Source organism: Hibiscus syriacus, unplaced genomic scaffold (genome assembly GCF_006381635.1).
Source record: "Hibiscus syriacus cultivar Baekdansim isolate YM2019G1 unplaced genomic scaffold, ASM638163v2 tig00110159_pilon, whole genome shotgun sequence".
NCBI classification, from domain to species: domain Eukaryota; kingdom Viridiplantae; phylum Streptophyta; class Magnoliopsida; order Malvales; family Malvaceae; genus Hibiscus; species Hibiscus syriacus.
Genome location: NW_024062607.1, coordinates 1,565,057 through 1,709,235, shown reverse-complemented (window position 1 = coordinate 1,709,235; position 144,179 = coordinate 1,565,057). Strand labels below are relative to the sequence as shown.

The 144,179-nt window shown below is 33.5% G+C and overlaps 6 protein-coding genes and 5 pseudogenes across 9 annotated transcripts; 6 read left to right on the top strand and 5 right to left on the bottom strand.

Moving 5' to 3' along the window:
• Nucleotides 1-16,461: 16,461 nt before the first annotated feature.
• Nucleotides 16,462-21,836, top strand: LOC120216270 (histidine kinase 1-like). Of its 2 annotated transcripts, none has more exons than XM_039213753.1 (13): nt 16,462-16,884; nt 16,988-17,230; nt 17,338-18,135; nt 18,232-18,479; nt 18,571-18,730; nt 18,857-18,983; nt 19,107-19,196; nt 19,281-19,475; nt 19,584-19,653; nt 19,775-19,817; nt 20,007-20,144; nt 20,237-21,352; nt 21,465-21,836. In XM_039213753.1, the coding sequence occupies exons 1-13, from the start codon at nt 16,633-16,635 to the stop codon at nt 21,696-21,698; spliced, it is 3,714 nt and encodes a 1,237-aa protein (XP_039069684.1). In that variant the 5' UTR covers nt 16,462-16,632; the 3' UTR covers nt 21,699-21,836. The 2 variants fall into 2 exon arrangements, with proteins under 2 accessions (XP_039069684.1, XP_039069683.1); XM_039213752.1 differs by having other exon boundaries at nt 17,335-18,135.
• A 16,268-nt stretch (nt 21,837-38,104) lies between these two features.
• Nucleotides 38,105-39,627, top strand: LOC120216269 (annotated as a pseudogene).
• A 5,514-nt stretch (nt 39,628-45,141) lies between these two features.
• LOC120216189 (myb-related protein 308-like) lies at nt 45,142-45,943 on the bottom strand. Its single transcript, XM_039213682.1, has 2 exons — nt 45,592-45,943; nt 45,142-45,505 (listed from the first exon to the last, which is right to left on the bottom strand). The coding sequence occupies exons 1-2, from the start codon at nt 45,861-45,863 to the stop codon at nt 45,232-45,234; spliced, it is 546 nt and encodes a 181-aa protein (XP_039069613.1). The 5' UTR covers nt 45,864-45,943; the 3' UTR covers nt 45,142-45,231.
• Nucleotides 45,944-58,606: 12,663 nt separating this feature from the next.
• Nucleotides 58,607-60,489, top strand: LOC120216195 (annotated as a pseudogene).
• A 383-nt stretch (nt 60,490-60,872) lies between these two features.
• On the bottom strand, nt 60,873-62,491 carry LOC120216192 (probable L-ascorbate peroxidase 3). The gene is made up of 9 exons (XM_039213686.1): nt 62,345-62,491; nt 62,120-62,244; nt 61,982-62,031; nt 61,829-61,894; nt 61,683-61,731; nt 61,514-61,596; nt 61,334-61,413; nt 61,155-61,260; nt 60,873-61,066 (listed from the first exon to the last, which is right to left on the bottom strand). The coding sequence occupies exons 1-9, from the start codon at nt 62,461-62,463 to the stop codon at nt 60,896-60,898; spliced, it is 849 nt and encodes a 282-aa protein (XP_039069617.1). The 5' UTR covers nt 62,464-62,491; the 3' UTR covers nt 60,873-60,895.
• A 22,185-nt stretch (nt 62,492-84,676) lies between these two features.
• On the top strand, nt 84,677-98,906 carry LOC120216182 (annotated as a pseudogene).
• A 1,131-nt stretch (nt 98,907-100,037) lies between these two features.
• On the top strand, nt 100,038-101,441 carry LOC120216197 (annotated as a pseudogene).
• A 608-nt stretch (nt 101,442-102,049) lies between these two features.
• On the bottom strand, nt 102,050-104,497 carry LOC120216267 (UPF0329 protein ECU05_1680/ECU11_0050-like). Its single transcript, XM_039213751.1, has 3 exons — nt 104,195-104,497; nt 102,964-103,302; nt 102,050-102,856 (listed from the first exon to the last, which is right to left on the bottom strand). Exons 1-2 carry the CDS (start codon nt 104,273-104,275, stop codon nt 102,997-102,999), a joined length of 387 nt encoding a protein of 128 aa, XP_039069682.1. The 5' UTR covers nt 104,276-104,497; the 3' UTR covers nt 102,050-102,856; nt 102,964-102,996.
• Nucleotides 104,498-105,659: 1,162 nt separating this feature from the next.
• LOC120216266 lies at nt 105,660-106,406 on the bottom strand (annotated as a pseudogene).
• A 1,630-nt stretch (nt 106,407-108,036) lies between these two features.
• LOC120216265 (GDSL esterase/lipase EXL3-like) lies at nt 108,037-109,627 on the top strand. Its single transcript, XM_039213750.1, has 5 exons — nt 108,037-108,367; nt 108,453-108,583; nt 108,673-108,906; nt 108,977-109,238; nt 109,311-109,627. Exons 1-5 carry the CDS (start codon nt 108,067-108,069, stop codon nt 109,505-109,507), a joined length of 1,125 nt encoding a protein of 374 aa, XP_039069681.1. The 5' UTR covers nt 108,037-108,066; the 3' UTR covers nt 109,508-109,627.
• A 5,106-nt stretch (nt 109,628-114,733) lies between these two features.
• LOC120216264 (F-box protein At4g35930-like) lies at nt 114,734-117,331 on the bottom strand. Of its 3 annotated transcripts, none has more exons than XM_039213749.1 (6): nt 117,186-117,331; nt 117,023-117,071; nt 116,364-116,854; nt 115,465-115,539; nt 115,281-115,390; nt 114,734-115,178 (listed from the first exon to the last, which is right to left on the bottom strand). In XM_039213749.1, the coding sequence occupies exons 3-6, from the start codon at nt 116,718-116,720 to the stop codon at nt 114,920-114,922; spliced, it is 801 nt and encodes a 266-aa protein (XP_039069680.1). In that variant the 5' UTR covers nt 116,721-116,854; nt 117,023-117,071; nt 117,186-117,331; the 3' UTR covers nt 114,734-114,919. The 3 variants fall into 3 exon arrangements, with proteins under 3 accessions (XP_039069680.1, XP_039069678.1, XP_039069679.1); XM_039213747.1 differs by having other exon boundaries at nt 114,734-115,181; nt 117,186-117,329; XM_039213748.1 differs by having other exon boundaries at nt 114,734-115,181; nt 117,023-117,057; nt 117,186-117,329.
• Between the last annotated feature and the right edge of the window lie 26,848 nt (nt 117,332-144,179).

The following is a 144,179-nucleotide window of genomic DNA, read 5'->3' as shown; positions in this document are numbered from 1 at the left end:
GGATACGCGTTGCGATTTTATGTATTATCGTTGCGATTTACGGATACGCGTTGCGATATACGGATACGCATTGCGATTTACCCATACGCGTTGCGATTTACGGATACACGTTGCGATTTACGGATACGCGTTGCGATTTATGTGTTCGCGTTGCGATTTTCATATTCGCGTTGCGATTATGGAAAATCGCAATGCGAATTTGTACTATCGCATCGCGATTTTCAAGAATCGCGTTGCGATTTTGGAAACTGATTTGCGATTCTGGAAACTGATTTGCGATTCTGGGGATCGCGTTGCGATTTTTATTTCGCGTTGCGATTTTGTTGGTCATTTTGGCAAATCCAAAAAAAGTTGGTTAAAATCGTATATTATAACTTTTTTTTGGTCACTGAGGCGATTTTCTCTTGTAAATATCATGTGACATATTTGATTCGTATTCGGCACGTATACAAATTAAGAGTATTACACGAATTACTAACCCGGGATCCAAAGTGTTACATCATCATTTAAGGTGTTTTGTCGTTGAGGGTAGGGATGAAGACAAGATTCTAACTTAAGGGCAACAAAGTATAATTAATTATAAAAAAGGATAAAATCAAAATAAACAAAAATTATGAGCTCTAATTTAGTATTTACTCATTTTTTTAATAATAAAAAAGGGAGCTGTGCCCCGGGACAAAACATATCTTTGTTCATGATTAATGGCAGTAAAAAAAATTATCCAAATACATGACACGAAGTATTTTTTTCAATTTCTTTTATTTTTATCTAAAAAAACTAAAATCATTAAGTTTTTTAAATCCTTAAATTTCGTAAATCTCTAGTCCCTAAGGATACTTTTGGTTCACAGAATGTAAGATTATCAGTGGGAATAAAAGATTACCGGAGAATAGGATTACTGAAAATGTTGTATTTTATATTTGGTTGGTTTAGCAGGAATGTAAGATTACAATGTTTAGTTAAAGGAATACAATATTATTGGAATGTATATTTTACCAAATTGTCCTTATTATTTATTTGTTTTTTTAACAACTTGAATTCTACTATAATATTACTATAATTAATTTACATATTTTCTTTAAAAATTTTAGATTCATAAAATTTATATAATTTTTTTACAAAATTGAAAAGATAAATAGGTTTAATGAAATGGTAAAATTTTATTTTAACCACTGAACTTCATATAAAATTCTAATTATTGACTTTTTTTTTGTAAATCTAAAATAGTTTAAGGATAAATTTGTAATTTAACATTCGTAGAAATTTTATTATTCAACGACAGAAGAATTATATTTTTGAAAAAATATTAAGGGCATTTTAGTCCAAAACGCCGGTAATCCAATAATACCTAAGGAAAGAGGTAATCACATTTCTGGTAATATACCTAAAAAATCCACTGTTGGTAATAAAAGATTATCGGGGGCTGGGAATGCTGACCAACCAACCGGGAGAATGAGGATTTCATTCCCTGGATAATCACATATATCGTGAATCAAACAGCCCCTAAATCCTCTGTTTTGAAAATCAGACCGACCGGTTCAACCGGGAACCGTTGCTTAGTCCGGTTCAATCTAAACCGCTTGAACCGCTATTAGTGAACCGGCCAGAACCGCTGAACCGTTCGAACAGGGCCGGCTGAAAACCGGGAAAAACCAGGATTTTTGTTTTTTTTTAAAAAAATTAAACCAAACAACGTCGTTTGTTAAACGAGCCAAGTCGAACTCTAGTATTGCTGAGCTCGACTCGAACTTGAAAACTTTAAAAGTAAGCTCAACTCAACTCAAACTCACAAGCTAAAAATTATCAAGTTCAACTCAAACTCGAAATATAATATTGAAACTTGAACTCAAAAAGGCTTGAACTCAAAAAAAATTAGAAGCTCGATTGAAGCCTAAAATTCGAGCTTGATTGGAGTGAAAGAATAGTTCACTCAATGCTCACCAAAAGGCTCCATGATTTTGAATGTCAAATTACCTCTATTATTTATAGAAGTTAGTTGTGATGCGCTTCTATGTTTCTTAGCAATATGATATTGTTTTGTTCTCATATTTTTACTCTTTAGACTTTTGGGATGCTCTTCTATGTTTCTTAGCCATGTGGAATTGTTTTTAAAAAAAATTAAACCAAACAATATCATTTTGTTATGATTTTTTAACCTCAAATTTATTTTTTAATTATAGTTATATAATTATATTTATTATTTAATATGATTTTCTTAAATATTATGTTGTAGTTAATTTGAATCATTTTGTTTCACTTGATTTTATAGTTTTTAACTTATATATGCTATGACTTATTTTGAATATGACTTGTGATATAAAAAATTATTTTTTATTAAATATTTTTTGGTATTTTTATTTAATTTTTTAAATAATTATGACATCATCCGATTCTTTCGACCGATCGAATCGGTTCAACCGATTAAATCAATAAACCGATTAAATCAATAAAACGATAACATGACCGGTTTAACTGTTCCTATTTTGAAAACCATGCCTAAATCTAATATACCAATGCAAAATCAATCATCATTGATCACCCTTTCTGTCTTGAGGCTCCCATCGGTCAATCGTCTTCTCGTCCTCGTCATACATAGCACGTTGTCACCTATCATTTCTAAACTTTTTTGAAGAAACAAATTCACCCTCCCATCTTATGTCTAGTGACGAAATTTGACGAAAAAATTTGGGAGGACAACTTAAAATTTTAATTTAAGGGGTTTAATTTATATTTTTTTCTAAAATTATTAGGGTCTAATTAAAATTTTTGAAAGGCTTAATAAGATTTTTTTTAATTATGGAATGAGATTTAATTAAGAATATTAAAAAAATTAAAGTTTAATCTGAATTTTTTAAAAAGTGGAGGGATCAAATTAGATTTTTTAAAATTTAAAGATCTAAATTATAACTTTTTAAATTTTGATGGGGGCCAAGCCCCCCCCCGGCCCGATAGCCCTACTTACGTTCCGTCACTGCGTATGTCCTTGGTTGAGACTATGCCACCAGGTACGCTAAAATCGGATTGTTAGAATCTCTCATCGCACACTTACCGCGTAATATCTAATATTAAGAATTTAGAAATTTTAAATTTTAAATTTTAAATATTTTTAAAATTTATTTTTTTAAAAAATTAATATTAATTAGAAATGACTTATTACACTTTTATGTCTAAACTATTGCTCAAATTAGATTTTGGTCCATAGATAATTTTTTGTTAGAAATAGATGTCTAATGTGTCATAACCATTTTTTTAGGTAAAATAATTAAATATTATTTTAAAAATAGTTGACTTTAGTTTTAAAAAATTGGGGAATTTCGGATTAATTGGATTAAATTGAACAAGGAGTCGCCATCGACTTTGTGTTAGGTAGGTCGAATACCTAAAAACGTCTTTTTTAAAAATAATTTTAAGAAAAATCGTTTTTTAAGACAAAAATTATCTGCGTAACCAAAGATTCCATTAAAACAGGTTCGGGAGTCGATTACGTGCGGGGAAGGATTAGCACCCCACAACGCCCAAAATTGGTACTGTGTTGCTTACATGTTGTCGTAAAATAGTGGAAATTACAAATCGAAGATAAAGTTAAAAATTGATTCGTTTATTGAACATTGATTAATTTGCTTCGAATCAATTAATTAGAGAAAATTCTTTATTTCGAAAAGAAATCTCGAAATTAGCAATCCTCCAGTGGAAAAGCTAACTCGTCTATTTATTATCAATAAAAGAATATTCTCTCATCGATAAAATACGAGTCAAATACAAAATGAATATTGACGGTACGAAAAATAAAATACATAACTTGCATTGATCAATATAAAATAAAAATTAATTTACAATTAACAAACTAAAATTGATTTATTTCAAGTTCCATTTAGTTTGAACGCCGTATTAGATTGTATCACTTCGATTAAATGATACTTTCTACGCCCGTTCTACAAATTCACGTTCTTGAAAATATTCGGATAACATTAAAAGTTAGAGAAATGGAAATAAATATAAATAAAATACAAAATAAAACATACACCACAAATAAAGTTAAACATATTATTTTACATATGATATAAAGAAATACATAACATAAAAAGATGTAGATACGATTGATATAAATACAAATCAATATTACAATCACCAAATATAATAATCAAAAGGTAAATAATAAAATTACAAGAACTAACATGGTAAATAATAAAAATAGAGTAAAAATAAAAAAATATTAAACATTACAGACACTAAAGATAAAAATAACCCAAAACGAAGTTTAGGACTAAAATGCAATAAAACATAACCATTAAGGCCGAAGAATAATAAAACCTAAATATAACAATGACTAAAATAAAATACGTGAAAATGTCATGACCAGATTCGAATGTCAAAGAAAAAAACACAATAAACTAAAACAATGACTAAAATGAAATAATTACAAATATGAGCTCAAAACAAAGTATTTACCCAAAACACATTAGTGAACAAATAGAGATCAAAATGAACAGTGAACAAATATTAACTCCAAAATAGAATAAACATAAATCATTAATTGATGACCAAAATGAAAACTACATAAAATTAACAGCTAGATATATAAACATTTAAAAAGATATAATACAGGACTAAAATGAATTAAAACTAAACATGAAGACTGACTAATAATTAAACCAAAAGTGAAGCAGTGACTAAAATAAAAATAATTAAAAACATTGAGACTAAAGTAAAACATACATAAACATGACAAAATAAACAAACTAGTGACTGAAATATAAATATTGAAAAATACACGTCTGAAACAAAACATTAAATATTTCATTTAATGATTAAACAAACATATTACAAACTATGGGGGACCAAATGTAACATTAACCCCTAAAGTCCAGGACACGGTTATGAGTTTACAAAGGAGAGGGAACTAAAGCCGAGATTAATCATTTTATAAAACGCGCTGAAACCCTCTACCCACTGAATGGCGTCGTATTGGAGCTGGGATATAATCCTCTTTTAGGGTTATTAGAAACCCTAATATCATTTGTTTCAAGCCCCCAGTTCAGCCGTGCTTTCATTTTTCTCTCTGTTTTCCTTCTTCATCACCGAGACCTGAAAAACCGAGGCTCCCTGGCCACCGTATCGGTGGCCATGGAGAGCAAACTAACCCCGAAAGACCCTCAATCTCCCTTCTTCTTTATTTCTTTTGAAAACCCTATCCCTAAAATATACTAACCCCAACCGTTGCCCTACCCAAAACTAGAAAACAAACCCTAAAGGGAAAGGGTTTACCTTTAATATTGTATTATGGTAGCTCCGGTGAGGCCAACGAAAGGTTGGATCTGGCTAAAGGTATCTCCTTCTCTTTCTTTTTTCTCTTTTTTTTTTGTTCTAATCTGGTATGTTCTTCTTTGTTTTTTTAGTTTTCCCGAATGGTTTCCCCCCTCCGTTGAATACCCAAAATCCCCCCACTCCTTTGATTGCATGTTACTTTTTATGGTCTCTTTGGGTGAGATGATAACATCTATTCGATAGGCTTTGATTTCTCTGTATAGCTGTGTGAAAATCCCATATTTTTGGGATTTAGGGTAATTTAAAATGGGTTTCCCTTGATTGATTTGTGCCTGTTTTTTTACTATTGATGTAAATTTCTCCTCACTGCAGACTAGAACAGCGGCGTCAGTGGGTGGCAGCAGCAGCTGGCGGCAGCTGAGCTGATGATATTCTAAGGTTAGGGTTTCAGAAACCCTAGGGAATTGGGTCGGGGCGCTAATCGAGTCTGAAATTGGTATTGGGCCTGAACCAGGTCTGGGCTCCAGCTTGTTGGGTCTGCTGCTGGTGGGTTGCTGGAGCTTCTATTGGTTGTAATTGGTGGGATTCAAGTTTGGGCCTCGGGATTGGCCTGCAAAATGTAACTTGTAATTAGTAATAATAATAATAATAATAAAATAATATAAATAACGATAATAATAAATAAAACAAAATAAAAAAATAAAAAAAGACCCGGACAAAAACGGGTGTCTACAGCTGCCCCTCTTTGCACATTCTTGTATTAACAAGAATAGGGAAAAGACGACAAGACAACACGTTTTTGTCTGGTTCTCTTTCTTTCGCCTATAAATTGAATATATGTATTGGTGGGGACGACACTGCTCATACGCGATAAAGAAGTCTGGTCGTCTAAGGGTGACACATTTCCTATGTGATGAGGAAATCTGCTCGAGGGATGACACTGCTCATACGTGATGAAGAGTTCTGGTCATCTATGCGATGAGGACGGCTGGTTATCTAGGGGTGACACGGCTCATACGTGATGATGAGATCTGGTCGGGGGATGACACGGCTCATACGTGATGAAAAGTTCTGGTCATCTATAGAAAGGGCGATAACACAGTTCCTACGTGATGAGGACGTCTGGTTATCTAGGGGTGACACGGCTCCTACGTGATGAAGAGATCTGGTCAGGGGATGACACGGCTCATACGTGATGAAGAGTTCTGGCCATATTTAGGGATGATGATTTCAAAAGAAACCGACTCAAAGATGATGTTTCAAAAGAAACAGACTCAAAGATTGTAAATTTTGTTTCCAAAGAAACAAACTCAAGGATTTTTCTCAAAAGAAATTGTCTCAGGAGAGACAAAACTTTGTTTTTCAGAAAAATGTATCTAAGTGAGACAAATTTTTGTTTCCAAAGAAATAAATTCAAAGATTCTTTCAAAAGAAACTTTTTTAAAAGAGACAAAATTTTGTTATCAAAGAAACATGCTCAAAGATTTTTTATTTTGTTTTCAGTGAAACAGCCTCAAAGATTTTTTTTAAGAAAATCTGTCTCAAAAGAGACAAAGTTTTGTTTCAAAAGAAATAGACTCAAAGATCCTTTGTTTCAAAAGAAATGACTCAAAGATGATATATTTTTCAGTGAAACAAATTCATAATTTGGAAAATTGTCTCAAGTGAGACAATATTTGTTTTTAGAGAAATTGTCTCAAACGAGACAAAAATTTATTTTTAAAAAAAATAACAATCTCAAGTGAGATTAATTTTTGTTTCAAGTGAATCAAATTCGAAATTTGTATATCAAAGGAAAAATGTCTCAAGCAAGACGAAGTTTGTTTTAAGAAAAAGCAATCCCAAATGAGATCAACTTTGTTTAATGTGAAACAAATTCAAATTTTGTATCTCAAAGGGAAAATGTCTCAAGTGAGACGAAATTTGTTTTGAAAGAAATTGTCTCAAGCGAGACAAAATTTGTTTTTAAAATTCTCAAAATTTATGGAAAAATGTCTTAAGCGAGACAAAATTTTGTTTCAAGAAAAACACCCTCAAAGGTGATAAAAAGTCTGTTTGTTCCTTCATGTTGAGGAAATGTCTTGATTGTTGACTTCAGGAAGCCAAATCATTGCTTCTTCAAGTTAGAGACATCTGGTCATTTCCGAGCTTTGATTTCCTGAGAGATCAAAATGATGTATTTATGGACACCTAATCTTTGATATTATAACGAATGTCAAGATGAAATTTATTTGAAGTTTTATTGAATTTTTCCTCAAGAGAGGAGAAAATTGTCTTTAATATACATGATGATAAATGTTTGATGCAAATTTTATGTATGTATGTATGTATGTTTTTCTCGATCTGGAAGGAGAATAGTTGCGAGAGCAGTCTTCACTCTATCATTGATTCAGTTTGTTTGCCTTTCCACTAGGGTGTACTCTTGCAAACCTCGACCTAAGACAATTTGTTTTCCTTGCCCCATCAAAATTTTGACCCAAAAATTTGCTTTCTCTTGCCCCTGCTTCGATCTTGAGCTTCGGAGAGATATTTTTTAAATTCCAAGATATGCCTCCAAAGAGATTATCTTGTTTGAAATTGTTTTTCTTTTGAAAACAACTTGACGAAGAAAGAATATGTGGTTTTTCATTATCAAATGAACTAAAATAATGCCCCTTCTTTGGCTTCACAATTGGAGCAAATTACAACAATATGAATTAATTGAATATAAAAAATCAACTGCTCTTTTAATCTTTGATAGATGCAAATCTTTGACAAATATCAAGATCGAAAGGTGGGTTTAAAGGTTGGCTACCAAAATTCTAATGTTTGTTTCATCAATTGGTCCTCGTGAAGATAATGTCATACCTCTCTTTCTTGATTTTGGCATTTTAATCGGAGACGAACAAAATGACACAACTAGCATAGTCAATTGCTAAACTCTTTAGAACACTTTTGTTTCAGTTCTCTGAAATCTTCCATTTGTTCAAGCTTCGTAGACTTACCTAGCCATGGTAGTGCAGAAATATCGGTCTAAGAATGAGATTTCTGAGTGCTCGTGTAAAGTCGACTATAACATGTGTTCCTCATCTCCCTTAGTCCATATTCACCGAAACTCCTTATTTTAGTAAATTTGATTTTAATTTGCCAATTTTTGGTTAGCTGAATTCAACTTTTATTGTACATATATTTTATAATTGCCTTTGTTAGGTTAGCTGAAGGATTCATGTCATCACAAAGTCTTCGACTTAACAACCACAGTGGAGCATACACCGGATTACCAAGTGTCCGATCAATGTCATGGTTTGAATGCAATATATTTATAAAGCTAGGGCTTTTGAGTTTCCTCTATAACCAATTGCTTTAGCGGAATAACTCAGCTTTATTGTATACATATTTATATATATATGGGTATACGGATTCCATTTATTAAGCTCGCTGAGGAAAACCTGTTATAGCCCAAGTGTTTGTTGAAAGTCAGAAAATCTCATCGTTAGAGTTCAATTTCCAAGCAACTGACCTAAACTAGATTCATCTACTTGACCATTCCATATGAGAAGATCATGATCATCATTGAACATCATTAATAGAAGTAGAAACTAATTAGTTTCGCAATCTCATGTGCTAGTTGCCCCATTTTTGTCTGCTCCTAATACATACCTGAATGTCAAGCCTTTGATTGGCTGCAAGCGGGGAGAAAAAATATCTTGGTTCCTTCAAGGGAAGGGTATATATTTTGGTGTACACTTAGATTAGGATCAAGGGGTTCTTGTTTTGCAGGGTTCAATCTGGTCATTTGTCAAAGATTTATAACCTTAATTATTAAAAGGCTTTTAATTAAAATGATATTCAAAGAATTTCAAGATTGAAATTTGCTCATTGTTTATTTCCTAAGAATGAAACATTTTATTGAAAATTTTCAAAAGTCAAGTGGTTTACAAACATTTAAACATGAAAAGTACAAAAGAAAAACAAATTCAAACAAGATGACATGCATGAGAATGCAACAGAACTCCTGATGGATGCCCCAATCGACTCCTGATCATAATGACACACTATATATTGAAAGACAACGCCCCTGAATCGATCAGATCTTGAACCTTGCATTTCAATGCCCCACAGTTCTTAGTGGTGTGCCCTGAGCTCCCAATGTGATAGCTGCATATGGCGTTTATATCATGGTCTTTAGGATATGAGGCCTCTCTTGGTTTGGATTGAACTGGAGTCACAAGATTCTTCTCAACTAGCGTTGGGAACAATTCCTCATATGTCATCGAAATTGGATTGATGTGACGAAATACCATATGAGGTTGGGTCCCCAGATTAGCTAGATAAGGTCTCGATATGCTGATCTCAGCTCCTTTCTCACTGTCAGTACTGCTAGTGTCTCCTATCTGGCCATTCTTGATTGCTCTTTCGATCATTTCTCCACATATGACGATGTTAGAGAAACTCTTGGTGGTAGCTCCTATCATGTAGTCGATATACAGAGACTTCAACGTATCAATAAATAGAGTGATGAACTCTCTTTCAGTCATTGGTGGATGTACTTGAGATGCGACATCCCTCCATCGTTGAGCATATTGTCGGAAGTTCTCACAATTCTTCATCTCCATATTCTGTAGCGTTATTCGATCAGGGATCATATCAATCATGTGCTTGTATTGGTTCAAAAAGGTACTAGCCAAATCTTTCCAAGAGCAGACTTGAGAACGACTCAGTTAGTTATACCACCTAGAAGTAGGTCCAGTCAGACTATTTTGAAAGCAGCGGACCAATATCCGATCATTTTTGGTGTATCCAGTCATCCTTCGAATAAACATCGTGAGATGGGCATTAGGGCAACTAGTTACATCGTACTTCTCAAAGTCGGGCATCTTGAATTTGGGCGGAAGCACCAGGTCATGAACTAGCACTAGTTCTGTTGTATCCATTCCGTTGTGAGAGCTTTGTCCTCTCAATCCATGGAATGTTTCTTTACACCACTGTTTCAAATTATCTGGGATCTCGTTCTTGGCTCTTCTCATCGCTAGGTGACTAGAAATCCTGTTGGGCGAGATAATTGGTTGTGAACTAGCCTGTGCCTTCACACATTTAACTGTTTCATGGGTCAATGAAATCTTCTCTTTTCCTTTTCCTTGGTTGAGCTCAGCCATCTTTGCTGCCATTTGGCCAACTAGGTCTTTTTGGTTTTGTAAGATACGATCCACGGTGGTCTTTTGCATCTGCTCCATTTTAACCTCCTACTTAGCTTGTATCTTTTGCAAACTCTCGTTCAACTCTTCCTTCAATTCCTCAAATTTTGCATCCATTCTCAATACTGTGTGAATGCAGTTGCACAGTTATAAGTTTTTCCTCAAAGTTTCCCGCAAGGTATGATTAATGTATGTACAAATGATTAAATGAATGTTGTGCAAAATGTAATGATGCCAATGCAAATGCAAAAATGTTGATCCCAACGATGAATATTTTAGAACAATTTTCACCAGAGATAAAAGTTTTCACATTATAGGACAGCCCACTTTACAGACTTGACTTCGCTGAGATGCTGAATCTAGAGTGAATCATTGCTTCGTCTCAAATCTTCATCCTCGAAAATGATGCCCTTCACGCGCTTTGTTAATGCCCCGATGGTGTTGAATTCATTACTTCACTCTTTGGTTGGTTAGTGATGGAATGTTCACAGATGAGAATCTACTGTTGGGTTACTCATCGGATCAATGGATCGTTATTTCAGTCTCGAATGTTGCACGATCTTCGAGCTCACTGCTTCGTCTCGGATATATTTGGAACTGATGCCCCTCAATGCTCTGTAAAACTAACTTTGTTAATGCCTCGGAAGTGCCGAAGTTAGTGCGTCGCTCTTTGATGACTAGTATGACATGATTGTAGATAAGACTCCACCCCTGGATTACTTATCGAAATAGTGGGTCATCATATCAATCTTGAATGCTGCACGATCTTCAATAAAGCCTCATTCTAGTACTCTGTGAATTTCTTTTAGCCTTCGGTGCATATCTGTGTACGCGATTGCTTGATTGAAAACTTTTATCTCTTCTTGTGAAGATTTTCTCATGGATATCCCCTTGCGGATCTACATTTTTGCATTATGTTATGTCAATGCAATGTAATACAAAGAATAATGAAAAATGAAACAAACAAAATAAATAAGTTATTGAACACAAACAAAAGAAAAGAAATTAGTTAGTACAAGTAAAATAATTGATACAGATAAAAATGTTATTCAGAGATGAATATAACACCTACCCCGTCATGATATCTATCCGAGCATGCTTTCCATAGATAACATTCCTACCCGGGCATACTTTCTACCCACAATGATCTATTTTCAAGAAATTTGTCCTAACCGCATGGTATCTAGTTCGCATGCTTTATTCGGAAAAAAAATATATTCTACGAATTTAAAATAAAAGGTAAAGTTTAGAGCCGTTCCTCCTTCGTGCACACCTATTTTGGGTACCTGCTTACGGAAAAAGGTTCGATATAGCTATACCTAGGGTGACCGTTCTACGGTTCACTATATGCATGATTTCAGCTTTAACAAGAAAAGGGAACTCGAATTGTCCTTGATGTCGGTGCCCCCGTGGGCTGCCAAACCCTCGATCCTCACCCATTACAGGTTTCGAACGGAACGAGTTCAATTCGAGGGGATTCACTGCCTTATACCCATACGAGGAATAAATCCCTACGAAGGTATAAGGTATGTATCCCATTGGTTATTTGCTAAAACTCATACGAAGAATAAATTCTTACGAGAGTAAAGCATTCACCCGAACTAATTTGGATCGAAGCTCATGTCTAGAACTTATGTTATGCAAATGCAGTGATGTGTGTGAGGAGGAACATACCTACCTTTAACTCAAAAATGAAAAAGAAATAAAACTCGATAAAACCTGGATCGATCTGAAAGAAAAAATTCAAATGTTAGTATGACGGTTAAAAATGAAGCAATTAAAAACTTCAATAAATGAATCATAAGTTAACTAAAGACTCGAAATCATAATTTCGACCACAACGACAACGTGTAAGCGACCTACAGCTTGACTCTCTAAAAAAGTCTCCAGCGGAGTCGCCAAGCTGTCATAACCATTTTTTTAGGTAAAATAATTAAATATTATTTTAAAAACAGTTATGACTTTAGATTTAAAAAATTGGGGAATTTCGGATTAATTGGATTAAATTGAACAAGGAGTCGCCATCGACCTTTGTTTTAGGTAGGTCAAATACCTAAAAACGTCTTTTTTAAAAATAATTTTAAGAAAAATCATTTTTAAGACAAAAATTATCTGTGTAACCAAAGATTCCATTAAAACGGGTTCGGGAGTCGATTACGTGCGGGGAAGGATTAGCACCCCACAACGCCCAAAATTGGTACTGTGTTGCTTACATGTTGTCGTAAAATGGTGGAAATTACAAATCGAATATAAAGTTAAAAATTGATCCGTTTATTGAACATTGATTAATTTGCTTCGAATCAATTAATTAGAGAAAATTCTTTATTTCGAAAAGAAATCTCGAAATTAGCAATCCTCCAGTGGGAAAGCTAACTCGTCTATTTCTTATCAATAAAAGAATATTCTCTCATCGATAAAATACGAGTCAAATACAAAATGAATATTGACGGTACGAAAAATAAAATACATAACTTGCATTGATCAATATAAAATAAAAATGAATTAACAATTAACAAACTAAAATTGATTTATTTCAAGTTCCATTTAGTTTGAACGCCGTATTAGATTGTACCACTTCGATTAAATGATACTTTCTACGCCCGTTCTACAAATTCACGTTCTTGAAACTATTCGGATAACATTAAAAGTTAAAGAAATGGAAATAAATATAAATAAAATACAAAATAAAACATACACCACAAATAAAGTTAAACATATTATTTTACATATGATATAAAGAAATACATAACATAAAAAGATGTAGATACGATTGATATAAATATAAATCAATATTACAATCACCAAATATAATAATCAAAAGCTAAATAATAAAATTACAAGGACTAACATGGTAAATAATAAAAATAGAGTAAAAATAAAAAATATTAAACATTACAGACACTAAAGATAAAAATAACCCAAAACGAAGTTTAGGACTAAAATGCAATAAAACATAAACATTAAGGCCGAAGAATAATTAAACCTAAATATAACAATGACTAAAATAAAATACGTGAAAATGTCATGACCAGATTCGAATGTCAAAGAAAAAAACACAATAAACTAAAACAATGACTAAAATGAAATAATTACAAATATTAGCTCAAAACAAAGTATTTACCCAAAACACATTAGTGAACAAATAGGGATCAAAATGAACAGTGAACAAATATTAACTCCAAAATAGAATAAACATAAATCATTAATTGATGACCAAAATGAAAACTACATAAAATTAACAGCTAGATATATAAACATTTAAAAAGATATAATACAGGAATAAAATGAATTAAAACTAAACATGAAGACCGACTAATAATTAAACCAAAAGTGAAGCAGTGACTAAAATAAAAATAATTAAAAACATTGAGACTAAAGTAAAACATACATAAACGTGACAAAATAAACAAACTAGTGACTGAAATATAAATATTGAAAAATACACGTCTGAAACAAAACATTAAATATTTCATTTAATGATTAAACAAACAGATTACAAACTATAGGGGACCAAATGTAACATTAACCCCTAAAGTCCAGGACACGGTTATGAGTTTACAAAGGAGAGGGGACTAAAGCCGAGATTAATCCTTTTCTAAAACGCGCTGAAACCCTCTACCCACTGAACGACGTCGTATTAGAGTTGGGATATAATCCCCTTTTAGGGTTATTTAAAACCCTAATATCATTTGTTTCAAGCCCCCAATTCAGCCGTGCTTTCATTTTTCTCTCTGTTTTCCTTCTTCATCATCGAGACCTAAAAAACTGAGGCTCCCCGGCCATCGTATCAGTGGCCATGGGGAGTAAACTAACCCCGAAAGACCCTCAATCTCCCTTCTTCTTCATTTCCTTTGAAACCTTATCCCTAAAATACACTAACCCCAACCATTACCCTACCCAAAACTAGAAAACAAACCCCAAAGGTAAAGGGTTTACCTTCAATATTGTATTATGGTAGCTCCGGTGAGGCCAACGAAAGGTTGGATCTGGCTAAAGGTATCTCCTTCTCTTTCTTTTTTCTCTTTCTTTTTTGGTTCGAATCTGGTATGTTCTTCTCTGTTTTTTTCGTTTTCCCGAATGGTTTCCCCCCCTCCGTTGAATACCCGAAATCCCCCCACTCCTTTGATTGCATATTACATCTTATGGTCTCTTTCGGTGAGATGATAACATCTATTCGATAGGCTTTGATTTCTCTGTATAGCTGTGTGAAAATCCCATATTTTTGGGATTTAGGGTAATTTAAAATGGGTTTCCCTTGATTGATTTATGCCTGTTTTTTTACTGTTGATGTAAATTTCTCCTCACTACAGACTAGAACGGCGGCGTCAATGGGTGGCAGCAGCAGCTGGCGGAGGCTGAGCTGATGATATCCCTAAGGTTAGGGTTTCAGAAACCCTAGGGAACCAGGTCAGGTCGCTAATCGGGTCTGAAATTGGTATTGAGCCTGAACCGGGTCTGGGCTCCAGCTTGTTGGGTCTGTTGGTAGTGGGTTACTGGAGCTTCTGTTGGTTGTAATTGGTGGGCTTCAAGTTTGGGCCTCGGGATTGGCCTGCAAAATGTAACTTGTAATTAGTAATAATAATAATAATATAAATAACGATAATAATAAATAAAACAAAATAATAAAATAAAAAAAAGACCCGGACAAAAACGGGTGTCTACATAATGATTTATCTGTTATACTTTTAAGTCGTACCATTAAAAAAATTGTTAAATAACACATTTCATGCTTATATTTTTTTAAATATGGATATGACACGTGTTACTTAACGAATTTTTTAATGGTAGTCAGATAAAAATACAACGAGAAAACAATAGACATATATTTCTAACGAAAAATTATTTAGACATAAATATCAATTTGATATATAATTTAATCATTTAAAAATGTATTAAATCATTAGAAATTAATATTACGTATGGAACGACTATTAATTGACGCATTCTTTTTAACTGACATCCACGAGATGACATAACGTACCTCCTAATAAAAATTATTCATTTTGCCAAGCATCATCTTTGTCAGGTCATTTTTACCTCTTATAGGCCACCCAGCTTTAAAACATAGGCACATGTAAATTTATATGAATAGATCATGTAGTGTTATGCCATTTGAATTTCCCATTTCAAAAATACAATAGAAAAATATAAGTACAAAAAACTTGTGTTTAAATATAATTTATCTATAACAAGAATAAGTTTCTAAAAAACATCATAAAATAAATTTACTTATATTTAGATTTTTTATTTTTAATCAACACAAATAAGGAAAAACATAATTTTACAAACTTCTTCGTATCCATAATCACATATTATAATAGTTTAATTATGTACTTAAATAAATTTCTTCTTAATCATCTCGGGTCTAATAAAAAAGAATTTAAGCACGCACCCCTAAACTTTGATAATATATCTTCCTTTCTATGATCCCTTGGTAATATGAGGTAGGATACGCATGACCTAAGTCTCATCTATTTTTCTTCTAATAACTCTCGACATCGTTCTCAATGTGAACCATCAGTATCTTCCATCCGAAAATTGTGTAGGGACAAGGACGATGAACAAATTGTGGAAGCTATTGGCTATGATTATCTTTTTCATATTTAGTCCAACTCCATCTACTAGTATTGTTCTCTCCCATCTAAGCCAAATGAGTAGGACAAATCATAGCCCTCTACCGAAAGACCAAATTTCGAGACGCCGGTCACTCTCGGACTAATCATGAATACATGGTCCCAATTTTCCAACAATTGGCTAATTACTTGACTAACACTTTAAGCAATAGTTTGATTCTTTTGGCCGAGGAAACTCGTGGGTAGCTAAACACTTCCCTAAAGTTAAGGTAATTTATTTGAAACACCTTTGAATAGACAAACAAAAAAATCAAAGCCCTAAAATTTCTGCATGAATTCCACTTACCATAATGTAACATAATTTTAATCACACCAAGAGCTGAAAAACAGAAACACGTGGCAAAGATGTTCTGGATGAGGAATAAAACAGACCACAAAGCTCCACTTCAAAAAATGCAAGTCTTCGTGCAGTGCCTTCAAAAAGTGGGAAACGATACAATATACAGTGCATTGAAGCACACATGCAAACCCCACTTCCAAGAATAAAACACAGCACACGTGCCGACACACGTACACAAACGTATACATACATGAACATAAACTTCATATAGTTCCAAAAAATGGCAGAAAAGTCATTTGAAACTGCTTCTCAAGCTTATCGCAGTACTAGTTCTGAGGGTTCGCCAATGGACACTCCTTTGAGAAAAGTGTTGAGTAGGATTCCAGGGTTTGCTTCATCGTGGGGAAAGAAGAAAGCCCCACGTGGCCGTAGGATTTTCCATAGGGATGTGGAGGAAGACGAGTTTCAGTACGGAAGTTCTCATTGTCTGTCGTCTTATTACAGTGTTTTTGTTGCTCGGCTTGCCATCATGGTTTGTAATTTGAACCCCTCCCTAGTCTTTCCTTTTTTTCAGTGAAATAATTGGCCAAAAATCAGAATCGATCACTGGGTTTTGGTTTAATGTCTGTTTGCAGGTCATGCTGGCTATTTTGATCGGGCTACTAACGGTTCTAACATGGCATTTTACGAGGGTTTACACGACAAAATCATTGAACACCTTAGCTTATGGTCTTCGTTATGAGCTTCTTCAACGGCCAATCCTAAGGATGTGGAACATCTTGAACTCTACCTCGGAAATCACAACTGCACAGGTTAAGTTGTCTGAATATGTGATCAGGCGTTACAGTAAACCAACAGATCAGGCAGAACAAATTGAGGTTGATCCTTGAAAACTTAATTCAAGTTTATGAAATGGTGTACTTCGGTTTTCAATCTTTTTAACCCTCTTTTTTTGTTTGTCATTGATTTATTGCAATCTTAGCAGTTGTATCAAATGATGAAAGACATAACATGGGCACTGTTTGCAAGTCGTAAAGCTCTCAATGCCATAACTATAAACTACAGGAATGGATTTGTCCAGGCCTTCCATCGCGATCACCGGAGTAACAACACGTTTTACATCTACTCCAACCTCGCAAACTATTCGATCAGTGATACAGAGTCTTACGATGACAAAATGCAGTCGTCCCGACAAGGTTGGAATGACCAATTCATTCACGGTAATGTTTCTGCAATATGGTACCGTCAACCGCTCGATCCCGTGACCGGCGAGAAGAAAGGGAAGCCTTCGCAAATTCCACCAGAAGATCTTATCAACATAGCAGGCCCTTCTCAAGTCCCTGATGGGGTAGCTTCGTGGCATGTGGCGGTAAGCAAGTATACGGATTCGCCGTTGCTTTCTGCAGCATTGCCGGTATGGGATGCTTCGAATACAAGTATCGTGGCCGTTGTCGGTGTCACCACCGCACTTTATAGTGTAGGTCAGCTGATGAAAGAACTGGTTGAAGTGCACAGTGGGTACATATATTTGACCTCACAAGAGGGTTACCTACTGGCTACGTCAACAAATACTCCTCTGTTAAACAATACAGCAAAGGGACCGAAGCTTATGATGGCGGTTAATTCGGAGGATCGAGTGATAAGAATGGGAGCTCAGTGGTTGCAGAAAACCTATGGCAACAAGTTTCCCCCTGGTCATGTGGTTCATGTGGAGAAGGCCAATCTTGGTGGCCAACATTATTACATTGATTCATTCTTTCTCAACCTAAAAAGATTGCCTATAGTAAGTATAGAATCTAATTCATCTTTTTCGTTTGATCATTTTATCATGTTTCAATCAGATTTTACAAATTAATAAAACCGGTTATGATTCGTGTAGGTCGGCGTCATCATAATTCCGAGAAAGTATATAATGGGGAAGGTTGATGAAAGGGCCTTGAAAACATTGGTCATATTGATATCAGCATCTGTATGTATCCTAGTCATTGGATGTGTCTGCATTTTGATACTGACAAATGGAGTTTCAAAGGAAATGAAACTCAGAGCCGAGTTGATAAGTCATCTTGATGCAAGAAGAAGAGCTGAAGCTTCAAGCAATTATAAAAGCCAATTCCTCGCGAATATGAGGTAATCGATTTCGATATCTTCTGGACCATTGCATAACATCTGTTAGTTAAATTTTCCTTATTTGACATCCTATGAATCTGTTGTGTTACAGTCATGAACTAAGAACTCCTATGGCTGCTGTTATTGGATTGTTGGACATTCTTATCTGCGATGATTGTCTTACAAACGAACAGTATGCAATGGTAACCCAGATCCGTAAATGCTCGACAGCTTTACTCCGGCTTCTCAACAACATATTGGATCTAAGCAAGGTAAGATTCGAGGACATATCAATTATGAAATTGGAACTATCTAGTGAATAGAAACTTAGAATTTCTTAAGATCAAATTGTCTCTGATATCAAAATCACACCCTTAAAACATCGATTTATTTCGTAGGTTGAATCTGGAAAACTGGTGCTAGAAGAAGCAGAGTTCGACTTGGGACGAGAACTTGAAGGACTTGTCGACATGTTCTCTGTACAATGCATTAACCACAACGTGGAAACAGTTCTGGATCTCTCCGGTATGACTCAAACTTCTGAGTGAGATAAACCTATATTTCTTTATAATCAAAATGTATGATCATCGGTCTATGTCTATATGAACACACACATTATAATAATGACTATTGTTTTTTCTTATACAGATGATATCCCGAAAGTAGTTAGAGGAGACTCTGCCAGAGTTGTTCAAGTTTTTGCCAACCTGATAAGTAATTCCATCAAGTTCACAACATGTAAGATATGAACATTTGAAATACAAATATCATAGATAAGCAATTCATCAATTGTCATGCTTAATTGTTTCAAATGGCTTTCAGCGGGTCATATCGTCCTCCGTGGATGGTGTGAGAATCCGAATGTGTCAAGTGATTCCGGGAAGTTTTCTCCTGATCAGAAAAAACCGTTGTCTGCATTAAAGACAAAGTTGAAACAACATGGAAACCATATGAAGAAGGCCAGCAAAAAAGACAACAAAATGATTCTTTGGTTCGAAGTCGATGACACAGGATGCGGTATGATTCTTTGTTTCCAAAACAATAGGAATTACTAGTTTTGCAAGGGGAAAACGTTCTATTTTGAGTTAGCTTAGCTTGAACTAATATATCCTCCATGATCTGCAGGAATCGATCCAAGCAAATGGGAATCGGTGTTTGAGAGCTTTGAGCAGGCTGATCCTTCAACAACTCGAACGTAAGTACTTAAGGAAGATCGGAGTTTAATAAAATGGTCAATTGGAGGAAGAAAACCATGGAAAGATTAAGAAATGTGATGTACATAGATTTCTATTCTAAGTTATTTTTTGTCTTTTCAGGCATGGTGGCACCGGTCTCGGACTATGCATTGTGAGAACCTTGGTAAGTGAAGTGTTTTGATAAAGAAAATCATTTGATATCACAATTTTACAATACCATTCAACATATGAACCTACATCATGCTGAAAAAAAGAGGAAATTATAAAGGACAATGATTTTTTTAAATCTTTTATAATCAACTGCATGAAACGATGAATTGCATCGTTCGTTCACTCGTATTATCGATGATAGGTTAACAAGATGGGTGGAGAAATCAAGGTTGTAAGAAAGAATGGACAAGGAACTCTAATGAGACTATTCTTACTCCTCAGTACTCCTGCGGATGGCATAGAACAAGGACGAATCGATTTCGCAAAGCACAGTGTAGCCGTGAGTAAAGTTCGATAATCTCGAGGCCTCATTTTACAGGTTAAGAACAAAGCAACAAATAACAGCTAACATGTTTTAAAACATGAATGCAGGTTATCCTTGCCTTACATGGTAGCATGGGTAGATTGATAATGTCCAAGTGGCTGTTGAAAAATGGAGTTCCCACCTTGGAAGCATCCGAATGGAACGAACTAACACAAATCCTCCATGAACTGTTTCATGCCAGAACTACTAATTCTGCTTTTGACACTCATTATTCACCAGCTAAACCTGTGAGATCTAAAGTACAAACCTTACAAGACATGAAGAACCCGGTTTACATTATAGTTGTCGATCTGGGGCTGCTCGACTTGAGCACCGGCATATGGAAAGAACAGCTTAATTTTCTCGACAAATACTCCGGCCAGGTGAAATTTGCTTGGATGCTGAATCATGATACTTCCAATGCTATAAAGATGGAGCTCCGCAGGAAAGGACATATATTGATGGTTAATAAGCCATTATACAAGGCCAAAATGCTTCATATTTTGGAAGCTGTGATAAAGGAAAGTTGTGTTGAACCTCAAGACAGAAGTCCAAATGTAACAAAAGGTACATTGAAACAAAGTGATTCTCATGAATGTCTAGAAATCGATTCAACTCAGTTTGAGACTTGCAGCTCCGATGAATCTGATATTTCTGAAATGACCGGCGCTAATTCTGTTAGTTCTGCGCGTACTGGAGAGCAACCGAAAGAAGGAACCGTACTAAAATCCAGTCCACCAACACTTAGGAACTGCCTAGTTGAGTTCACACGGCTAGGCTTGGAAGCGAACAATCTAAGGACAGAAGAAGATGAATGTAATGGCAGGTTTAAGTTGCATAACACCAAAGATGTCAAATGTGAAAATCCCGATTCCTCAGAACAACCTTCGTTCACAAGCAATGCTAAAGATAGAGATGATTCATACACAACAAATAAGGCAGCAAATGAACAGAAATCTCTCCAAGGCTTACGGATACTGCTAGCGGAAGATACACCAGTTCTCCAACGAGTAGCGACCATCATGCTCGAGAAAATGGGAGCTGTAGTAGTCGCTGTCGGAGACGGACTGCAGGCGGTAGAAGCCCTCAATTGCGTGCCTGACGGAGACGAATACAGAACAAACAGATTGCAGACAGAAATTTGTGATTCTCCACCATATGATTTGATTTTAATGGATTGCCAAGTAAGAAATCACTTAGAACATATCAACCACAAAAGAATGGTTCATTGCAATTTGCAACCAACTCATGGCATCTAATAAAACTTTTGTTTTTTCTGTGTTTGATGTCAAACAGATGCCAATGATGGATGGATATGAAGCGACAAAAGCAATAAGGAAATCGGAAGAAAGGACGGGTTGGCACATTCCGATCGTTGCGTTGACCGCCCATGCGATGTCATCTGACAAAGAAAAATGCTTGGAAGTGGGGATGGATGCGTATCTAACAAAGCCAGTAGACTACAAGTTGATGGTGTCCACCATTCTTGCACTCACTAAAAGATCTGCCGACCAAAGGCTAACCCAATGAAAAATGTCTTTGGTTTAACATATCTGCTATACATAGGACTATAACCAATTTTCATGTCTCTAATCTTCAGTTTGAAACTGGTTTTATCTACTTGATAGTACTTCCGGTTGGTTTCCCTTTGTTTATGTAATAAATGTATATACTAAAGCACAAGAAGAAGGCTAAATGATCTACGAATAACTTTGAGACCAATATTTTGATTTTTGTCCGCATATAGAAACTGTGTTTAGAATTTATAGAATAAAAAATATATTAAAATTTAACTATGATCTCCTTTTATTTTGACAACCGATCTTTGAATTTTTTCAATCAAATCATCTAATTATTTAATTATTATCAATTGAACCACTAAACATCAATATTTAACAGAAATTCTGATGTAATAATTAATAAAATTAATATAATTATATATTTAATCTACATTACTTACATACTGTTATATTAGTCCTAATTTCAGTTGTAAGTCAAAGTCCAATCACTAGTGAAACGTGTAATGTTAACTTCGTATTACACCAAATAATGATTTTGGCTTTATGGTTGGATGTATGCCAGCTTATCCTAGCGTCCCTAGTTTGTTTCCCATTACCCCATTTATGCATGTTTTATTTTCGTTTAATAAGAGGGTGACACGTGTCATCTCTTATTAATGAAAAACAAATTTATTGAATTAAAATAAATTTAATATTTTCAATCGGATGATGATATGTGTCATTACACTTATTATCAATAACACATGGCATCATTTGATTCGAGGTTAAATTATTAATATATATAATTATATCAAAATTATTTAACTGTCACGTCACTTTCTCGTTAATGTTAACAACAAATGACTTTAGTAACACTTGAATAGGTAAATGATACATAAATTAAGTTATCTTAATGGTTAAAGGGATGATTGTTATCCTTAGAATTTCGTGTTCGAGCACATGCGATTGCATGATTTGAGCATTTATTGTTAAATGATTGAGTATTTGAAACATATATTGACACTTGTAATAACTTTTGAAAAAATAACCTCAGTGACCAAAAATGCCTTATAATATACGATTTTAACCAACTTTTTTTGGATTTGCCAAAATGACCAACTAAATCGCAATGCGATCGATAATTCGCAACGCGATCTCCGGTATCGCAAATCAGTTTCCAGATTCGTAACGTGAACTTCGACTATCGCATTGCGATTTACATATTCGCATTGCGATATTCCAAGTTCGTTGCGATAGTCGAAGTTCGCGTTGCGATTTATTCCAAATTCGTTGCGATTTATTCCAAATTCGTTGCGATTTATTCCAAATTCGTTGCGATTTATTCCAAGTTCGCATTGCGATTTATTCCAAATTCGTTGCGATAGTCGAAGTTCGCGTTACGATTTATTCCAAATTCGTTGCGATTTATTCCAAGTTCGTTGCGATAGTCCAAAATCGCAACGACGGTATTGCATTTGTTTATTAAGAATTTTCTCTAAAAAGATAGTATTCGCGCGGACGTGTCGGAGACACGTATTACCACGACCACGACCACGACCACGACCCGACCCGACCCGACCCGAGACGAGACGGCGGCGGCGGCGGCGGCATGCGAGAGTCCCCCTTGTTCTCTATCACTCAACAAGGAAGTGGGAAAGCCAAGCCTTAAATACCATTCCCAATAGTGTTTCCAATACTATGTGGGATTGAGCATTACCAACACTTGTTCCCAATACTATGTGGGATTGAGCCTTAAATAGTGATATTATTTTTTGAATGTTTTGCTTAAAATTGTAATAATCGCGATTGATTGTAGATTGACATTTAATTATGACATATTTAATCGTATAATACTAATGCAATTGGTTGCTGATTCAGTTGTTTTAAGGTGCATGATTGTTAATTATTTCCTGAATAATCACATTGTATTGGAAACAAGTGTTGGTAATGCTCAATCCCACATAGTATTGGAAACACTATTGAGAATAGTATTTAAGGCTTGGCTTTCCCACTTCCTTATTGAGTGATAGAGAACAAGGGGGACTCTCGCGCGCCGCCGCCGCCGCCGTCTGTCTCGGGTCGGGTAGGGTGTGGTCGTGGTCGTGGTCGTGGTAATACGTGTCTTCGACACGTCTGCGCGAATACTATCTTTTTAGAGAAAATTCTTAAGAAACAAATGCAATACCACCAGTCGTTGCGATTTTGGACTATCGCAATGCGATAGTCCAAGTTCACATTGCGATAGTCCAAGTTCGCATTGCGATAGTCCAAGTTCGCATTGCGATAGTCGACTATCGCATTGCGATTTACATATTCGCATTGCGATAGTCCAAGTTCGCATTGTCGCATTGCGATAGTCGACTATCGCATTGCGATAGTCCAAGTTTGCATTGCGATAGTCCAAGTTCGCATTGCGATACTCGACTATCGCATTGCAATTTACATATTCGCATTGCGATAGTCCAAGCTCTCATTGCGATAGTCGAAGTTCGCGTTGCGAATCTGGAAACTGATTTGCGATACCGGAGATCACGTTGCGAATTATCGATCGCATTGCGATTTAGTTGGTCATTTTGGCAAATCCAAAAAAAGTTGGTTAAAATCGTATATTATAAGGCATTTTTTGTCACTGAGGTTATTTTCTCATAACTTTTTCTTAATAAAAAATAATAGTTATATAATCTAGTTAACAAAATTTGAAAATTAGTGATCTAAATGAAAAAGGGCAAGACTTAATAGTTTATCCTTATTTTTCTTTCTCTTATAGAGTGTTTGAGTCACGAAAAACATCATTGATAGGGGAATAATCTTTTTCAGAATCATATACTCACGTTTAGTTTAGGAGAATTTCCTCCAGGGAGTACTAAAGTATTACCTAGAGTTGTATTTTTTTAGGTTTTTTTTCGGGAATGTCATTCTTCTTGTTTTCTTAAGTATTAATCAATTTCCTCCATTTATGACAAAAAGGTTCTTAAAACAATATGTTATTTCAAAATGATCATTCCTTTGTGCATACATATATTAATATATATTTATTTATTTTTATCTTTTTATTGTGTTTCTAATTTTTTTAATACTTATTATAAAATAATATGATGCATGTAATAAAAAGTAAAAATAGTAAATTTTTATTTTATTTTGATTATTTATTTTGTATGTGATTGATTCAAGTTTATAGAATGAATAAAAAAAGGTAGTAATTAACACATACTTACACCGGAGTAAGTATGTACATCTCTCAATATCTTAACAATTAACAAATACTTACACTAGTGTAAGTATGTACATCTCTCAATACCTTAACATTTAACACATACTTATATTGGTGTAAGTATATACATCCCTCAATATCTTAGTACCTCAAAATAAATACATATTTATATTTGTGTAAGTATGTTTCTATATTTTTAAAGAAATAAGAAATAAAAAATTATATATTAAGTTAATGGGTACAAAATTTATTGAATATATATAATATAAATTATAGAATATAAAATTTTATTTTCTACAAATTTTGTGCGAATATTTTAACTTTAATCTTAAGAATTTAACTTGTTAAAAAATAAAATATATCTCAAAAAAGTAAACAAGTAATACAATATTATTAATATGCTTTTTGTAATCTAAAAATCACCCTAAAAACCATATTAGCACTCTTTCCCCAATATTTACCAAACTAGCACCCATTCAAAAATCGAGATAAGGAGGCGCGTTTCACAAACCGAGCCTTGTTGATGTGACTGGAAGGCATGTTTCCCGCACCGAGCTTTTCTCGAGTTCTAGCTGAGGTGGTACTCCAACTGTAAGGCGTGTACTATGTAGCACGTCTTCGTGGGTATTTGATGAGTGGTTAGGTTTGTATATATTTTGTTGATAATTATTCATGTTTGCTTATTTGATGTTATTGATTTGGTTCTGTTTTGACTCATTTTTAGTGCAGGGATTTCTTTTTCAAAACCAACAGTAAAAAGGTAAAAAACTACAGTTTTTTATTTTTCTGAAATCATGGTTGAAGTCATGGGCACGACTTGGGGCGAAATTGACTTTGACTTGGGGTGAAATTATTTAGGGATTTTAAGTTTGAATTTTTAAGATAAATCTTTGAATTATTATTAGGATATTCTGTTTTATTTTGAATATTTTCTTTTGTCTTTAGAAATCCTATCTCTTGTAATTTTCTAGGCTATAAATACCCTATTAGGATAAAGCTTAAAGAATGTATTGAATTTGATTTTGTTCATTGGGGTTATTTTTATAAAAAATTTCATTTTTCCATTTTTTCTTTTCAATTTAGTTTTTTCTTTTATTTTATTTTAAAAAAATGATAAGTATGATTTCTATCATGCTTAACACAATTTCCATTTAGTCAAAATGCTTAGCGATGACTCAATTTCATTTGTGAGAATTGAAAAGCATTTAACATCTTCGAATAACATTCTCGATTTTCTGAAAATTTGATTTGAAAAATAGTCATCTCTTTAATAATCTTAACACTCTTACTTCAAAAAGACGTCTTTAATTTGAAGGGTGTTTTAATTTACAGTTTGGGAGAAAGAATCAATTGGTTGTAATTCAACTTTCTATGAACAAACTTAGTGGCAATCCGCTAAGGTAAATTGAGACCGGGTTCGATTTTCAGTGAGATGCCATAACCCGAGATGGGCTTTTTCAACACTTAAAGTTGTATTGGTGCTAACGACAATAGACGTGGTTAGTCCAATAAGGATTGAATTATGGAGATAGACTTGGGAATATTAGTTTACTGGAGAGAGAAATAAGTTATAAGGGTTGAGCCTTATAGACTGTAACCGACATATTTATTGAAGTAAACTCTCTTTCGATGTTTAACTAGAACTGAGGCAAAGCAAAGTTTGTGGCTATATCCATCTTATAATATTCTTTTCAAAATCTACTTTAATTTTATTCCACTATTTTTCTAGATTCACTTTTATTTTATTTTTTAACTTTTATTCTTCCATTTAAAAACCCCCTTTTTCTTTTTATTACCCCTTAAAAACATGATCAAAACAATTCGACGTTAGAAGCTCCTTGTCCTTGTGGATAGATCATTCTTCTCTTTACTACATTTTTATTTATCTTATTTGAGAATAAGGAATATTTTATTTGATAATTACAACATTTTTCAATATCCATGCGTCAGTTGGAAGGCACGTCTTACCGGGGAAGCTATTTTGATAAAAATGTTTATGGTTTTAGAAAGTGGTTTAGGTTTCTACAATACCCACATCTTTTAGGTTCTTTTGATATTTGTCGAATATCCATATCACAATGAATTCGAGTGGATTTTGGACAACATGTTTCCCTTAATAAACATGGATCTGGTATAATTAAAAGTTAAGTTTGAATATTATTTGAGTCTTTTTCATAACCTATGGGGGGAACTTAAATTCATATACCTTGAATACTTATGAAAGCTGGTAGACATAATCAACATAACTTTTATAATCCAAATGGGAATGTGAACTAGTTGTTATGACATGGAAACATTGATAGTTTAGAGCTTAAAAAAGACACAATCACGTCATTTTTCTTGTAGATTCACTATGAAAGAGTTAGATTCAATCCCTTGAAGAGGTTATGGTATTTTCGTCACACAAAATAATTCATGGGTGCAAGAAAAATTTGTTATCGATATTATATTTGATGCTGCAACATTTTCTATAGATCTACTACTAATTTTGGGCGATAAACATGACAATGTTGCATCCAAGTAAGAGCTTATCCACCGAGTTTCGCAAAAGCTTAGCCAGACAAAAATACGTCAATTTAACCAAAGCAGTTACAGGTAAATGACGCGCCCCTTTAAGGTTGAATTGATAGCCTCAGCCAAGTTGATTTACATATGACTATATCTATATCTCCCATAAAATGCATTTGTCTATATTTATTTGCTGATAGTTTTGATGTAATTATAGCCTTGGTTTTTTTTCCCTACAATTCTTAAAGCATAAACTCAAACCTTTGAAGTAAGAGTTCATAACCTAAGTCATATGTACTAGTTAGTGTCAAGTATATATAAGTAAATTGAAAATGTCTAAGAAATGAAATTGAAAGAAAGTAACATACCCATGCGTATAAGTAATTGGTGTTCATTGTTATTCCTAAATTTTCCGTGGTAGTTTGTAGTAACATGTAAGATATAATAATAGTGTTGGACATATGGGGCCTTCCATATTCTACCCAAAGAGTCTATTATTGCTTTGATCCCATATTGAGGTCCAAAATAATGCATATATAATCCCTATTAACAACATGTTAACGTGAACTTCTGAGGAAAAAAGCCCAAGACTCTGTATCTTCCCCTTCAACAAAGGAAAATGTAACGGGAAGAATATTGCGATTATCATCTTAGACAATTGTTAATAATAAAAATTGCTTGTATTTTTTATACAAGAATGTACCATCAATTTGGACCATTGGTTTGTAGTATTTCACTGCATTAATGTACTGTGGGTAAGTCATAAAAACCTAGTATAATTGGAATTTATCTCGAACCACTCGGTTATTATGGTATGCATGACGAATTTCGAACTCAACTATTATCCCAGGATTAAATCTTTGTATTATGTTAAACCAACTGGGTAACTCGTAATTAGAATCCCACTCATCATGAAGTTTTATAATGGCATTATGTTTTATCTTCCATGTTTTTCTATAGGAGACGGTGTACACATAATGTGATTGCATAACAAAAATCAACATTGTAATAGCTATGTAATATCTTGATTTGACCATGACAATGATGGCTTCGCAAATAATGTTAGAATCCAAGTTAAGATGGTCCTAGTTGATTTATCTTGCACAACATGTATAAGGATCATTGTATCTTGTTAGTTCTTATATGTTGCTCTTCCCCTTCCTATTTGGACACAAATCATCTAGTTGCATCTGTTATCAAGTTGGACATAGGGGAAAACATACTTTTCAGTGGTGGATCATTTGACTTTGGAGTGAATTGAATTACAAATATTATAATTCTTAATTGCAATCATTGCTTCGTCTTTGCATGTAAACTCTATTCCAATATATAACTCACTATCATTGAATGTTGAGTTAAATTCATATTATCCAAAATTAGGTATATCCAAAAATTCTTACTCGTACATTACGTCAAAATCTATTTTATACATATATGTTGAAGGTTCAGTTTGTGTCGTATTTATGGGAACTTCATCCATACCATCATTGGAGTCCATGTTAAATTACGGTGATTTTAGTTTAACAAATAATATTATCTTAGCATCATATGTACCTAGCTAACGAAATGGTTCTTTCGGTATAGATGAATAATCCTTTGTTAATCTGATGTTCAGGTTGAACAAGTTGGTAGATGAATGTATTCCTCTTGAACTTGAAGGCATATTGTCATTGTAACACCCTAATCCAATACGACCTAAAGACCGATGGATTAACATGTCACATGGGACCATTGAAGTGGCTAACCCAAATTTTTTTCTTTAAAACATATTGTAAAAACCATATAATAAAATATGTCCATGGTGAAAATAAAATAGAACATAGCAATAAAGTTTACAAATACGTAGGAGCTCCCAAAATACCAAGTTTAAAAAATATAGAGTTACATCTGAACATAAATGGGTGTACAATACTTCATGCCGTCTAAAATATTTCAAGACGTACTATGATGCCTCGGCTGGATTGGATCGGTTGTTGATGATAATGCTCTGCTACTGGTCACCTAAGAACCTGCACACGAAAACACATTTCGAAAATTGAGCTTATGAGTGCTACACTAATAATTTTAATGTACTACATGCATTCACTATATAAGTTGGCTAGTGGCATATGCATGAGTACATGTAAAATATTGATATGAACTACTGAAATATACATCATGGTGTAATTGAGGGTTCAGCATCTCGAAGCTCACACCCCTCTATCATTTCTAAGATAACCTTGCGTATCTGGGGTGAGATTCGGAACTACATCAGAAATGTACACTCGACCGACTTACTCCATCGAGTCTTGGGGCATCTGCACCCATTCGACTACTGAAGTGTCTTGGCACTTACTGGGATAACCAATTAATTGTCATATTCTGCTAAAGAGATTCAGGTGCCTTGGCTATTTCCCGAGTGTAAAACAAGGCTAGTTTTATATAATCTTAGCTGATATTGTTTCTAGTTGTTATGAATTAATTATTGTTCTTACTTGTAGTTTTGTCTCCTGGTATACTATTTTTATTGGGCCCATCAAGTCAAATCCCTTAACCATTGGACTTTCTATCCAAAACTATATATTGGTGCTGATACTCACACTTCAATATCGATATTGAACCATGAGTATTGATATTCACATTTTGGTATTGATACTTACTTATTATTATATGCTAATAGGGGAGGGAAGTATCGATACTCTAGGATGAATATTGATACTTTAGTTCTAGGGTATTGATACTGTCCTGAGTATTAGGTTCGATGTTTTGAAAAATACCTCAGTATCGATACCCACTATTAGGAGTATCGATACTCCCTTTAGTACCAATACCAAAAATGTATTATGGAATCAGATTTATGCCCTCTGTATTGATATCACCCAGTGAGTAACGAAACCATATCTATAGTATCGCGATATAAGTATATATACTCCCTTCGTAAAACTCTCTTATTTTTTACTATAGCTGATGAACAATATCAATAATGTTCTTTCAGTACCGATACTTATGCCAAGAAATACCATGTTTTATGCACAAAAAATGTTATATTTCTCTCCCAAACCCCCTACTTAGGTGCCCAATTGTTATTAAAGTTTTATGAGGATTAAAATGGGTCATAAAGGGTCTTTTAACAAGTTGAAAAACATCAAATGATGCATCTACCATGAACATGCTTCATAACTCATGCAACCTACCAAAACTTATCTAATGATCTACATGTGGTAAAGTTGAGTTAGAAGTGGGTTACATAATGTCTTAAGCTACTAAGAACTCCTAAAAACTCAACTAAGAGTTAGTTTCTCATTTTCTTTAGCTTTGGAGCTTTCTCCAACTTCACTCACTAGACAAATATTAAACACAAGAGTTACTAACTGGGTTAAGAGGTTAATAAGGGTTTAATGACACTACATAAGGCTAAAAATCTCTAAAAATGGATCAAAATCTCCAAGTTCCTTAAACCCCTACAAAACCCATATTTTGAATACCATGGCTAAATCTTTCAAGAGAGGGGTTAAATTGAAGCTTGGAAAAAGGGATTGAAGTTATTATCTTTAGGTTATTGAATAAGGTTTGAAATATTATAAAGCTTCTACATTTTATTGAAATACTAAAGAAAATGAAGAGGTTTTGAAAGGGAAGAAAAATGGAGAATGGTGAAAAAGAGGTATGAGGAATACTTCAGACGTGATATAACCAATCTTAATGGGTTTTCAACCTTTTGAAATAAAATTGGGTAATTTACTCTCTTGTTTCTTCAGGCTTTGGTCACTATTTCAAAAATGTCATATCTAAGGCTAATTGGGTTCAATCTAAGCCAAACCACTCACACTTGGGTCAAAGTTACCCACAAGCTAAGGAATTTATTCAAGGCCCATCTCGGGTTAACTTGAAACTCCTAACTCGAGATTTAGGGCATTATAGTCATATGTATTTTGAACTGATTCTTGTATTGATGATATTTCGATATTGAGGTCGGAGAAGTTGGCAGATGAATGTCTTCCCCTTAAACTTGTAGCACCAGTGTCATATTGGTTATGAATAGACTATTGTGTCGATGGTGTTTCTATGTTGAGGTCGAAGAAGTTGGCAGGTGAATGCATTTCCCTTGAATTAGAAAGGATGTTGTCATATGGATTATTCATGGACCCACCTCGGTATAGATCGTAAGTAGTTGTTGATGAATACCTCCCCATTGAACTTGATGGCCTGGCATGAGGTGAATTTTCTATTAATGATGTGAAATTTTTGTAGAATATTTGAGTTGGATTGTCAACTTGGTCAACTTGATGAGCTAACCCATAGTTAGAGCATAATGACATGCCCTGAACCCCACACATTTTAACAAAATTGACATATATCTCTGTAATAGCTTCTGAATTTTCATTCTGAGTATCAACCATTGTAGCAACATCATCATCATTGGAAATATCAAATAATGCATATGTTAATAGAAAAGGTTCAATAGTAAATCTGTATTGAAGTGAAGATAGTATTATAATACTTCCAACACAATCTTTTAAGGAAATTTTTGTGATTAATTCTTCAAGAGTGATGTTTCTCTTGAAGGATATGGGGATATAATACTCTGATTCGAAAATAACTTCCATTTTAGATTGGTGAATTTGACCATCATAATAAACAACAACATAAATACGACCCATTTTTTTAGAGATGAGAGCGAGAGTTTGAGGATTAAAATGAATAGAAAAACATATAATGTTTATTTTTAGGAAACTATTCATGTCAACACTTCTTATGTCTGATGGGATAAGACACTATGACTGTAACACCCTAATCTAGTTCGACCCGAAGGTCAATGGATTACAATGTTACATTGGACTATCGAAATAGTAACCCAAAATTTTCTTTTAAAATTGTTATAATCACTGAAAATAAACCATACATGGTAATCAAAATAAAACAAGATATTTTGGATTTACAAAACGATGGGGAGCTCCTAAGTCATATTTCAAAAATAATACAGTACCAAATACAAATTAGAGTTACAACTGAAAATACATAAGGGTCCATATATAGTACATGCCCTCTAAAGATAACTCAAGACGTACTCTAAAGGTCTTTGAGAATTTGGTATGCTACACTAGAATATCTGGTGACGATAACTCCCCACAAACTGCCCTAAGAACCTGCACACGGAAACACAATCCAAACGCTAAGCTTACAAGCTCGGTGCCTCACTAATAACTATATTATACTACATGCATTCATTAATTGAAATGGCAAGTAGCACAGGTATGAGCATACAACTAATGAACTACTAATCTATGGCTGACATCATGGTGTGGTTGAGGGATTTTGTATCTCAGAGCTCACACACTCCTCTAGCACTGCCGATGTACTCACGGGTACACCTAGGGTAAGGTTTGAAATTCTACATCCAGAACATTCACCCGTAAACTTACTCCATCGAGTCTTGGGGTGTCTACGTCCAGTTGGCCATTAAAATGCATGGTACGGACATTGATCCACTAACTGGTGTATTCTGGTAGAAGGAACTCGGGTGTCCTAGTTGTTTCTCGAGCATCAAACAAGGCTAGTTTTATGAAACCTACATGTTAATGTTTCTATTGTTTTGTTATTAATTTATGTTATCACTTGAAGTCTTATTTGAGATTATTCTGAGTATACGGGGTACCTCAAGTTGATCCTTAACCCTTGGATTATTTATCCAAATCTATTCGTGGGGTACTGATACCGACCCTTTAGTATCGATAAAAACCCTTGGTATTGATACCCCATGACTGGCGTGGCTTTTGTATTAAGGTAGTATCGATACCCTCATATGTGTATCGATACTAAGGTGTTAGGGTATCGATACTTGACTGAGTATCGATACCAAATTTTAGTTTGATGTTTTGAAAAATACCCTAGTATCGATACCCCAATAGGAAGTATTGATATCCTTTCCTGGTATCGATACTCAATGAATGAGTATCAATATTGCCCTTATAAGACAACCTAATTTTTTCTGGCTGAATAACATTATCGATATTGTTCTTACAGTATCGATACTATCGCTGCTAGGTGCTCTATTTTGGTATGATAATCCTATCTTTCCATACCAAAATGCCCCATTAAGGTTTCTAATTGATGTTTAGATGTTTTATGTGATAATAGAGGTCATAATGGGTCTGTAAACATGTTGAAACACTCAAACGATACAATCTATAATGAATGCTTCAAACTTATACAACTTACCAAATCTCACCTAGATGAACTACATATGGTATAGATGAGTTAAGAGTGAGTTACCTGAGTGTTTAGACTGTTGGGGTAGTTCAAAGCTCAACCCAAAGTAAGATTCTCCTTCCCTCTAGCTTGAGAGCTCTCTCCAATCCTTCTCACTAAGAAAAAATCAAATAGCGAGGGTCACTAGTTGGATATTGAGGTTTAGGAAGCTTTAAAAACATTTCCTAAGCCTATAAATCTCTGGAAATATATTAAAATCCAAAGGTTTGATAAACCCCCACAAAACCCATTTTTTGTTACCATGGCCAAACAGTGCAAATGAATGCTTGAATTTAAGCTTGAGATGAGTAGATTAAGTTTCTTACCTTGAGGATACTAAATAGAGTCTGAAATTCTATAAAGATTTCACCTTTTACTTTGAAAACTAAGGAAGAAGATAAATGAGAAGGAACTTGGGAAAAAGAGACAAAGGTGAAGAAAAAATATGAAAGCATGCAAAACATGAGATCACCAAATTAATGGGTTTTCATCATTTTCTTCAAAAATTACTCTAATTGCCTCATTGGTCCTTCTAAATTTAGTTGCAAACTAAAAATAACCTTTTTAATTATTGTTGGGCTTAATCCAAGCCCAATTCCACTTATACTTGGGTCAAAGCCTCCTATAAGCTAAAGAAATAACCCAAGGCCCATCTTGGGTTAACCTAAAACTCCTAACCCGAAATTCGGGGCATTACAATGATATGGTAGAGATTCTCTACAAAATGTGAAATCATTTCTTGTTAAAAGAGTCTTTTATTTTTTATATAAATATTCTATGAATTTTTCAGTCAATTATATGAACAGATGGTGTTCCCCTTCGAAGAACTATTCATGTTAACACCTTCTATGTCTGATGGGATGAGACACTATGACATGAAAAAGATTCATTACAAAAGGTAAAAACACTTCTTGTAAGATTAGCCTTCTTTTCTTTTTTTACAGAGATTATCTGCATTTTTCAATCAATTATATGGACAAGTTAGAGCCATGCTTCCGAGTCTCCATTATCTATCTCTATTTCTCATTCATCTACCTTTGTTTCTTCATCATTTATCTCAGTTGGTTTAGTATTCGAACTGAAAACACCATCATTAACCTCAACGAACTCTACAAATAAATCGACGTTAGATATAGAATGAGAGTAATATGTCTTAATCATACTAGCAATGTCAACATCATCATTTAGAGAAAAATTCATGCATGATAGTTGCAATTTAAAATGAAATGAAAATAATATTCTATTTCTTCCAAGTTGAACTTTTCTTTCTATCTTTATGATCAGCTCGTCTAATTGAATGTTGTTTTTAAAAACATGCTTAAAGATTTGGAATCATAAAAATAGTCGCAACAAAAATAGCCATATAAAAGAAAAACTAAAGGTTTAGAAGTGAAAGACTCAATTTTTTAGATGTTTTATGCTTTAAGTGGGTAAAATAGTTTTTACGACACACATATTTATAGTCCCTCGAGAAACGTTCATGTATGACGAGCCTTTTCTAATAAAAACTACTTTTGGTTTTAAGGTTATGGTTTTCCTAAACATAATAGGACAAACAAATAATATAAAAGCATAATATAAAAACTTAATATGAAAAAACAATATTAAAACTTAATAAAAGCAAAAAAAAACTAGATAACATTAAACATAAATAAAAAAACTTAGCATTAAAACATAATATTCAATTAAAAACATTACAATAAACATAAAAAAATATAAAATCTAACGATGTCTTCTTTGTGAATGCGTTTCATAAGATGATGGTTGTCTATTCTAAGCAGGGTTTCTTCATCTAGGTTGCTCTTCCTCTTCAGTCTCATCATCTTTAATATCATCAACATCATTTACATCAGCTTCATTTACTTGGGTACGAATCGATGTCAACGAATGACCTCTATAGAATAAAGAATTTGGAGGTGTATGATAAAAAATCTAACCGCTTAACGAGAATTACGAAAATTGTGAAAAGTTTGACATCGATGACTGCGATCCATATGATGGTGGTAGAGTTATTTGTGGAGGAGCACCACCCGCCAGATACGAATCATTAGAAGTAAATATTGGATCTATAGTCATAGGTATATATTATCCTCTAGGGGGCTCAAAATATAACATTATTGGTTTAACATATAACCCTACGAGGAATATAACCTTATAATGGTGGCTTGTGAACTGACAGTGGTGGCATGTGAACTGGCGGTGGTGCCATCAAAATTGACGATGGTGGCATGTAAAATGACAGGCTTGGGATGTAACCTGCGGGGTTCATAATCATTTCAGTTGGTGGATGAAGTGATGTTTCCGGTGGTGCTGCTGAAGACGAACCGGAAGCACTTACTCTTCATTCAAGATTAGTTGAGGGACGATGATATTATGCCGGTGGATGTTTTTCTCAACAACATTGAATAACCCAACTTTATGCTTCCTTGGAAAATATGAATGGTTTTTCATTTATGTTGAACCATGAAATATAATCATCTGAAATTGAGAAACCAATTTCCAAAATATATTACCGAGCAGAAATGAGTTTATATTGATTCTACCATATTGTTATCCAATCCATGTGCTTCACCACCCAATTAACACCTTGTTTGCCTCGTCTATCAATTATGTTCATATTGTCAAAATTTACGGGTGCTTGAGGAATAAGTTGTTTGAAAACAAACTGACAAAGCACACAATCAGTCGATGCCTTTCAACAATAGCAAAACATATAAGAGGCACAACTGCAACCCATACTCGAATGCACCACTTAAGTGAGGTGGATGCAACCCTCAGTTCATCATCCATACAAGACATTCATTTGAACTGAAACAAAAATATATATTTCTTATAAAAATTTAAATAAGATTCTAATTATATCAAGATAATTAAATAAAAATAATACTTAAAAGTGTAGCTCTGAACTTACTTTTTGCTCAATTAGTAATCATATATCTTCTAATTCATTGTATAGTAAAAAATATTTATAAATAAATTCAGAACTGAAAGTAGCTTAGTAATAACGGGAATACAAATGGTTGTTTCACGATCGGACATAAAAAAGGATGTGATGTCATGCCCAAGATTGGAGAAGAAAAAGATAGCCGTCAAACCGTTTTTAGTACAATTCATTTCTCGAAACATCTCTTTAAAGAGATATACCGAGATTGTTGGGCATCAAGATCCCTTCTATGATTCATAATATATATATGATCAGGCAAAAAAAATTGTATGATACTCAGAACAATTTTCGTTCAACTCTCCAAAAGTGCTTTGCAACCATAATAACGTGATTCGTCCACCGTTGAACGTTTGTAGGGAATCTCCTAAATACTTCATGTATAAAGCATGCAAATACTCATCCATCGCACCACAAAGAACATTTTCATTTACCGAAAGTCTAAATGCATTGTAACATCTTCCAGGGTAATTGTGCACTCCCCACATGGAAGATGGAATATGTGTATGTCATGTCTACACCTCTCGATTAATGCAGAAATAAGGGCAAGTTCAAGTTTATAGACTTCAATAATTTTCGTTGAGTAATCAAATCCAACATCAGATAAATAGGTGAAGATATGTTACGATGTGAACATCTTATTGTTACGAATAAACATTTCTAATATATGATCATTATCCTAATTCATAAAAAAATTATCGAAACAAAAATTGAAATAATATTCAATAAAATATTTAAATATTTAAATAAAATAAAAAATAAAATAATTAAATATTGTTACCATGTTAGCAAAATGAGATAAAAATATGGGTTTCATCCAATCGCAGTAGCATGTCTGTCATTTTATAACTACACAAAATAAAAAAATTAGTAATTAAAATAAAAATAAAAATTTTATACCCTAAATTATTTTCTTGAAGACGTTTCGAACAAAATATCTTGAATTATAATATAGAGAAAGATGATATTGTAGTAATTTTATGTGATTTAGAAGTGGGGAGGGGAATGGTTTATATAAGGGGTTGGGGCCGAGATTGTTGAGCGGGAAGGCGGGAAGGGAATGGGAAGGCACGCTGCTCAAGACACGTCTCCCAAGTAACATGCCACCTCAGCTGGAACGTGAAAGCTCGATGTGATAAACACGCCTTTCAGCTACATCAACAAGGCTCGTTTTGTGAAACGCCTCTCTTTACCTCGATTTCTGAACGGGTGCTAGTTTAGTAAATATTAAAGAAAAGATACTAATATGGTGTTTTTTTTTATTTTTCTGTGATTTTTTTATTAAGTTAATGTGATTACAAAGTAGTATCTGCTATAAATACTTTCAACAATTTGACAATCAACGCACAATCACCATGTTGCAGCTGCTGATGCTCGAACCCGTGACCTCTAAAAACAACACCGATTCATTTGACTACTAAGATAAGTTGATTAATTTTCCGATGATTTTTAAATAAAAGAAAATTTTCTTGATAATATATTAAATAATATAACATTTAAATAATCATATTTCAAATAATAATATTAGTGAACCAAATTCAACCCTTAAGCTATTACTGGAAAAGCAAAGCATCAGCAACCATGTCATAGCAAAAGCAAATTCAATACAAGGAATAGAATAAAATGGCGAGATACGACAGAGCGATCACGGTGTTCTCGCCGGACGGACATTTGTTCCAAGTGGAATATGCCCTCGAAGCTGTCCGTAAGGGTAACGCGGCCGTTGGTGTGCGCGGCACTGACATCGTTGTCCTGGGTGTCGAGAAAAAGTCCGCCGCTAAACTCCAGGAGGACTCCAGGTTATCTATCTTTTTTTGCAACACTACGCCTCCACTTTCATTTTCCTTTTTTTCTCTCTCAAAAATCGATCTTTTCTGCTTAATTTTTGTCAAAATGAAATTTAGGGTTAGGTTTTATGATTTGGATTTGCAGCTAATGGATGCAATACTGTTTAGCTTAAGCATTTTAGATTGGGATTTTCTCGAAAGAGAAAATTTTTCATTGCCCCAAGTAAAGAAAACTGATTTTGTGAAGGGTTTTTCTTTTCACTCTAATCATTTATCTTGGTGATTAAGAAACTAGAAAGTGTAGGAATTTTATGATAAAAACATGTAAGGAAAACACTGGAGTTTTTGAAATTTCTCTAATTGAGCTACTTTTTAACTTTTACTGATTCTGTCTTGTAGATCGGTTAGGAAGATTGTGAATTTGGATGATCACATTGCATTGGCATGTGCTGGACTCAAAGCAGATGCTCGGGTCCTCATAAACAGGGCTTGGATTGAATGTCAAAGCCACGGGTTGACTGTTGAAGATCCAGTTACGGTCGAGTATATTACCCGTTATATTGCAGGTCTTCAGCAGAAGTATACTCAAAGTGGAGGTGTTAGGCCGTTTTGGTCTCTCTACTCTGATTGTGGGCTTTGATCCATATAGTGTGGTGTGCCTTCACTATATCAGACAGATCCCTCCGGAACTTTTTCTGCTTGGAATTTCTTATTTTCATGTTTCAAGAGAAAATTCCATTAGTTCTCTATTTTGAGCACTGCAAACGCCTAGGGTAAAATGATTTTAAGTATTGTTTTTGCAATATTATTTAGTAATTGTTTCTTTCATTCCATCGCTACTTTGAGGCACGACGCAATAAAAACATATGTGGTCAAACTGTATTCTTGCTGCTAGATTATCGAAGAACAGTGTCAGAGGTTTACTTGTCCGAGTAGGTCAAAGAATGCTTCCTTTCTTCTACAATGATTTCCAACATCAGATTTACATGCAGTTCATCATGGCTTATTAATATGGTAAAGATGCATATTATATGATGAATAATGATAGATTGTCTTTATGCATCTCGTTCATGTAGGTTGTTGAGAGTGGGGGGAAGAACATTGAAGTTGCGGTGAGGACAAAAGAGGGTCTGCGGCAGCTTGATGAAGCTGAAATTGATGCAATCGCAGCTGAGATTGAAGCAGAGAAGGAAGCAGCTGAGGCTGCAAAGAAGGCCCCTCCAAAGGACAAATGAAGCATCAACTGTTAATTTTTCGTCTCTTCCCCCCCCCCCCCCCCCCCCCGCATTTCTTCTAGTCGACTGCTCGCCTTTTTCGGCCTTTGAAGTTTCGTTATACAAATGTATGAATTCGTTTACGTTGGCATGTTATTTGCTTCTAGCTATTTCAAGTTAAGAATTTCAATACTTTCCGGAGGTTGAAGCCATTTCTGCAGATTTTATTTGCTTTTGGTTATTTTAGTATAGAATTTTAACACTTTAAAAATAAAATTTGAAGCTAAAGTTTTGGTCCATGCATGTCTCAAACTTATTAGCATAATGCTCTTACCAACTGAGCTAATTGTCCATATGAAAGATTCTGTAAAATTTTAGTCCTGATTCGAGTTCGTGAAATAGATCAGGAGAATATTAACAGTTTGGAAGTTCCATGTATAGATAAAAGTGCCCCCTCAAACTTGATTGGATGCTGGTCTTTCCATTTCAAAGACGACTAACTTGGTCCATGAACACGTCATAAAAACAAAATTGTTCCTTAATTGTCTACTAAGTTAATCTTTAAGTTTTTTTTTAAGTTTGTTTTATAATGTTTCATGATTTTTGAATTTTCTTTGAAAAATTAACATTATTTACCAATAATTCTAGAGGGATGAGACATTAGATCTTTTAAGCAATGTTAGGGTTCAAAATTTTGATGTCTATGAATGAAATAAACTAAGTTGGGAGGGTTGTCATTGCCTCTGTAATACCGAATCTGAATTAATCGGTTAATAAATTAAATATTGGTGATTATACAAAATAATTAACATTCTTTTGTAGTTCTTATCTTTTGAGAATTTATATCGAAAAATGAAGAAAAAATTATTTTTAACTTTTCAAAATTTTTTTTGTTCATAATTTTTGAAAATTTGTTTATAACATTTTTATTTTTTTAAAATTGAAACTTTAAAATTATTTATTGACGTAGCATATAAAATAAAATAATATCACGTGATTAGTGAAAGATTGAGTTAATTTGCTCCAATTAGAAGAGTAGGGGCAAACTGAATGAATGTGTAATAGTCGAAATCTAATTACTGTTATGCCTTATGTGCAAGGCCAAAATCGGCATTTAAGTAAATGAGTGGGATGTTCATTGGCACTCAAATTTTTTAGGAAAATGAATGTTTAAAAAATATATAAAAATATTAGAAATAAAAATAATATCAATTTTAAAGAATAATAACGTTATTTTGAAAATAAGTATCATTCTCTAATGAAAACTGACGTCTATAGTTATTTTGGCTAATTTTTTAAAATTTTGGCAGTGTGATCTAATTTTTATAACTCTGCTCTTGTTCAGAAGATTATTTTGCTCTTTTCTTGGTTTAATTTTTTCAATATCTCAAATAAAACAAATAAAATATAATTTGAAATATAACACAAAGACTTGCATGGTATTTTTAGTCTTATATACCGAAGCTTGGTATACTTCCACGTAAACAGCGTTACAGTATGCTATTAGATGCCCTAAATATGTTATACTAAATAATAATAGTATGATTGTTGTTTAGTCATTGTTTTTGTTTTAAAAAAATTCTTATGGTATAATTTGATATCACCACGATTTATTAAGATGGCACTCTGGTCTTATCTATATTAGATCATCTGATTGATTTGTATACACAATTTGCGTTTGTGGATAGTTTTTCATGTTACTTGAGTCTATTTGTGATTTGTCGGTGATTTTTCAATAATTTCATCATCTTTTGCGGTTCGTTTACAGATGTCAGATTTTATATAAATTTTGTTCAAACTTTTTGGTTAGTTTTTTAACATTTTTCTTCTATGGTAATTATGTGATCTAAATGATTAATTTATTGTATCAATAGTTATAAATAAAATGTAATAATTATATTTTAATTTATATTTACGATTATGTTTGATATTTTTATTTTTAATAAAATTAAATCTTTCTATCAAAAAAATAGCATGATTGCTTTTATGCACAACACTGATGAAGTAATCATGACGTATGATTATTTTTACGTACAACACTTGTGAGATAATCATAATATCATCTCTTGATAATCGTAATATCATATCTTGATAATTAAATAATTAGAACACAGTAATTGACCTCATTAGTGAAAAAATTATTAATTTTAGAGATAATTAGGGATTAGCATGATATCTGAATCCGATAGGTTTTAACCCGATCAGGTCGGTTTTTTTTAAATTCAGGTTCGGGTCAGGTCGGTCGGATTTTTTTAAATGCGATGTTCAGGTCGGGTTGGGTTTAGGGTGAAAAATACCCGACCCGAAAAAATAATTTTACCTTATATATTTAAGAATAATTACAATAATATCACTCTATATATTACTTTTTCAATTAAATCACTTTTTTATTAAATAAAAATAATATTTTTATTATTTTTGGTCAGATCGAGTCGAATCTCGGGTAGAGGATTTCTTATTCTCAAATCAGATCGAGTTGACCAAAAACCGACCAACCCGACCCATAATCATCCCTAGAGATAATTATGTCTATAAAAAATATGTAAGTTTTTAATTGATTAAAAAAAATTAAGCATCTATAAATTTATAATAACCGAACACTATCTAAAAATATAATATTGTTAAACTTTAACCACATGGTATCACGTGACCTAACACAAGATGGGATTAGTTAAAAAATATAAATTTGTATGATTTTTCTGAAATTATTTTAAATTCATAATTACTAATAATAATAATATTATCTTAAAAAGTTTTAATTAAATTTTATTTTTGAGAATATAGAATTTGGTTTATTTAATATACTATTATTATTCCTAGGAATACGATTCTTAAAAAGTAACATTACATATACTAGTGAGAATATTATATTGCCTTGTTTACTTTTTATTAGAGATGTAAAATAACAATATTTGATTAAGAGAATATAAAATTAAATGGTCTTGTGATATATTTTCTTTTTAACATAATAAACTTTTAATATTCTATCGAACCATTTTCTCCGGACTATCTAAATTTTAAAAATATTAATTTTTATTATGGTATTAATATATTAAATAATTTCTTTTAAAAATATACTTTATATGTACATATCATTGTTCTTTAATTTTTTTGGAACTATCAAATATTAAACGTTTAATATATTCTTTTTTTTAATTTGTTTTATTATTTTATGATATTTTGTCAAATAAATTATAATAAATAAAATTTAAAATTTAAAATTTAAAAATAATAAAATAATAATAAAAATTATAAATCATAAATTTAACCTACTAAAATATTTCTCAAGAATAAGAAACTTCTAATGAACCAAAGAATAAAATATATAGCATTAACTTCTAACTTGTTCACTCTAAGACTTAAAAAATAATAAAAAGTTATAACATTAATTATTTTATAATACCTTAGCTTAATAAAAATATTAATAGCATTAACTTTTAACTCGTTCACTCAAAGAAAACATGTAATTTCACTATATACCCTTAAAAACATTATAAATACAATACTAATAAAAATTAATTAATTATTAAAGTACTTTTTAAATATGTAAGAACGTTTTGAACAGATACTAAAATATAATTACCTTAGATTATTCTAAAAAAATGTGTAACACCATTTATATATAAAATATATTAAATAAAAAATATTTAATAAATTTACACAACAAATTATTAATTACCCAACTTCAGATACAACAAATGATTTATATGAACAAAAATCCTTATCTAAGATATTGGTAGGAATCACATTTCCACCATTTAGAGAAAAAAAGATTAAGAAAAGAATATTATACATTGGGAAATTCTCTCAAACTAAATGTTAGAATAAACGTAATAAAATAAATCTAATAAAAATTATTATCATCACTGATAATCTTTTCACGTATTTAGCTCTCTTGAACTGCACGATTCAAGCAACATCGGTAGTAAATGAATTGTTGTTATTTATTGAGGTCACAAATTCGAGCAATAGGAATGCTAGGAACGTGAGCATTCAATGTCAAATAATTGAGAATTATATTTGAACATATAATATCTTATACTTATCTCATATTAATAAAAAAAACTCTCGAACTAATAAAAAAAACTCAATAGAAGAATTAGTTAAAAGTATGATTAATAAGAAAAGACTTTTGGGAGTTGGCGACGAAATTGTGCTCAAACCACATTCCTTACCTACCCTGTGACTATGGTGTCACTGGAATTGTGAAAGTTCATTGGAGTAACAAAGCTCAAGTTATAGAGTCAATACCAAACATAAAATATTCTATACAGGCACGTTACATTACATCAGCATGAAGAAAATGGAAGAGGGTCATTTTCCAGTTATGTAGTCGAGCATTAAGCCATCATCATCAGTCACTCGGATGTTGAATTTATCTCTCATCAACCATTTTTTAAGATTGATCACTTTTCTGGTTAAAAGAGAGCAGGAAAAGGAAAGAAAAATGCAGATGAAAATTGTTCAAGTACTTAAAGAACCATTAACCAAAAGGAGCCAACTTTTTTCTCCTGGTCTTTACCCCTATAGCAGGCGTTACATATTGAAATATACCAGCATCGATGGTCTTTTTTTTTTTCTCTTGTACGAGTACGAGATCTTGCCTGTTTCTAATAATATAGGTCGAGTTATATTTAGAGTTGTTATATCTCTTCCGGACTCCTTCCATAATTGATTCATCTGGTGATTAAATCCTCCAGAATAATATAGGAGACCTTTGAAAGATTTCCTCCGTCAACTTATGAACTTTGAGGTTTTCATCTTCTCTCAAGTTCATATCACATGCTAAAACTAAATCTACTGTCAAAAAATCATATTTATTCAATCTATGAACCTACAAATACAATCATGATCCTAGATCGGGCATCGGTGATAAAGGTCACCATAAAAACACTTAGCCAAGACTGAGAAAGGAACTTCTCGAGTTCTCTTACACACTCTTCAGATCTTTTAGACTGGACGTTATTGATTGTTTATAACTTTATCATTGACTGTTGATTACAGTTTTATGTTCAAATCAGAAAAGATGAACAGACTATTATCGCCACAACCCAAATATTACTATCAACCAGAGTTAAATCAAATTAAGGAACAAAACTCTTAGAACACCATATTTTCGTTCACAATATAATTAAATTTAACACATGTCATCTATGGATAACTAAAGTTCCCTTCTTTGCATGCATATTAATTATAGTTAGGAGTTAGGACACTTGTTGGGATAATGAAGATAGTGATTAAACAAAAGAGCAGAGACAAGTTCTACAAGATAGGGTTTTATTCCTTGGATGCAGCCAGCAGCCAGCAGCTGGCACAATAATTGTGTGGTAGGTAGAACTGTCTAATGCGGTAGGTAGAATCGTCTAACATGCTAGCAAATTAGCAATGAATATTGAAGCTCTCTTCGCCTCTTTCACTCCCCTTTCTCCCTCTTCACTAAGAGACTTCACGTACTCTTTCCATATCGCTCATTAATTGCACCAAAAAGAAAAGCTTTCTTCTTTTCAAATGAAAATAGCCAATGATCTTCAAGAACACAGGTTTTATCAAAGATATGAATATGTCATTGAACCATTTCCAGTTATGATAAAAGCCTATTGTTAATATAAAAACCAGAGGGGAACTATCGAAATTTAAAACTTAGAACTATTTGTACTATGATTTTGCTATCATAGTCATGTACTTGAAGAGGGAAGGCTTATTCGCAGCTCAAGACTCAATTCCGGACACTTTTCTTCTTCTGGTTTGTTCTGGTTATTGCAACTAAGTTCATCATGGATCTTCGTATCTTCTCTAAGAACAATCGTCGATGAGACATGTTCATTGATGGATCGATGTGTTGTGGGGTCTATACCTTTAGTCAGCATCATCCTCTTTATGTGTGTATTCCAGTGATTCTTGATCTCGTTATCTGTTCTTCCCGGTAACCTCGATGCTATCTTCGACCACCTTTCAGCAACAAAGATACAAATTTTAGCGAAGGCCTGAGGCATGAAATTGAAGAAACGATATAAATAATGGTCCCTGAAACTTACTTGTTACCGAGACGGTTATGTAGCTTAATGATGATGTCGTCTTCTTCATCGGTGAAGTTACCTCGCTTAACATCGGGTCTTAGATAGTTAATCCATCGGAGACGGCAACTCTTGCCGCAACGAAGTAGGCCGGCGGCTTTCGGTAGCGATCTCCAACAACCCTGACCGTGAGCTTGGATGTAAGCTATTAAGCGCTCGTCTTCTTCCCTAGCCCATGCTCCTTTGTTTGTGTGACCTTTCTCACAACAAGGAGTCCTTCCCATTTGCTTCATGTACTAAGACTTCGGCTCCACTAACACTTTTGACAAATGGTTTTTATATTGTTGCTGGGGGACTTCTAAGAAGTTTTGGAAAACAAAAAGGGTACACGTAATATACTCCTAATCTATCTATATCATCCGGACTCAACTGTAAGTATGAATATAAATACTTCATATAAATTTTTGAATAATATCGACTTTTGCATCTAATTTATTATATTTCTCTAAACTCCTAATTTTTTTTAATTCGTCACATTAAATTTATTGAAACTGTCAGTTCTCCACCAGTTAAGGTCTTTAGACAAATTTCTCGTCCTGCCAGAACCTCCAACTAGCTTACATCCTCTGTGTACACACTTCTAATCAATTACAATGCATAAACAATACCTCTTGACAGACTCTTCTGACACATCATAATGAATTGATCCAAAGACTAACAAATTCGCATAATATATTAGTCTACAAATAAGAATGATGACCCTACGACTGATATACACTAAAATTTGAGATAAATACCCCAATAAAAACATATGAAGGGGTTGAAACCCTCACAACCTCCCTATCATCTTCTTCATTCTTCATGACCAATTATCTGCAACACAAAAATATTGACCCACGATCATTCTCTTAGATTTCTGCTCAAACTAGAAAAAGGTGAATTATCAACTGTGGGCCAGCTAAATTTGTTACTGACAACAAATTTATATTCATTAATTTCATGAGATGACATCTTCAACCCTAATTTAAGCCATCTCTTTGCTACTTCGTATTGTTAGATAGAATGGAGTAAAGGGGATGCATGTGGTTGGTGTAGTCTAGTAAAAGAAGAAGCAAAACCTAGTGATATGGTAGGATTTTTCTGGTACGACTAGGTTGAAGTCATTAACTGCTGCTTAATGTAAGTGGGTAAAACATAACAGATGAAGCCGAAGGTGAACACGTATATGTGTATATTTTATGGAATAGGTTAGGAGTGAAACATATGGAACTCAACAAACACAAATCGCTGTAACAAGACGACAATGGAGAGTTTGAAAGGCGTACCCCTACTCATTAAAACAAAAACATGAGACGATATTCAAACCCCATCACTGTCCACTTGGACCAAGATTTATGGTCGAAAACCAAGCAAGAACGAATCATATTTATTTATATGATCTTATCGATTTAGGGGATAAGAAAGGTTGGAATTAGGGAGGAGATTTTCATTGCTTGCATCAGCAATCAATGTCTAGGGCTATTTTTTTTCTTTCCCTTCTGGTTCTAAGAATTTATTTTGACTAATCCGAACCGATATTTGATTTTTGTGAGTGAGTTTCATTGTAGGAATTTTTTGTATATATAAGGACTCAAACTCAAGACTTTACTTAAATAATATCAAACTGCTTATCACTTGAACCAACCTTGTTGATATGCTATTATCTTCTTTTATTTTCAAGATTTGTATTTGAAAGTAAAATGAAAATAACTAGATATAAATAAATGTTGAATGTAATGATAAGATATATTATATTTATGAAAAAATTAGATTAAAATTTTAAGGATAACATTGTTGAGAGAAATAATCATAAATTTTGAACATAATATTTATATTTAAAAATGTTTCATTTAAGACATGAACTTTAACTATTGATATATCCACCTGACGACAAAAGTTACAATTAAAAAATAAAATGACGTTTATATTGGCAAAATTCACGAGATAATGCTCTCAAAAAATTTTTCACGAAATAATGCTCTCACCAGATTAATTGCTGAAATAGGGTGATCTCTACAGTGTCCATGCAGGTCGCCAGTCGCTCTGGGCAACCAAGGAGGTCGCCATAATGTCCCCGCGAGCTGTGGTGAGCTGCTGCAGTTTGCATGCGTGTAGGTCGCCATGCACGCCCAATGGAGGTCGCCATGTATGCCGGGCGACCTATAAGGTCGCCATATGATCCCGGCGACCAAACTAGCGAGATTCCTACCGCCTGCTCCCCTCATGCTCGCCTGCTCCCCGATGCTCCCATGCAGCTTTAATCGCTGCATTATTGCAGCATCATTTTCGTTGCTTCATGCAGTATCATTTGTTGCTTCATGCAACAATTATTGTTGCGTTGAATGATAACAACTGCTTATGATGTCTTCAATTATTATTGCATGAATTGAAGCAGCCGACCTTTAAATATATAGGGTATGATATGGGGTTAACAAAGCATAAGAAAGAAAGGGAGAAGAGTGTCGAGAGAAAGGAAAGGAAAAAAAGGAAGAAGAAGAAAGGGAGGCAAACATCGAGGTAATTTTGTTTATTTTATTTAAATCGGTTTATTATTTTAAATTATTAGTTTGTTAGTTTAGGGTTTAGGGTAAAACAAAAATTTAGTTAATTAGTTTGTTAGTTTAAGTTATATTATTGTTAGTTTAAGTTATATCATACATAAATAAAAAATTATTTAATTAGTTTGTTTGATAGTTATATATTAAAAATAATTAATTAGTTTGTTTGTTAGTCGTTAGTTATATATAAAAAATATTTAATTAGTTTGTAGATAGTTAAAAAATTAAGTTATATTTGTTTGTTGAATTTATATTATATAAAAAATTAGTTAATTAGTTTATTAGTAGTTTAAGTTATATTATAATTAAAAAATAGTTTATTAGTTTAAGTTATATAAAAGAATAGTTTATTAGTTGATTAAGGGCGCGTTTAAGTTATATTTTAAAAAGTTTAGTTTGTTAGTTTATTAGTTTATAAGTTATTATATAAAAAAAATTTGTTAGTTAGTTTATATTAAATGATTTTATAAATATTGTTGTTTAATATTTTTTACAGATTCATTCCAATGGCTGACCAAATTTCACTGCTGAGACTTGACAATGAACATATTTCAACTCATTTGGGAATAATGGTGAATAAAATATTTGTTTAATGAATTATAATTAATAAATATTTGAATATTATTTTATGATTGTGATAAATTTTTTGAATTATTTAATTGTTGGAGGACGAGCAGTGAGTCTTTCGTCATCGGCTACATAATCTGCCTAAGCCACACCGATTGATAGAAGAAAACTTGTAACATGCTGGATTTTGGTATGTAACATTTGTGCGAGAATACAAGTTGGTCCCAGGTTTGATCAGTGCGTTGATTGAACGTTGGAGACCATAAACGCACACATTTCATTTGTCGTGTGGAGAATGTACGATAACTCTGGAGAATATGGCAATACAACTTGGGGTCCAAACAAATAGGATACCGGTGGTAATGACACATGAGTACAATAATGTGGCACAACTTTGCAGTGTGTTTCTTGGGAAAACGTCTGTACCACCAGAGTGTAAAGGGTGGCGTGTGAGGTTGTCATGGTTGAAGAATCAATTTCAGCTCCAACCAAATAGTACGGAGTAAGAAATTATATATGCAACACGAGCATATATATTACAGTTAATTGGGGGAATTTTGATGCCGGATAAATCCGGTAGTTATGTTCACACTCATTATCTTCTTTTTTTAAGAAATTTGTGAATAGTAGGCATTATAGCTGAGGATCGACGATATTGGCGTTCTTGTATCATGAGATGTACAAGGCGTCATTAGTCGTGAATGATAATAATACAACAGAAATCGGTGGATGTCTGCTGCTACAATCATGTTCTTGGCATAGACTTCCATTTTTGATACTGATTAGTCGGACTGCGGTTGACTTTCCACTTACTTGAAGGTAATATGAATTCTCTATTTTAATATAAAATATTAATTATAAATTATTTATTTTGATTAAAAATATTGAACAAAATGACCATATTTTTGTTTTGATTGATATACAGCTAGAGGCATAAAATTGAAGGCACGGGGTTGATGCACAACAATATTAAAGAGTTCAGGCTGAAGATCGACATTAAGGGCAAAAAGGAGGTATGTATAATCTATTATCATTAATTATTATTTAAATTAACTATATTATTTGATTTAAATCAATTTTATTGTTATTTTAATTTTATAGTTTAATTGGAGACCATACATAGATGAAGAAATTTTGGCGTTGGTGCCACACGATGTTTTTGATGGGTTTCAATATTGGTGTGTTGTTACACCATTGATCAATTTTGCTTTTGTTGAGATCCAATTTGCGGATAGAGTGCTGAGGTAATTCGGCTTCCACCAACCTATTCCGCAGAGTCCATGGGATCATGACCTCCTCCAAAACTTAGATGGTCGTCGTCAGGTGAATTGGGTTGAGACGCATGACCATCTACACAGATTTGATGGTTACCGTAAAGAAAAGGTGAATTGGGTTGAGAAGAATGCAACCTACATTAATGCTTGGAACAATAGGGCTTCATTCATGCCAACTTTTGACCCCATTCAAGACGATGACTTTAATTTTGAGACTTCAGCTTACCTTGATTATTTTTGAGATAATGGAAAGCCGTTCTTGACAACAATGGTATAGAGGCGATAGTTTTTGAGGTTTAAGAAAAGATTTGGTAAAGCTGAATACTCTCTACCGAGTGGGAGTGGGAGTTTATCTCAACAACTTGAAGCGGAAATAACTGATGTGGATAATAGCGCACCATAACCGTTCAGCGATGCTGGATCGTTGCATCACGCATTTGATGATTTTGATGCCCAGACATACGTACCAGAGTTTGTGCAGCCTGAGGCACCCATCTACTCTCCCATGTTTGAGTCGATGTATGACTTTGACCAAATGACATCTATGATGTCAAATACCAGTATTTGTCAGTCAACGTTTGCAAGTGGGATGGAATCACAAACTAGTGGAATGACAGTTGAAATGCCCCCAATGAATGAGGAGGATGGGTACCATACTCCTGAGCAACCATAACGGCCACAACGCATCAGACGTCCGCCCCGACATTATCATTCAACAACACCCCGCATCGACAACAATTGTAAACTCATTTGTTACTTGTTACAAATTAAATATTGAAATTAGACTATTTTTTATTTTTTAAACATAAATTATGTATTTAGAGTTTTTTAACCTTAACTTAAAAACTTTAATTTCAATTTAAAATAAACTTTAAGTTGCAAATGTTAAATATTATTAAAACTTAAATATTATAATATTAAATATGCATGTCTCTACGTTAGATGTAAAAAATATAAATTCGACATATTTATAAAGATAAATTCGACTAGTTATAAATTCAACAATTTATGAATTCGATTTAAATTGAATAAAGTGATTTCGACTAGTAATCTTAAATTAAATGATTTAAATATTGAAATTAAATATTATTATTCCATAACTATTAGTAATCATTATTAAATCATTAGTATCAAATCATTATAATAGTTTCATTATTACTAATCATTATTAAATCATTAGTATCAAATCATTAAATATTACTAATAAATCATTACTATCAAATCATTAAATATTAATAATAAATTATTATTACTAATCAATACTAAATCATTAATATCAAATCATTAAATATTAATAATAAATCATTATTAGTAATCATTACTAAATCATTAGTATCAAATCATTAAATAGCTAGAAATCATTAATAAATTCGACTATTTATAAATATAAATTCGAATAGTCCACACTTGTGAAGATAAGTAATTCAACTTCAATTCGAAGATCTAATAATTTAAGAACAAAAATTACATAAATTTCCTTGCAAAAATAAGTTCATTATTACAAAATCAACTATATAAATACATAGAAATACATATTAATAATATTTAAATTTAATTTAAATTGAATTGAATAAATTATATTTAAATATTTAATAATAATTAAATGATTATTATTAATCATTATTAATGATTAAAATATTATTATAATTTTATTATTACTAATCATTACTAAATCATTATTAAATCATTATTTTTAAATCATTACTAAATCAAATCATATCATTATTATAAACCAAACTAGTGTTCCATGGATGGGTATTAGTTATGTAACGAAAATAGGGTTAATTACACCACACGTCCATTATTATAAATTATCAACAAAAATTATTATTTCATAATTATTAGTAATAATTATTAAATCATTAGTATCAAATCATTATTATAATTTCATTATTATTAATCATTACTATCAAATCATTAAATATTAATAATAAATCATTATTAGTAATCATAACTAAATCATTACTATCAAATCATTAAATATTAATAATAAATCATTATTAGTAATCATGACTAAATCATTACTATCAAATAATTAAATATTAATAATAAATTATTACTATCAAATCATTACTAAATCTATGATTTTTATATAATTAACTAATATGAAATATGCACGTCTCTACGAAAAATGTCAAAAAAATAATTTCGACATATTTATAATGATAAATTTGACTATTATAATCATTATTATAATTTTAGTAGTCATTAGTAAATCATTAGTATGAAATTATTATTTTAATTTTATTATTACTAATCATTACTAAATCATTAGTATCAAATCATTAAATATTAATAATAAATCATCATTAATAATCATTACTAAATGATATTATTACTAAATCATTAAATATAAAATCATTAAAAATAAAATCATTATTAATTCATTAGTACATAAATAAAATCATTAAATCATTATTATAAAACATAAATTAAACTTCAATTCGAAGATCTAATAATTTAAGAACAGAAATTACATAAATTTCCTTGCAATAATAGGTTCATTATTACATAATTCAAACATATATGATTACTAATGATGATGCCTATATCTTGGTAAATTAGGACAATTGTTTTTTGAATGGCCTTCACCCCTATATAATCCGCATCTTTGCTTGACCTCTCTCTCTAGTATGGAAATCCATACTGGTATGAATACGAGTGGACTCAGGTCGACCATTTGGACTTCTGCGAAGCATTGGATTTGGCAGCCATTCGTCATTATCCTTTTTGGGCCAATATGATTCATTCGGGATCTGTCTGAACGCATAGTTGTAGACATTTAATATCCTATGTAGGTGAAATCATTCATCAACATAAGTGTATGCACTTACACCAGCATACATACATGCAATGACTGCAGGAGCACATGGATATTTCTATGCCTGAAAACGACCACAATCACACCATTTGTGTCGTAAATCAACTCTAAATGTTTGGTCTTCTTCTCCGACGTTACGGCGTATGCACGACACAACAAAAGTATGACCAACTCGGTCGAAATTATGAACAACCATTGATGTTGCCAATCGCTCATTTGCTTCCATTGATTCCACCACTGTAGGAGCCCAAGTTTTACCTCTATTTATGAGACTCTCAATTTCCTTGCCTTTATCGGACCAAACCTTAGCTAACCTAAAGTACGTCTCTTTCACCACACTCGCTATTGGGAGATGACGTGTACCTTTTAGTACTGAATTAATGGTCTTAACAAGGTTTGTGGTCATATGTTCATATCGCCGACCTTTATCGTATGCTTGCAACCATTTTTCCCGCGATATTTTTGAAGCCCACTTCCAAACACGCTGATCATCGTAATATACCTTCAAATTCTCCAATCTCTTGTCAAAATTTGGTTGGCGTAGTTCGTATCCTGTTTCATAATATATTATGCTAAACCGCAATTAAAAAAACCACCTAAAAAATGCACAAATATTGAAAATAAAGCTTACCCGTGCTGACTATCTCGCTATGAATGTGTGCGTTATGAAACTGGTCGATACTATTCTTACCCATATGACAGATATAAAATGTCAGATATGCATACGGAGGTATCAAACGACTTCCTGGTCGTTCAATTGCAGCCAAAACACTCGTTCCTCTATCGAATATCAAGCAAACTCCATCTTCATGAACGACATATTGACGTAGATTGGTCAGAAAAAAATCCCAAGCCTCTATTGTCTCTCTCTCAACAATGACGAATGCAATTGGGAAGATATTTTGCTCACCATCTTGCACAACTGCCATCAAGAGTACATACATATATTGACCATACAGCCACGTACCATCTACTTGGATCATACGTTTGCAAAATGGAAATCCTTCAATACATGCCTTGAATGCCCAAAATAGTTTATAGAATATTTTCTTCCCTGGCACAAGTTGACCTTCTTTGTCATATACAAACATGGTTTGAGACTTCACTATGCTTCCTGGGATAAATCGCTTCATTGCTTGTAGCAAATGTGGTAGCTCATTGTACGATCTATCCCAATCTCTATACGTCAACTTCATTGCCTTCATCTTCGCATTCCACACCTTGCCATATTTTACTTGATATCTAAATTGTTTTCGAATAGATGCAGCTAACACTGAATAAGATATCCTTGGATCATTTTCAACCATCGTCTTCACGTATTCACATATTACATCGGAGTCCAATAGTCGGTGGTCTTGTTCGATGGAGTTTCGCAAACATGTGTGAGGACCATTGTACCTCGCGATGACCTAAGCATCGTGCCTTTTAATTTTCAACACTCTGATCTTCCACTTGCACTCTGGGCCATATTTTACACACTTCGAGTATAGGGTTTTCTGGTTTGACTCTGCAACATGGACATCAACATGGAATTTGATGCAATACTCTTTAATCGCCAGCATAGCTTCATTTTTTCCCTCTGAATTGCACCCCAACTGAAAATTCACCAGAATTATCGAATGATTTAGCCATTTGGTATGGAGGTAAATATGGCATGTCTGGGAATTCATGTGCCCTCATCGCATCATAATTTATCTCGTACATATGAAGAGTAGCTTCATACGGTGTCAGAACTTCATCAATGCCCAAGTCAATTGCACCTCTACCGGAAAAATTATCGTCTTCGCCCAAAACGGGTTCTTCGGTTTCTTCATCTTCGCTTGAATCATCATGAATTTCTCCTCATCGATTTTCAGCATCAATATCAACAGTCAATTCCGAATGGTGTATGTTTCTCGTCTCATACTCTGCTGCAGATGTCCCTCCGACTTCATTTCCACTTTCTAATAGTGGCATAAAACTGTTCGGGAACCTGTATGTTGGGTCCTCAAACTCACTATCGAAAGCCATTTTAGATGGATTTTGAGCTACACTTCTTGATGACCCAGGAACATCACATATGTTACGCACATCAACAAATAACTCAATAACTGCTATATTGGTTGACTCATGTAATCCAATCATTGTTCTAATATCACCATTTTCTTCAAGTGGAACTGCAACATATCTGATTGGGTTGGGACATATCATAAATATGTACCTCAAACCATCAACTGCAACTCGAATTTTTCTTTATATCTTTTGCTTCATTTCTATAAATGTGATGTTTTTTTAACATCATATTTATTGGTTTTTCAGACTGAAAAACAACTCCGACCTCATTTTCTATAATCTGTCCATTATAATGGACAATCGTGAAAAAGTTGTTACTCATTTTCTCTACAAATAAAAATATATATAAAAATTTAGATTAAAAAATTTAGATAAGATAATTTCATAAATCATTAAATAAATAAATAAAATATAATATACTATTATATTAACGATAAAATAAAATTTGTTATTTAACTTGATTGTTTGATTACTAATAATGATTTAATAATTATTATTGATATAATGATTTGATATTTAATGATTTAATAATAATATAATTTAGTAATGATTACTAATAATTATTTATTATAAATATTTAATGATTTAGATTTGATACTAATCATTTAGGTGGTGTTTGTTTTTACTGTGTAAGGTCTGCAAAGCTCTTATGTCTGCGCCGCGTAGACCACGCGCAGACATTGGGCTTCGCAGACTATTTTTTTTTAGAAGAAAGAAGCTCTTTTAACGTCTACGCGTGGTCTGCGCGGCGCAGACGTGGCCTTTTGTCTGCAGACGTCTTCTAATCTCTTCAAAGAGGTTTTATATTTAATTTTATATTATATTTGATTTTAATTTTAATATTAATTTTTAAATATTTAATTTTTAATATTATATTATAGATATTAATTTTAATATTAATATTTTAAATAAATTAAATATTAATTTTTTAATATTATATTATAGATATTTAATTTTATATCATATAAATTATTTTATATATTATTAAAATTTTATATTTATTTTAATTATTTTGATTTAAGTTTAAATATAATATTTTTTTGGATTTGTTATTTTTAAATTATATTTAAACTTTTTATACAAAATGTAAGTATTTAAACCACATTGCTTAATAAAAAATGATTTCATTGTTTGATAATTAAGATTTTAAAATATAAAAATTTATAAATTATGTTTTTAAAATTTTAAAATATAATCACAATTAAATAAAAAAATAATCATAAAATATTTTAAAAATTAAAAAATATTTTCTAAAAATATCATATAATTATAAAAATAAATTATGAATATATATTTAAAAAAATTAAAAGTATTACATAATTGCATATTTAAAAAAATCATATAATTTAATGATCATTTATAAATTTTATTCTATAAAACTTATAAAAATAATAATACATGTGATTATGTGAGACTTATAATAGAATTAATAAGGTGGTGTTTGTTTTTCTAAAACATTTATTATTGTAGTTGTATGAATTATTTAAATTTCAATATTGTAAAAGTAAAATTATTTAAATCTCAGTATTGCAAAACTCTTTTAAGTTTAAAAAATCAGTTTATTTATATTTCAGTTTATTTTAGCAGTCTGCAGACGTTAAAAAACAAACAGTCTTCTTCTTGCAGACTGCAGACTTTTGATCCACCTCTTCTGCTGCAGATGCCTGAAGATGTAGTCCGCAGACTGCAAACCTTTTACCTCTGCAAAAACAAACATCACCTTAGTAATGATTACTAATAATAATGATTAGTTTGAAAATATTTTTATTTTTTAAATATAAAACAAATTTGTTAATTAATCAATCAAATTTGTTAAATATCAAATAAATTTTAAGATTATATTCCATTCAATTTTTACTCCATACTAATTTACACATAATCTAATCTAAATTAAACAAAATATTTTTAAAACAACAATAAATATTTTTAAACACATTATTATTTTTTTAAACTGGAATAATTTAAACATATTAATTTTTATATAATCTAATATAAACTAACTAACTAACTAATTTACATATACACAACAACAAAAAATGGAAAATAAAAAATAATAAATTACCTGCGTATTTAGGCCTTCTTCCTTTCATTTCTTTCCTTTCTTGTTTCTTTCTTCGAATCAATCTGTACATGGGCAAAAGTTGTGGAATAATGCCCTGTTCGTGTAAACAAATTTTTTCTTTAAACAAAATATTTTATACAAATTAATTTTATATAATCTAATATATTATAATAAACTAATAAACTATTTCTTTATTATAATATAACTTAGTTAAAATAACAAACTAACAAACTAATTAAACACTAATTATAACTTCAACTTCAATAAACAACCTAATATACGTTTAAACACACTAACAAATTAATTAAATAATTTTTATACATATAATAACTTTAACTAAGAAACTAATTAACTAATTTTTTTTATATAATATAATATATAACTTAAACTAACAAACTAATATAATATAACTTAAACTAACAAAATAATAATTTATACTAACAAACTAATTAACTAAATTTTAGTTTTACCCTAAACCCTAAACTAACAAACTAATAATTTCATATAATAAACTAATTTAAACAATAAAAAATTACCTCACAAATGATGTTTGAGCCTTTATCTCCCTTTCTTCTTCTTCCTTTCATTTCCTTCCTCTAGAAAATTTCCTTTCTTTCTTATGATTCTACCCTAAACCCCCCATATCCAATATATAACTCACTTTCAACCGTTGGTGAACTGCAATCAATTTGAGCGTTGAAAATGTATTCAATTTGAGCATTGAAGCAATTGATGCATGAAGCAGCTGATTTCACGTTGCAATAACGCAGCTATGATAGGTGCATGGGAGGAGCATAGGCATGCATGGGCAGGGAATCACGCATGGAGGGAGCAGCGGCAGGGAATCATACAGAAGGAGCAGGCGTGAACGCTGGTCACCGAACGTGCATGGCGACCTACCCCATGCGACGTGCATGGCGCATGCAAAGCACCACAGGTTGCACGGATGCCATGGTGACTTCATTCCTCGCCCATAGCACTTGGCGACCAACGGCAGGGACTGTAGCATTCGCCCTATCTCAGTAATTAATATGGGGAGAGGATTATCTCGTGAAATAAAGTTTCCAACAACATTATATCGTTGGTTTTGCCTTTGAAAAATGAAATAACAGATAAAATATAATTAATCAAATTAAATTAAACGAGTAATAATAAAATTACAAAGTTAAAATAATCACATTTATATTATCTCTTAGAAACTCAAGTATAAATATATACTTTAAAAACATAATTGTCAAAGTTTTTGAGAAAAATAGTTTTGAAAAATGCAAGTATAAAAAATTAAAACAAAATTTAATATAACAATTAATATAAATTAAACTATAAACTTAAATTAAAAAAGAAAAAGTTATAATTACATAAATTGAAAAGATATCCCTGGTCTGTATTCATACCATTAGCTCCCAACGGAGTTGAAAATAGAATATATTTGGATTCATAAGAAAAAAGTATGAAATTTAGGGGGTGAAAATGAGGAATATCCCTCCTCAAGTTTGGTTTCAAGTAAATTGTTGTAGAGTCCAACGGCTAGTACTCAAAACGGCAATCTCAACGGGCGAAAATTTCAAATATTTCCCCCCGAAAATCACCCTCTCTCTTCACTCTTCTCTAAAAGTGCTCTATTCAGTCTTCACTCTGCTCTAAAGTATCTTATTTTTCCCTTCCAACTTTCCGCGAACCTTTCTTCATAATTGATCATCATGCAAAACCTAAGTTCCTTAGGGTTTAGGCAAAGAAAACTGGTTTTCGAAAACGATGCAAGATGTGTGGAATGGTCCTCCTGGATTCAGGCCTTCTAAATCTGCCCCTACTTCTTCGGCGAAGCTTCTTGGGGTTTCGAGGACTCGGTCCGAGTCCTTCCATGCCATCCATAAAGTCCCAGTTGGTGACTCCCCTTATGTTAGAGCCAAGAATGTTCAAGTAAGCATTCTGGGTCTTGTTTTCAGTTTGTTTGTAGTATACTCAAAACCTGATTTTGTTTGTGTTTCTTTTTATGGGTATTTATTGTGTGGTCGTTTTTTATTGATTCAGCTGGTAGACAAAGATCCAGAGAGAGCGATTCCTCTGTTCTGGGCAGCCATTAATGCAGGGGATAGAGTGAATAGTGCTCTGAAGGATATGGCCATTGTGATGAAGCAACAAAATAGAGCTGAGGAAGCCATCGAAGCTATCAAATCACTGCGTAGTAGATGCTCAGATCAAGCCCAGGAATCTCTAGATAACATTCTATTAGATATCTATCAGGTCTGTTAAGCAACATAAATTAAAAAGTTATATCAAGTTGCTTCATTTTATTGGTTGTTAATGGTTCTAATTCTACATAGATGTGGAAGATTAGATGACCAAATAGCATTATTGAAGCACAAGTTGTATTTGATTCAACAAGGGCTGGCTTTCAATGGGAAACGCACCAAAACAGCCAGATCTCAAGAGAAGAAGCTCCAGGTCTTTGTGGAACAAGAAGCAATTCACTTGCTGGTAAGACTTCAAAGTTACAATTGTTTATTGTTGTTCCTTGATATGGGATTCATGTAATTATGGAAGTTTTTATGCTTTGGGATTACTTCAGGGAAACTTGGGATGGGCATTGATGTAGCAAAACAATCATGTCGAAGCCAAAGATGCCTATCGGCGGGCGCTTTTGATTGCTCATGATAATAACAAGATGTGTAATCTGGCTATTTGTTTGATGAAACAAGGTAGAATCACAGAGACTAAAGAAACTTCGCGGAGTGAAGTCGGCCGTGGTCGATGGACCGAGAGGGGTTGAATCGCATCTCAAGGCCTATGAGAGGTCACAACAGATGTTCAAGTACCTTGAGTCAGAGATGCTGAATAAGGAAGTTGATCGGGTTGAACAAAGCCAGCTCGTCGACACCTTCCTCGGTTCTTCATCGATTTACAGCCTCAGCCTTGCAGGGATACCATCAGTTTGCCTACAGCAAAAGCAGTAAAATCATTGGCACATGATGATTTTGCTGATGAGAACATCAATTCCAATGTTATGGCAAACCAGATGGTGATTCCTCAGCAGAAAAAGTGCAAAAACAGTTGCTTTTAATATCGATGCACCTCCGTTCTATTCATCAAAATTCGTGAAGGAGCCTGTTGTTGGGAATCAAATGCATGAGACCCTAAAAAGAATAAGGTCTGGGAACTCTGCTAATTGTATGAGAGTGAATGTATTGGTGGGAGACTACCACACCAAGCTTTTCTCTACTGAAATGTAGAAACCTGAGATTAAGACCAGAAGACTCTCCCGTCATATGAAGAGAAAGGAGACAAATTGGCAGATTTATTACCTTATAGCAAAGATTTTGAAGAGGCAATCATTGCTGCAGTTCTTGAACCAGGGAAGGGGACTGAAACCACAAAGATGTTTCCAAAGAAAACTGACGAAAGGCTTAAGGTTTTCCAAGATATTACTCTTTCTCTGAGTCCTAGAGCTTGACCTTGACCTTGATATAGTATCATTGTTAACTATCTTAATCTTGTTAGCTAATAAAACAAATATCAGCTAGGTGTTAAAATGGTTATAACTGAATAGGTGAGCTGGCATAACAAATAGATTCTTCTAGTATGGCATTTGTAAACAGGATAAATACAAGTTTTGTGAAAAGAAAAAGTAGCAGTGCATTTGTGATTGTTGATGTGTACAGAAAAGTTTTACAACAGAAAATTTAACAAATCTAATTTAGTTTCATAAATTGTTCTGTTATGTTGGAGATGAAGTTGTTCGCCTATTCCCCTATGCATTCAGATGATCTATTCATTTGTTACACATCCAGCAAAATAAATAATAAATTTCATCTCAGCAGTTCCAGAATTGAAAAGAGTAGTATTTTCTTTATTCCTGATGTTCCAAAGGAGCAGGAATTTTCTGCTTATTCCATATCTGGATTATTTTAATTTATAATTCTCATTTACATATGAATGTTTATAGTATTTGTAATCACTCAAAGAATCTCCTGTGAACTTCATAGTAGTGACTCAGGATTGCCACAGTTGCTGTAACAAGAACTCCCACAGCAAACTTCAAAGCTAACCTCGATGGCCAAATGAAGCCTAGCTCAGAGAGTTTCTTGTGGGAGGCTGCATAATCTCTGAAGAAAGTATCTTCATCCTGTCAATCAAAAGAATGCTCAATTCCATGTTAATAAACAGACAGTTAAACAAGTAAAATTCTTGTTCAACTTCGACTACCGACGCACCTTCGCGTAGAGCTCGACATAGCGGAGGAATTTGGGATCCTCTACTAGAGCCTTGTCCGTCGGAAGTTTCAACAGATCTGGATCTGAGTCACTCTCTAGTAGTTCCCTGATTACAGACAAGATAATATTAGCTGAATTGACATATATATAACTTTGGTGTGTGTCAATTAATGGCTTACTTGAAGTATGAATTGTCAAACTTCAAAGGATCCTTTGTCCAAGCACCCTCAAAACCTGATCTTTCAGGATGTGCTCTTCCCTGGAAAAAATTCACAACATAAATTGTTTTGTCAAATAATAATCAAACCTTATTTAAAAAGCTTTTGCTAGGTTCATAATGTAAGGCATAGACAAAGTACCAATGTATGCCCCCCTGAAAGAGCCACGATGTCCTTGTCAGACAGACCCATCCTATAAAAGATGTCCCTCAAATGTTTTGCACCTGCAACAAATTAAACCCTTTCAGAAAAAATGCAAAAGTATATATATTCATATACACCTATTCAACACCAAATTATATAATAAAACCTTGGTTGGCATCAGGAAGACGCCCTTCTTCAGGAGATACCTCTGAATCCTGACATTTTCAAAAAGATGAAAGATGTTACCTAGACTAACATAATATGATCATTAGATGGATTTGGAGCTTCAGGCGTGAACTTATGTATATATACCTTCCTGCCTGGTACAAAGTCGATAGTTGGACCTCCAGTAACCTCGACCGCGACAACTCCGGCGAGCTGTAAACACCAAAATCTAAAAGCTGAAGTTTGTGTGTATTAAAACATAATAATTAAAGGCAATGGAATGGCATAATTATAATAAACCTGGTAAAGGTCGGCATATGTAATTTGGGGATGCCTTGTCTTCACTTCTTCTGATATATACGTATAGTTAGAGACAAGTAAGATGATGAAGAAAAAAAAGCTAAAAGCAGTTCTATATGAATTCATCAAAACTCCGACCACAAAGTTCGATGGCTATTTTCAGACCACTGTTTGCACTGTGCCTCAACTCGTGATCGTGTCGGATAGAGCCATTAGGTCCCCCTATCTTCGTTTTGGAATCGTAAGTCCCAGCGTCGTGCCACCTTCAAAACACCCAAAGAAAGAGAAGACGTCATTTGCATTTGCATGTGCACTACTGCGTTTGGTTTGAGAGAAAGATTAACATAGTTTGAAGAAACGTACGCCAAGCGGAGCATGATGGGAGCGCAGTTTTTGGTAGAGATGAGAGCACGAAGGTCTCGACGAGACCTTTCAATCTCCTTCAAGTATTTGGGGTCCTTCGCTGGTACGCCGGCCATCATAGACGTTCAACAGAGATGAAGAAAATGTTTGGTGGGTTAAAGGAATGGGTGAGGAAAGTAGAGGGCCTGGGTAGAACTTATATATGCACAAGTAGAAGCCAGAAGGGGATTGTTATGAGAAAGAATCCAAGGAAAAGGATGGATTGAGGTGTTGGTTTTGGGAGCCATGGAACGAATCAAGTAAGGAACTAGTACAAGTATTATTGTCAGAAAACGAAAACCAAAGTGGGCTTATTATTAAATCGATCCAATATTTCACCCTCCTTTTCAATTAGTGCATTTTGTAAATACTATAATAAATATTTGGGTAAACGTGAAAAGTTCCTTTTATTTTCGGTTTGATCGAATTTGGTCACTAATTTAAAAATTAACATGATCCCTATCGTTATCAATTCATTTAATTTTAGTCCCTCACATTACAATCTGTTCGATTTTAATCACTTAACCATTAACTCCCATTCGATTTTAGTCCCTCAACTATGTCACATATTCGTTAAGGGCTAACGACAAAGGACTTAAACTGGACGGGCCAATATTGTTAGAGACTATTTACCATTAATTTTTAAATTAGTGATTAAAGTCGGACATACCCTAAACAAAAGGGAGTATTCCAATAGTTTACTCTAAATATTTTAATGAATCAAACAATAATATTTTATATTAAATAGTTTGATCGGAGAACATGGGATTAAACACAAGAATTGAGTTTTGTGGTTAAAATCTATTAGAGCTTCCAATATTATATTTAAAAATTTATTTTAGTCTCTATATTATAAAATATTATTTTTTTATTCCCTTCATTGTTAGTTAACTTAAATGCGAATTTGAATAATCTTTAGGTCCTCTTAATTTCTAACTTGAACAAATTAATCACTTCAAATATATTTTTGTGAAAGTTATATAAATTTTTTAAACACTTATGAGACATATATATAAATTTTTTTCTTATTCTAACTCCTTAATTTGTTTTCTTCACTTACAATACATATTACAATTAAAAGTTAATACAAAAAATTATATACTAGTTTTATACTTTTGTCTATTAAATTTTCTTAGAGTTTTTAAGATTTAGAGGGAGATTAAGGGTTTAATCCAAAAAAAATATAAAAATGTTTAAAATTCGTTAAAATTATCAAAACTATGAAAAATTATTAAAAATAGTTATATAATTTTTTTATTTTTTTAAAAAATATTTGATCATAGATGGACACATGTCATATACTGACTAAAAATATTAATATCATCATAAATTGTTTCTATTTACTCACTTCTAAAATATATATTGAATAAATTATCTTTCTTTCTAGAAAAATGATCAATGTACTGTCAAGATCGGAGAAGAAAAAGGAAGATTCGATGAAAGGAAATTGAGAAATTGTCAACAAGGGTTAGGGATTACCCGTAACAAATTGGGGATTTGTTCTAAGCAATCACGTGAAGGCATGAGCTCATTAAAAGGGAGATGTTGGATTCATCTGCTGAGAAAGATAAACCCAATATGGAGGCCCAATGCACTTGATAATAAGAAATGAAGTTTGTTAAGAATAGTACAGCTAGATGTCTTTACAGTTAGATCTCAATATCTTGCAGTCAAATAAAACGTGTACCATGGATGGAAAACTTATGAAAAATGATGAATGAGAATTTTCTTTTTTAAAACCTACAATTTTTCTCTTCTTCTCACGTCTATTCCTTTACAAACCTAAGCAATAACAATTGGTATCTAGAACCTAACTTCTTGGTGAAATTTTCTTTTTGAGTATGCAAAAATGGGTTCCAAAAATGGTAGAATCGACGGAATTAGCGGCGATCTAGAAAAAGATTGAAGAACTTACCACGTTGATGACACAAGCTAAGGACGAGTCCACGCCTCCAAAATGGTGGAAGTTTCATGGAGTCAATAATGACAATCAACCAAGGATATATGAAAAAGATTTTGCGGATATTAACGAGCTTGGATGAAGAAATTCATTGTACCAGTGCTGAAAAAGAACAAGAAAACACTCCCAATGTTTATAACACTATGGAGAAGAAACCAATGATGGTAACGATGATAAATGATAAAATGAGGTTTTCTTATAAACTTGAAAAAAACATGACTCCTTGGATTTCAACTAGATAATATTCAAGCTACTCAACAACTTCAACAAACTGAGCAATAAGTGGGGGACAACAGCAGTAGCAAACTCAACCTTGGGGGAAACATGGAAAGCAACATGGATTTTATCAAACCTCAAGACCTTTATTTCTCAATCTTAAGGTCAAGCTACTAGTGTTTGAAGGAAATAATCCTAGAGGTTGGATATAAAAATGCCACAATTTTTTTTCTTTATATGGGGTTCAAAATTATCTAAAGGTTGAAGTGGTTGTGATGCATCTATCTGCTCAAGCAAAGACATGGTTTGACACTTATATCATGCAGAAATATCGGGTAGAATGGCACTAGTTTGAATCATACGTATGTCATAGATTTAATGATTTGTCTTTTCCAGACATTATAGAAGAACTCACCAAGCTTACACAGCGAGGTTCAGTTGAGGAATACCTTGATCATTTTGAAGAGATGCAACCACACATGTTGATGTAAAACCCTACACTTGGTGAGGCCTTCTTTATTTCTATCTTTATTAGTGGGTTAAAGGAGGAATTGAAACACTTGTTGAAGCTTTTAGACAAGGTAAATTGTATTAGTTGTCTATGGAATTCGATACAAAGAGACATAAACCATATTATAAATCATTACCTAACAATAACCCCTTAAGTTACTCTAGACCTCCACTCCTGCCTACGCCTCCGAAACCAAATTTTGCTCCTTAGCCAAAACCACCTCTCTTGAACTTTATGTGGAAAAAAATTATGTTTTAAATTTGGTGAAAAGTTTTCACCTTGCCATCAATGTAAATAAAGACAGTTGAACATGATGACAGAAGAAGATAATGGAGAAACTACATAGATTATTACAGAGGATATAACACAACAAGTGGCTACTGAAGAATGGAACTTAAAAATATCCATTAATGCTATTATTGGTTCTATAGGCCATAATATATTGAGGATTCAAGGAACTATTTATAACAAACCCCTAAGTATTCTAATCGATTATGGCAATACACATATTTTCATAATACAAAAGTGGGCTGAGGAAGGTATGAATATGGTTCCTACATACCCCTTAACTATTACAGTGGAAAATTAACAGAAGTTGCATAGCCAAGCTAAATGTCACGATGTTAGTTTGATGATGGAATGACATATTTTGCTCATGATTTTCGAGTACTAGAATTGGGGGGTTCTAATATGATGTTGGGAGTTGATTGGATGAAGATATTTAGTCCTATTCTAATGGACTTCAACCATATGACTATGAGTTTTCACAAAAGAGGAATTGAAATTGTAATACATAGAAATCATACATCGGGCTCGCTACAACAAATTTTAGGTGCAACTTTTCTGAAAATGACAGCTGATGACCCTACACTATTAGGGCATATTTTAATGTTATCTATGGATGGTCCTACATCTTCTACTCCCCCTAAATTGGAACCATTATTGCATCACTACAGTTCTATTTTTGAAGAACCAATAAGGTTACCTCCACCTAGGACATATGATCATGTAATTATTCTAAAACAGGCTTCACCCATGTTAATTTGAGATCCTACAAGTTTGCACACCATCAAAAAGAAGATGTGGAGAAACAAATAGCACATATGCTATCTTCCTCTATCATACAACCAAGCAAAAGTATATTTGCTTCACCATGCCTACTTATTAAGATTTAAAGGGGAGGATGCATTTGGAACCAGTACTGGCATTACCAAATTTTTCAAAACTCTTTTGTTTAGAAACAGATGCGAGTTCAAGAGGGATAGGTACGGTTTTGTCTCAAGAAGGTCAACCAATTGCTTATTTAAACAAAGTATTAGCCCAAAGCATTCTAATTTGTCTATTTATGAGATAGAATACTTGGTTATTCTTTTGACAATTTCAAAATGGCGAAACTACTTAGAAGGGGGATAATTTGTAATTAAAATAAACCACGAGCCCTTGAAGTACCTCATTTAGCATAAGCTTAAAACTACTATTCAAAAGAGATACCTTACTAATCTTCTAAGATTAAACTATACTATTCAGTATAGAAAGGGAAAGACAAATGTCGTGGCTAATGCCCTTTCAAGACATTGGGAAGATAAAGGCCAATGTCATGATAGGAGTAATTACCTTCATAACTAGTTGGGTAAAAGAAGTGGAAGATAGTTATAAAATAGATTCTCTCACTTAATAATGGATAGATGTGTTGGCAGTAACTTCTAATATTGTTGGTAATTGGAAATATACTAAAGGAATTCTCAAGTACAATGGTAGGGTGTACATTTGAACTACATGTAGTCTTTGACTACAAATTATGAAGACCCTCATGATTCTCCTTAGAGTGGTCACTCTGGTATTTAGGCAACATATCATAGAATTAAGTCCCACGTTATTGGCCAAGACTTAAAAATATGGTGGCTACTTATTTTCAGTAGTGTACTATTTGTAAACAAATTAAGGTGGAACATGTGCCTAAACTTGGGCTATTACAACCACTCCCTATTCCAAATCAGGCTTGGGAAATAATCACGATGGGTTTCATAAAAATACTTCCCACCTCATTTCATAAGAACTGTATCCTAGTAGTGGTGGATAAATTTACCAAGTATAGTCATTTTTTGGTTTCCTCACACCCTTACACAGCTATGGATATAGCTAAACTTTACCTAGACAATATCTACAAGCTATATGGCCAGCCTAAAGTGGCCATTTTTTTTACAGGGATAAGACCCTCACCAGTGCCTTATGGAAGGAGATGATGTAATTATTGGGGACAAACACATTATACAGTATTGCTTACCATCCAATGACATGTGGGCAAACAAAACATGTAAATCAATGTATTAAGCAATATTTATGTAACACCCCTAACCTGTACCCGACCCGGATACGATTCGAGATGTCACATTGACCTTTTAAAATAATGTTCTTACAAAATAACAAAACATTTGAACTGTTATTAAGAAAATACAATAATATACTATTAAATTATGTTTCATTATAAAAATTTAAGGCAAAAATGTTTTTATGAACAATAATATACGGTATGAACAATACCATGAACAGTAATGAACAGTACCATGAACAATGCTACAATGTACCGATGCACTGCTACAGTGTACCGATGCACAAAAACATCGAATATAAATTGTGTATCGATGTACTGCTACAGTAACTTCAGCTCAAATTATATAAAACTCATAAAAATTAAACTTTCATCACTATACATTTACCATTTACATAAATACATTTAAAACATTCCAAAACTTTATCAGAGCACACATACTTAATTTAAATACTTTGTTTACATGCCAACCTATTTATCACATAATAATACATACTGTGTAATTTACTTCTGATTTGATCTTCAAGTGGAGATATGTTGTTCTGCTGTCTAACCTTGCTTGTCTATCTTCTCTGATCCTACGTGTGAAACACTCACACGCTAAGTCATCGACTTAGTGAGGCATAATAATAATGAAAATGAAATATAATGATAATGCCATCATGAGATGAAGTATGACAAAATTACATATTTAATCCATGCAAGTTACATAACCATATATCTTACCTGTAATCTCATCAAATTAACCATCATGAATTCATATAATAAGTTCACTGGCCTATGATATAATACTGAGAACCTGAGGTATGTGAGTACTGTGAGGTTGTGCACTATGATGTCACCACAGCTAGTATAAATTTGCACCAAAGTGCCACGTAGAATTTGTCCTGAAGGATTGAGTAGAAATGCACCATAGTGCCATATAAGATTTGTCCATAAGGACCACATAGAAATTCCTTAAGAATCATATACATATACAAATGATCAAGTAGGAGTCTAAAAAGACCTCATACATGTTCCAAAGAATACATATATATCCCGAAGGACCACGTAGAATTATCCCTAAGGACCGCGTAGACCCTCTACTCTTAGCATGCCAACTATACCTATAGTTCTCATCTACATAACACGGTCTTTCATAATTCACATAGTGTATCTCATAGACATATCATTTTCATACCTTTATCACGTAGCTCATATAACTTTTTCTGCATATTCATGTCATATAATGCATATGGTATAAACTCATATCATGTTTCATAATATGAAATGAATTATATATCAAAGTATTAAATCTAGACTTATCACAAGTCTAGAACTGAATATATTTCTATAATCATGCTATGCATATGCACTCACCTATATCTCTTTGCATTTCCCTCGATCGATCTTACTTATCACTTGTTCCAGAATTCATTTAGGCTCTGTATTTACATAAATATAATTTTCAAGATGATTATCAGAAGCCTAACCCTTATACTTTGATACTAATAGCTTAAATAAATTTAATGAATCAATATTTAATTTTTCCTTTAGGGGTGTATCGATGCACTATGGGTGCATCGGTACCCAAAACAGCTTCGAAATTTCATGCATCGATGCCTGCCGATGTGTATCGATGCACCTTCAAAATTGGTCTTAGTGTATCGATACCCATTCATAGTGCACCGATGCACCCTGCCCAGAACAAACTTTTTCACCCGAATATTCATCAACTCTTCATTAAATTTCCTCATATAAAACTCCTTTCATACCACTAAATTCAACTACAACCATTTTGACTAACTTTTATCATTCCAACACTTTATTATTTCCCATATATCATTCAGATTCTTAAAACTAAGAATCATACACAATTTTTCATGTTATCCAAACTTTGATTTAACACTTTGATTTAACACTTATAAATTCATATAATAAGTTCACTGGCCCATGATATAATACTAAGAACCTGAGGTATGTGAGTACTGTGAGGTTGTGTACTATGCTGTCACCACAGCTCGTATAAATTTGCATCGAAGTGCCACGTAGAATTTGTCCCGAAGGACCGCGTAGAAATACACCGTAGTACCATATAAGATTTATCCATAAGAACCACATAGAAATTCCTTAAGAATCATATACATATACCAAGATCAAGTAGGTGTCTCAAAAGACCTCATACATGTTCCAAAGAATACATATATGTCCCGAAGGACCACATAGAATTGTCCCGAAAGACCACATAGACCCTCTACTCTTGGCATGCCAACTATACCTATAGTTTTCATCTACATAACATGGGCTTTCATAATTCACATAGTGTATCTCATAGACATATCATTTCCATACCTTTATCACGTAGCTCATATAATTTTTCATGCATATTCATGTCACATAATGCATATGATATAAACTCATATCATGTTTCATAATATGAAATGAATCATATATCAAAGTATTAAATCTAGACTTATCACAAGTCTAGAACTAAATATATTTCTATAATCATGCTATGCATATGCATTCACCTATATCTCTTTGCATTTCTCTCCATCGATCTTACTTATCACTTATTCCAGAATTCGTTTAGGCTCTGTATTTACATAAATATAATTTTCAAGATGATTATCAGAAACCTAAACCTTATACTTTGATACTAATAGCTTAAATAAATTTAATGAATCAATATTCAATTTTTCTTTTAGGGGTGTACTGATGCACTATGGGTGCATCGGTACCCAAAATATCTTCGAAATTTTCATGCATCGATGTCTGTCGATATGTATCGATGCACCTTCAAAATTGGTCTTAGTGCATCGATACCGATTCATAGTGTACCGATGCACCCTGCCAGAACAAACTTTTTCACCCGAGTATTCATCAACTCTTCATTAAATTTCCTCATATAAAACTCCTTTCATACAACTAAATTCAACTACAACCATTTTGACTAACTTTTATCATTCCAACACTTTATTATTTCCCATATATCATTCAGATTCTTAAAACTAAGAATCATACCCAATTTTTCATGTTATCCAAACTTTGATTTAACACTTATAAATTCATATAATAAGTTCACTGGCTCATGATATAATACTAAGAACTTGAGGTATGTGAGTACTGTGAGGTTGTGCACTATGTTGTCACCACATCTTGTATAAATTTGCACCGAAGTGCCACGTAGAATTTATCTCGAAGGACCGCGTAGAAATGCACCGTAGTGCCATATAAGATTTTCTATAAGGACCACATAGAAATTCCTTAAGAATCATATACATATACCAATGATCAAGTAGGTGTCTCAAAAGACCTCATACATGTTCCAAAGAATACTTATATGTCCCGAAGAACCATGTAGAATTGTCCCGAAGGACCGCGTAGACCCTCTACTCTTGGCATGCCAACTATACCTATAGTTTTCATCTACATAACATGGGCTTTCATAATTCGCATAGTGTATCTCATAGACATATCATTTCCATACCTTTATCACGTAGCTCATATAACTTTTCCTGCATATTCATGTCACATAATGCATATGGTATAAACTCATATCATGTTTCATAATATAAAATGAATCATATATCAAAGTATTAAATCTAGACTTATCACAAGTCTATAACTGAATATATTTCTATAATCATGCTATGCATATACACTCACCTATATCTCTTTAAATTTCCCTCGATCGATCTTTCTTGTCACTTGTTCCAGAATTCGTTTAGGCTCTATATCTACATAAATATAATGTTAAAGATGATTATCAGAAGCCTAAACCTTATACTTTGATACTAATAGCTTAAACAAATTTAATGAATCAATATTCAATTTTTCCTTTAGGGGTGTACCGATGCACTACCCAAAATAGCTTCAAAATTTTCATGCATCAATGCCTACCGGTGTGTATCGATACACCTTCAAAATTGGTCTTAGTGCATCGGTACCCATTCATAGTGTACCGATGCACCCTGCACAGAACAGACTTTTTCACCCGAAAATTCATCAACTCTTCACTAAATTTCCTCATATAAAACTCATTTTCATACCACTAAATTCAACTACAACCATTTTGACTAACTTTTATCATTCCAACACTTTATTATTTCCCATATATCATTCAGATTCTTAAAACTAAGAATCATACCCAATTTTTCATGTTATCCAAACTTTGATTTAACACTTATAACTTCTTATTCACACCTATGTCAAGTCAATTTCAGCTTCTAAATCCATTTATCAACTCTTTTCCAGAAATTTATTTAGAAACTCATTCCCTTTAATCTCTTATAACTTCTTCATCTTTTGATTATGAGACAACTTAAGCTTTCCTTAAGCTTAAGTATCACCTAAGGATCATCACCCACCTTTAATTCAACAAATAATCAACTAATTAAGAAACTCACCATGCTTGGAGCTTCACGTTGGAAAAGAGAAGAAGATGAAGAAGAGAATTGTCTGGAACTTGTTTCCCAACACATATGCTCCACATGGGTATTATGATACCCACTAATTATTATTTAATTATTTTCCTTGTTCAATGACCCATTTGCCCTTTGACTCTTTCTTCATTTACTAAACTATCCTATATAAAATATTTCAATTAATTCCTTCATCTTTTCAATTATCTAATCTGGTCATTGAATTTTAAAATCTCATACTTTAATCACTAACCCGGTATTGAGGATGTTACAATTTATGTGGCTTATGTTTTTTAAAACCTAAACAATGGGAAAAATGGATACCTCATGCTAAGTGTTGGTACAATACAACTTATCAAACAACATTGAAGCTCACTCATTCCGTGCCCTCTATGGATACAAACCACCTATTATGGTTTGGCAGATATATTCATAAGTACAAAGTGTGAACGAATTGATAAGCAATCATAAGGAGTTAAAACAGATAACTAAATAGCAGTTACAACATGCACAAAATAAGATGAAACAGCAGGCTGACAAACACATAACTGAAAGGCAATTTCTAGTAGGAATGAGGTATACCTAAAGCTTCAGCCTTACAAAAAAACCTCCATAGCCTTGCGCAAAAACCTAAAATTGGTAGCAAAGTATTATGGTCCTTGTAAGGTGCTTGAAAAATCAGACAATGTGTTTATCGTCTTCAATTACCAGAAAACTCTTGGCTTCATCCAGTTTTCCTCATGAGTATGCTGAAGAAGAAGATTGGGGAATCGGTGGTTCTTTCCAATACTCCACCTACAATGGAAGAGGACGGTCAATTCAGAATTACATTATTAAAAGTCTTGGCAAAGCACATTGTGAATCGTCATAATAAACTAGTAACTCAAATGCTCGTACATTGGACAAATCTTGATGATACTACGACACTTGGCAATATTTCACGATTTTGAAGGCTTAGTTTCCTACCTTCGATCCTTAGAGACAAAGATCATTTCAAGAGGGAGTATTGCCAAGATCGGAGAAGATAAAGGAATATTCGAAGAGCTATATTCAGCTTCTCAACTCACTCTCAAACATTCACAATTCACTTACAAAAGTGTTTTCTACAGTTCTCTCTGTGAGTTCTCTCTGAGTGTTTTCCAATCAGAAGAGCAATACCACCAGCAGTCCACTCTGGTTTCGGGTGTACGGAATTCGGAGCGACCGTGTTAACCTCGGGGGACGGTCCGCCTACTGTAGCGATTACACACATCGGGGCGAATTCGTTTCTAAGGCAGTGGTTTTTACCACGACATGGTTTACGAATTTATTCCTTTTAATTACTGTTTATATTTCCAGTCAGGGCTAACGGTGTAGTTTTGCAGTTCATATATCCAACAAGGAAATTGTCAACAAGGGTTAGGGATTACCCGTAACAAATTGAGGATTTGTTCTGAGCAATCACGTGAAGGGCACGAGCTCATTAAAAGTGAGTTTTTGGATCCATCTGCTAAGGAAGATAAACCCAATATGGAGGCCCAATGCACCTGGTGATAAAAAATTAAGTTTGTTAAGCATAGTACAACCAATTGTCTTTATCGTTAGATTCCAGTATCGTGTAATCAAATAAAACGTGTATCTTGGATAAAAAACTTATGAAAAATGATGAATGAGAATTTTCTTTTCTGAAACCTACAATTATTTTCTTCTTCTCACGTCTATTCTTTCTTTACAAACCTAAGCTATAACATGTACTCAATTTCAAAATTAATAAGAATCTAAGAGTGTTTGAACCAAAATATTTAAACCAACTAACTATAATTTTATACTTTAAAATTAAATTCTTAATTTTTCAAACATTCATAAACTAAAAAATATATATTTAAAAACTTTAAATCAATTGGTCTATCGTTGAATGCACATAGAAATGTTAACCAAAGAAGATATTGGTTTGGTAAATGTGTGAACTGTGAAGACCAATATGGTGGAACCGACTTATGTCTCGTACACTACCTACCAACTTCTCTTATTTATTCATTAAAGGGTTAACTACATTATTGATCACTTTCATTCATGTTTTGTTCACTTTTCTTCACTGAATTTAAAAAACATAGTATTTAATCACTTTCGCTTTTATTTAGTTAAGATGTGGGCACTGAGGGTTAACTACAATTACATTTTTAACGGATTGTTGATGTGTCATAATGAATATATAAAATTAAAAGGGGTAAATTATAGAAATTTTCACTAATGTTTGAGTAAATTTTTGTTTTTTCCACTAAAATTTTCAACATTAACAAATTGGTCACTAAATCATCAAATAGTTCCTTATAATTCTTCTATTATATCACTTCGTCATCTATTAACCCATAAAAGTGTGCTACATAAATTTGATGAAGTATTTTATACCAAAAAAGATGAGAATTAAAGGGTGGGAAAGTTAAAAAAAATTCAATCCAAATGTGTATTTTCTTTCTTTCTTTTTCATGGCTTTTACTTTTTTTTTGTCATTCTTCTACTCTTTAATGGACGGCGTGGAGTAAGGGGATGAAGAAACCGCTTAGGGAGATGTATCAACCAATTTGCTATTTTACAAATTTTAGTAGAAAAATAAAAATTAATTCAAATATTAGTGATCATTTGTGTAATTTATCTTTTTTAATTTTATATACTTATTATGTCACATCAATAATCCCTTAAAATGTAATTACAAGTAACACTCAATGATTATATCTTAATTAAATAAAAACCAACCATTTATTATGTAATTAACCTTCATCAAATTATAATCCACTCACCTAGTTGTAATTCGGTGTTATTTTATTAAAAAAATCCCATTTATTATTTTTTGAAGAATACCCCTAAAGTGCACATGTAGGACTAACTCACGTCCCACGAGACGCACGACAAGTCCTTGCCTTCTACAAGTCGTGAAGAACGTCGTACCTGGATGGACTTTTAAGATGACGAAATTTAATTTTGGCATTTAATACCTCGTGTTTTGCGTGAAGCGAGGTTTTTAAGAAATTGAACCGTCCCGAGAAATTTGTCATGAGTGGTATTCAAGGTACCTTGCGTCTTCCAAGAAGAGAGACATGTGCTTTTTCAAATTAAATTTAATAATTTTTATTTTAGTGTTAGATTAATCATTTCTTTACTAAATAGTATTTAATTTAAAAAATTACATAACCTCTATGTTATATAAAATTTGTATGTTATATTTTGATTACATAATATTTAGGGCAGTAACATTTCTAAAAAGTAGATTGTTATATAAATAGACACTAATAATAGAGAACATGATAGTCATGTACAACTTGATGAAACAAACTTGCTCTGTGGTTCCAAAAACAAGAAGCATAACGAGTACATAAATTGTCATAATGTCGGTACCAACGTTGGAGGTTTGAATTACGTGCACAGTTGGTAGAACAACTGCAGTCTTCGATTTGTTCTGGGAAGGCAATGTGGTGACGATACCACGATTGTAAATGTAAAATAGGATTCATCTTTTGTCGAAGATGTAGTAATTTTATTTTTCGTAAGATTAAGAACTCTCACGATTCGAAGTTCTTCATCCCTCGATTCGCCACCAGAACAAAATAGAATAAGGCCATAAACATATATTGCAAAAATGTGAGCTATATCGGCTGCTTACTTCAAACAATGTAGGTCAAAGTCTGAATTTGTTCCAGTAAAAAATTAAAAATGCCCTCTATGTATAAAGCTTCAGGATTGTTAACATGAAGGCATCTTTGGTAAGTCACCTTCTCATGTTTATCTCACGGAATGATGCTAATATTCTTCATGAAAATATTCTGAAAAATGTAATCTTGATGGTAGCTTCAAGAAAACTCTTGCAACTCAACTGGCTGTTGACAAAATCGAAGATGGAGTTAGAAACAACATGAAGTAGAATTTTTGTTAAGACATCTCTCGGGAATTCAACAATATTAAAAAACATTATTTTTTGCATTTTGCTTTGAAATCGGTTTAGGAAACTTCCAAAATGGTCCCCTTTTTATAACAAGCCTCGTACCCATCCCGAAGTAAGGATTTGATGGACACCACTTTTCCAAGGACGATAGGTATATTAGAAAGATGTGATTCTTTAAATCAAATAAAATCCAATGGTTCAGAAGGAAATCATGTTCCATACGACGCGAGATACATCTCATTTTTTGTACAACGCGAGGTATTAATTGTAAAAAAAATAATGACATTATTATTAAATTGGTTGGTAGAAATTTTCGTTGAGTAATCTGGGATGTTAAATGAAACATTTATGAAAATGTTTGAGGCTACAAGTATAGTTAAGCGATGTGAACACATATGGATATTGTAAACATGGTACGATTTATGTAAATAACTTAATCTATTTGTACATTTTAATTTTATTGTACAAGAGAGAAAATGATATAGATGTTGTCTTCTATAATAAACGGATATTGTCATGTTAGAGAAATGCAAAGGAAAACTTCATCTTTTTTCTTTGTGCAGTCGGTATTGAGCACCAAGGAAAACGCTTAGAAGTATTTCTCGAAGGGTGTTCGTTTGGACCTAATTCATAGAGGAAGAAGTTTCTTGAAAGGCCCAAATGGAAATGTAGATGCCACTAGAAGAGGATGCCTTAACAATTTTCTTGATATCGATGGTACGAAATGCAAAGAAAAAATGTAGCACTATTTTGAGAAGTTTGCAAAGGAAATGCAAATGAAACCAAATGAGGATGCGTTTTTTAAACTATAAGTTTTTCGAGCAGATTTCACAGAGATGGTATGGTTTGGTTCGGTGGAACAAGAGGGATTTAAATAGGAAAATATAGTCGAACATATCTACTGCTGGGAGTCAGGAATATTTGAGCCACTCTCGTTTCACCACGTCAAGAATATCTATAACTCACGCTTTGCAAAACGTGAGGTTCCTGCCACGCCGAGAATATTATCTGCAGGCCGCCCAAGTCCCTTCCACATCTTATACTCAATATGGTCGCGTGAATAAACTAAGTATGTTGAAGTATTAACTACCCACGTTGTTAGAACCACTAACTACTCAATATACAATGTTGACGATGATGATGATGTAGACATGATGATCGATTGCCACATGCAATATTCATTAGAAGAGACACTAGAGTTGTATGCAAATTTTAGATAGTGAATTACTTTAAGAAGTGGTTAAAGAGAATACCTATAATTTAACAATTTTATTTATCTATTACTTTAATAAAAGGGTTAGTATCATTTTCTAGTTGATGTATAATTAATGATTTTTTAACAAAATTCTTTTTTAAGAGAGTAACACAAACGTGTTTCACTTCCTTACTTTAGGTGTACGAGATTTGGAAGATTGTGTTAATCTTTAGAAGCAACATCCATTATAGTTATTACTGATTAGATTAATACGAGTAAAATTCTTGTTGTGCAAAATGCTCAATCTCACTTATCAAACCACAATGTCAAATTAGATGTTGCCACGTTAGGAAATCTGGAACTCAGGCTTTGCAAAACGTAAGGTTCCTACCACGTCAGGAATATTATATGCAGGCCACCCAAATCCCTTCCACTTCCCGTCAACAAGCAATTCTACTAAAAAAAGACTTATTTTCCAGTTCGTATTTCAAGAAAGTAGTAGTGAAGAAGCAAACTACACACATAAAGTTAAATTAAAGAAAGGAATTAATCAACATGTTCAATCTTACTCATAAGTTTATTTGACGTTTCTTGATTATTTCATCGTTTGAAGGCATTTTCATTTTGTGCATATTTTGGTATTCTCTTTGCATGATCGTATATATTTTTTTAACATGTCAATGAGAGGAACTGTTACTGCTTTGGTATGCTATGATGGCAAAATGATGTGTAATGAATCTCTTGGCATCGTCTTTCAGTCCGCACATATTGTGATGATAACCTTACCGAATAAATTAACTCTTAAGAAGTTGATGAAAAAACGTTAATAATGTTGTTCCATATGGTCGTGAAAAAAACTAAGCACGTTGAAATATCGACTACCGACGTCATTAGAACCACTAATGTACTCGATATAAAATGTTAAAGATGATGGTGATGTGGACATGATGATCGATTGCCATACGCAATATTCATTATGAGGGCCACTTGATCTATATGTAAATTTCTCATATGATAATGATACTACTATTGTCCCAAATTAGAGACGGGATGATTTTGACTTTGATCCTAATGTCTATAGTCCGACAGCTAATTTACGTAACGACGTGAACTTATTGAGTGTTAATGCTTGGGGCAATGACATTGGTGCATTATTATCTTCGATGTCAAGGTGTCTTTGCGTTGCTAGCTTAGACTTTGACTTGAATCTGCAACCTAGAACGTACAATCCATATAGCAATGGTGTGGGTGCATCATCTTCTCGGCAGGAAAATGAGATTGCAAGAAGATGAAGCGTTTAACCCATTCAAAAATTTGTCAACATATATGGCGAGACATTCTTGTGCTGGTGTTGTCAACTTTGATATATGTAGTATGATTCGTGAGCGGTCTCCTACTATCCCCGTAGTTGACAACACTGAACTATTCCGGTTTAATGGGGATACTTCCGACGAAAAACCATCAAGGAAGATCGACCAAAATGGTAATAAGGTGGGCCCCTTAAATAAAAAACCAGAGGACCTTGAAATGCCAGAGGGAGTATTTGATGATGACATTCCACATGTCGTGCCTCCTATTTCTTATTACCAACCATTATAGCACTTCACAACATTTGATATGGAACTTTTAAATGCTCTGGACTTTTCGGAATTCCCACAGCTTGATCAATATAACGAACATGGTAATGGTGAGCTCTATGTTGGAATGGCATTCAGAATAAAAGAACTTGATGTGGATACAATTAAAAACTATAATATACGCCGCTCGGTTACATCAACTATGAAAAAAGTAGACGCAGAGAAGTACATGGTTGAATGCGTCCACAAGTTCAACAGATGTAATTGGAGGGTTTGTGTATCACACTTGAAGAAATTAAACAACCTATGGAGGCTAACAAAATACGAACAACCTTATACATGTACCGCCAGCATGCTCACTCAGTATAATCCAAATTTATATGTTCACGTGCTTTGGGATGCCTTCATACCACTAGTCAAAGCAAATCCACGTTTTTCCAGTTGTATTACTTCAATCACATCTTAGTACGGCTACATTATTAGCTACCATAAAGCATGGTACGCTAGGTATCATGCTCAATAAAAAAATGTATGGTCAATGGGAAGAATCGTACAAAGAGTTACGACCATTACTGAAATTGATAAAGAAATAAATCCGAGTACGGTCGTCAAACTGGAAATTGTACTAGCGTACGAAAATGACCGTGTCATACAACTCGTGTGCCAATATCACATGCTATTTTGGACATTTTCGTAGTTTGTTAATGCATTTTGGATCTGTAAACCTATAATACCCCAAATTTTGGTTAGCCAAAACATAAATTTTAAAAGCCTAATAGCCAAAGTAGAAAGTTGGAAAAGTTTAGGGACTAAAAGGATAATTTTTAAAAGTTAAGTATTTTGACCCATAAATGAATAGTTCAACCCCAATAATGACTTTTTTTAATTAGAATTTTGATCCGGAATTTGTGTTAAAAGCTATAAAGCAGTAAACTTTGAAAGAAAATCTAATAATCATATCAAACTGAAATTCTACGAAAATTTGAAAGATGATAGATAAATGTAGGAAATATTATATAAAAATTTTATAAAAGTGAAATTTAATGTGGATCAATAGAATTGAAGTCAAATTTACATATTTAGCTGCATTTGGAAAATTTAGTGACTAAATTGCAGTTTTTGAAAATTTGCAAGGGAAAAGGTGGAAAGTGTATTTTTATTTGTTCATATTTGACTTTGGAATATTAAAAGGGATGATAATGAAATGGAAAGTTGAGATCATCATGTTTCATTAAGGGTAAAATGATAATTTCACATTAAAAAAATTTTAAATTCATTTATATTGGATTAAGCCAAGTGTATTATGTTTTAATTGAAGAAAAATGAAAAAATTTCAGTTTTCTCTAGCCCCAAAACGTGCACCGCCATAGCTACAAGATAAGAATTTTATTTTTTATTTTTAAGCTTATTCAACTGGTTTTTGGATTAAGCTATTAGATATAATTAACCCATTGAAATTCTCTATCATTTGGTATAAATATTACATGGAGATCATGCTTATATGGTGAGTTTAGAAATTAGGGTTTATATAGGATTGTTGATTTTGAGGATTGATGAAATATTTTTATGTTTTTTAAGTTGGAGATTAATTCTAAAGCTTGTGTGATGATTAAAACTACTTGAAAATGGGTGAAATTCCATTTGGTCGTGACCTAGGGTTTTGAGAAAATTGTAATTTGGTTAAATTATGAAGTTCTAGGAAGGTTTATAAGCTAAAGTGTGGTTTTTTGGTCAGATTTTTATGTTTTTTATGTTGAAGATTAATTCTAAAGCTTGTATGATGATTAAAACTACTTGAAAATGGGTGAAATTCTATTTGGTCATGACTTAGGGTTTTGAAAAAAAATGTGATTTGGTTAAATTATGAAATTCATTCTAAAGCTAGTATGTTGGAGATTAATTCCATTGGCTCACCGCACGCCAATATTTTAAATGGTGTTCATTTAGATTATGATTGAAATCAAGATCAAGAAATGTTAAAGCTAAGGAGAAGCTTAAGGACGTAATATGAAGTGTTAGGAAGGTTTACAAGCTAAGGACACCAGGTGAGTGCATATTTAATTCATATTTGTGTCATCGAGCAAACATTGGCGTATGATGAGCCAATGAAGGAATTATTATGCTAAGAAGTAACTTCTAACTATTATGTGAATTGTGATTCATACATATATGTTCAGTTAATATACTAATAGAATTAATGAATAAGTTAGTGAAATCTGCCCATATTTGTATTCTCAATAGTAAGTTTAGAAAATCATCATAAATTATACAAAAAGTATTAGAGGGTAATTTTTACACCGTTGGATTCGTATGTCAGTATAGTTTCATTTAAAATAAATGGATATTGATTTCTATAAGTATACAAAAAATGAAGTTTTAATTGAGGATAGGTCAGAAAACAAGACAGTTGATTCTACTCAAAATAGCTTTTGTAGATCAACTTCGAAAATTCACTATAAATTGTATAAGATGAACTAGAAAAAGTTCCTTATATAGTTAGATTTTTATTTGAGTCTAGTTTCTATTGGTATAAATGGAATAATTTTATGTGTGTATATTAATACATAATAATATTTCTTTGTAAGTAGTGCATACTTCCAACACATAAAACTTGTCATAAATTATGTTTTCATGTTACTCCTATGTTATACGTTATTATAAATGCTTGAAATAATTCAATTTTATTACAATTGGTATGATAGTTATGGTATTTATTACATGATGAATATGATGTTTATATGATAAAGAAAGATAATTGACGATGATTATGATATATAAATGTTATGTGGAAATGAAATGTTTAGGGTATGAACTGCACATTATGTTATGATATGAAGAGTTAGATATGTTTATATATTGATATCTTTTGTAATTGAATAATATATAATAATTAATTAAAAATCTCATTATATATTGCATTGAGAGTCGTAGGTACATTTGGTGTGCCATTAAGTTGAGTACTTTCCAGCTAAGTTATGGTGCATTCGTTTACATTATGATCTGCACCGTTGGTGCTCATGTTATGATTTCACTTGGAGTGCATTATATGTTTCATTTAAGATTGGCATTGTGATGTGCCCTATGTGCACCTTATGTTATACTCACGTACCTTGCATTCTCATAAATATGCATTGGGCTATGAATTTGAAAATAAGCTATGAATATGAAAATAAGATATGAATCTGACAGTAAGATATGAGTCTAAAAATAATTATGAATTTCGAAATGAGTTTTGATTCAGAAAATAAATTCTAAAATGTGAAAGTATTTATTATGAACATGGAATGTGAAATTGAATATGTAAATGAATATGAAAGTGGAAAATGAGAATAAAATAAGAAAGTTAGAAAAGTATTTGAATGAAATAGAGTATGACACGATTGTTATGTTTATTATTGATTATCATAGTTTTGAAAAAAACATGATATGGTGGTTTTTAGGTCTTTGATGAGGGAAAACAACTTGAATAAATCAGATTGGATATTTAATGATTTTATTTGAATTTAAGTTTAATGTTTTGAATTGTTATGATATTTTAAATTAAGTTTTATATAAAGAAAAATAATGTTATGATGTTGTTAAGTTGTTTAATATTTTATGTCACCTTAGTTTGTTTATAATGCCTCACTAAGTGAATACTTAGTGTGTGATGATTTTCACGCGTAGGTAAAAAGGGGGAATTGAAGTAAGGACACGAGTTGGCATCAACCAACAAAGAACAACTACATGTATCAATAATGGCATCCTATTATTTTAAATTTTCTAGATGGAATGTATACAAATAAGAAATGTCTAAGATATATTATTAGGGTTATAAATATAAATCGAAGATTTATATTTATGAGAACAAAAAAATATTTTAAAATTATACAGTTTTTAAGCAGTATTGTTTGCGATTGAACAACTAAATTTATGCCTAAAATTAAGCTTGATTTATATGATAATTATTATTTTATGATTTTACACGATTAATGGAATAATTGTAAAGTTAATAATGGAATGTTTTATAATGGAACAAAATTTTAAGCATTTATGACCAATGAATGTTTGTAAAGTTTATGTGACATCTTTAGCTCATATTTTGATACGTATACGGGCTATGGTGTTACAAAACCGATAGTTCAAATTGATGGCACTTGGTTGTACAGAAGATACACACAAATAATGTTGTTGGCAGTGGCACAGGACGACAATAGGAAAACAATTCCCATCGCATTCGCAATAGTCAAAAAAATATATAGACTCTTGGGAATTCTTCTTTAAGTACTTGCACAGATATGTTATATCACATGTTTTGCGAAAGCATCCTACTGGTATATGTCTTATTTTTTTACAGAGGCACATAGATAAGATATGCAATTTAGTGCATGAGACTGTCTTGAAAGCCTCCCCATATTTATCATTGGTACTATTTACGCCATATTACCGTAAATTATTTGTAGAAATTTAGGAATGAAGATAAATGCATAATGGTGCTTCGAATGAGTACATCTTTCAATTTATTTGGATTCAGATATCTTGTCATTTATTATTTATAATTAACTGTTGCATTTTCAATGGGTAGGCCACTCCCATTTCACAAACAAGGTTAACAAGCTATTTGAATAAATGAGGCACGAGAATCAGGAAGGCTGTAACTACCTTGCTAAAATCCCGAGGGATAAATGACTTCGGTCATTTGATGAGGGCAGACAATATGGTCACATGAAAACAAACTTGGTTGAGGCAATCAATTCACACTGAAGGGAGTGCGACATTTGCCTATCACTTTCATTGTCAAGGCAACATATTATTGTTTAGCAACCATGTTTCTAAACTTAGTAAAGCAAGTAGATGAGTTGATTGCAGGTGGTCACAAAATCACCATATCTCCATTGAAAATTATAAACCTTTCTGCAGCACTCAAACGAGATGAGTGCGACATGCGTATCTCGCGAACAAAATTAATTTCATGTTTCGAAATATTCCAGGCCATTCGAAGGTATGCAACACAACATACATCGTAAATCTACGTAACAGAACATACGACTGAGGAGTATTCCAAACATTTAAATATTTATGTTTGCATGTCATTGTCGCTTGTTCATTTGTATAGATTGACTACATGCAATTCGTTGATCGCATATACTTATTGAAAATCGTATTCAATGTGTATCATTATGGGCTTCCTCCTATTGAAAATGAAAGGAATCTGAATGCGGTTGATGATGAATCTATAATACGTCCAGATTTCACATTACAACGCCAAAAAAGGGGTCATCCACTTTCAACTAGGATTTATTCTGACGAAGATTTGGTCGACCATCAAGAAAGAACCAGACAACAGAAGCTTTGTAGTATTTGTAGGAATCTCGGACACTTGAAGAACAAATGTCTTAATCGATCACGTCCTAATCTCGATTAGTTTTTTAGCATCTTCTTCATGTGAAAAAACAAGCTTTAGAACCATTTTTAACGCAATTTTTACTCGTTTATAATGTCTCGTATGTGCCAATATTACTCTCAATCGAAAAATAAGTTACATTACTACACCTGTACTCTTATAAATTATGCAATTTTTCATATTAACTACCAGGAAAAAAACCCTCTAATATGCCTATCAACCATTTTAACATTTCCTTCAAGCACAAAACAAGCTTTGGAACCATTTTTAACTCGATTTTTAACTTACTTGCGATATCTCGTATGTCTCTATATTGGCCTTAACTAAAAAATAAATTTCAATACTACGTGAAGAATCTTATAAATTACAAAAAATTTGAGATTAAATACCAAACATGCCCTTAAAAAATGCTTATAATCACCTTGTGGTTTGCTAGAAAAACAAAATACCTCGCTCTTTGGAAAACGTGAGGTATATTGAATACTTTTTGCGATAAATTTCTCGGGTCATTTCAATATCTCATGGACCTCGCGTTATAGGAAACGTGAGGCATTAAATAATCATATTAAATAGGGTAATATGAAAAGTGCATGGTTGTAACATCCTCAATACCGGGTTAGTGACCAAATTAGAAAATTTCATAATTCGGAGATTAAAGTATAATAGTTGAATAGTTTAATGATTTATCTGGAAATATTTCCTGAAAGTTATTAGTAATTATCAAATGAATTAAAGGACAAAATAGTCATTTGACCAATAAATGAATTAAAAATGATATGTTAGGGGATATATATACGGGGGAAATGGATAAGAATAAGGAAGGAAATATCCAGAGAATTCTCCCTTCTTCTTTTCTTCTTCTTCCTCAACGTATGCCCAAGAGCAAAGGTGAGTTTTCTATTTAGTTGATTATTTGTTGATTTTAAGGTTGTTTATGATCATTATATGATAACTAAACTTAAGGAAAGCTTAAGTTATCTTATAATCAAAAGATGAAGAAGTTATGAAAGATTAAAGTGAAGGAGTTTCTAAATGAATTTCTGGAAAATAGTTGATAAGTTGAATTTGAAGTTAAATTTAACTTGTCATCAGCCTAATTAAGAGCTATGAAATGTTAGAATTGGATTTAAAACATGTTGAAAATTTGGGAATGATTCTTGGAGTTTATAAAGAAGGGAAGATTTTGAGGTTTAAGATAAGATAAATGGATATATATTGGTTTAAGAATGTGTATTTGAGTTAATAATATGAAAATGAATAAAACATGAAGTATTGAAGCTGAAAATAATGAATTTTTGTATTTGAATAGTGATTTCTGGGTAAAAATTTGCAGATTTCAATAGGGGTATCGATACCCTAGGCAGGGTACCGATACACTCTTAAACGAAAATAATGGATTACCATAGGGGTATCGATACCTCAATTAAGGATGTACCGATACCCTATAGAGGGTATTGATACCTACATTAAACAAGAAATGAAAGTAATATTTCCTTTAGTTTAAGAAAGGAAAAATTAGAGTATATCAATTAGAATATTGATATGGATCTATGTATTGTTTTGTAGATATAGAACGCAAGCTTGTTCAAGAACAATCAAAGAATTATGATCGAATCAAAGCAAGGCTAAGGTGAGTGCAATTTAATTTGTACTTATGTTATCGAATAAACATTGGCTTGCGATGAGCCAATGATGAAGTTACTATGGTAAGAAATGACTTCTAAAATGTTATTGTATGGGACATGATTTACATGATTGCATGTATATGTGATAAGTCTGACATATTATTTTATATGTTGTGTGATGTATATATGAGCATAAGTAAACAAGACATGGCATGTGTGCTTACATAAAAACATGAGAAATGATATAGGTTATATGATATGATCTATGTGATTGCATGCAAAGTGATATGAACTATGTGACATATGAATGTGAAATAAGCTATGTGATAAGGACATAGAGAATAAAATGAATACATGGTAATGAGATATGAGAATATACGAGAAACTCTTATGATATAAGATCAATGATTACACGTACATGTGATATGTGATAGGAAAGAAGATATATATGTTTATAAGAGAAATGATATGAATAAGTGATGTGAATATGTGAACTGTTATAAATGATAATGCCCGTGTTATGTGATATAGAGCTAGGGGTATAATTGGAATGTCAAGGACCGGGGTTTACCTATGTTCTTCGGGACATATGAACTGTTTACCTATGTTCTTCAGGATATAGACTGTTTACCTATGTTCTTCGGGACATATGGACCGTTTACCTATGTTCTTCGGGACATATATACTGTTTACCTATGTTCTTCGGGACATATGGATTGTTTACCTATGTTCTTCGAGACATATGGATTGTTTACCTGTGTTCTTCGGGACATATGGACTGATTACCTAGGTTCTTCGGAATCTATGGACTGGTCCTTCGGACATTTATACGAGCTGTGGTGACAGCATTTGTGCACAACCTCAATATATTCACATACCTTAAGTTCTCAAAAGTATTCATGGGCTAATAAAGCAATAATATAAATATATATTATATGTGATATGTGTATGTGTGATATGTTATGAAAAATGGATTACAAGGATTATAGGATGATATGTATGATTCTTTGTAAAATGATATGTGTGTTATATGATATACAGAAATAAGAATTGAAAAATAACATATGTGCAGGTGGATAATTGTTGCACGAAAGAATATATATTGCTATGTGTGTATTGTTTAAGTAAGAATGACTAAAGAAAAATATAAATGATAATGGAATGAGGTAAGGATGGAAATGATGAGTTATGTATATTAATATATTTAATTATATGAAATGTTATATGGTTTTGTATGATATGATAGTATTAATTGTACATGCATGGTAATAAGTAAGAGTTTACATTATATGTTTTATATGTCTCACTAAGTCAACGACTTAGCGTGTGATTGTTTCACACATAGGTTCCGACAAGAAGAAGGAGTAAAGTTAAGCAAGACAGGTCAGTTCTTATTTCCAAAGATCATATCAGAAAACAATTGAATAGTATGTATTTTGTAATATTGAGATTGGTTGGCATGTAAATAAAGATTTGAATCCGATATGTTCTAATTGGTTTTGTAAAATCATATGATGGAGTTTTATAATGTTTTAAACGTATTTATGTAAATGATCATTTATAGTGAATGAAAGTTTAAACTTTATGAGTTTTATTCATGTTTTGCCGAAATTACTGTAGCAGGGTATCGATACCCCTATAGCATTCTGGAAAATTTTAACATTTTATATTGTTCATGGTACTGTTTGTTCATACCGTATAGTACTATTCATAAAAACGTTTCTTTCCTTAAATTTGTTATAACGAACATAATTTAACAATATGTTATCGTATTTTCTTAATATAAGTCAAAATGCTCTGTTAATTTGTAAGAACATTGTTTTAAAAAGTTAATGTGACACTTTGGACTCGTATCCGAGTCGGGTACGGATTGGGGTGTTACATTTAATGGTATCAGAGCTACGGTTTAGCCGATTCTAAGCTAAAAACGAAGTCAAAAGTGTTTTAAAAAGTATACATGCCAACACAAAGTGGAAATTTTTTTGATCTGATAGGATAAGGAGTGTGATGTCTTGTTAATAGAGTTAAATTATTGTGTTATATTAGATGTTTGATCATGAGATCTTCCAAAGAGGAGCGGAAGGCGATAGACCTAAAGGCAATATTAATTCACCTGCCCTGACCAGGTAGGGAGAAGAGCGAACACCTCAGGGAGTGTCTGTATAAGATTAGAGAATGTTTTCATGATGTTGAATGATTTTTTGATGTGTTTTCAATTTTATGCTTCTTTAATTCATAGAATGAATGTATCAAAATAGTTAAAAGAGTTAAGAGCACCTGAGTTCAAGGGTGAATTTGAGGAAGGTTCTGTTGTTACAGACCTTTGGATAAATGATATGAATATAATGTTAGAAGGTTTTCTTCTCCAAAGTGGAGAAGTTAAATTGAGTAGTTTTGTTACTACGTGGGCAAGCTAGAGTATGGTGGACAAATGTCACCATGAGAATGTTAAAAGATCAAGTGACATGGTTATTGTTTGTATAAGAGTCCGAGAATAAGTGTATCAGTGACAAGCGTATATATATAAAGTCAGAGTTATGAATTTGAAACAAGGGGATAGTATTATGTATAAACAAGAATGTAGATATGATAAGGGTTTACCTTTTTAATGAAATAGTTAGCGTTAGCTAACAAGAGTATGTGATGAAAATGTACTGGAATTATAAGATATTGTCAGGTTAAGATAACCAAATATGAAGAGGATCTGGATACAGTTGTATATTTTGATCATAGTAATGTGATATAGTGAAGAAATGAATATTTGTATGTTGAGTAAAGCTAAGGATTGATTAGAAGAGTTTAAGAATGGATACATTAGTGATCCGTTTATAAGACAAAGAAAGTTACAACGTTTGGTTTTGAAACAGAGGAATAGTACCATGTGTGAGTAAAAGTCTGAGTTTGAAAAGTTGAGTAAGATACCGTTGAGGAAAATTTTGATGGAAAAGAAGGTATATGATCGTGTTGATAAGGGTTGTACCCTAGATTGAAAAGTTAAGGATTGTGTTCAGAAAATTGAATGTGCAACCGAATAATGTTAGAGGATCTCCACTATTCTAAAATGGGTAATTTAGATGAAGTAATTTAGTTGCTATGCAGTTGAGCTAAAGTATGGTAAACAAATATTTTATGGGAATGATGTGGAATGATGGAAGATTCATTGATGTGAATATTGTTTCGGAAGAGTTTAAGAAATAAGTACATTAGTGATTAGTTTATAAGATAGAAGAAGTTAAAATGTTGAATGTGAGCAAAGAAATTCCATGGTGTATGAGAAAGAATTGTGGATTTGATAAGTTAAGTTAATCAAGTATGATGTGAATCTGGATTTGGTTATGTATTCTGATTATATAGATATGATGTAGACAATGAAATAAGTATTTGTAAAATATTAAGGAAGAAATTATCAGTACAAGAGAGGGGAAAGGAAGAGGTTTTATATAAATAAAAGAGGATTATCAAAGTTACGAAGATGCGATGAAATCGATAATCAGGGATAAGCGTAAGTGATATGAAAAGAGTATGAGAGTCTAAAGAAAAGATAGGATATATGTTACAAGGAGATTTTAATTTATGGCGGAGTAAAGGGATAAGGAAATTAAAGGGTTAAGTATGATAAAGGTTATATGGAAGTGTAGATGATAAGTTCGATATAGAAATACGAAAAGTGTACAAGGTAATGTACAAAGATGTTTGATTCTGTAAAGTGTATGTTTAATTATATTTAAAAAAGATTTAAGGTTATGTTCTTGATCAAATGATGATGGAATAAGAGTTTGTTATTGTTAAAAGGTAATTAAATATGTATTTATGATGTTGAGTGATGAAAATGGATGTTATTGTCTACATGATGAGTGACATTATATGGAATTTTAGAAAGGTCAAAGGAAAAAACAGAACAGAATGAGAGAAAAGACAAAAATTAATTAAGGTTATTGGTTACTGTTTATATGATAAGTGACAGTAGATGAATATATAAGGGAAAAAGGTAGTGGAAGACTAAAGGAATGAAGGAGTAAGTAAAGGAAACAACATAAGAACATTAGAAGATACGTTCTTATCAATGTGTGCAATGAAAATTCGAGGACGAATTTTCTTAAAAGGAGGGGAGATTTATAACATCCTCAATATCGGGTTATTGACCAAATTATAAAATTTCAGAATTTGGTGATTAAAGTAGAATATTTGAATAGTTCAATGATTTATCTTGAAATATTTCATGAAAGTTGTTAGTAATTATCAAAGGAATTAAAGGGCAAAATGGTCATTTGACCAATAAATGAATTAAAAATGATATGTTATGGGATATATACGGGGGAAATAGATAAGAAGAAGGAAGAAAATATCCAGAGAATTCTCCCTTCTTCTTTTCTTCTTATTCCTCAACGTGTGCCCAAGAGCAAAGGTGAGTTTTCTATTTAGTTGATTATTTGTTAATTTTAAGGTTGGTTTTTGATCATTAGATGATAACTAAGCTTAAGGAAAGCTTAATTTATCTTATAATCAAAAGATGAAGAAGTTATGAAAGATTAAAGTGAAGGAGTTTCTAAATGAATTTCTGGAAAAGAGTTGATAAGTTGAATTTGAAGTTAAATTTGACTTGTCATCAGCCTAATTAAGAGCTATGAAATGTTAGAATTGAATTTAAAACATGTTGAAAATTTGGGTATGATTCTTGAAGTTCATAAAGAGGGGAAGATTTTGAGGTTTAAGATAAGATAAATGGATATAAATTGGTTTAAGTATATGTATTTGAGTTAATAATATGAAAGTTAATGAAACATGAAGTATTGAAGCTGAAAATAATGAATTTTCGTATTTGAATAATGATTTCTGGGCAAAAAATTGCAGATTTCAATAGGGGTATCGATACCCTAGGCAGGGTATCGATACACTCTTAAACGAAAATAACATATTACCATAGGGGTATCGATACCCTAGGTAGGGTACCGATACCTCAGTTAAGGATGTACCGATACCTACGTTAAACAAGAAATGAAATTAATATTTCCTTTAGTTTAAGAAATGAAAAATTAGAGTATATCAATTGGCATATTGATATGGATCTATGTATTGTTATGTAGATATAGAACATAAGCTTATTCCGGAACAATCAAAGAATTATGATCGAATCAAAGCAAGGCTAAGGTGAGTGAAATTTAATTTGTACTTATGTTATCGAATAAACATTGGCTTGCGATGAGCCAGTGATGGAGTTACTATGGTAAGAAGTGACTTCTAAAATATTATTGTATGGGACATGATTTACATGATTACATGTATATGTGATATGTCTGACATGTTATTTTATATGTTGTGTGATGTATATATGAACATAAGTAAACAAGACATGGCATGTGTGCTTACATAAAAACATGAGAAATGATATAGGATATATGATATGATCTATGTGATTACATGCAAAGTGATATGAACTATGTGACATATGAATGTGAAATAAGCTATGTGATAAGGACATATAGAATGAAATGAATACATGGTAATGAGATATGAGAATATACGAGAAAGTCTTATGATATAAGATAAATGATTACACGTACATGTGATACGTGACAGAAAGAAGAGAAATATGTTTATAAGAGAAATGATATGAATAAGTGATGTGAATATGTGAACAGTTATAAATGATAATGTCGTGTTATGTGATATAAGGGCTAGGGGTATAGTTGGCATGCCAAGGGTCGAGGGTTTACCTATGTTCTTCGGGACATATGACTGTTTACCTATGTTCTTCGGGACATATGGACTGTTTACCTATGTTCTTCAGGACATATGGACTGATTACCTAGGTTTTTTAGAATCTATGAACTGGTCCTTCGGGACATTTATACAAGTTGTAGTGACAACATTTGTGCACAACCTCAATGTACTCACATATCTTAGGTTCTCAAAAGTATACATGGGCTAATAAAGAAATAATATATATTATATGTATATGTGATATGTGTATGTGTGATATGTTATGTGTGATATGTTATGAAAAATGGATTACAAGGATTGAATAGTAACATATGTGCAGGTGGATAATTGTTGCATGAAAGAATATATGTTGCTATGTGTGTATTGTTTAAGTAAGAATGACTAAAGAAAAATATAAATAATAACGGAATGAGGTAAGGATGGAAATGATGAGTTATGTATATAAATATATTTAATTATATGAAATGTTAAATGGTTTTGTATGATATGATAGTATTAATTATACATACATGGTAATAAGTAAGAGTTTACATTATATGTTTTATATGCCTCACTAAGTCAACGACTTAGCGTGTGATTATTTCACACGTAGTTTCCGACAAGAAGAATGAGTAAAGTTAAGCAAGACATGTTAGTTCTCCTTTCCAAAGATCAGATCATAAAAGAATTGAATAGTATGTATTTTGTAATATTGAGATTGGTTGGCATGTAAATAAAGATTTGAATCTAATATGCTCTAATCGGTTTTGTAAAATCATATGATAGAGTTTTATAATGTTTTAAATGTATTTATATAAATGATAATTTATAGTGAATGAAAGTTTAAATTTTATGAGTTTTATACATGTTTTGCCGAAATTACTGTAGCAGGGTATCGGTACACTGTAGCAGGGTATCGATACCCCTATAGCATTCTGGAAAATTTTAACATTTTGTAATATTCATTAATGTTCACAGTATTGTTCATTACTGTTCAACACTGTTCATATCGTATAGTACTATTTATAAAAACGTTTCTTTCATTAAATTTTTTATAACGAACATAATTCAACAATATGTTATCGTATTTTCTTAATATAAGTCAAAATGCTTTGTGAATTTATAAGAACATTGTTTTAAAAATTCAATGTGACACTTCGGACTCGTATTCGGGTCGGGTACGGATTGGGGGTGTTACATTTAATGGTATAAGAGCTATTGTTTAGTTGATTCTAGGCTAAAAACGAAGTCAAAAGTGTTTTAAAAAGTATATATGCCAACACAAAGTGGAAATTTTTTTGATCTGATAGGATAAAGAGTGTGTTATCTTGTTAATAGAGTTAAATTGTTATGTTATATTAGATGTTTGACTATGAGATCTTCCAAAATGGAGCGGAAGGCGATAGACCTGAATGCAATAGCAATTCACCTGCCCTGGCCAGGCAGGGAGAAGAGCGAACACCTCAGAGAGTGCCTGTATAAGATTAGAGAATATTTTCATGATGTTGAATGATATTTTGATATGTTTTCAATTTTATGTTTCTTTAATTCATAGAATGAATGTATCACAATAGTTAAAAGAGTTAAGAGCACCCGAGTTCAAGGGTGAATTTGAGGAAGGTTTTGTTGTTACAGACCTTTGGAAAAATGATATGAAGATAATGTTAGAAGGTTTTCATTTCTCCAAAGTGGAGAAGGTAGTTTTGTTTCTACGTGGGCAAGCTAGAGTATGGTGGAAAAATGTCACCATGAGAATGTTAAAAGATCAAGTGACATGGTTATTGTTTGTATAAGAGTCCGAGAATAAGTGTATCAGTGACAAGCTTATATATATATAAAGTCAGAGTTATGAATTTGAAACAAAGGGATAGTATTGTGTATAAACAAGAATGTAGATATGATAAGGGTTTGCCTTTTTGACGGAAAGAGTTAACGTTGGCTAACAAGAGTATGTGATGAAAATGTACTGGAATTATAAGATATTGTCAGGTTAAGATAAACAAATATGAAGAGGATCTGGATACAGTTGTATACTTTGATCATAGTAATGTGATATAGTGAAGGATATGAGGATTTGTACGTTGAGTAAAGCTAAGGATTGATGAGAAGAGTTTAAGGATGGATACATTAGTGATCTGTTTATAAGACAAAGAAAGTTACAATGTTTGGTTTTGAAACAGAGGAATAGTATTGTGTGTGAGTAAAAGTTTGAGTTTGAAAAGTTGAGTATGATACCGTTGAGGAAAAATTTGATGGAAAAGAAGGTATATGATCGGGTTGATAAGGGTTGTACCCTAGATTGAAAAGTTAAGGATTGTGTTCAGAAAATTGAATGTGCAACCGAATAATGTTAGAGGATCTCCACTATTCTAAAATGGATAATTTAGATGAAGTAATTTAGTTGCTATGTGGTTGAGCTAAAGTATGGTAAACAAATGTTGTTATGGGAATTATGTGGAATTATGGAAGATTAATTGATGTGAATATTGTTTTGGAAGAGTTTAAGAAATAAGTACATCGGTGATTAGTTTATAAGATAGAAGAAGTTAAAATGTTGAATGTGAACAAAGAAATTTCATGGTATATGAGAAAGAATTGTGGATTCATTATTGTTCACGATATTGTTCATACCGTATAGTATTATTCATAAAAACGTTTCTTTCCTTAAATTTGTTATAACGAACATAATTCAACAATATGTTATCGTATTTTCTTAATATAAGTCAAAATGCTCTATGAATTTGTAAGAACATTGTTTTAAAAATTCAATGTGACACTTCGGACTCGTATCCGGGTCGGGTACAGATTGGGGGTGTTACATTTAATGGTATCAGAACTATGGTTTAGTTGATTCTAGGCTAAAAATGAAGTCAAAAGTGTTTTAAAAAGTATATATGCCAACACAAAGTGGAAATTTTTTTGATCTGATAGGATAAGGAGTGTGTTATCTTGTTAATAGAGTTAAATTGTTATGTTATATTAGATGTTTGATTATGAGAGCTTCCAAAATGGAGCGGAAGGCATAGACCTGAATGCAATAGCAATTCACCTGCCCTGGCCAGACAGGGAGAAGAGCGAACACCTCAGGGAGTGCCTGTATAAGATTAGAGAATATTTTCATGATGTTGAATGATATTTTGATATGTTTTCAATTTTATGCTTCTTTAATTCATAGAATGAATGTATCAAAATAGTTAAAAGAGTTAAGAGCACCCGAGTTCAAGGGTGAATTTGAGGAAGGTTCTGTTGTTACAGACCTTTGGAAAAATGATATGAAGATAATGTTAGAAGGTTTTCATTTCTCCAAAGTGGAGAAGGCAGTTTTGTTACTACGTGGGCAAGCTAGAGTATGGTGGAAAAATGTCACCATGAGAATGTTAAAAGATCAAGTGACATGGTTATTGTTTGTATAAGAGTCCGAGAATAAGTGTATCAGTGACAAGCTTATATATATATAAAGTCAGAGTTATGAATTTGAAACAAAGGGATAGTATTGTGTATAAACAAGAATGTAGATATGATAAGGGTTTGCCTTTTTGATGGAAAGAGTTAGCGTTGGCTAACAAGAGTATGTGATGAAAATGTACTGGAATTATAAGATATTGTCAGGTTAAGATAACCAAATATGAAGAGTATCTGGATATATTTGTATATTTTGATCATAGTAATGTGATATAGTGAAGGATATGAGGATTTGTACGTTGAGTAAAGCTAAGGATTGTTGAGAAGAGTTTAAGGATGGATACATTAGTGATCTGTTTATAAGATAAAGAAAGTTACAATGTTTGGTTTTGAAACAGAGGAATAGTACTGTGTGTGAGTAAAAGTCTGAGTTTGAAAAGTTGAGTATGATACCGTTGAGGAAAAATTTCAATGGAAAAGAAGGTATATGATCGGGTTGATAAGGGTTGTACTCTAGATTGAAAAGTTAAGGATTGTGTTCAGAAAATTGAATGTGCAACCGAATAATGTTAGAGGATCTCCACTATTCTAAAATGGATAATTTAGATGAAGTAATTTAGATGCTATGCGGTTGAGCTAAAGTATGGTAAACAAATGTTGTTATGAGAATTATGTGGAATTATGGAAGATTCATTGATGTGAATATTGTTTTGGAAGAGCTTAAGAAATAAGTACATCGGTGATTAGTTTATAAGATGGAAGAAGTTAAAATGTTGAATGTGAACAAAGAAATTTCATGGTATATGAGAAAGAATTGTGGATTCATTATTGTTCACGATAATGTTCATACCGTATAGTATTATTCATAAAAACGTTTCTTTCCTTAAATTTGTTATAACGAACATAATTCAACAATATGTTATCGTATTTTCTTAATATAAGTCAAAATGCTCTGTGAATTTGTAAGAACATTGTTTTAAAAAGTCAATGTGACACTTCGGACTTGTATCCGGGTCGGGTACGGATTGGGGGTGTTACAATTGTACCTCGCATCCTATGAAATACGAGACATGTTCACGCACTAGATAGGACGCGAGTTAGTCATACGTGTGCACTTTGGGGTATTCTTCTAACAAATCTACTAAGGGTGTTATTCTTCAAAAAAAAATACATTAGGTTTTTAATATAAGGCTTAAATGCATATTTTCCCCTTGAATATACTCTTTTTATCGAGTTTCCCCTTAAAGTATTTTTTTTATCGTTTAGTCTCCTTAACTAAAAATCGTTATCACGTTTGTCCCAAATAGTTAATACCGTTAAAAACAACATGGTTAAATTACATATTTAGCATTCAACTATTCTCACGGTTCTGTTTTCATTACTTAATTATTTTTCTTTCAAAATAATCACTAAAGTTAAGTTTTTTTTTCATTTTAGTAACCTAATTTAATTGCACGTCTGCTTTTTCTCTCTTTCTGGTTTTTTTTTTTCCTTTTGTTTAATCTAAACAAGGTTTAGATTAGTATATAGGGATGTTCAATTGGTCGGTTCAGTTAACCGACCAAACCGAACTTTCAAAATTTTATTAACTGAATTTTTTTTTCATTTTAACTATTAACTGAACCAAAAAAATTCGAAAATAATTAACCAAACTGAACAAATTTCAGTTAATCGGTCGGTTAGCCAAATTAACCAAAATTTTAAATAATATATATTTAATATTTTTAGTCAATTAATTCAATCAATTAATTCGGTTAAAACCAAAATTTAAACACTCCTAAAGCTATTAATAAATAAATAATATATTAAAATTTTAAAAAAAAATTGGTTAATTAATCAATTTTGAACCAATTTAATCGATAACTGAACTTTGAAAAAATTATTAACCGATAATCGACCAAATGTAAAATTAACCGTTCGATTAACCGAAAAATTTTAGTTCGGTCGATTTAATCATTTAATTGAAATAATAGAGAAAGCTGATATTTTTATGGTTGAGAAAGTATATACGGTGATAGAGTGATGAAAAGGTGTGAATAAAGAAGGGAGTTCTTTAGAAGATTCAAATCTGGAAAAAATAATAAAATGTAAGATTTGTGCGTACTTCTCCAATCACAAAATTATGTGAATGTGATTGCTTTTTAATCTCAATTTTTTAATGGTAACATTTATTTATTTATTTAATGAAAATTTTTATTTATTTTTAATTTATAAAAAATTAATTGAATTCAATTTAAACACATTGCAATTAGTCATTTTTTCTCAGTGTGTCTACCACCGCCTCCGCCTCCACCTCCACCTCCACCGAGTAGCTGGGATTTCTGGGATCCCTTCGCACAGGCTAATGCTTCTCGGTCAGTCACGGATGAGGAATGGGAGGCTGCCACGTCTGCGTCCGAGGCGGCTGTTGCCGCTGCGAGCGTGGCCGCGCCGCCTTCCGTGGTGAGTGGGACGTTCTCGAAAGATACGGGGAGTGAGCTTGCAATGGTCGTTTCGAGGAACACTAAAGAACTGGTTGAGATGGTGAAAGAGGTTGATGGGTATTTTCTTAAAGCAGCCGGTGCCGGCAGCCATCTCTCGCTGCTTTTAGAAGTTTCAAATTCCAATTTTTCAGCTCAAAGCAAAGGAGGTACAATAGATCTCTTTCGTCGCCTCATTTTCCATCTCATTTTCTTTCAAAATTTCACCATTTTTATTCCTTTGCAGCAGGCAAAGTTTATAACTATAGCTGCAATCTGACACCAACCTCATGGACATGGAATTGTAATCAAAGAACTGAAGGAATTGAAAAATTAGGAGAGGACCAAAATGTGGGAAATACAAGTGGAAGTGTTCTTAGCAGCAGCCATTGTTCCACCATAGACAGATTATACGCTTGGGAGAAGAAATGATATCAGGAAGTCAAGGTATTTTCATCAGTTAACTGCATGCAAGTTTTAATTACACCATCTTCTTCATTAAAATCGCCTTTTATTGGCCATTCATTTTGTTTTTAGAATGCTGAGGCTATAAAGATAGAGCACGAGAAGAGAGTAGCTCATCTGAGGAAGCTTGAAGTGAAGAGAGCTGACTATATGAAGACTTGGAAAGCGAAGAAAGAAGTTGAAAAATTAGAGTCCCAAATGATGGTTGCTTCACAAGCAATTGAAACTCTTCTGCTGAAATCATCAGACTCAGAGAATCAGAGCTTTATCCTCAGCTTCTCGAGCTTGTAAAAGGGTTAGTCTTGGTTCTTTCATCACTCTTCTTCCATGGACTAAGCTGTTTTCATCTGCAATGATAACTACATGGAGTAATGTGATTGTATTCGGTTGTTATGCAGATTGATGTGCATGTGGAGAAGCATGTATGAGATCCACCAAGTTCACACGCACATAGTTCAGCAGCTCAAGTGCCTTAACTTCATCCCTTCGACTGAGCCATCCGAGATTCACAGGCAATCGACTCTCCTGCTCGAGATGCAAGTCCAGCAATGGCATTTGTCTTTCTGTTACATAGTCAAAGCACAACGAGACTACATTCAGTCCCTTGCTGGCTGGCTGCGGCTTAGCCTTTTCCAGTTCAGCAAAAACCCTGTTTTAAGAAACAGCCAGGACTCAAAAATTTACTCCTTTGTAAAAGTGGCATCTTGCGGTCTACAGAATTCCGGATAAGGTAGCATCCGATGGAATCAAGAGCTTCTTGACTGTAATCAATGCCATTGTGGTTCAGCAAGCAGAGAAGCATAAGCAAAAGAAGAAAACAGATTCCGCATTCAAAGATTTCGAGAAGAAAGCTGCGGAGCTTCGGTCCCTGGAAAGCAAGTTCAGCCCTTATTCCGTGCTCGAATCGAACAAGGACCCCGTTGCAGAAAAGAGAACAAAGGTGGACTTGTTGAGAGCAAAGGCCGAAGAGGAAAAGAATAAGCATGAGAAGTCGGTGTCACCAGGGCGATGACTTTGAACAACCTTCAGATGGGATTTCCTCGTGTTTCAGGCAATGGTAGGGTTTTCAAGTGTATGCATGCAAGCATTCGAATCCGTATACAACCAAGCCAAGAGTATCGAACAAGAGCATGTGGTGAAGAGAATTCTCCCTAATTGAAAATAAATAAATAAACACAAAGCATACCAGGCGAAAATGATGCTTCCATGAATCAATAGCCTGCTTTTTGTGTATAGATGTTCATCTTCTACAGGGAAATGGCCTCATAGTTCGTTTTAAAGGGCAATGGTAGTGATAAGAGCTTTGAGAATGGTATTGAAGTAGGAATGTGGGATTCGAAAGTAATGAATTTACTTTGAAATTCTCTCTTTTAACTTTTTTGTCTTTTGAAATATAATAATAATTTTAGTTCTTTAAACACATATTCTATTAATTTGGTCATGTTCTATTAATTTAAAAGAATCTAATAAATTTAATATTTTATATTTAAAAAATCATTAATTTAATTTTTTATAATACTGTCAAAACAAACTAGGAGTTGGATGATTGCATGATACTATAAATTAAGAACGTGTTACTATTAAGCTATTATTATACCAACAAAGTAATATAGTGTTATTTTTTAGAGAAAAAATAAAGATTTTAAATATATAATATTCATCAGACAAAGTCTTAGAACTGGAAGACAAAAAAATATATATATAATATTAAATTTATTAAATGTTTCAAATTAAGCCAAACGAGTTGGAATAATAAGTTTTAAAAATTAAAATTATTATTATATCACATCATATTATTATTTCATCTTATACTTAATAATAATTATTTATTTATAATAACATTTTAATTAAAGAATTAAATTATAATTTAAAATTATCTTATTTACAACCAAACTAGTAATTGAATAGTCTAATATGTATTTTACTTCGATAATATTATTTATTCATTTAGGATGATTATAAATAATATTTTCTCTGTCTCATAAAATATGTCAATTATTGTCTTTTTTTATAATTTTTTTAAACTTTAAATAGTTATTATTTAAAATTATTATTATTAAAAATATATAAAAATATATTTTTAAAACATTTAATCAAGTAATTTTTAAATATATATTTTATAAAATTTAACAATTTAGAATACTTAAAATAATCACCAATTTATTTAAAAAAATTCGATAACAGATATTTTTTATAAGACGGAGAGAATCATATTTATTCTAAAAAAAAACCAAAAAAAACCCGAATCCAGCGGGCACGAACGATTCAAACGGCTCTAAATAATCAAAACCAAAAACAAACTTTTCTCTAATTCCACATAGGCTTTCCTTCATCCTTTCTTCCTTCGCGCTTATTTCGGTGAAAAATATGCAATGCAGCTGGCTGATTGAAGAAGAAGAAGGAATCATCTTTTCAGGGTTTCATTAGGAATTTCGAACTTTTTCTCCTCAGGTGTTAAGACCTGGGGCTAATCTTTAACTGAAGAACAAAAATAAAGAAGGAAAAAGAAAAAAGGAAAATGAGCGCTACCAGGTTTATAAAGTGCGTGACTGTTGGTGATGGTGCAGTTGGTAAAACTTGTTTGTTGATTTCTTACACCAGCAACACTTTCCCCACGGTAATGTCATTTTTTTCTAAATACTTAATGTTTAATGTTGAAATGAGCTTGATATTAAGGGAAGAAAAAAAAACTATCGCTTTGGTTTGAGTCGTTAGCAAATTTTGATGAATTGATAAAGAGAAATCCATCGTTGAAGATCGAATTTCTCATGCTTTTCATTGCGGTGGAAAACAGGATTATGTGCCAACTGTTTTCGACAATTTCAGCGCAAATGTTGTTGTCAACGGGAGTACTGTTAATCTGGGTTTGTGGGATACTGCAGGTAATTTGCTCATTGACCTTTTTGCATTTCTTTTAAAATTCATTGCTAGAAGAACGGTTATAGAGATTTTCACGGTGATTCTTAATTTTGAAATTCTGGGCAACAGGACAGGAGGATTATAACAGATTAAGACCTTTGAGTTATCGAGGCGCAGATGTGTTCTTGGCATTTTCCCTCATTAGCAAGGCCACTTATGAAAACGTTTCTAAAAAGGTTAGGTTTGCATGCAATTTCATAAAATTTCAAACGAAGAGGAGTTCTTTCGTTTGGACTCTGGCTTTCAATTTACTGTTCACTTACAGTTATTTTCTTGTCTTCTTTCCAGTGGATTCCCGAGCTGAACCATTATGCCCCTGGTGTGCCTGTTGTTCTTGTTGGAACCAAGCTTGGTATGTTTATAAATTTTCTTTCATGCAATGCTCTCGGTTGAGGAGTATTTAGGTATTCATGCAATGGAAGGACTATTATTAATCTTACAACAATTCTGAATAGTTTTGGTCTTTATGCTGCGAATTTTAGTGATCCGTAAATGACTTATCTGGAGTTGTTGCCAGTAATCCACGATTGCTTTCTTTTCCTAATGATCCAGATCTTCGGGACGATAAGCGGTACCTTAATGATCATCCTGGAGCTGTGGCCATTTCTACAGCACAGGTAACTAATTTTAGCATCAGTCCATGCTTTTCCTGAAATGTCATTCTGTTTTAACTTGTTTTCCTACTGCATGGATTTTTATTATTTACAAACAGTTAATTTAAGCCCTTCATTTTTCTTCTTTGCTCGTCTGCAAGGGAGAGGACCTGAGAAAGCAGATTGATGCACCCTGCTTACATCGAATGCAGTGCCAAGTCGCAGCAGGTATCTGTTGTTTCATAAAATTTACATATATTTCATTATGGCGGAAGATGCCTTATGCTGAAGGGCTTTGTTTCGACTTCACTGCAGAATGTGAAGTCGGTGTTTGATTCAGCCATCAAAATCATTCTTCAACCTCCAAAGCCGACGAAAAAGAACAAAGCCTGCTCGATAATGTGAGCGGAAAAGGAAAATGTATCTCTTGTCCCACCACTCCTCCTTTCTCCTCTCCTTGCACTTGAAGATATTAGAAGCCCTGGATATTATATTAGCGTCCCAGCTTACACTCAGGATCTTAGTAACTCATCTAGTGGTTTGGTAGAATTGCTTTATTGAAACTCTTGTTCAAACCAAGTAGATCGATGCCAGCCTCCTTCCTGAACTCTGTTCTTGATACAATTTATGTATTAACATTCTAGTTAGGAAACTGCTCGGGCAATCTTTAAATTTGTCTTGTTATTGGTTTTAAAAAGTATTGGTATGTTTTTTGTGCTTGCTTTCTTCCAACATGTATGGGTCCTTGTGTAAATATGATCGGTTTTGCTTTATTCAAAGCATATCATTCATTGGTTCAATCACATTATAACCGTCGGGCATTAAAAACTGAACTTGGATATGGTAAAGCATGAAGCAAAGGACAATCATTCCTACAATACAAAATCAACTACATAAGTACTTTCTTGGAAGTATTTACAATAGCAATGACCCAATGAATGCAAGAAAACCATAATACGGGAAACATGATCATATTAACAAAGGGTAATAGTCGATATTACTGGAATGAATTGAATTTTGTAATACATCAATTCTATTTGTTCATTCTCACGCGAGGGTTAAAAAGAAAAATAGAAGAAAGTCTCAGTAGCCTTTTTTCCAGCAAGGGTCACCGCACAATTTATCATCCTCATTTTTGAGTCCTACTCCTAACGTAAACAGAAGAAAGAGCTGAAATGCTGGCAACAAACCCTTCACACTTTCAGTACTTTTAAGCACTTCCAGCACCATTTTCTACTTCTCACACTTTGCACGCCTTCTCAGCACATTTAGTTCAGAACGGTACCGTGAAAGGTAAAGCATATATATCAGCCTCGGTTAAAATGCAAGCATGTGGCCAACTTGTTGAGTTCATTTGAACGCACCAACATTTCCCTCTTTGCTGCTTTTAATGCCGCTGTTGAGATTTTGCTTTTTCTGAAACAGCCAGTTCTCACCAAAACTGGTTAACTCGGTCTGCAGTGTAGGCACAACCCAATCCTCCACGAGAATTTTGAATTGTGAAGTTAGTGTAGGCGAGCAACTGCAACACAAGTTTGACGGCAATGATGCCGGGGCATTATAAGTACGACATTCTGATGCACCAGAAGAGGAGCAAGGTTTTCCTTTGCTAAGCTTGGGAGTTAACTCTGGAAGTCTAATACTGGAAGTAGAACAAGGATTTTTCCCCAGCTCCCTGCCTGATCTAGGAACATGCTCATGCGTCCCTTGAACAAAGGCCTCATCAATCTTTCCTGAGGTAGAACAAGCTTGCACATTGCAGGGTAGCACTACGGGATCGATATGCCTTTGAGAAGGCAACCGGATCCGGATAATGCTTCCTTCACATCAATACAATTTGAATACAAAATATCAGTGCCCATGTGAAGCAAACAAACCCAACAAGTAAACAGCCTCTCCCTGGTAAGGAAGAGATACAAACACTCACCAGAATTATGCCCACTGTCAGAAGGGGGTGAGCTCAGCTTCTGTTTTTTACTGCTGTTAAGGGTGCTATCCGAAGAATTCTGGGGTCCACTGCTTGACCATGTTCTTCAGTAAGCGTACTCTTCTCAAAACATTCAACTTCATTTTGTCTTCTCTTTTGGCAGTCTCCACCTTTTTTACCTTCTTGGCTCCTCTCGTCTTTATGCCGTTTCTTATGACCATGCTTCTTACTTTCGGTTTCTCCACTGTTCCGGGCCTTGTCTATTTCTTTCTTCTCCCGTTTTTTATCTTTCTTTTCTTTCTTCCTTTCTTTCTTAGCCTTCTCCTCTTCTCTTTTAAGCTACAAATTACGAGAGAAAGAGTCGGTTTATGAACATACGGGAATCCCATACAAACAGGCAAAACAACAATAAGAGAACACGGGCATTCCTTGAATCAACTTCAGCAAGAACAAATAAAAATGAAAGAATCCCTCTTACTACGTTTCTAATAGCAAATGACTGTAAACTTCACAATCAATTAAATAATTCCAATTATATAACTTGCATGTTTCTTTGTTCCATTCTCCAGTGCAAATTTACATGCAGCTCTAATAAAAATTAGGCTCCATTTTCAAGTAACATTTCACCATGTTCTGTAATGAAGTGGCCAATGCAATTTCATTAAATTCAACCCAATATCATAACCATTTCAATTTTAACCTTCAATCAACTTCTCACAATTTTAACTCACACATGAAATATACTTAAGCACACATTCACATTGTTCCTTTGTATACTGAAGTAACTGAACTAGTAAGAATGGATGCCGCTCTGCCATTCATATACAAGTGAAACGATAAACAATCAGCATCATTTCACTTCTAGAATGATTTGGGCTCAATTTCTCATAGTTAAAGCTTAACTTACTACAAGAAAATCCTCCATTTATTTAACAAGAAATCCAGAAAAAGAGAACATGGCCAGGTCGGTAAGGAAACGATTACATAATAAATTGCTGATCCTCTTCCCAATCTTTTCTCAGCCTTTATAGCCGTAAAATATAGTAACACGTCTTAATTAGGATTTAAGACACTTCATAACGTTCAGCCCTCTAACGCAACATATATTTTTCTCGTCCTATCGATATAAAGAAAAAAGCAAAGCTATCGAGGAAAACGATTATACCAGTCGAGCAAAGAGGGTTAAAACCCCAGAAAGCTGTTTAGCCTATTGGGGATTTGCTCAACAAACCTTGATCGATTCAATCAGTGCCTCATCGCGGATTCCGTTCTTTACGTATCCCGGTGGAGGAAACGGAAAACACCGCGACATCTGTTGATTCACCAACAACAAAACAATACGAAATCGAAAAGGCAAAACGAAACCCTCGATCGAGATCGAGTTAAGAAAAAATTGTAGCCTTAAAATCTTGGGTGCTCTCAGGAAAACCCTCGGCTTGTCCCGATCAAAAACGAATTCCTTTTATTAAAATAAAAGCTAATTAAAAGACGGGGGATCTCAGATTAGGGTTCGAAGAGAAGAGACGCTATTTAGATCCAGACGCAGAGAGGGAGAGAGGCTAAGGATCCAAAATATCTACTGATAGGCGAAGAGCGGGTGTTTATAGCGGATTTGACCCTTTCTTTCGAAGAATTACTAGTGAAACGGCTGCGTTTTATGAAAATGGATTTAAGGGTTGTTTGGAAACGAAGAGAACCTACCCAATTGCATGCTATTTCTAACATAAATGTACCCATCATAATATTTTGGTATAAGCTAGGATTTAGTACTTTTATTGTATTAAAATTTGGGATTTAATTCTTTTATAGAATTTTATTTTCTAATTAGATGTGTAAATGAATATAGTGTTCGATAAATTATTTATGAATCATTCGTATAATGTTTATTTATATTCGTTCATTAAGTTGAATAAGCGAGTATGAATAAATTTTTATGTTCATTGAATAAGTAAAGAATGTAAACAAAGGTTTGTTCTTTTCATTTATATTCATGAAAAGCTTGTTTATAAACTTTTTTTTATCGAATTGTTTACTTCATTTTCATTTTTTTTAATTTTAAATATTGATTAAGGTAGTAGCTAAATTGAATACATAATCAACTTTAGAATTTAAACTGTGAAGTCTAAAGAATTAAAGGACTGGTGGCATAATTTTATCATTTAATTGTTTTTATTTAACTTAATTTTTTTGTTTGGTTGGTTAACATATAAAACTAACACGTTGACGTACATCAAAACAACAAATTAACAAATAATCATATAAATAGTATGTTTATAAACGTTAAACGAATATATTTACAAACATTAAATAAAACTGAATATAAACACCTTAACAAATAAATAAATAAATAGACACATTGAATATAAACACCTTTAAAAATAAAAAATAAATTTATTTATTCAAATGTGGTTTATTTACCCTCCTACTTACAATAATGATAGTAGTAAGTAATTAACAGCGCTATTAATATTACTCTTCATTAAAACAATAACGTGATTTTTAATTATTATTTGACCATACTACAAAACTACATAAAAGTGTCATCAAATATTTTCAATTAAAATTTAATAAATAAACTAACTTAATATTAATACTACAAAACTACAGCGACTAGACCCATAATTAAATCCAATATTTCATATAAGAAAATCCATACATTTCATATAATTTTCAAACACTGATAATATGGAGATGGAGGAGGTTCATGATTTTTCACATGATTACACAAGCACTCGGGTTCTCATCACTAAAGGCAGTGGTATACTTGACTTCAAACGAGGTGGCCCTGGCGAGCTGACCAGCTTCCGGATCTTGGACCACATTCCGGACGTAACCAGGCGGCGCCTTCTTGTCGTAAGCCCCCGGTGCATAAGGGTGAGCCACCACATCATAAGGCACGTAAGGCCACAACTCGACTTTCTTCCCCGTCCGATGCCGGACCCGCTCCAGAATCTTGTCGGGATCCACGTAGCCGACCACCGTGAGCTTGCTTTGCTTGGGGTCCACTTCCACATCGGTCACCCCTTTCATGCCCTCCACCGATTCTTCACCCTCCTCTCGCATCCCTCGCAATCCATCTTCACTTTTATCTCCACCGTCTGCAACAACAAAATATTAAATCAAACACTTAAAAAAAAAAGAAGGTGAAAGAAAAGGGATCGAAGCTTGAAAGGTGAACTGAATACCTGTAATGGTTTCTTTTTAATCTTTTTATGTCTGGGCAAGTCACAGTCAAAGAGTTCAAAGACAGAATCCAGGAAACCCATTGAAGCTATGAAAACGAGGAAACTAAAGAGTTCTTACAAAAGTTGCAAAATGCATGCTTAATGTGTACCTAGTAGTAAAAAAAACAAGCTCAGATATCGTTTTCTTCAGGTTTTAATGGAATCTGGGGGTTAACCGCTTATGATTGATATTTACTTTAATAGAAGATCAGCCTGGGATCTTCTGGTTACTTCGGTTGCCTTTAGATCCGCCCTTTTATTATATATATGGGACTGTTTTCTTTTAGAGCAGACTGGGCGTGGTGCTTAACACCTGCCTAGTCCAATAATGTACAGCCCAGTTTCAGTATAAGGGCCATTCCTGACTGAGATTCAGATTTACTAATTACTATAGTTCCAAAGGTGCAGACCAGCAAGCCCAGAATTCAAGTAGGATAACTAAAGTTTGAAAAGATGAAATTAGGGCTGAGAAAAATCATTTTGACTCAGACTCCTCAATTTCACTAATTCAAAAAAAAAAAATCAAAGTCTAGTCACAGCTCCTTGATCATTATAAAATATCTATATAACTTCAATTCTAATTTTAATTAATAAATTTAATTTTTTTTGGAGTAATTTATTTCTTCAAATTTGTATTTCATTTAATTTTTCACTATAATTTTTTACAAAATATTTCTTTCCCTCAATTTTTTTTTTGTCTATTTTATACTCTCATCAATATTTTATCTCTAAAATACGTTCTTTAAAAAATAAAATTATAAATATATTTTATAATTTTATATGATATTTGATTTATTAAATAACATTGTGATTCGGAAAAGAATATGAAGAATTATATATATATATCCTAAATAAAATTTGAAAGATAAAGTATGACTTGCTAATTCAAATAACTTAAAATCTTTTAACTCAATCCAATATCCAAAAAAAATGGTTCTGAAAACTTTTCAAGTACAAGCAATTCATTCAAACGAGAGAAGAAGAAAAAAGAGCTTAGTATTTAATGTGTTGAGTATAAATTTGTTCAAAATCATTCTGTATATCAACATAATCATAGACACCTTCCTTCGCTACACGCCGTTTCCCCTCTTCTCTCTTCCTATCATAATCTCAAAATATTTTCTTTCTAATATATTGGGAAGGTGAATTTATTACCTTTTGCATTACCATGTGTAGGAGTTGGCATCTCTAGATCAAAAATTCGTTTTGGAATGTTAGTTGAGTGGTCTAATTATGTATTTATGAGCATTCACTGATTGCATTAATTCCAGTTACAATATCCCACTAGTTGAGCATATTTGAGGTGAACAAGACGAGCCAGCAACGAATTTGAAGCAGGCAACAAGTCAACATCTAAACACATTGTTTGAGATTGGTTGGGGGTTGAATTTAATGTTATTACTATTGGTTGATGTTTCCAAATTAATATAATGCTTAGACACTGACTAATACCAGTATGTCCCCTGTTCTTCATCACAAGCCACCCAGTTTAAACTCAACAGCTGTTTTGAATGAATTACATAGGGAAATCACTGAATTCAAGGTATTGTTTACAAATAATGTCTGATACCAATTTGGCATTTTTTTTTCAGAAAATATGTTTTTGCAAAGAGAATAAAGCTTCAATACTTGAAGGTGGATGCAGACAAGGGGGGGGAATGTACATATATTTCCTTTGAGTTTTATTTCCAGCTGATATTTTGACACTAATGATGCTGCATTATTGTTTGCAACTACCAGAAAATGTATAAGCAAGCTCTGAATTGGCTGCCACATTGACAAATACATTAAAACACCGCGTCTTCCCTTTTTCATGCCTATATAAATTCATAAATATGGACTATGTACCATAAGGAAAATATAAATTGAAAACCAGGAAATGACAACGTTCCTCTCTCAATTTCAAGCACCCTTTTCGTTTCCTTCTTGCTTTAGTAGGACCATCGTCTTCCTTGCTTTTGTGGTGTTGTATTTCCATTATCACAATGAAGCTGCCTTGGTCCTGCCTAACAACGAGACCATTCCTGCAGTTTTCGTGTTCGGGGATTCGATAGTTGACCCGGGGAACAACAACAATCTCCCCACGATAGCTAAAGGCAATTTCCTCCCTTACGGGAGGGATTTCAAAGGCGGGCCGACTGGACGGTTTTCGAATGGCAAAGTCCCTTCCGACCTTATAGGTAGTGTGTAGCCAATAAGCCAGAACTTGTCTTCATATCCCCCTTGTATACATTGTCACTGACTTTGGATCCAAATCATTTGCAGCTGAAGAATTCGGTGTTAAGGATCTGGTGCCTGCTTATCTTGATCCCAAAGTACAGCTCCAAGATCTCCTCACTGGTGTCAGTTTTGCCTCAGGGGCAGCAGGATATGATCCTCAGACAGCAAAAGTAGCGGTACATACATACATAACATACATATGTTGCTTTTGTGAATTTATTGCAGTGCCATTAATCTCATCTGTCTGTCGGACATGTTATGGCAGAATGTTATATCGATGTCGGGACAGTTAGAACTGTTCAAGGAATGCATAAAGAAGATAGAAGCAGCAGTAGGAGAAGAGAGAACCGCAACTATAGTTTCAAAAGCCATATATATAGTGTGCACCGGCAGCAACGATGTTTCCAATACTTACTTTACCCTTCCATTCAGGCGAGCCCATTATGACATAAATGCATATTCAGATTTCGTGGCCGGCTATGCTTCCCAGTTCTTGCAGGTGATATAAGAATCAAGCATGAAGTTTTAGTCCATAAAAACGAAACCAACCACGGGAATATTTGTTGCAGGACTTGTATGGATTAGGAGCAAGAAGAATAGGGTTGTTGGGGTTGCCGCCGATCGGGTGTGTGCCGTCTCAGAGAACTTTAGGCGGTGGAAAAAACAGAGATTGCTACGAGGCAGAAAACCAATTGGCATCTGCCTACAACGCCAAGCTCTCCGGCGTGATAGACAACCTGAAGACTGTGTTCACTTTGCCGGGCACGAATCTTATCTTCCTTGACATCTACTATCCATTGCTTTCGCTCATTGAAAACCCTGGAAAATATGGTAAACCTTTCTCATGCATAAATTGATGATTGGAGCGACCTTAGATTCAACTTATCGGCCATTTTGATACAGGTTTTGAGGTGGCAACAGTGGGATGTTGTGGCACCGGACTGATAGAAGCGAGTGTATTCTGCAACCCTACAAGCATCCCTCTCTCATGCCCAGATGCCTCCAAATACGTTTTCTGGGATGGTTACCATCCCTCCGAGAAGGCTTACAAGATCCTTACGTCTGCCATTATCCAAATGCACTTCAAAGAATTTTTCTGACAACAAACAAAACAGAGAAGCAATTTCTTTTTTTTTTCCCCTATTGTAATTCAAAGAATCATGAATACAAAACATCAATCACGTGCATAATTAATAAACAGCATTATATCATTTCAATTGTATATTAGTATTTTTTATTCAAAAGCCTTTGTTAGTAATTGTTTCATTCAATTCGACTATACAATAATGTACGATGGAAAATTCTACAACGTATGTCTCATACAACAACGTAATACTAGAACGACGTACTGAAACATAACACAATCAAATTTGTTTTTATTATGTAAATGTTAAAAAGTATTGGATTTTTTTAAAATTAAAATTTAATTTTACTTTTAATAGAATTATAATTAAATAATGATTTTTAATCAAAAATAATAATTAATTTAAGTAAATTAGTTTGTTTAGAATTGAAATTTGTAAATTATTAAGTAAGAATGACCATAAACAATAGTCACCACCGGAGACCTTAACATCAGGAAAACACAAAAAATCGTTGATAATATTATATTACAAATCCAACGCGACCGTTTGTCGTCGCCAGGATTGCCATCGCCCAACAGTTATGCAGTAGTCGGCCGCCCAGGAAAAGCTGTAAGAGCAATCATTTGAAATTCTTCCTCCATAGAACGAACCATATAGTTGTGAAAATCGTGCTTTGGCGATAGGTTGTGATTCTGCCATGAATTCAAAACACAAAAGCATAAACATTCAGGAGAAAACTTCAACGAACAAAGACTATGACTGTAAGTCCAACGAAAATATAAATGCATCACAAATCTATGAGTCAACTCTTGCAGTAAACGCAGCAAGAAGAAATGTTCTGTACCTACCAACCAGATCACAACTCTATTCGTCGCTAAGGGGTTCGCTTTGTGGTGTACAACCAAAGCCGCTTGTCTTCGCATTAGCGCTTCTCTAGCTTGTCCTGCAGCAAATAAGCTATAATCATCGTAGTAATGTATTGAAAGTTATTCGAAATGTCTTTTGCATGACTTTGATCACAAATAACCGCATGTCTTGAGGCATCAAATTGTTTGAAGTTTAACTTACCAGTTAAAATCCATGTTGGTCCATATGAGCTTCCTCCTCCCATGCCCCCCATCAATGAATCTACCGAAATAGTTATCGAAAAGTGAGCAAATAGTAGCAACATAGAACTGTTAGTGCTTTTTCCTTACTGTATACCAATCAAAAGACCAACCTTAACAATTGCAAGTAACATCGTTAAGCGACTGTAAGCTAGATGCGTGATTGCCATTACGAATATAAAGCGATGCAACTGCTCGAGGCGAAACAAATGGCTCATGACCCTGAAGAACAGAATAATTTAACGGATGATCGTGTAGAACACCCTGCAATAGCTTTTCCTGGGCGCCGACTACTTTACGACTGCTAGGTGACTGTTGGGCGATGGCAATTCGGGCGACGACAAACAATCACGTTGGATTTGTAATATAATATTTTTCAACATTTTTTCGACGTGTTTTCCGGCGAGTTAATGTCTCCAGCGGTGACTATTATTTATGGCCATTATTAACTTAAATAATTTACAAATCCCAATTCTAAACAAATTAACTGACTTAAATTAATTATTATTTTTTATTAAAAAATTATTATTTAATTATAATTCTATTAAAAATAAAACTAAATTTTAAATTAATGATTAATTTTAAAAAATCCAATAATTTTTAATATTTATATAATAATAACAAATTTAATTGTTGTGTGTTTCGGTACGTCGTTTTAATGGTAGCTATTACGGTATGACACATACTCTTCCAATGTTCGACACTCTGTTCTTGTTAGAGAAACAGCAGATTGGAAGATGGGGAGTGTTGTATCACACCACATCTTCCTATGTCTCCACACTGAAACACTTGAAAGGAGAGTTCATTTGCCTATAGGAACATAACCGATAGCATATTCAAAAATATTTTTTGGTAGATAGACACACATATATTAATACTATAAAAAATTTTGACACAATTAATAAAATAAATAATTGATCAAACAAAATTCAAATTATAAAATAAAAGACAATTAATACCTATTGGTAAGTAGTAATGACCTAATAATGAATTTATTTCATTAATCTGTTAACCATTCACAAAGAAATAAGTGCTTCGTGGAATTTTTCATCCGTAGATTACCATACTAATAAACAATAACGGGAGGTGTAAGATGGGGTCAAAGGTATGGAATGCTTGCAATTTGGTAATATTTTCCCAACCTACCTCTTTTATTTCAACGTGACAAGATGTGTTGACAAATCTTCTGCTGAACAAGCGACGAACTCATTCTTAATTCTACGGTAAACTCCATTAGGTTCTCTTAATTTCATTGTTGAATAATATTATATATATCACTAATTACAATGACACGTGAATATATAGTGTATTAATTTAAAATTTTAATATAAAATTTAAATTCAAAATCTAGATTTGAAATGTTTAATATTTAATATTAAAAATAATATAATCTCTATTTCATTTTTATCAACATTTTATATAAATTATTTAAAAATATGAATATTAAAATATTCTATGATAAAATATTATTTATTAGTTTGATATTTTTCCTTGTATTAAAATGGCATAATGTCAAAATTAGTCACTCAACATTTATCATAATGAACATTTTATCTAAGATTATGATGTGTCATATCACCTAAGGTGACGTAGCATGTGATACGTCATCAATTTATCACATGAAAATATCACGTCAACAAGATGTATTAAATATTAGTTAATTAATAATTTTTATCTAATAGAGACCATTTTGATCAAAAAATAAAAAAATAAAGATTAAAATATTTCTAAAAAAAATAGACTAAAATGATCTTTCAAATAATTTACAACAGAGTTAGGTAAAATCATCATTTCTACATGCCCATTCGAGTCCTCATCGTTGTACTCTAGTACTCCCACCAAGACTCTTCTGGTGATATCATTGTCCCATCTTGATCTTGGAAATATGAACATGTAGAGGTAATAATTAAAAGTGTGAGCTATTAATCCTAATGAGTACACATCGATCTTGCTATATTACATGAGTCTCATAAAAATAATCATGCTATCCAATTATGAACTTAAGCCCTTTTTTAAAGATTACCATAGTCTTATCATTCGCACTCGGGTTCAATATACTTACCCAAGGTCTAAAGTATATCATGTCTTTTCTCATCAGATTACCTTACACTTTCTATCATATTTGTGGTTTCGGTAACTCTAAGTTGGCACAGTAATTATTCAGTCTATGATATTCCTCTAATTCATTAAAGCGGTTTTCATCATAATAGTCTCATCGTTAACTATTTATTCGACAATTGTAACATATTTAATATTATCATCAACATGGATAAAAGGTCATGCATATAATCATCAGTAGCAAACACATGTATATCATGCGTTAGAACATTAATATTGACATTTTGTCATAAAATATTATAAAGGGTGCCCATAGTAAACTCTAATAGGGGTATATCTAGGTAACGTAGACCAAAGTGTTATACTGATACAGAATCGCATCGATATGGTAGACGAACTTGAGTGTCCAAATGCACTGAAGTGTTATGAACCCATAGGTCTAAATGCACCAAAGTGTTAACACCGTCACAGAGTTGCTTAGCTAAGGTGAACGATCTTGAGAGACCATGGCACAACTGCTCGACCTTGGGCATGTCATTGTACCAACGACCTCTAACTAATCTACATGGACAATAATAGCATCATAATACATGCAATGCACTTACCTCGACATAATGAACCATTAATAACAATAATCATGATAGCTTACTTCAAGCTTCCCTATCATCATGTATCACCGTAATAATGATCGGGTCAGGTATCCTCAAGCCTTCCCATCATCATTCAATATGATATTCGAATCTTGACGGTAGTGCATGGAGTCGATTGGGTTGGGAGGATCATTCTTGCTTCTACAGTACTCAATTCAAATTAATCAAACAATAGATAAAAAAAGAGGTTATACCAAAAAAAAGTATGCTTACTAACTTTATTATATTTTACTTATAAAGTTAGTATAATTGTATGTGTATAGATGAAAAATTGATAAATTATAATAATTGAATTATTTTAAAAAAAATTAAAATATTTTAATATTTAAGTTGTAGTGGTTATAAATAATTTGTTCATTTTGATTTGGAAGGAAAATCATAATTAATGGTTTATGATAGTGTTACCAATAGTCAATAGTAGAAAAATGAGAAACAAAATGAAATCTTCAAAAACTCTCAAAATGGGATAGAAAATGAAATCTCCAAAAACTGTCCCTTTTCTTAGTCTGCGATAAGGGATTTTATGGTAACTCTTGCTTTCGATGTCAAATTTAGAGTCTTGGTAGCTACTTATGAATTTACACGTTGAATGAATATGATCGTTTGATTTAGTTTAGTTACGATAGGTCACATGAATGTGCTAAGGATGATGGGAATTGAACCAAGAAAAAAAAAACAATTCGGAGTTTATAATTGGCAGAGGAAGACTTTTTGGAGGTCTCTTCTTACTCCAAAAACTTGGGTTTTGGTTAAATTTTTTGTACGGAAAGGTTGAAGGAATTAAAACTGACATCGACAGAAATACCTACTAGGCTGGAAACCAATGAGCATCAGCCTTCAACGCGAGAAATTATTTGAAGGACCCGACTTACCACATCAATTATAGTCTTAACCAATAAAATTCATCCATTTCACAATAACTTCTAAATAGCTACTCATTTCTTATTTACATGTAAGAAAGAAGTAAATATTCACTTTGAAAAAAAATGAAATGGATGTATTTTATTAGTTAAGATCATCGATGACGTGAATCATCTAATAATTTTTCATTCAACACCAGGCTCTCTCCGGTGAAATAGATTATCTAAAAACTGCATTCAATTTGCCAGGAACAAAGCTTATAAATACATGCATACCTACTGCATAAACAACTTGAATCTAACATGACTATCTACTTTTTCAACACATCATATCAAAATTATTTACGAGATTGAATATGCATATATTTGTAAATTGATCATGATGTATTTTAAATATACTTCCATTCAGATTCAGACATGTTTAAATTCAGAATTGGAGGACTGTAGACAACCAGCAAAATACGAAAACACAGCTAATGATACTTTCAACTTCCAAGCATATATAAAAGAAGATATACAAGCAATCAGTTCATGACCTATCGTTGTGAAAATCCACACATCGTCTACATCCTCAAACACTTAATGCAGATAAGATTCATATGAAACATCATATAACCTAATATACTCCCCAAGAAAAGCTACAAAATCGCATACCTCATACTCTCTGAATCTGACTAAGATCTCCTATAGAGTAACGCAAAATATAACCATATACAGTGGAATCCAGCTTATGATATAAACACCGGGAAGAAATCAACGAAGCTTATTCTGAGCAACGGCCTGGCATAACTCATCCTCGTAAAATAGTACTCGGTTTGAAGCCAAAGATTTGCATAATGGCTTTGGGAGAACAGATGGTACCATGCATCTGGTAGGGAATCCAGAATCCTGAAAGAGTACTGCAGCAATTTGCCTCAGCTCGGTGACTTTAACACGAGATGGTGGTCGTGGACCGTGTCTTGGAGCTTTTGGAGTGTGTGGACTTTTGATCAGAATACCTTTCCCTTCACCCTTGCTGGAAACAACATCCAAAACATTGTACAAAATGGCAAATTTTAGTTCCAATTTTTGTAGAATCAGTCCTTGTTGTGATCTCAAACCTTCAGACACTTACCTCGTAAAGGGCCAGTGTTCTGTCGGCCTTGGTGTCATTATGCTCAGCATCTCTTGCCTTGAACGATCAGGTGTTGTGTAATTTAAGTGAAATTGTCTTGCCAGGCAAACCTGAACGCAACAAGCATAAATGGTTATATAATAAGATTCATAAACTAAAACAGACAAGGGAGAGAGATACTTACAGCTTTTCTTATCCTTTGAGAAACATGAAAAACTGCCCTCAGTTGGTCATGGTGCAAGTGACAAAGTATTTTAACCTAAATAATATCAAAAAAAAAAAAGGAATCAGTTCAAAGGGGAAAGGCTGGATCTCCATAAAATTGAAAGCAAGCTTATTCAATCTTGCCACGTATAGAGTGGTGTAGGCTCAGTGTTTCTTCGTGCAGAAACTATATGAACATATATCCATGGTGTCTTTACAGATATCATATCAGTCATCCATGAATAATGAGTGTAACAGCATAATGACAAACGTGGAGATTAACTTCAATTATACATATAACGAAACAATATGTTTGAGAAATTGATAACAGCCACTAAAGAACATGAGAAAATGTTGATGAAACTCATTGATATGTCAAACATAGAATGTCATTGATCATATAAACGAGGATAGGTTCTCAAAGCACATGACACAAAATATGATCGAAAAAATCTACAAAGGTAGATTAAAGATTAAACAGGGATTTTTTAAGTGTAAAGGAATTCTGTTAAATTACACTTATGATCAGATGCATTCTAACAATGATTACAGTACTCACTTGAAGGTAAAGAAATGGACAGTGCATTCTTATTTTACCACATTCATTTTCAAGTTTAAAATGCTCAAAGGTGCAAGTAATATATATGGTTCTGAAGAAGCGCACAACCAGCAAAAACTTATAAACATGCAACATGATTTGTTAAGGATGCCTATCTTGTATGCCACACACCAATAAAAATCATACACACGACCAAAATGAATAAAAAACAACCTGATTAATTCTTCAGCATCTAAATCACCACTCTACAGAATGAAACAACAGTAAAGCTTTTTCAGGCCATGTCATGCAAATAAAATGACAAAGGGTGCAAATAATACCAGTAAATCCATATGAAGAGACTCAAGCCTTGACTCAGACTCAAAGACTTCAGGCCGAGGTATCTTTGGTGTCCACGCCATACTATTCTGCTTATGGAAAACCACAGGCGATGACATCAAAGGACTTTTCTCAATAACCTTATTTTCCATCAAAAGATTACCATCAGCCAGTTTCTTGGTATCTAATACAGCAACCCTTTCCTTCCCAAGATCAGTACACAGCTTGGCGGCTGAAGCTTTATTGTACCGGAGATGAGCAATGGTACCTGGTCTCAGATACTTACCGCTTGAACTCTTCAATCTCTTGTTCTGTTTTGCTGTTTTCATTTCCCTATCATCCGGAGACTTCTTTCCCATCCTTTCTGTAACTCTTCTGCTCTTCCTTATATCCTAAGCTGTCCCTCAACTGGATTATACCCTTTTCCCTAATTTATCTCAAAGTTTTGGAGTAACTACACCTTAAAAGCAAACATCAAATGAAATTGTAAAACCTGACATTCAAAATCAAGAAAATCAAAACTCGACATTCATACTATAGTAGAAGTTAGATTTTTTGCCTCACCTCAGAAACCACCGACAGTTTAAAGTCATAGATGCAAAAATAAGGCTTAGAAAGCATCAGGAAAAAACCATTAAAATGCTAAATAAACAGAACTCACACGATTAAATCAGAATCGTCCTCGATTTATCTCCGCTGCAATACCGAAACTGAAAACAAATCAGTCAAACGAAAAAGAACAGTAAGAACTTCATCCAAAAGGGGGGAAATCCTAAAAACTGAAAGAAAAATTTAATAAAACCAAAGCACGCAGGTAGACTCACCGGTCTCAAATTAGCAGATATTTCCCTGTGAGAAAATAAAAAATAAAATAAAATGATGGATTCGAGACGGCCAAAATTCATAAAAGTGGAAGCTCTATATGAGAGAGAGATTCTAAGCGTGCCTTTAGTGAGAGAAAGTGCGAGAACAGAGGGGGAAGAGATGGGGCCGCTAGGGTTTGCTCTTTATTTGAAATCCACTTAAACTCCCGCCAATATTTTCAACAACAGTTTCAATTTTGGAAGAAATAAATAAATAAATAAAAAAACCGAAGAAAACGAGATGCGTTAGACTGGAATACACGTGGCTGATTAGTAGTGGTTATTAGAGTTGTGGGTCAGACCGTGTCTTTATTTGCTTAGGTCATTTCGTCCAATTAGACGGCGGACATCGCGTTTTTAATTAGAAAAATGGTTTTTGGAATTTCTACTATATTTTTTAATATCAAAATTCAAAATAAGTAAATTGCGAGGGAAAGCAATACCAAAACGTTTATGTGATTACTATACTGACCTCAAACAGTTGGATAAACTAATAATTTCAGACCATTATTTCAAACATTTTCCCTATTAAAATGGAATCCAATGCCATTCACGGCATTTTAGGTATCTCCGATGGCCGCGGATAACGGTGTTTTTCCCGATATATCACCTATATATTATATATTTTTTATCAGACACCTTTAGATTATTTTTTTCGATCTAACATTCTTTGCAGTAAGACGCGCCCCCTGCAGTACGCTTTACGTTGATATGGTGCCACGTGGGGTAAGGTGCGCCCCTGCAGCGCGCTTTATGCTGATTTAGATACACGTAGTTATAGCGCGGCCCCTGGGGCGCGCCTTACTCCACGTAGGTCTATAACGCGGTGCAGGGGCCGCGCTTTTCAATTATCACATGCTCAACTATCAGACATGCATAATGCAAGGCGCGGTGCAGGGACCGCGTCTTGCATAATTTACCCGAACTTCTCGACTTTAAAGCATCCTCTCTCGGCTATAAATAGTCCTCTCCCTGTAAACTCTCTCACCAACAATCCTTTCAACCAGTAAATAACACCCGACAATCCTCTTATATTTGATTCAGAAGTTCGTTTGATCTTTCGTTATAAGGTAATTTTGTTATATTATTTTTTTATGATTATTTGAAAAAATATTATACTTTTATGTGTTTGTAAAATTGGAAAGCGGGAGCATACGTCGAAATATTTTTGCGGTGCAGGTAATAATATAAAATTATATTATTTAAATTATTTATGTTCATGTGTACAAATTTTATTGTGTTATATTTTCGTTCATATATTATTTATTTAATCAGGTTTGTTTCAGTTTTTTTTTACAGATATAATATTGTAGCACTTTTAAACTCTAAGAATGGCGCGACTTTCAGCTATTGTTTATTATGATGGAGAAATTCGAGAAGATGAAACCGACGTTGTTTTCGTATCAAATGAGCGTGTTAAAATATCATTCAAGAGAAACATAACTCTTGAGGAACTGGTAACGAAGATTTCGAGGAAGGTTCATGTTGGAAGTAGTAGAAGAATGTCGTCGTTGCAGTACATAATTCCAATATCATTGTTGTCATTAACTTATACAGCGTTCGAACTATCGAACAATGATGACGTTGAAATGATGGTTGATTCTCAAAGTAATTATTCAGACACCGATATTAGATGTATGCAAAGTTTGTTCAAGTGCGTGTTGTTCGAGGTCAGTCATTAAGCTCCCACTATGGGCTGGCTGAACAAGTTGATCAAGTTGACAGCCCGACTACACTAATGTGTAATGACTTTAACGCCATAATGGGAAATATGCATCATGGTGCCGTCACATCAACTTCAATTGGGAGACATTCATTCGTAACTCCTTACGATATGTACCTAGGTGGGTCCACGAACAATCCGTATGGCAACATCGCGTCCAGTTCAAGGGGAAGACATTCATCTGCAAATTTCTTTGACCTTAATATGGAGATGCCATCGACGCAACAATCTGTGCAGTTTCCATTTGACACAATGGCTTCAAGCTCCAGGGGGAGGCATTCCACTACGAGCTTTTTCGATCTCAATGTCGATATGCCTTCTAGTTCAAGGGGAAAACATGCAAGTAGTAGGTTATTCGACCTAAATGTGGAGAGAATGGAGGAACCATCATCTCCACCAGAAGAACCACTTCGTGAGCCTGGTGCGGATGGTGCTGAGACTGGACTATTCATTCACGCAGAATCACCGCAATTCAACTCCGATGATGATGTAGATGAAGTTCCCTCAAATGTGGCACAAGCTAACCCTCCAGCACACATGTATGAAGCTGATTATGGTGAAATGTATGGGCCAAAAATTGCGGATATGCCTCATCTCGGTAACTATGGATATTACTCATCAATAAATAACGGTGAGTTATCTTTAGGCATGGAGTTTTCAAGCAAAGAAGAAGCGATGATAGCTATAAAAATTACAATATTCGTAATTCTGTTCAATCGAGAGTCGACCGCTCCACAACAGAAAAATATGTATGCTACTGTGCCCGACGCAAAAACGGATGCAATTGTATGGTTCGCGTATCAAAGAGAAAGAGAAAAACCAACAAATGGGAACTAACAATATACAACGGTCCTCACACATGTTGTTCTGGAGGGGTCAACCAAGATCATCCCAACTTGGACTCTGAATTGATATGCCAAGCCATCATGCCCATGGTAAAAGAAATCTCTCATATAGCTGTTGTTGTGTTGATTTCAGCTATACAATCGCAATATGGGTACACTGTCTCCTATAAAAAAGCTTGGTTGGCAAAATAAAATGTCATTGTCAAACTTCATGGCGAATGGGATGCATCTTACAACGAACTTTCAGGCTGGTTTAGGCTGGTGTAGAGGTTGAATCCTGGGATAATTGTGGACTTTGAAACCTCCTATGCATACCACAATGATCGAGTTCTTCGCGATCGATGCCAATTCTACCGGGTTTTTTAGACTTACCCACAGTGCGTTAATGTTGTCAAATATTGCAAGCCTGTGGTCCAAATCGACGGGACTTTCTTGTATGGAAAATACAAGCAAGTATTATTATTGGCAGTTGTCCAAGATGGCAATTGCAACATTCTTCCAGTTGCTTTTTCTCTTGTTGAAGGAGAAGATACATATTCTTGGGTTTTTTTTTCCTCCGAAACTTACGTGCACATGTTATCACGAGGGAAAAATTTTATGTCATTTCAGATCGCGGAGCTGGTATCAAAGCAGCAATGGAGTCTTTGGGTCTAATGTGGCAACTACCCTTTGTCCAACATAGGTATTGTCTTCGACACATTGCTGCGAACTATCATGGAAGGTACAAGAAGAATGATGAGCGTCAATTAATTGTGCGTATGGGTAAGTGAAACTGATATAGTTTGTTTTCTTTCGATCATTTTAATTTTGCAAAGAAAGCAAGTTAGTAAGTTATATATTTTTTGATCAGGTTACGAACTATTTCCTCAAACGTTTGAATCAATGCTTCAAGATTTGCGAGCGAAAAACGATGAAGGATACGATTACATCAGCCTCATCGATAAAGAAATATGGACAAACGCATATGATGGTGGATATCGATATGGCCACATGATGACCAACTTGGTTGAGGCAATCAATTCAACCTTAAAGTGTGCACGCCAATTACCTGTAGCGGCTTTGGTAAAAACTATATATTTTCGTTTGAGGGCGCTTTTTGCGAAGCTCGGGGGACAAGCTCAAACCTGGATGCAAGGCAGTCATGTCTATCACCCTAGATTAGTTGCAGATCTACAAAAAAATATTGATGCATCAAATGGAATGTCTGTAACAAGCTTCTCTAGAAGACATTAAATGTTTCGTGTCACAGAGTTGCCGCGACCTCTTCAAGGGATTGAAGTTGTTTCGTTAAGAGTAAATCTACGAGACAGAAAGTGCGACTGCGGGTTTTTTCAAGCTCTGAAGTATCCATGCTCTCATGTGATAGCAGCTTTCTCGCATACACGTCAAGACTATAATTGTTTTGTGGATCTCATATACCTACTATCTGAAGTTTTTAAGGTATACGAATTTGAGTTCCCCCTATAAGTAATGACAAATACCCTGATGAGGTTCAGGATTAGCTTCCGATTATACCAAATCCAACTTTATTAAGGGAGCGTGGTCGTCCAAAATCCAATCGAATTTATTGTGATATGGATATTCGAGAAAGATCTAGACAAGACAGAAGATGTGGGCATTGTAGAAACCCATGACACACTAGAAAAACATGTCCACTTCTGCTGTAGTCAAGTAACAATTGATGAGGAACTGATGTAGTTGTTTATCAAATAAGAATTCTTGTACTTTAATTTTCATTTATTTAAAGTTAATGTCATTCGATCTTACAATAAGTGACAAACTGAAGAAAGTTATCGAACATAATTATTAAATTTTATTATAACAATAACAATTTGGTATTTGAATATAATTTTAAATACAACAAACTTACAATAAGTATTAAATGGTAAATGGTAAACAAATTACAATAATTGATATTAAATGGTAATAAATAAAATTAACCAAAATACATTAACAAAAAATCCAACAAATTTAACAAAATAAATTAAAATAAATCCAACCAATTAATGAAATAAAGTAAGTATTAAATGATAAATAATAAAAAAATTACAATTAAAAAGTCCAATAAACAACTAAATAAAAATATAATAAAAAATAAAATCTATCAATGCCTGCGACGCGAATGTGTTCCGTAGGGCGGTAGCTGTCGGTCTTGAGGAGGATTTCTTCGTATCAGTGGTTGTGACTCCTCGCTGTCATCATCATCACCATCATCATTGTCATCTTCGTCGTGAGCAGCTACATTAGGTTGATAAGGAGCTTTTAACGATGAAACACCTCCATAGAATAAGGACCCTGGAGGTATATGACTGACTATCCCACCGGCCTGCGAAAACTGGGAAAACTCATAAAACCCAGACATCGCTGAGTGTGAAAACTGTACAGGAGGTGTATGTGCTGCGGCCATAGGTGATGAGGCTGAACCCGATAAAATTTGGGTATATGAACCCCAAGTTAGATCTGCAAACATAAACCCATAATATCTTCCAGGATGGGTCATAAAACTCTGTGACGGTGGCGACGGCGGGGTCATAAAACCAGATGGCAATGGCGACGACGACATCGGGTAAGGGAACAACGATGGCAGCATCATATATGGCTACGGAAGGTAAGTCGCTGTAGACGGTGGCTGCTGTTAAGGTCCTGCTGGTGCAACTGAGGATGAACTGGAATCACTTGCTCTCCGTTCACTAGTCGGGGGACGATGGTGCTGTGTTGGTGAACATCTCTGTCGACGTTGCTAAAAGGTCTACCCTCGTGTATCCTCGGAAAGCATAAACGGTTTCTCGTTACTGTTGAACCACTCGTAATAACCGTCTTCAACCATCAAGAGGTCAGTAAAAATAGGCTCTCTACGGGGAAAGCGCCGATGTCGATCCTCCCACAGCACGACATACTCGTGATGCCTCACCAGCCAATCTGTATCGGTTTTGTCGCGTCTATCTATGTTATGCAACTCGTCCATATTGCGAGGTGCTTCCGGAATTGGTTGAAAACAACTAAATTGTCATAGCACGCGATTAGTGGAGTGCCACTCGACGGTCGCATAACAGATCAAAATGACCATTGCCATCCAAACATCTAATGGGCCCCTCAACTCAGGTGGGATCACCATCCTCACATCATCATTAGAATATGACACCCATTCAAACTAAAACAAATATATATTTTTTTATCAAAATAATAATCTAATTATACAACTATAATCTAAAATCGAGTTTTAAACATTAAAAGGCATATTTATGTGTCAGCCTTCTGATCGATTAGCACCCTAATTTTTTCTAAATCATCAGGTAGCTCCTGATGATTTTTCCTATCAGTAGACCACCTATTCAAGGAAAACAAAATTTATTATACACTGTATAAAATGATTAATATAAGAAATCAATTTTATAATTACCTCAAGAGTAGCGGAAATACGAATGGGTTCTTGACAAAGGGACATAAAAGGGCAATCGATACCATGCCCAAGACTGCAGCAGCAGGAGACATCTGCCGATAGCATTTTTCTTGTAGTCAGTGGCTCGGCACATCTCTCTGTACAGGAAAGCCAAAACTGACGAGCCCCAACTGAGTGATCCGGCCAGACGAAAGTCGCCAAGATGTCGCAACCACATACAGTGAACTTTGTTGTGTGATTTGTCCGGCATCAACAACCCTCCTATCAGCTGCAGTATGCATGCCCGTGCATATATTTTAACTTCATCATCAGAGGCGCCCTCGCTTAACTCTTAAAAATTGGCATCTAACCAATTTAACCGTATCCGACCACCGTTAAAACTTTCCGGGACACGTCCTAGAGAGTCCAGACACAAAGTAGTCCTTGAACCGTGCGCCATCCTCGATATCACATCTCCATCCACCGGAATCCCCATGTGCATAGAAACATCCTCAAGTGTAATCGTGCACTCTCCGCATAGAAGATGAAATGTGTGGGTCTTCGGCCTCCAACGCTCCATTAAGGCAGAAATAAGGTTGGTTCTATCTTACAGTGACCCTCATATCTACCTATGTGACCGAATCCATCCTCTACTAAATACGGCAAGACACGGGTAGGTATCACTAACTTAAGGTTCCTAATAAAAGGATCTAATACACGATCCCTCTCATAAAATTAAATAATTATAAATATTAATTTTTAAACTAATAATCATGCATTAAATAAATTATTACTAAAAATTTAAATTATATTAAAACGTTAAAATATTACCGTATCAGCAAAATGCCGCGATATATAATTTCCATCCAAGCGAAATAGACCTCTTTCCATTTTATATATTAAAAAAAAATCAAAAAGTCCATTTAAAGCCTTCCACACTCTTCATTTCCTGCACGTGAATGCCTTAAATTCACATGAATCTTAATTTCATGTATATTTTCATAATGTAAAAGGATTAAATTTTGATAAATTAAAGTAAGTGGACTAACGTGTCAATTCCCGTAAAGTATAGGAACGGAATTTGAAATTTGGAATTTGGAATTTGGAATTTAGAATTTGGAATTAGACCAAAGAGGTAGTTGAATGTTTTAATTTTAAGGCTTAATGCCCAAATAGTGTTCAAATTATACTTTTTGTGCTGAATAGGTGATTATATTATTTTTTAGATCATTCAGGTGTCTAACGTTACAAACGTTACCTCTTTAGGTATCTTAGCCGTCAACAGTATTAATTTTTTTCGTTAAGTGACACGTGTTATAATCTGATAATTTTAAAAGTTTTATTTGAAATTAAAAAAAATTAAATTATATTTTTTATAAAAAAGAGCCCAAATTTTTTGAAAAATTAAAAAATAACACAAAACTTTAAAAATAATTATTCTACTCCTTGTCTCTTCCAACCTCACCGTCGCAACACTCCACCAATTTTTAACGAAAAAATTTTTAGGCACTAAATCGTTTTTCAAGGTAAAATTTAAGCGTTTATTTTTATATTAAGTCTTTTATAAAAATATAATTTTAAATTTTAAATAAAACTTTTGAAATTATCAAATTGTGACATGTGTCATTTAATAGGAAAAACTAACGTTGTTGACGGTCCGAGCACCTAAAAGTATAACATTTATAACGTTAGGTACTTGGATGGGCAAAAAAATAATGTAGGCACGTATTTGGCACAAAAGGTATAGTTTGGGCACTTATTTGGACATTAAGCATAATTTTAATTGTTAAATAAAATGAAAGCTTAATACCAGTGCACAAACTATACTTAAAGAGAAAATCGCCTTAGTGACCAAAAATGCCTTATAATATACGATTTTAACCAACTTTTTTTGGATTTGCCAAAATGACCAACAAAATCGCAACGCGAAATAAAAATCGCAACGCGATCCCCATAATCGCAAATCAGTTTCCAAAATCACAACGCGATTCTTGACAATCGCAATGCGATTTTCATATTCGCATTGCGATTTTCCATAATCGCAACGCGAATATGAAAATCGCAACGCGAACACATAAATCGCAACGCGTATCCGTAAATCGCAACGTGTATCCGTAAATCGCAACGCGTATCCGTAAATCGTAATGCGTATCCGTATATCGCAACGCGTATCCGTAAATCGCAACGATAATCCGTAAATCGCAACGAGAATCTGTAAATGGCAACGAGAATCTGTAAATCGCAACGATAATCCGTAAATCGCAACGAGAATCTGTAAATCACAACACTGAAATTTTGGGTATATAACTACGCAACAGCAGCAAATCATAAACTAAATCCCTAAATCACAACTCATTCCATCTCCATCTATCACTCTCTCCGGCGACATCCGTTCCTATATCCAACGACATCCTTCCCAATCCGGCAACAGGTTTTAGTTTCGCAGCTCGTCTGTTTAGTAAATTAATTTACAACCATGAAATCATCTAATGTTGATCATGTTTGGATAGATTTGTGTTTTGGAGGGTCATGGGATAATGTTCATGGTGTTTTACAATATATGCCTTTACCCATGAATCTTCAACTAAAATTGTCTTTACAAAAGTTAACTTATGAAACTCTAATGCTACGTGTTTCAAATAAATTGAATTTAGAGCCCCTAAGTGGATTTAGGCTATCTTATCAGAGAAATGGTAAAGTTTATTTGTTAACCGACAATGAAGATGTTGAACGATTCATTGCTTACATTAGTGTTTCACAAGATGATGTTACATTGTATGTTGTTGAACCTAGAAGTAGTATTGTTGGGTCAGTAGCGGGTAGTAATCAACTAAGTTTTTCTCAAAACCCACAACCTTTCTCTAATCCAAATCCCAATCAACTTTCAGCACCAAATTCCGGTTTTCGTATTGACCAGTTAGACGATGATGAGCCAACAGAAAAAATTGTGAGTACTAGTCATATTCGAAATTTGGTCTTGGTCAATATCCGGACTTTGATATTGGTCAATACACGGATTTTGATGATGTTTCAGAAGAAGAAACAGACCCTGCGTGTAATGATTTTGATATTGGTCAATACCCGAATTTTGATGATGAAACAGCCGTTGCCGAAGAATGTATTGTTGATGATAATGAGGAGGAAGTTACGACTGTGAATGAACATGTTGAACATCCATTCTGTAATTCATATAATCCTGAAGAAGAAAAAGAAGAAGAAAAAGTCCCCGAAGAAAAGAAAATGCCACGGGCGTATAACTGGAATATGCCAGAATTACTTCAGATACCGGAAGAAGAGTTGGTAAAGAAAGCAGTTGATTGTTACACAAAAGTTATTCGTATCAAGAAAGATGATTGTTTTGATACAAAGGAAGACTTGAAGATAGCTTTGTATACGAAATGTGTGGAAGATGGCTATCAACTAAAAGTTAACAAATCAAGCAAAGATCGTTTCGAAACAAGGTGTATGATTGACAAAAACTGTACGTGGCGTATGATTGCAAAGAGAATAAAAGATTGCGAAATGTTTCAAGTTAGGACTTTTATTGATAAACATACATGTTCAAGAACCCAAGTTTTTCCTCACCATAGACAGGCAAACAAAAAGGTGTTGGGTGGTTTTTTGGCTGAGTTAATGTTTTTGAATGGCAGGGTATATCGGGACATGAAATTATGACTGACATGAATGCTCGGTTCAAGATTAGTATATCATATTCTCAAGCTTGGAGAGCCAAATGTTATGCCTTGGAATTGTTGAGGGGGTCGCCAGAAGCATCGTTTGCCCAACTGCCGGCTTATTGTCACAATTTAAAGCTGAAAAACCCTGGGTCGGTAACTCATATCAAAACAGATAGAGATGGACGCTTTGAGTTGCTGTTTATCGCCATTGGTGCTACGGTTAGTAAATCAATATAATTTTGTTGACTCATTTTTGTTAGTTACATGCATTTCACATTTAAATGATTATATTTCTTGTGTATATTATTTTGTAGATTCGTTCGTTTATTACTTGCATGCGCCCAGTTATTATAGTTGACGGAGCACATTTGAAAGGTCGATACCTTGGAGTAAACTTATTAGCAGTAGCCATGGATGCTAACAATGGGATATTGCCAATAGCTTACGGGGTTGGCAAATCTGAAACCTCTGATTCATGGACATGGTTTATGGGGCATCTTAGGGATTGCATAGGTCCTATTAGCAATCTGACAATCATATCCGATAGGGCAAACTCAATTGACAACGCTGTTAGAAGGTGTTTCCCAGATGCTTTTCATGGACTTTGTGGTGTTCATTTGTATAGAAATCTAAAATCAAGGTCTGCTGGTATAAAAAAGCACAAATGGACATACTGGAAGGCTGTAAAAGCTTATCGGGAAGTGGATTTCAATAAGCATATAAATTGTTTAAGACGTGTTTTGCCTCAGTGTGCTCAAACACTAGAAGATGTCGGGTTTGAAAGATGGTCAAGAGTACATCAACTTGGAGCAAGATATGGTTTCATGACGTCTAATAGTGCAGAATCAATCAACGCTCTAAGTCGTCATTCCCGGAAATTACCCATTACTATGTTAATGGAGTTTTTTCGAGCCTCTATTCAACAGTGGTACTACAAGAAAAGAAACCATGCAGGTATTATTTCTTTGAATTCGTAACTTATCATATTTATATATTTTACTAAGTATTGTATATTTAAATTTACAGGAACATTGGAACATCGTGTTACACCATGGACTGAAAAAAAGATAACGAAACGTGTTGTGAAGTCAACGTCATGGAGAGTTGAACCATGTTCAAACACTTTGTTTCAAGTACTGGATAATAACTTAAATGGGCTAGTCGATCTAAATGCAAAGACGTGTAGTTGTATGAAATGGCAAACATCTGGTTATCCGTGTGGCCATGTTATAAAAGTTGCTCTTTATTTAAACCAAGATGATTCAAGCGCATACGCTATGGATTGCTACACTACAGAAGTTTATCGACAGACTTATGCCGAGATTGTCTACCCTATTCCACATCCTTCTGAGTGGGATATACCAGATGACTTACAAACAGTTTTGCCACCAGCCATGGACAGAAGGCTACCTGGCCGACCAAAAAGTCACGATCGTATACCGTCTAAGGGTGAAGAGAAGAAGAGATCGACATGTAGTCGGTGCAAGGAAAGTGGTCATACAAGGTTGACATGTGGATCACCAGTGCCATCAAAATCATCTTTTCCTCTACCAAAATATGGATCCTCATCAAAATCCAAAGCTCATATGGTGTCAAGCAAAAGGCAATCATCTTTAAAATCCCAATCACAATTGGCTTCACCTTTTGGGACTGTTAACTTAGGTGATTTTTAAATGCAAACGTTGTATTATGTGGATTTTATGTGTGAACTTTTAACATTTTCAGTTGAATTAATGACTCAGGCCAACCATTTTGACTTAACCAACTCTTGTTATTCAGTTGTTATCACTTATTAGGCATGCATTTGACTATCGCAACACGGAAATTACAATCGCAACGAGAGAATCACAATGCGAAATGAAAATCCCAACAAGAAAATCGCAATGTGGAAATGAAAATCGCAATGCGAAATGAAAATCGCAATGCGAAATGAAAATCGCAACGAGAGAATCGCAATGCGGAAATGAAAATCGCAATGCGAAATGAAAATCGCAACGAGAGAATCGCAATGCGAAATGAAAATCGCAATGCGAAATGAAAATCGCAACGAGAGAATCGCAATGCGGAAATGAAAATCGCAATGCGAAATGAAAATCGCATTGCGATTCTCTCGTTGCTATTTTCATTTCCGCATTGCGATTTTCATTTCGCATTGCGATTCTCTCGTTGCGATTTTCATTTCGCATTGCGATTTTCATTTCAACATAATGCAGATTGAAATCAACAAAATCAACCATTACATTTCAATCAATTAAACAAGCACAAATAAGAATTATGTTCGCATCAATTACACAAATCAACTTTTACAAATCATCTTTTACAAATCAATTAAACAATCAAAAAATAAGCAATAATTCTTATTTCCAATCATCTACTATTGAATCAACTTTTACAAATCAATTAAACAATCAAAAAACAATCAATTAAACTATTGAATCAACTTTTGCAGCCATACATCATTTTCACGCAGTTCACTTCTGAGATTAACCTGCAGAAACCAAACATTTGCTCAAACAACACTTTCTACACATTTAAAACCTACAAACAGCAAATTATTCTATTCTAGGTACTTAACCAAACATTTTCAAACCAAAAGTCTATAAACTTACCAATTGTTTATGGACATTTTTATAACGCGGATGCAGGTAGGCAGCGTCTCGTATATATCGATTTAGCCATATAATGCCGAAACCACAAGCCTACTGCAGCTCTATCTCTATCGGTGGGAGGTAGATACTTGGTGCTTCCCGTCGTCAAACGCTCCAACGCCAAGCATACGAGAGGACCACAATCTCCTCTGGCTCCTCCCGTTTGTTGTGGCGCGGTCTCGTCTCTAATAACTGTAATATTGAGCTTCTTTGGCTTCTTGTTTCCAGAACGAGTCCAATAATTGATCGCATCCAAGAATTTAGCCAAATGAGAGCTCCATCCCTTAATAATCTCTCTTAAATCAGCCAATGATATGTAATTTATCATGCTGTCATACACTATTGTCTTAAGGGATGGGAGCTGAAGCTCGACGAGAATCCAATGTTTACATTCCAAAACAGGGATAAACAGCTCGTTGCGATTTTCATTTTTCTCGTTGCAGATAGACATTTTCACGTTGCGATTTTCATTTATCTCGTTGCGACTCTTCTGCAAATTGAAACTTGAATGGATTGCATTACTTCAACCAAAAGACAGAACAAAGACAAAGACAAATACTAACTTGAAAATCGCAACGAGAGAATAGCAACGCGAAATGAAAATCGCAACGAGAGAATCGTAACGCGAAATGAAATCTAAGTGAAATGGTTAATCTATTATTGAAATGACCAGTAAACTTATCATCAGTTTCAATATGAAAAACCTACAATAATGCAAAAATTTCAAAATAAAAATAATTAAAAAAACTAACCCTCGGAGGTTGATTTTCCATTTATGAATATTGTGAGGGATTTCTGACCGTGAATGGTTGTGAGGGATTTCGCCGGAGATGGGGACGGAAATCTTCGGAGATGGGGACGGATTTCGCCGTAGAGAGTGAGAGATGGAGATGGGACTGAGTTGTGATTTTAGGTTTTAGGTTATGAGTTGCGATTACGGGATTTTGTCTTAATATTCGTTTTTGTAATTTGAAAATAAAATACGCGTAGCGATTATAATGGCGCTTTAAAAATCGCGTTGCGATTTACGGATACGCGTTGCGATATACGGATACGCATTGTGATTTACGGATACGCGTTGCGATTTACGGATACACGTTGCGATTTACGGATACGCGTTGCGATTTATGTGTTCGCGTTGCGATTTTCATATTCGCGTTGCGATTATGGAAAATCGCAATGCGAATATGAAAATCGCATTGCGATTGTAAAGAATCGCGTTGCGATTTTGGAAACTGATTTGCGATTCTGGGGATCGCGTTGCGATTTTTATTTCGCGTTGCGATTTTGTTGGTCATTTTGGCAAATCCAAAAAAAGTTGGTTAAAATCGTATATTATAAGGCATTTTTGGTCACTGAGGCGATTTTCTCATACTTAAAATCTCGAATAGGTACATAAATTATTTTTTGACTTATCTTAATATCTAACGTTACAAACGTTACTCGTTTAAATACCCCGGTCATAATGGTAGTTATAAAACTCCGTTAAGTGACATGTATCACAATCTTAATTTTTCTTTTAATTTTATTTTTTAAAAATAAAAAAATTATTAAAAAAAAAAACAAACTGCCAAAGGCCATTATTTTCCGTGTGTTCCCCCTCCTTCCATGGACAAAGGCCAAACGGCCGAAGGTCAAATAACCAATTAAACGAGGATACACTTGACATATTAAATTAAATTTCATCATTTTTTTTAAATAACATGGATATATTTGACCAATGAGGCTTAGTGTATCCGCGTCTGGTTTCACCAAATGTCCAAAAAGTTAAAATTTGAATATTTTTTCTCTAATTATCCTTTTCATGGTTTGAAATTATTTTATACATAATTTATGCAATGGATAATTTTCCCAAACCCAAAAAGAATTTGAAAATACCTTTAGATAATTACCTAAACCAAATTTATTCATTGGAATTTTAAAATCCCATTGTTAATGTGCTGGATATCACATTAAAGAGAGAAAAACTAGAAAGCTGGAAGCTTTTATTGATTGAGGAACAAACAATATCCTCCTCATCCTCAACAATTTTCTTTCAAAACAGTTGTAATATCAGGTAAAACATTGTAATCTAAGCATTTATAGTCTTGTTTATTTTTACATGATTATTATTAGTGGATTTTTATAAACATGTATTAAATATTTTTTTCACAAACATAATGTAGATACTAATAAATGTTCGACTAGTTTAAATTTCGATTTTTTTTGTTAATCGAGGGTTTTGGAATTGATACTATTTATTATAAAGACTCTTAACCATTTGACAATGAACGCTCAAATATTTTGTCTATAGTTTATGATGCTCAAATTTGGGATCTGTAGGAATAAAAATCATTTCTTTAACTACTGATGTAACTTGATTCGTACACTTTTTGACTTTGAAACATACCATAAGAAACACTTATCATAAATGTAGCCTTATTTTTATAAAAAAAAAAATATAACCAACAAAATTCGGTTTAAGTGGTAAGCAACTTGATATCGTTTAAGTAATATCTCATATTCGAGTCCTTGTGTACGCATAGAATCCTCTAACTCGTTGGAAGACTGACCCGCCAAAACCAAATGTACGACGTAGATCGATTCAGATTAGACATGACGAATCACTGAAATCAAGAGGGCAACCAACAAAAATATACTTACAATATAGCAATTGATAGACACTATATTCTAATGTGGAGGGGGACTTACCAATAAATTAAGAAAGCTCGAAATTAAAAAATTCAACTAAAAAATAATTTATTATAATTTTATGATAAGTATAAGATAATATTTATTCAAAAATATTTAATTATTTGAAAATGAGCATTTATCTCCTTGCATATGCGATACTCAAATTTAATACCTCAAGGAATAATAACAATATCATAATCATTGAAGTCGTTTAGTTTGTGCAAATAAACAAAAACATTACGGACAAAAATTGGTTTGTGCAAATAAACAAAAGCATTAGGAACAAAAAAAATCATATAGTAATACTGATTCATTTTGTTCATGAATTGGTATGTGATCAGTGGTGGATCCATAAATTTATAAATGGAGGTCCAAAATTTTAATTTTCTTTTCTTAAAAATAATGGGGGTGCAAAATTTTTTATTTTTTCCATATTTCTTTAACATATTATACTAAATTTTATTTTTCCCCCTAAATAATGAGGATGCACTTGACCCCTATGGGGCTTAGTGCATCCGCCCCTGTATGTGATTTATTAATTTAATTAATTCATATCGGGTATTATATATGTCCATTATGAGGGTGACCATCTCAACTCAATTATTACATTCACAACATCAGAATTTAAAATTATAATCTTATAATGATTCTAATATCTCATTTCACAGGATCAATTGATTATTAGTACATATTGTTATTACAGTAGAGGGTATAATCATTTCATTTGGTGATGTTTGTAGGCGGAGCTTAGAATTTTTAATGAAGACGCAAAATAAATATAATATTTTCATTTTTTTATTTTAATGGGTGAAGAAATAAATTATATGGTTTAATCTTGGGAGAAGAATAAAAACAAATGGTTTTATTGGAAAAAAGAGCATGAATTTTATGTGTAGACACTCATTTTCGTCTATTTTTTTATTAATACATATATATTATACAGTTTGCAAATGATTTTGAAATATATAATATATATAATTTTGAAAAATGATTTTTTAAAAATGTATATATTATATAGTTTGAAATCATTTTGAAAATTATATAATATATGGTTTTTTTAAGAAAATATTTTTGAAAATATATAATATATAGTTTTTGAAAACATTTTTGAAAATAATTATATAGTTTTGAATTTTTTTTAAAATATATATAATATATAGTTTTTGAAAGCATTTTTGAAAAACATATACATTATATAGTTTTGAAAACATTTTGAAAACACACACACACACACATATATATATATATATATAATTTTAAAAAACATTTTGAAAATATATAATATATAATTTTGAAATAATTTTGAAAACATATAATATATAGTTTTAAAACATTTTTGAAAACTATATAATTTTGAAAACATTTTTAAAAAAATATATATATATATAATATAATTTTAAAATATTTTTGAAAATATATATTATATAGGTTTTTGAAAAATATTTTTATAATTATAATATTATTATGGTTATTTATTTTTTCATTTTTATTTTTTTATTAATTTTTTTTGTTTTATTGTCCAAGTCCAATAACCAATCCAGCAAAGGGTCCACTATTCTGGTCCAATCAGGTTTGGGCTTGACCCATCCTGTTAAGGTTTAGGGTTTAGAAAACCCTAAAATGATATCAGTCAAAGCGCTGTATGGAGGGAGTCAAGGGGCGTACGTGGAAGCCATGCGTCATCAACTCACACAATAATGGTCGGCCGAGATCCCCGGGACTGAACCATCCTAAGGTATCCGGTCAAACAACAACCTACAGTGCACAAACGACTAATACCCAAAACATTTCAGGGCCAAAAAACAACCACACAGGGGATATAAAAGCCCCTGGTGAGGCCATGCAAGGGGTACAAGGATTAATACAGAACAAACCAAGCATCAACAGGCGAGCCACATGAACCACAAACCCACCACAGATCGAACAAGACAACATCCACACAAAGGAAACCAACCAAACACAAGAGTCGTACACACAAATAAACCAAAACAAAGCACGTAAAAATATCGAAAGCCAAATCCTCAACCGGAAAAGACACCGAGAAGGGGAAAAGTCGCCGGAAAAGGGTAAGACACAAAGGGTTTTCTTTAGATATACTCCGATAGGGGGTTGTTTAGGTGTTTGGAGGTTGTTTTGGGTTCGCGAGGCCGAGGGAGTCATTTCGGGCTAGTTCAGTTTTGCCCGGCAGTCGCAAGTGGAGGTTGGAGCAGCGAGGCGCCACCGGAGTGGTGGTCGGATATCGCCCAGGAGAGGAAACCTTGAGAGAATTGGGAGAAGGGTGAAGAAGAAGAGTGAGTGAAGAATGGGTGAAATGAGAGGAGAATGGGTGTTTTGACCCATTTATATACAAGAGACCATTATGCAAATAAAGGATTTTCAAATCCTTTCCACCGTCCCTGTAAGTTTGAGTCGCAATTCAATTTGGTCACCATTTGTAAATTTACCTCCAGATTTCCAATTTAATCAATTTAGACCATGTTTATATTTTTTATATTTTGTGAATTGGCCCCTAACTTTTTATTTTTACTTTTGCAGTTCATTTTAATATCAATTTAATCCATTAGTTTCAATTTGTCTCAATTTGATCCTCTAAGTTGTTACTTTATTTTATTATTTTTTTAAATTATTTTTTCTTCATACTTTATTTATTTTATTGCTTTTAAAATTTAAAGTTTTTTTAATATTATTTAATTATTTGTATTCTTTTATTCTTTTTTGTTTTTATTTATTTTATTTTTTATTTTATTTTTATTTTTCCCCTCTTGATTTATCATTTATTTATTTATGTACTTTTTTGTCTAACATTTTCGATCTCTTTTTTAGAGAAACTCCAATCAATCAAAGGAAAGCAATTCGAATCGGATTTTTAAATTTAAATCTTTAATTTTCGTAATTAAAGACAACCGAAAAATTAATTGGTACCGAAAGGGTGGTTCAATGGTGCTAATCCTTCCTTGACTGTAACCGACTCCCGAATTCGTTACATTTCTGGTAAAACGCAGATCATGTAAGATGGTGTATGATCCACCTAATCTTTTTAAAAAAAATGATCGATGTCGACTCAAACCCAATCAATTCAAGTCGAAGCCCAATTCTGGGCCCAGACCGAAAGACGATCGCTACAACTTGACGGCTCCGCTAGGGACAGGTAAGTGAGAGAAAATTACAAGTTTAAATTTTAATTTATTTATTTGATTCCAATTATTTACCTTTGATTATTTTTCAAATAAATAGTTGTACTGACATTTTTTTCAATGATTTCTGAGTTTTGAAAAGTTTCTATCTCTGGCTACGTCTTCGTGAGAATTTATTCTCCGCACAGGCCTAGCAAGTAACCTTCGGGATTCATATACCTTATGTCTTCGTATGAATTTATTCACCGCATAGGCATAAGAGAATTTATTCTCTCGAGCTTAACTTAGTCCACATAAGCTTGTAACGGGCTTAGGACTAAGGGTCTGGCAAGCCCAAGGGGACACCATCAAGGAGAACTCGAGTACCTTTTAAGAACCTAAACCGGGAGACTACAGGTAATTAGAGCCCACCCCAAAACCTCATTTCAAACCTTAGGCTGCTTTGAGATTATTTCCTGCTTTATTTTTCTGTTCAAAGCATGTGAACTAGAAATTTATGCGGTTAGGACTGGTTCAAAATTAACATGTGAGATAGAGATCATGTACGGGTAGGAATAATAAGCATGCTTGGGTAGATATCATGTGGGGTAAGACTTGTATTTTCATGATTTTTTTAATTATTTTTACCTCACTAACTCTTTTCATTTTTGTTCTCTTTTATTTTCATCATTTGCATCATTCAAAAGAGGTGTTGATCCATAAAAAACATGTTTGTTAAACGTGAATAAATTGTATTAATGGACAAATGGGTTATAATATAAGAGATGAAAAGCTCATAAGTCTGACTATGGTTAAAAAGGACTTAGAATAGACCGGGTTTACATCGAGCACGTTGAAAGTTAACTTTTCCAAAACGGGTTGGCAAAGGTTGTAGGGGCAAGATGAGAAAAGGTTATTGGCCTGGAGAGCTCCTTCAAAGACAACATACCACTATTGAGAAATTCAAGAAGCAAGCTTTGGATAGTTCCTATCGATGAAGGACTCCAATGACGCTTTCATTTGGAACAGGCTCAGCAGATAGTGAAAGTCGGAGATGCAGTCATTTGAGATTTTTTGGGGCAAACAACTCGTCACTTGCACAGTTTAGCCAAAGGAGCCGGAACGGTTCGACAGGATATTCAACCGGTGACAGGAAAAAGATGAAAAATGAATCAACTTGTCAGAGGTTATTCGGGATCTATACCATCAAAATATTTTTTGTCTCTTCAGACGTAACACTTTTATCCCTAATAAAGATTATTTATAATAACAGACACATTTTTGGATCAATGCCTCGAACATTGCATGCATTATAAATTTAAACATATTTTACATTTTGTTATTTTCATTTCTTTACATTCGCATTAACTAACAGAAGCATATCTTCTCGAAAGGAACAAACATTGGATACACCACCTCAAGTAGTGGACACACCCCATCCACATAACACTCGCTTGAAAAAGAAGAAGATGGAAGCCAGAATTGCTCAGATCGAGGAGAACATGTTAAAGCTCCAGAGAGAGTTGGAAGACAAGATTAACCAAAGCAATCGAAGTACTCTGGATGCAATCACCAAGAACCAAGAGTCCTTGGTCAATCAAATTGTGGCCAAGTTATCTGGTCTACATCAAGCGAGTGCACCTGGGGCAGGTTCATCAGAAAAGGTAAATGTATCACCTACCCCATAAGTGATTATCACACCTGGAATCTTACCCGAACTTCAAGGGGACCTATCCGCTATAAAAGTGAAGACACCATATACTGTAAAGATACAGACTGTTGTATTCAACCCTGAGAACAATCTAGGTTATTACCATATACTGGATTTGGACGAAGAGGAAAAAACAAAGAAGATGGAGGAGAAAATCAAGCAATTTGAGGATCAAATGAAGGCAATTAAAGGAGACCATGACTACCACGGAGTCGATGCCGCAGAATTCAGTCTAGTCTCAGACTTAGTTCTTCCTCCGAAATTTAAGTCCCCGGAATTTGAGAAGTTTGACGGGAACATTTGCGCATCTGCTCACATCACCAACTCCTGATTCACTACTTCCAGGAGAGTCTGTTGGGCTCAGCCATCCGGTGGTACAACCAGCTAAGTCGGTCAAATATCAGGACCTGTAAGGACCTGGCCAAGTCATTTCTGGAAAATATAAGCATGTTAGTGACATAAGGCCAGATCGAGTTATGCTACAAAGCATGGAAAAGAAGTATAACGAGAGTTTCAGGCAATACACACAAAGATGGAGGGATTTAAATGTGCATGTTCATCCACCTTTGGATGAAAAGGAAACCCGGAAGCTTTTCGTACAGACATTGAAGGCTCCATACTTTGGACACCTTGTTGTTTTTCAGACTTGTTTATGGTCGAAGAAATGATCGAGTCGGTCATAAACAAGGTAAAATTAAAGATGGGGAGGCCAATAGGAAACCTCATATGCGAGAGAGGTATAGAGAAATGAACAACATCAACCATGTCAGTAAAGGTGTTACAATTTCCAAACCAAAATCAACTGCAGATATACCAGCAGGTACTTCTAAACAAGATTCTAGAGAACCTAAGAAGGAAAATGAATATTTCGACCCTATTACCATAACCTAGGAGGAGCTTTACTAGCAACTTCTTGACACCCATCCATATCCAGTGGAACCCATGAAGCCCTAATACCCCAAGTGGTATAATGCGTAACCAGAACTATTGAGAACTGTTACGCATTCAAGAGAATCGTGCAGAAGATGCGTAACCAGAACTGGATCGACTTCAATAACTCGGGGGCATCCAAGTGAAGAAGATCATTTCATCATTTGAGGCATTTTGTTTGAATTTGTTTTTCCATCTTTTTTTTTGAAGTTTTTTGTAAAGGCATTTGAATAAATTTATGTTACTTTAAAGATGACGAGCAACGAATCAAGCTTGCAAACTTGTAATTCTTTGAATATCAACTGAATTAAAAAACCCTGTAAATGATTCAGAGTTACATATTTTTGACAAAGTAACAAAACAAAGACTTTACCCCGAAAGGCCCGAACACCATACATTTCCCTTACAAGAACCTACATAGCCTTCTCTCCTCATAAAAGAATGAAAAAAGGCTTGGTATTTAGATGTGCATAGGTGCGGACAACATAGGGCATCTTTTGCATATGACATTTCTATACTTTTTGTTTAAGACGTTCAGTGATGAGAATGATCTTCACAGATGGAATAGTTGTGTAATCAAATCTAGTTTAGGTCAGTTGTTTGGAAATTGAACTCTAAAGATGAGATTCCTTGATTTTCAAAAACACATAGACTATGAGAGGTTCTTCTTGACAAACTTAAGAAATTGGACCCGTAGACCCATATTATAATATTATATATATACAATAAAGCTTGAGATGTCCGTCTAAAGTAATTGGTTAAACACTCTGGCTTTATGGATAAGATTCAGCTAGCCTGATAAAGGTGATTATAATATACAATAAAACTTAAGTTGTCCCTCTAGAGCAATTGGTTAAACGCCCCGTCTTTATGGATAATATTCAGCTAACCAGATAAAGGTGATTATATACAATGATATTATGTTGTCCCTCTAGAGCAATTGGTTAAACACCCCGGCTTTATGGATTCAGCTAGTTAGGCAATGACAAATTTAAATAAGGAGTTTCAGTAAAAATGGACTAAAGGAGTTAAGGAACACCTGTTATAGTCAAATTCACACGAGCACTCAAGAATTTCATTTTTAGACCGATATTTCTGCACTACCTTTGTTAGAGGAGCTTACAAAACTTGAACAAATGGAGATTTCAGAGAACCGAAATAGAAGGTATAGTAATTGATAATTCTAGTTGCGTCATTTTGTCCGCATCCAATTAAAATGCCAAGCCAAAGAAAAAGCACATTGCAGTAACCGAAAAAGGACATTTTTTATGGCTAATACCTTAGGTCAACCTAAAGCCAACTCATCTACTTGAATATTTGTCAAAGAGCTATAACTCTAAAAGCATTAAAAGAGCTATTGATTCCTTTGATATTCTTTGAACTCATGTTTATGATTTGATTCAATTTGATTACGAGTCTAGATTAAGGGGCAATGTTTTACAGAATTCTTCTATTTTGATATCATTTTTTTCCTCCTAAATAAGAGAAAGGAAAAAGCATTTTTAAACAGGACAGTCTCAAATGTGAAAGGCTGCAACTCGAGAAAAAAATGGGGCATGATCGATTCCAAGGATCAAGATCGGTAGACAAAGCACGAGACTCCGTCCAAGGCTAATTCATATTGCATGCATCTTAGACATACTTAAGAGCATTACATTTATCATTTTTCACATGCATAATTTTTTGCAGCTTTCATAGTCAAGTTTCGACTTCATGACGAAAGATACTCGATTCAAAAGCTCCTTTAAAGATCAATAGTGGTTGCTTGACTCAGCAGTGATAAGCTGCACCTCAACCGACTTGACATATTTACAGATCTCATAATCAATTTTAGATGGGTTCGAGAGCCAATTCAGAACGAATCCATATCAGTTTAACTCAATAACGAATAGCAGGTTTCCAGTTAACATTTTCAAGCCAGATTTCAATTCCACGATGGAAGCTATCCGGCTGATAGAATTTATCAGTGGGCTTTCCCGTAAAGGGGAGTCATCCAAAAATCGTATCACTTGGTTTAGACCCGCTCAAAGGAACCACCTGAAGAATTATGACCGGCTTAGACCCATGAAGGGAAGCCATTTTTTTAGAAAATATCGGCATCATAACTTAAGGCGAGAAGGGTTATCTGTTAGCCAGAATATTCGAGTTCAATTACACTCAGCTCAAAGGCACATCATTTGCTGCATAGCACAAGGCAAGAAGGGTTATCTGCCACCAAAAGACCTTCGAGTTTGACTATGCTCAGCTCGAAGACATATCATTTGTAGCATAACTCAAGGCTAGAAGGGTTATATGTCAACCAAAGACCTTCGAGTTCGACTACGCTCAGCTCCAAGGCACATCATTTGCAACATATCTCAAGGCAAGAAGGGCTATTTGCCAACAAAATATCTTCGAGTTCGACTACGGTCAGCTCAAAGGCATATCATTTGCAGCATAACTCAAGGCTAGAAGGGTTATCTTCCAACCAAATACATTCGAGTTCGACTACGCTCAGCTTAAATGCACATCATTTGCAGCATAGCTGAAGGCAAGACGGGCTATCTGCCACCAAAAGACCTTCGAGTTCGACTACGCTCAGCTCCAAGGCACATCATTTGCAGCAAATCTCAAGGCTAGAAGGGTTATCTGCTAACCAAAGACCTTCGAGTTCGACTACGCTCAGCTCCAAGGCATATCATCTGCAACACAGCTCAAGGAAAGAAGTGATATTTTACAATAAAAGACATTCGAGTTCGACTACGCTCAGCTCAAAGGCATATCATTTACAGGATAACTCAATGCTAGAAGGGTTATCTGCCAACCAAAGACCTTCGAGTTCGACTACGCTCAGTTTCAAGGCACATCATTTGCGACATAGCTCAAGGCAATGAGGGCTATTTGCCAATAAAATACCTTCGAGTTCGACTACGCTTAGCTCAAAGACATATCATTTGCAGCATAACTCAAGGCTAGAAGGGTTATTTGCCAACCAAAGACCTTCGAGTTCGACTACGCCCAGCTCCAAGACACATCATTTGCAACATAGCTCAAGGCAAGAAGAATTATTTGCCAACAAAAGACCTTTGAGTTCGACTACGCTCAACTCAAAGGCATATCATTTGCAGCATAACTCAAGGCAATAAGGGCTATTTACCAACAAAAGACCTTCGAATTTTATTACGCTCAGCTCCAAGTAACATCATTTACAGTATAACTCAAGGCTATAAAGGTTATCTGCAATCAAAAGACCTTCGAGTTTGGCTACGCTCAGCTCCAAGGCACATCATTTGTAGCATAACTCAAGGCTAGAAGGTTTATCTGCCAACAAAAGACCTTCGAGTTCGATTACACTCAGCTCAAAGGCACATCATTTGCAGCATAGCTCAAGGCGAGAAGGGATATCCGCCAACAAAAGACCTTCTAGTTCGATTACACTCAGCTCAAAGACACATAATTTGCAGCATAGCTCAAGGCGAGAAGGGTTACCTGCCAACAAAAGACCTTCGAGTTTGATTACATTCAGCTCAAAGGCATATCCAATTTACAGCATAACTCAAGGCGAGAAGGGTTATCTGTCAGCCAATACATTTGAGTTTAATTCCATTCAGCTCAAGGGCATGTCAAATTTACAGTATAACTTAAGTCGAGAAAAGCTATTTGTCAATAAAAATTGTCGAGTTACATTCCATTCAGCTCGATGACACATCATTCACACTACTTTCCGGTTGCAGTCAAGGTTTTTAAGTTGAGAAGAAGACATGGGTTAGCTGTGCTTTAATGACAAGTAACCATTTTCCAGCAGCATAGCTTAGGTCGAGAAAAGTTATCTGTCAATGAAGATTTCTGAGTTCGATTTTGAGGGCCTGTCAATCACATGGAGGAGTTAAGGAAATATTTCCCAGTCGAATTCTTAAACCAAGGTCTTTAAATCTAGAAGAATACCGAAGTGGACTATAATTTGGCAATAAGAAGCCACATTCTTATTCAAATTCCGAACTGCGGCTTTAATTCCATATAATTTCATGATGGACTCGACTTCGCGATGGAAGAGTCATCCATAACTCAAATCCACAAGGAGTTATTCTATTCAATTTTCAACTCCACCGGACAAAAAATTGTGTCCTTTTATCTTTGTCATACTTTTCGTTCCACGAAAAAGGACAAAGAGGGGCAGCTGTAAACACTCATTTTCGTCCATTTTTTTATTTATACATATATATTATACATTTTGCAAATGATTTTGAAATATATAATATATATAGTTTTGAAAAACGATTTTTTAAAAATGTATATATTATATAGTTTGAAATCATTTTGAAAATTATATAATATATGGTTTTTTGAGAAAATATTTTGAAAATATATAATATATAGTTTTTGAAAACATATATTATATAGTTTTGAAAACATTTTTAAAATACATATAATATATAGTTTTTGAAAGCATTTTTGGAAAAACATATACATTATATAGTTTTTAAAAACATTTTGAAAATATATAATATATAATTTTGAAATCATTTTGAAAACATATAATATATAGTTTTAAAACATTTTTGAAAAATATATAATTTTGAAAACATTTTTAAAATATATATATATATATATATATAATTTTAAAATATTTTTTGAAAATATATATTATATAGGTTTTTGGAAAATATTTTTATAATAATTATATTATTATGGTTATTTATTTTTCATTTTTCATTTTTTTTATTGTCTAGGTCCAATAACCAATCCATCAAAGGGTCCACTATTATGGTCCAATCATGTTTGGGCCTGACCTAGTATGTCAAGGTTTAGGGTTTAGAAAACCTAAAAGTAATACCGTATGGAGGGAGTCAAGGGGAGCACGTGGCAGCCACACGTCATCAACGCACACAAGAACGGCCGGCTGAGATCCCAGGGACTGAACCATCCCGGGGTATCCGGTCAAACAACAACCCATAGTGCACGAACGACCAACACCCTAACCATTTCGAGGCAAAAAAAACAACCACACAAAGGCTATAAAAGCCCCTGGTGAGGCCATGCAATGGGTACGAGGATCGATACATAACAAACCAAGCATCAACAGGTGAGTCGTAAGAACCACAAACCCACCACAGATCAAACAAGACAACAACATCCACACAAAGGATACCAACCAAACACAAGAGTCATACACACAAATAAACCAAAACAAAGAACATAAAAAAATCGAAAGCCGAAGCCTCAACTGAAAAATGCACCGAGAAGGGGAAAAGTCACCGGTAAAGGGTAAGACCCGAAGGGTTTGCTTTAGATCTACTCCGATAGGGGGTTGTTTGGGATAGGGGTAAAGAAGAAGAGTGAGTGAGGAATGGGTGGAATGAGAGGGGAATGTGTGTTTTAACCCATTTATATACGAGGGACCATTGTGCAAATAAAGGATTTTTAAATCATTTCCGTCGTCCCTGTAAGTTTGAGTCGCAATTCAATTTGGTCATCATTTGTAAATTTTCCTTGAGATTTCCAATTTAATCAATTTAGTCCATGTTTATATTTTTTATATTTTGTGAATTAACCCCTAACTTTTTATTTTTACTTTTGTAGTTCATTTTAATACCAATTTAATCCATTAATTTCAATTTGATCATCTAAGTTGTTACTTTATTTTATTATTTTTTTAAAATTATTTTTTCTTCATATTTTCTTTATTTTATTGCTTTTAAAATTTAACTTTTTTTCCTATTATTTATTTATTTTATTTATTTCTTCTTCTTCTTTTTTATTTATTTATTTTTTTTATTTATTTTTTCTTTTTTCCCTCTTGATTTATCATTTATTTATTTTATTTCTTATTTATTTATGTATTTTTTCTAATATTTTCGATATCTTTTTAGAGAAACTCCAATCAATCAAAGGTAAGCAATTCGAATCGGATTTTTAAATTTAAATTTTTAATTTTCGTAATTAAAGACAACCGAAAAATTAATTGGTACTGAAAGGGCGGTTCAAGGGTGTTAATCCTTCCTTGACTGTAATCGACTCCCGAATCCGTTACATTTCTGGTAAAACACAGATCAGGTAAGATGGTGTCCGATCCACCTAAATGTTTTTTTAAAATGATCGGTGGCGACTCAAACCCAATCAATTCAAGTCGAAGCTTAATTCCGGGCCCAAACCGAAAGACGGTCGCGTCATTATGTTTTAAGGTTTTCAGGGTTTTTTTCATCGTCATTGACCATTTCTCGCTTGGAGTATTGGCTCGGTCGGACTGTTTCTTCAATGGAGAGATCTTTTGTTTTCA

Excerpts from the sequence above, each read along its gene's own strand:
- LOC120216192 (XM_039213686.1), bottom strand. The coding sequence starts at position 62,463 with ATGATGGCCGGCGTACCAGCGAAGGACCCCAAATACTTGAAGGAGATT. Across the intron at positions 61,261-61,333 it reads TTTGACAATTCATACTTCAA|GGAACTACTAGAGAGTGACT; the intron begins GTAAGCCATTAA and ends GTCTGTAATCAG. Across the intron at positions 61,067-61,154 it reads ATGTCGAGCTCTACGCGAAG|GATGAAGATACTTTCTTCAG; the intron begins GTGCGTCGGTAG and ends TTTGATTGACAG.
- LOC120216264 (XM_039213747.1), bottom strand. The coding sequence starts at position 116,720 with ATGGGAAAGAAGTCTCCGGATGATAGGGAAATGAAAACAGCAAAACAG. Across the intron at positions 115,540-116,363 it reads CTCTTCATATGGATTTACTG|GTTAAAATACTTTGTCACTT; the intron begins GTATTATTTGCA and ends GATATTATTTAG. Across the intron at positions 115,182-115,280 it reads GAACACTGGCCCTTTACGAG|CAAGGGTGAAGGGAAAGGTA; the intron begins GTAAGTGTCTGA and ends TGTTGTTTCCAG.
- LOC120216189 (XM_039213682.1), bottom strand. The coding sequence starts at position 45,863 with ATGAAGCAAATGGGAAGGACTCCTTGTTGTGAGAAAGGTCACACAAAC. Across the intron at positions 45,506-45,591 it reads CATAACCGTCTCGGTAACAA|GTGGTCGAAGATAGCATCGA; the intron begins GTAAGTTTCAGG and ends TGTTGCTGAAAG.
- LOC120216265 (XM_039213750.1), top strand. The coding sequence starts at position 108,067 with ATGACAACGTTCCTCTCTCAATTTCAAGCACCCTTTTCGTTTCCTTCT. Across the intron at positions 108,368-108,452 it reads AGTCCCTTCCGACCTTATAG|CTGAAGAATTCGGTGTTAAG; the intron begins GTAGTGTGTAGC and ends AATCATTTGCAG. Across the intron at positions 108,584-108,672 it reads CTCAGACAGCAAAAGTAGCG|AATGTTATATCGATGTCGGG; the intron begins GTACATACATAC and ends ATGTTATGGCAG.
- LOC120216267 (XM_039213751.1), bottom strand. The coding sequence starts at position 104,275 with ATGTCGCGGTGTTTTCCGTTTCCTCCACCGGGATACGTAAAGAACGGA. Across the intron at positions 103,303-104,194 it reads CACTGATTGAATCGATCAAG|CTTAAAAGAGAAGAGGAGAA; the intron begins GTTTGTTGAGCA and ends CGTAATTTGTAG.
- LOC120216270 (XM_039213752.1), top strand. The coding sequence starts at position 16,633 with ATGGCAGAAAAGTCATTTGAAACTGCTTCTCAAGCTTATCGCAGTACT. Across the intron at positions 19,654-19,774 it reads GATCCTTCAACAACTCGAAC|GCATGGTGGCACCGGTCTCG; the intron begins GTAAGTACTTAA and ends TTGTCTTTTCAG. Across the intron at positions 21,353-21,464 it reads TGATTTTAATGGATTGCCAA|ATGCCAATGATGGATGGATA; the intron begins GTAAGAAATCAC and ends GATGTCAAACAG.